The sequence below is a fragment of the Carcharhinus amblyrhynchos genome, chromosome 3 (assembly GCF_965287045.1).
Source record: "Carcharhinus amblyrhynchos chromosome 3, sCarAmb.v2.hapA, whole genome shotgun sequence".
NCBI classification, from domain to species: Eukaryota; Metazoa; Chordata; class Chondrichthyes; order Carcharhiniformes; family Carcharhinidae; genus Carcharhinus; species Carcharhinus amblyrhynchos.
In genome coordinates, this window is record NC_137326.1 from 55,804,764 (window position 1) to 55,922,729 (window position 117,966).

The 117,966-nt window shown below is 42.5% G+C and overlaps 3 protein-coding genes across 3 annotated transcripts in view; 2 read left to right on the forward strand and 1 right to left on the reverse strand.

Annotated features, from left to right (window-relative positions):
* The window catches only part of tatdn2 (TatD DNase domain containing 2), an 8,690-nt gene extending 5,901 nt beyond the window's left edge, over positions 1-2,789 (forward strand). The window contains 2 exon segments of the mRNA XM_080186092.1: positions 2,392-2,694; positions 2,697-2,789. Coding sequence (XP_080042218.1) covers positions 2,392-2,694; positions 2,697-2,789 — 396 coding nt within the window.
* Positions 2,790-19,102: 16,313 nt separating this feature from the next.
* Positions 19,103-51,806, forward strand: ccdc174 (coiled-coil domain containing 174). Its single transcript, XM_080184198.1, has 11 exons — positions 19,103-19,253; positions 34,260-34,364; positions 35,184-35,284; positions 37,180-37,238; positions 39,037-39,214; positions 39,838-39,933; positions 42,004-42,140; positions 43,410-43,504; positions 47,591-47,744; positions 50,305-50,460; positions 50,782-51,806. Exons 1-11 carry the CDS (start codon positions 19,212-19,214, stop codon positions 51,057-51,059), a joined length of 1,401 nt encoding a protein of 466 aa, XP_080040324.1. The 5' UTR covers positions 19,103-19,211; the 3' UTR covers positions 51,060-51,806.
* A 2,091-nt stretch (positions 51,807-53,897) lies between these two features.
* On the reverse strand, positions 53,898-107,733 carry LOC145339630 (cullin-associated NEDD8-dissociated protein 1-like). Its single transcript, XM_080184143.1, has 15 exons — positions 107,570-107,733; positions 102,269-102,412; positions 98,230-98,384; positions 95,026-95,149; positions 87,297-87,553; positions 81,129-81,234; positions 74,995-75,143; positions 67,995-68,287; positions 66,987-67,128; positions 64,995-66,500; positions 64,678-64,773; positions 62,861-63,030; positions 59,790-59,954; positions 59,325-59,432; positions 53,898-56,331 (listed from the first exon to the last, which is right to left on the reverse strand). The coding sequence occupies exons 1-15, from the start codon at positions 107,635-107,637 to the stop codon at positions 56,104-56,106; spliced, it is 3,711 nt and encodes a 1,236-aa protein (XP_080040269.1). The 5' UTR covers positions 107,638-107,733; the 3' UTR covers positions 53,898-56,103.
* Positions 107,734-117,966: the final 10,233 nt, after the last annotated feature.

Sequence of the window (117,966 nt, forward strand, 5' to 3'; positions counted from 1 at the left end):
ACGTAAATTACACAGGCTGGGTGATAATACCAAAGGATAAAGGTGTCATTTGGTGTTGGAGCTGGTTTAAACTCGTTGGAGAAATGCTGAATCATAAGAAGTCATTTTTTGGGAGAGACCTTCCGTAAAACGGACAGATGAATAACAAATCAATATTTGATGGTGACTGAAGGACATGCCATTGTAAGATTGACAGAACAGTGAATAAATGAAATTGATTTTAATTAAGTGCTGGACTAATTAATCCAGTAACGAAAACTATAACCAATTCTGCTCTTTGGCATGAAATCTGAGATCTTTTGTGAAAGCCTGCTAGCGCATTACTTGTGTAGGTGGATCTATTGATCCCCCATTTTGGCCAAAATGAGATTTGTCTTGTCTTAATTAGATGTTTGTCTGAATATTGTTAATTTGTAATGTTTTTGATTCTATCAGCTCAATATTTTAATTTCATTGAACTGAATAAACTTCTTTCAGCACTTGGAATCAAAATGTTAAAATCGCCCCCATAATGTTTCTGTCAGACAGACAGCAAACTTATTTTGTAACACTATCCATTTTCTTATTTATTTATATGATTATAAGATTTTGTTTTTCTCTGCCTTACTTCACTCAATGGATTTGCAGTTCCTGTTGAAATAGATGCTGCTATGGCATCTTTCAAAGAGATATATTTTACTGTTCATTCTGACATTACCAATAAATTGTGATAATTTTACGTCATGCAGTCATGTATGAACCTGTAAAAATGATAGTCAGCTGGTCCATCAAACCTGCCGCATTCATGATATCTGGAGCAATATAACTAGAATCTCTTGCCTTCTCCCCTGTAATCTCCTGGGAGAACATAAGGGGATTTTCTCAGGGTGTCCCACTGGAGGTCTTGTATTCAGCCAATCTCAGCAAACACAAAGACTTTTGTGGTTAAGGACATTCTTTATTTGACCAATGCATTGGGAGGGAGATAACCTGAATGTTTAACTCTGGGTGTAATTCTCCCCATCTGGACTATGTACCGTGATGGGAATGGGAGTGTTTGCCACTGCCAGCAGGAAACCACGCCATATCTTCTGGCCCCAATCTCATTAATTATGCATCTGGGAATTTAGTACCATATTCCGTGGGGGGGCAGGCATGATGACATGCACCTCTCCATCATATCTGAGTGCCCTCTTTAAAAGGCAAAGAGTATCACTGATCCACCCTTGAACAAAGAATATGGACATCCTGAACAGAAGATGGATCTCTAGGAACTCTGAGACTGGAAAATGGACCTCCTCAGTGACACAGACTGGGTGGTTAGACAGTGGTTAGCACTGCTGCTTTACAGTACTAGGGACCTGAGTTTGATTCCCGGCTTGGGTCACTGTGCGAAATCTGCACGCTTTCTTCGCACCTGCGAGGGTTTCCTCCGAGTGCTCCGGTTTCCTCCCACAGTCCGAACAACATGGTGGTTAAGTGCATTGGCCATGCTAAATTTTTCCTCAGTGTATCTGAACAGGCACCCGAGTGTGGCGACTGGGGGATTTTCACAGTGACTTCATTGCAATGTAAGCCTCGTGACAATAAATAAACTTTAAAATTTATCCACCTGTATTTTTCCCCTCCCCAACTATTGTGATGTGCTGGAGTCCGGGGTTGCTGGTGACCTCCAACCCAAACTTAGGAGGCAGCCCCAGGCATTATTCAGGTGAGTGCCGACTTCTGTTCATCATGACACTCAGCCTTTTTCTGGACCTGTGTGTTTTCTCACTGGCATTGTATGGATGAAAGATTTTAGTCAGGTCTTCATCTGCATTTCATTAGCAGGATGTCGGCTTTCAGTAGGTTTCATGCCAGCCTACAGTAGGTTACCAATCCACCATAGCAGTCAGTGGAAGATCCTGTGGGAAATTATTGCCAGGATAAGATCAATTTTTGGATTGCTGTTGAATTCTCCGACTATCCACCCACCAACCCCAACCTCTGCTTAAAGACTTGCATACCAATCATTATTCTGTAAATTGAGTTTGTGTCTTTATATGCCCTGTTTGTGATTAGAATTCCCACTCACCTGATGAAGGGGCAGCCAGAGCCCTGAAAGCTACAGGCTTTTGTTACCAAATAAACCTGTTGGACTTTAACCTGCTGTTGTGAGACTTCTTATTGCCATTGAACCCACCAGTGGGGCCATGGGAGAATTCCAAGCTTGTTTCTCTCTCCACAGATGCTGCCACATCTGAGTATTTCCAGCATTTTTTTGTTATTTCAAGAATCGTACTCCAGATCCTGGATCAACTGGCTATAAGCAGCACTATAAAAGATGAACTGATATTACAGTAAAATAGATTTTGTCCTGTAAAGTCAAAGTAAGTTTGACCGAAAATTATTTAATTTTTTTTCTTCTGCTAGCTGGGTGAACAAGTTGGTTATGTTCCAAGGTGGCTGTGTTGCTGGTTTCTAGAAGATATCAAGAAGATACCAAGAATGAACAGGCTGTGTTCCTGTCATTATATTTTTTTAAACAGAGGATATAGCACGGTTTTAATTTTAAGTTTGAATGTTTCATTCAGCAGGCATTGTTTTACATGCCATTATGAAAATATTGAACCATTTCTGCAGGAACTTTCAAATTTGTCAGTTGGACTTGCAGCCCTGTTAACCTACACAACTGCTGCTCTGACCAAGGAAGCAGTAAGAATCCCACTAGACAGTTTCTATTTGTCATAGAAACTGATGCACTGCTAGTTACACATCGGAATGTTTATATATATAATATGTATATATATATGTATATAGCAATCATTTAGCCATTAGCTTTATGAAATGTAGTAAAGATTGTAAAACACAAAATGCAGCAAAATTTTGGATACTTTGCTTACAGTATAGAATTCATTGTATGTTACAGTGAACAGCTACAACTGTGAAAATAGTGAAGCTAGATTCAAAAAATGGTTGTTGAAAATAATAAATCAATCAGAGGAAATGCTATAATCCATGAGTCCTTTTGGCTAAAATAGTACTTACAAGAGAGTAGAAAGAAAAATTGCTTCATAATTTTATTCTTTATCCAGTATTCTTGGTGCCAGGCAATGCTTCATCTCAGCATAAATCTTTGTCAGGCTACGCATAGTTTTGGTAAGGTAGAGGATAAAATTACCTTTCCTTGGCCTGAACAACATGTTTTTTGACTCAGCTTCAAAGTTTTTTGTGTGAAACCAGGGTAGCATTTCCATATCAGTCATTCTTTGATCTGCTCTGAGTGAGATTCGGTCAAGCGGCCCACTAGGAACTAAACCTAAATTGGCAAACACTTTCATATTGGGATAGCTTGAGTACCATAGATAAAAGAGCAGTTATGATCACACATAATACCATAAGATATAAGAGCATAAGTAGGTGATGTGCTCCATTGAGTCTGCTCAACCATTTAATAAGATATGCCTGATCTGATGTGATAATCCTCAACTCCACTTTCCCATCTTATCCTCATAACCCTTACTGATTAAAAAATGTTTATCTCAGCCTTGAATATGCTTAATGATTCAGTTTCTACAGCCCTCTTCAGTAAAGAATTCCATAGATTCACTACCCTCTGAGAGAAGAAATTCCTCCTCATTGTTCTATATTTAAGTAGTTGTCTGATTGCTTTAAGAGCAAGCCACATGATTTGATGGCGCTGTCACTGTGGTGTTTCAGAGGCGCATGCCTTTGGTTTCAGTTTGTATTCTATTCAGGCAAGAGGCCCTAGAATAAATCTGTCATGCATTACTTTGAATCTGTGTGTGCACACAACATCTTTTTATTTTTGTTTAAGACCTAAAACCACAAACATAGTTAGGACACTACAAAAAGAAAATTGACAACAAGACGGAATTTTGTTTCATTCAGAAAACACCCGAGGTAGAAGAAAAAAAATTGTGGGTTCTTGCACTTTGACTATTAGAAGGATGGGAAAAAGCAGCAACAGGATTAAAGATTGAAGTGCCAGTGATGGAAGTCCAAGTAAAAAGAAACGGTTGGAAGCTCTCTATGTGGTTTTAAAAAAGGGAGGTTTTCCAATCAGAGAAAGGTGAGATTCCAAGCAGTGTCTGGCATATTTAAACTGAAGGGATGCTTTGCTGTATGGCTGGGGCCATTTGAAAAAAAGATACATCAAGTCAATGGTCACCAGGGTAAAAAGGTGAGCACTGGGAAGATAGTCAATAAAAAATATATACTGAGATGCCTGCAAGAGAAATGACAGGTCAGTTCGATTCCATGGGACTTTTCAATAAAGAAAATGAATCATGGAGTTCTTATGCCAAGCGTTTTCGGTATTTTGTACAAGCAAATAAAATTGCAAACATGATGCTGACACTAGCTATCCTCAGTACAATAAAAAATAAAATCTTCAATTTGTTCCAGAGCTTGATTCATCTAGCAAAGCTAGGAACCAAAACTTGTGATGACTTGACAAAGATCCCTGAAAAGCATTGTTCATAGTGGAATGGTTCGGGTTCCGCTAAAGGAATCAAGAGTAATTTGTTGTCAAGACCATGGAGGTAAAAGGGAGGAATGTTTTATATTTAAGTAGTTGCATGATTGCTTTAAGGGCAGGACACATGATTTGATGGTACTGTCATTGAGGGTCCTGCTTTTAGCTTCAGTTTGTACAGGCAAGTGGTCCTAGTATAAACCTGTTGTGTATTACTTTGAATCTACGTGTGCGAAACATATCTTTTTCCTTTTTGTTTAAAACCCCCAACTCTTATTATAGTTAGGACATTACTGTCATCTCTGTCTTACATGTGCAACTCTTTACTCTGAAATCTGGTCCCAGACTCTCCCACATGGGCTGTGTGTGCATCTGATGACAAGGTATGTTTAATTGGTTACAGTCTTTTTTTGTCAGATGAACCAAAACACTTGCCTCTATAACCTTAAACAGCTGAAAGTTTGAGACTTAAATTTTAAACACGTACATGAGAAAAATCTCACATCAGGCTCTACAGACTGGATTTAATAGCGGTGACGAGAATTTTGTCCACCAACTAGAGGGCCAGCTGGAATCCCTCATTGCCTCATTTGGGAAAAGCCTGATAAATTTAATTGCCACTTAGGCAATGAACTGAACTGTGGTGGACTTTGCCCAGGATCAAGGCCCTGGGGGGGGGGTGAGGTGAGTGGAGGTCCTGCCCCCAGAGAGCTGCTGACCAATCAGACTGGCAACTTCCTTGAAAGGCAGATAATGGAATTGTTACTATCCAAAAGATTGTCAACAGTAAAAATTCCTTATTAAGCCTCACTTTTCAGTAGCTGTTTCTGGCACCAAACTTGCTGAAAATATTTGCCCCTGCCAACACTGGCATGATCTCTTCCAGTGCTGGAATAAGTAACGATTCTTCTTTATTACTTGATTAAGATCTTTGGGATCTGGGCAAATTCTTAGCCATCCTTTTGATTTCTCTCTCACCACAATGGAACTTCCCCATCTGTGGGCTCTGGTGATTCCAGCAATCACTTTATTTGCTTCCATTTCTTGAAGCCCTCTTTTGAGTTTTTCTTTTGTACAATTGATACTTTACATCAAGAATGGATCTTTGAAGGTTTGGAGTATCACATTAGTATTGACCCTGCAGTGAAACCAGAGCATCTAAGGATACATTTCTACCAGAAATTTCTTGCATCTGATTGGAGAACATTTTTCAGTGGGTGTCCTAGCTTCAACCCACAGTTCCACTTCCTTCACTTTATGCTGTATTGAGATAAGCTTGAGATTTAAATGTACCTTGGGTACATTTTAAAGCTAAAAGTTGGCAGCTATTCTGTTTAGATGCATCGTTGTCAGTTTGCTGCTGGAGTAGAAGAAACGGGAGAAAGAAATTGATAGATGGGTGAGCAATATGTTAATGGTACTTAAAGTGCAACTGTAGAGAGCAGTTATTTATTATTCTGACATAATTGAGCTGGTGTAGCTATTGAACAGAGGCCCATTATTACTTGAAGGAAAGGAGATGATGATCAGTGAGTGTGTCAACTTTGGTAGATAGATCTTCTGTATCTCTTGGCAGGAAGAGCAGCATTCATTGCAAGTGTGAATACAAATTGGCTGCTTATCCCTTGGTACAGGCAGGGAAGATGTAAAAGAAGGAAGAGAGCCAGTTCATATTTCAAGCAATAATACTGAAGATTTGTACTCCAGAACTAGCTGCATCTTTAGCCGAGCTGTTCCAGTTCAACTAGAACAGTGGCATCTACCCAATGAGGTGGTCCAAAAAAAGGGCAAATCCAACTTGGCCAATTCTCACCCTCATCAGTCTACTCTGCACCATCAGCAAAGTCATGGAAGAGATGTTAGACATTGCCATCAAGCAGCACTTACTCATCAATAAGTAATTGTTCACAGGGCTCAATTTGGGTTCCATCAGCCTCTAACCTCACTATAAGCTTAGTCCAAACATAGACAAAAGAACTGAACTCAAGAGGTGAGGTGACAATGACTGCTCTTGACATCAAGGCAGCATGTGACCAAGTGTGGCATCAAGGAGCCATAGCAAAACGAGTCAGCGGAAATCAGGGAAAAAGGAGGTAGGTTATGTTGCAGCTGTATAAGGCGCTAGTGATGTCACACCTGGAGTACTGTGTACAGTTTTGGTCTCTCTACTTGAGAAAGGATATACTGGCACTGGTGGGGGTGCAGAGGAGATTCATTAGGTTGATTCTGAAGTAAAAGGGGTTGGTTTATGAGGAGAGACTGAGTAAACTGGGACTGTACTCATTGGAATTTAGAAGAATGAGGGAGTTTCTTATAGAAACATATAACATTATGAAGGAAATAGATAGGATAGAAACTGGGAGGTTGTTTCCACTGATGGGTGAAACTAGAACTAGAGGGCATGGCCTCAAAATAAGGGGGAGCAGATTTAGGACTGAGTTACAGCACCAAATGCACGGGACTACTACCATCTGTCTGCAAATCAGCACCCCGACTTGGATCTATATTGCTGTTCCTGCACTGTCATGGTTAAAATCTTGGAACTCCCTTCCTAACAGTGCTGTGGCTGCACCACATGGACGACAGTAGTTCAAGAAGGGTGCTCACCCCTGCCTCCCTAAGGGCGATTAGAGTTGACTTAACCACTGATGCCCACATTCAATGGAAGAATTTTTGAAGAAACAATGCTCTACACCTAGAATCTAAATGTAACAACAGTGGTTCAAGAATGTAACAACAAAAATGGCAGGCCTGGGAGAGTTGTGAAGCAATAATCTTTATCGTTGACATCCTTTCATCTACAAAAGATGATGTTCATGCAGCAAACTGTTCAACTTAGGTGGGCTGTATTCATGCGACGTATGATGGCTGAAGAAGCCAATTCTTGAGTGGCAGGTTCTGCTCCAAGTACCACACTTGGAGCTTCAGTGTCATTGTGTGTTGTACTAATAGCATTAAGGGATCTAATAATCACAAGAGCACGATGTTACAAATGGAGTCTGGTATCAGGAATCTTAAACAAACAATCAGTTTTCTCATAATTCAATTAAGCTATTAAACCTATCGTACTTGTGTCAGTTTTTGAATGATCAACTCAGTTCCATTTCCCTGTCTCTTACCCCACAGCCCTGTAATATTTTTCTCTCAATTACTTATCCAACTCCCTTTTGAAAAGTACTATTGTATCCACTTGCATCATCCTTTCAGTTAATGCAGTTCAGATCATAATGCACTAATGAAGAAATTTGTTGGCGCAGCACTTTCTAGCAGTGTTGTGCAGACTTACAACACAACCTGTTTAAACTTTGTCATTTACTTGTTTAATTGTCAGTGTTTTATCTATTCTTTGTACTCACACTTTTGGTGGCATTCCACCGAGCCTAGGTCTGCCCCCTCAAATAGATATAAAAGATCCCACGGCACAATTTTGAAGAAAAGCAGGGGAGTTTTCCCTGCTGTTCTGGCCGATGTTACAAATGGAATCGTCAATCAACATTCCATTCTTTAAAAATCTGGTCATTATCACATTGGAGTTTGTGGGAGTTTGCTGTGCACAAATTAAATCCTGGTTTTCCTACAGTGTCTACAGTTCAAAAATACTTCATTTGGAGTAAAAGTCCAGCAGTCGTTGAAAATGCTGTATGAATGTAAGCCTTTCTTTCATCTTTAATAGCTGATATCAAATCATCAAAATGTCCTCATATTTGGTGGCTTTTTGATTTGTATCTAAAAAAAGGAATACGTTTTGATTTAATTTATTATTATCACATGTATTAGTATACAGTGAAAAGTATTGTTTCTTGCATGCTAAACAGACAAAGCATACCATACATAGAGAAGGAAAGGAGAGAGTGCAGAATGTTGTGTTACAGTCATAGATAGGGTGTAGAGGTAGGCCCATTCAAAAGTCTAATGGCAGCAGGAAAGAGTTGGTATGAAACCTCAGACTTTTGCGTCTTTAACTGACGGAAGAAGGTGGAAGAGAATATATCTATAAACATCATTATATAACATTATACAAATGTTAGTAATGGACTACTTATAATGACCATCCTTGCAGTCCTCTGTTGCTATTGATCATAGAATCTACAGTGCAGAAGGAGTTCATCTGGCCCATCGAATCTGTACTGACCACAATCCTACCCAGGCCCCATTCCCATAATCCCTCATATTTGCCCTGCTAATCCCCTGGCATTAGGGTTAATTTAGTATGGCCAATCAACCTAACCTGCACATTTTTGGACTGTGAGAGGAAACCGGAGCACCCAGAGGAAATCCATGCAGGCATGAAGAGAATGTGCAAATCCCATACAGTCAGTGACCCAAGGCTGGAATTGAACCTGGGTTCCTGGCGCTGTGAGGCAGCAGAGATAGCCACTGTGCCACCGTGCCACCCTTATGCAACTGAGAACCTAATTATAAGGTTATAGCAATGGTTTGAATAGACAAAGTGCCTTTCAGATGCAGTCTGAAGGGATGGCGTCGGTACCCCTTATGGACAGCTATTAGAAAATGCACATGAAATGTATGGAAATTCTCCAGATTTTGATCCTTCAGTAAAAAATCACAATGGGTTTATTCGATACCTATTGTGACAGGGCAACAAGGTCTGGGATCCACCCTGTGTGAAATGTTAAAGAGATTCTGAATCCTGAGCAGTAATATCCTGTGTTGAAATGCGATCCAGTGCTTCTTTCTTTTTAATATATGTTCTTTACTGGAATGGAGTGTGACTGGCAAAGTCAACATTTATTGATCAATCCTATTACCCTTGAGAAAGTGGTGGTGAACCACCTTGAATTGCTGCAGTCCTTGTGTTGTAGGGAAGGGAGTTCCAGGATTTTGACCCAGTGCCAATGAAGGAACAATGATATTGTTCAAAGGATGGGTGTGGCTTGGATGGGAACTTGCAGATGGTGGTGTTCCCGTTATTCTGCCACCCTTGCCCTTCTAGCTGGTGAAGGGTTGCAGGTTTGAGTGCTGTTAAAGAAGAGTGGGTGAGTTGCTTCATTTCAGGCAATAACTATCTGCAGTGCAGTTTGTACTGAGTATTTACTGTTGCCTCTGTGCATCGGTGATGGAGGGAATAAACGTGTAAGTTGCTGGGTGAGATGCTGATCAAGTGAGCTACTTTGTCCTGGATGGCATCAAGCTTCTTGAATGCTGTTGGAGCTGCATTCATCCAGTCAAATGGCGAGTATTCCATCTCACTCCTAACTTATGCCTTGTAGATGGTTCGCACAGGTTCAAACAAGACCTCATCACTGCATAGGACCTTCAACCAATACTATACATTAGATACATCAATGACATTTTCTTCCTTTGGACTCATGGCAAACAATCATTGTAACAACTATATAATGATATCAACCAGTTCCATCCCACTATCAGACTCACCATGGGCTATTCTCTAGAATCAGTTGCATTCTTGGACACGTGCATCTCCATCAAGGACAGTCACCTCAGCACTTCACAGTACCGCATGCCCACGGAAAACCTCACGATGCTCCACTTCTCCAGTTTCCTCCCTAAACACGTTAAAGAAGCCATCCCCTATGGACAAGCCCACTGTATACACACAATCTGCTCAGATGAGGAGATTCGCAACAGACACCTACAGATGCTCATAGGAACAGGATATGGCATTCGACTCATCGATTGACAGTTTCGATGTGCCACAGCGAAAAACCGGACTGACCTCCTCAGAAGACAAACACGGGACTCGGCAGACAGAGAACCCTGCGTCGCCTAGTACTTCCCCGGAACGGAGAAGCTACAACATCTTCTCTGGATCTTTCAACATGTTATCGATGAAGAACATTTTGCCAAGGCCACCCCCACACCGCCACTTCTTGCCTTCAAACAATGGCACAACCTCAAACAGACCATTGTTCACAGCAAACTACCCAGCCTTCAGGAGAACAGTGACCACAACACCACACAACCCTGTCACAGCAACCTCTGCAAGATGTGCCAGATCAGCAACATGGATGCCATCATCTCATGTGAGAACACCATCCACTAGGTACACGGTACATACTCTTGAAACTCAGCCAATGTTGTCTACCTGATACGCTGCAGGAAAGGACGTCCTGAAGCATAATACATTGGGGAGACCGTGCAGATGCTACGACAATGAATGAATGAATGCTGCTCAACAATCACCAGGCAGGAGTGTTCCCTTCCAGTCAGGGAACACTTCAGCGGTCACGGGCATTCAGCCTCTGATCTTCGGGTAAGCATTCTCTAAGGTGGCCTTCATGACACACGACAACGCAAAATTGTTGAGCAGAAACTGATAGCCAATTTCTGCGCATATGAGGACAGCCTCAACCAGGATCTTGGGTTCATGTCACACTATCTATAACCCTCATGACTTGCCCGGGCTTGCAAAATCTCACTAACTGTCCAGGCTGGAGACAATACATACCTTTTTAACCTGTGCTTGGCCCTCTCTCCATTCACATTGTCTGTACCTTTAAGACTTGATTACCTGTAAAGACTCGCATTCCAACCATTATCTTGTAAATTAAGTTTGTGTCTGTATATGCCCTGTTTGTGAACACAACTCCTCACTCACCTGATGAAGGAGCTTGAGGCTCTGAAAGCTTGTGCTGCCAAATAAACCTGTCGGACTTTAACCTGGTGTTGTGAGACTTTTTACTGCGCTTATCCCAGTCCAACACTGGCATCTCCACATTGTAGATGTGGGACATTCTTTGGGCAGTTGGGATGGAGTTATTTGCCTCCTCAGTCTCTGACCTATTCTTGTGATATTATTTATATGGCTGGTCCAGTTCAGTTTCTGGTCAATGGTAACAGTGTTGACCGTGGGGGGGATTCATCGAGGGTCAAGCCACTGAATGGCAAGGGAAGATGATTAGATTTTCATTGCTGAACTTAATTATTGCCTGATTTTACATTTCACCCAGCCTCTTTCTGCTTCACAACTTCCTTTGAGCAATGTATCATAGTGATTATCTCACTAAATTTGCATTATCACATGCTGAGATACATATTAGCTAAACACTCAAAGTGCCAGGATTTTTTCTCTTGAGGTTTTAAGTATTTCTGCAGCCAAATTTGGGATTTGTTGCTGGTTGTTTTATGTTGTTAATGCAAACTGAATTTTTCATTAAATAGATACAGCTGCTTTGCAATAACATAGGCCAATGTTGAACATGAAAGTGCTCTAACAAGATCATCCATATTTTTGTGCTAGTATTTAAAATAATACCTGGGTTACTTTGTGTCTGAATCCATTTTTAGGATTGACTTCTTAGTACAGCAAATAGAGAACCAAGATCAGTTGTAACAGTCAGTTTTTTGAAGATTAGATCTTATTGTTATAGACTCGTGGCTTTTACATTTTGTTTGTAACCATAGATCCTAGCTTTGCGCATTTAAAATCAACCTCTTAGCTAATTACGTGGAGGGCGGGGGGGGGCGTTGTCATGGTGCTTTGGGGTGCAGCAAGGCACATTATATGGAGAGAGAACCAGAGTTTCTCTCTCTCTTTCTCCACTGATGCTGCCAGACCTGCTGAGTTTTTTCAACATTTCCTATTTTTATTTTGGATTTCCAGTCCGTGCAGTATTTTGCTTTGATGACACAGTTTGGCGATTTACTGTCAAGGCGAGGGTGCCTGTGATTGGGAATATTTAATCAATGTGCTCAGATCAAATTTATTTGGCCAGTACGTTTGAGATAATAACCAGATAATGTAGTTTTAGGTATTGTTGGAAAACCAGTATTTTGTGTTTCATTAAGAATAATTATAAATTATTATATACTGAATTTACACAGTTCAACCTCAGCATGTCACAAAGATGCACTTTTTTAATGCATTAATTGTTGTATAATGGAGAAATAAAGCAGCTAATCTGCCCACATTGAGATCCCACAAACAGCAAAATAGGGGAAGCAATGGCTTTTTGGTATGGTATTGCTGCTCGACTTGTAATCTAGAGACCCAGGGTAATGCTTTGGGGACCTGGGTTTGAATCCCACCATGGCAGATGTGAAATTTGAATAAAAATCTGGAATTAAAAGTCTAATGGTGATTACAAAACCATTGTCAATTATCATAAAAACCCATCTGGTTTAATAATGTCTTTTAGGAAAGGAAATCTGTTGTCCTTACCTGGTCTGGCCTACATGAGACTCCAGATCCACAGCAATGTATTTAACTCTTAAATGCTCTCAGGGATGGGCAATAATTGCTGGCCCAGCCAGTGACACCACATTACACAAACCAAATTTTAAAAAGTGTTGATGGCCAGTTCAACTGTTTTGGTGGTGTTGATCAAGAAATAAGTACACAAAGACTCGCTGTTCTTTTTTGAACAATGCTATTGAATCTTTTAACTCCATCTCGGAGGGCCTTCTTTTAATAACAGCACTCCCTCTGGAATGTGCTCAAGCATTAGTCTAGCTTGCGGTCAGGTCTCAGAATAAGACTTGAAGCCAAAATCTCTGACTTCAGGTGAGAGCTCTTTCCCTAAGCCTCTGGATACGCATTTACCAATCTGAGCCACAGCCTTTGAACCAACATTTTATAAATTCATTTTTGGAAATAGTCATCAGCAATAATGCTAATATTTATTACCCATTCTTATTATTGGCCTTGAGAAGGGAGAAAATCATCACTTTGAAATTCAGGTCCATGCAGGCGGCATGGTGACAAGCACTGCTGCCTCACAGTGCCGGAACCTATGTTTAATTCTGGCCTTGGGTGACTGTGTGGGATTTGCACATTCTCCCTGTGTCTGTGTAGAGTTTCCTCCAGGTACCCTGGTTTCATCCCACACACCAAAGATGTGCGGGTTAGGTTGATGGGCCTTGCTCAATTGCTCTTAGTGTCAGTGAAATTAGCAGAATAAATATGCGGGGCTATGAGGATAGCCTTAGGTGGGATTGTTGTTAGTCCAGACTCAATGGGCCAAATGGCCTCCTCTTGCACTGTGGGATTCTATGTGTACTTTCATAGTGCTGTAATTCAGGAGTTCCAGGACTTTAACTCAGCAAAAATGAAGGAACAGTGATGCATATCCAAACCTTGGGTGTATGACCTGAGGGGAACTCTCAGATGGTGGAGTTTTCATGCACCTGTTGCTCTTGTCCTGCTAACTGGTAAAGGTCAGAGATTGAGAAATGCTGTCAAAGAAGTTTTAGTGAGTTACTTCATTGCATTCTAACATAAGAACATAAGAAATAGGAGCAGGAGAAGGCTATCTAGCCCTTCGAGCCTGCCCCATCATTCAATAAGATCATGGCTGATCTGAAGTGGATCAGTTCCACTTTCCCGCTTTCTCCCCATAACCCTTAATCCCCTTGTCTATCCTGTCAATGGTACACCACTGTTTCAGGAAGTGAATATTTAAGGTGGCATGGTGGATGGGCTACTGATCAAGCAGGCTTCTTCATTCTGGATGGTCAAGCTTCTTGAGTGCTGCTGCAGCTATACCCAACCAAGCAATTGGGGCATATTCCAATACATTCCTGACTTGTGCCTTGTTGGGAGGTTTTGGGGAGTAAATAGATGAGCCACTCACTGCAGAATACCCAGCCTCTAACTTGTGCTTCCACCACAACATATGTGGCTGGTCCAGTTCAGTTTCTGCACATGGTGACATCAATGTAGAGAGTTATAATTTTTTTAAAAATTTACTTTACTGGATGTGAGTGTCGCTGGCTGGGCTGGCATTTATTGCTTATCCTAAGTTGCCCTTGAGAAGGTGGTGTTGGGCTGCATGGAAGAGGATTTCTAATCAGTTAGGCAGAATGCAGTCTTTTAGAGGACAAGAAACCAGTAAGGAGTTAAATAATTCTTAAGATAAGCTAACGCAAATAGTTTTATATGTATGTGAATGCAGTAAGACAATCAAAACAAATAGTTATGATTTTAAGACATATATGCTGATATTTTAAATGTATTTTTAATGTATTGTACACTTTAGTCAAACAAAGTTACTGAAAGGCATGGTGGTAAAAGTCAATAGTTTAAAGTCAAAGGTCTGGGAACAGGTTAGTTAGCAAGTCTTATTGGGTGAAATCCAGATGTATTATGCAACATTAATGAATAATTGTATGCATTGCCCAGACACAAGGACAGATATGACCCTGAACACAGGAACACGTGTCTTGGCAGTGAGCTGGTGGAACATCCATTTTGACCTTGCGGTAGCTTCTGTCATTACCAGGTAACAGGTATGTAATTAGTGCGTAAAGGGGAGAATACGTCCAGATTTAGTTGGACGAATAAGATATCATCATGCTATTAAGTATCATATGGTTGGCTGAGGTATTTGACAGAGATTTGTATTGATGTATAGCTGTTAAAGGGAATTGATTTTAACCTAATGAAAGGTGGAATTATTGACTTGAAAAGAGTATAATTGATCTGTGTTTGACTCTATACTTAAGATCTTTCCGAGAGGTTCTGTCACTCAGTCCTTAGAGTTATTTAACCCTTCGTGAGACTCCAGTCAGCTACACTTTTGTATTGTCTTGTTCTATGTTTTATGTTAAATAAATTTCTTACGTCTTTGCACAGGGATATTTGTCTTGTGAGTTTTGAATTGTCTTAGGTTAAAACACAATTGGCCACCTTTTGAAATTTCCCCACAAGCTTCTTTCTTGAATCACTGCAGTGCCTGAGGTGTAGGTACATCCACATGCTGTTCGGGAGGGAGCTCCATGACTTTGATCTAGCAACAGTGAAGGAATAGTGATAAATTTCCATGTCAGGATGGTGAGTGACTTGGAGGGGAGCCTCAGGTGGTGGTGTTCCTATGTATCTATTACTCTTGTCCTTCTAGAAGGTAGTGGTTGTTGGTTTGGAAGGTGCTGCCTCAGGAGCCTTGGTCAGTTCCTGCAGTGTATCTTGTGGATGGTACACACAACTGTGGCTGTTCAACTTAAAAATCAACAAAGAATGACTAAGAAGTTGATAAAGAAAGGAAGGATAGACTATGAAGCTAAACTAGCACTAAATATAAAAAAGGATAGTAAAAGTTTTTACAAATATATAAAGAAGAGGAGGCTGGCTAGAGTGAATGTTGGACCCTTGGAGGATGAGTGGGGGGATTTAGCAGTGGGCGATGAGGAAATGGCTAAGGCTTTAAATAAGTTTTTTGCCTCAGTCTTCACGGAGGAGGACACAAATAGTTTGCTGGATATTAAAGATAGAAGGATGGTAGGAGATGAGGGCCTAAATGCAATTACTATCAATAGGGAGGTAGTGCTTGATAGACTAATGGGACTGAAGGTGGACAAGTCCCCAGGACTGGATGGAATGCATCCCAGGGTTCTCAAAGAAATGGCAGAGGTGATAGTGGATGCCTTAGTAATTATTTATCAGAATTTGCTGGACTCTGGGGAAGTGCCAGAAGATTGGAAAATGGCTAATGTTACGCTGCTGTTTAAAAAAGGTAGCAGACAAAAGGCAGGGAATTATAGGCTGGTTAGTTTAACGTCTGTAGTTGGAAAAATGCTAGAATCCATCATCAAAGAAGAAATAGCGAGGCACCTAGAAAAGAATGGTTTGATCAAGCAGACGCAGCACAGATTTCTTAAGGGGAAGTCGTGTTTGACGAATTTATTGGATTTCTATGAGGATGTGACTAGTGCGGTAGACAGAGGGGAACCGGTGGATGTGGTGTTTTTAGATTTCCAAAAGGTGTTTGATAAGGTGCCTCACAAAAGGTTGCTACAGAAGGTTAGGGTGCACGGAGTTGGGGGTAAGGTGTTAGCATTAGAGGATTGGCTGTCTAATAGGAAGCAAAGAGTTGGTATCAATGGGTGCTATTCTGGTTGGCGGTTGATGACGAGTGGAGTACCGCAGGGATCGGTACTGGGGCCTCAACTGTTTACCATTTATATAGATGATCTGGAGGAGGGGGCTGACTGTAGGGTGATGAAATTTGCTGATGACACGAAGATGAGTGGAAAAGCAAATTGCGTGGAGGGTGTGGAAAGTCTGCAGAGAGATCTGGATAGGCTGAGCGAGTGGGTGAGGACCTGGCCGATGGAGTATAATGTTAGCAAGTGTGAGGTTATCCACTTTGGCAGAAATAATAGTAGGAGGGATTATTATTTAAAAGGCGAAAAGCTGCAGCATGCTACGGTGTAGAGGGATCTGGGGGTCCTTGTGCACGAGTCGCAAAAACCCAATCTGCAGATGCAGCAGGTGATCAAGAAGGCGAATGGAATGTTGGCCTTTATCGCGAGGGGGATAGAATATAAAAGTAGGGAGGCCTTGCTGCAACTGTACAGGGTACTGGTGAGGCCGCAGCTGGAGTACTGTGTGCAGTTTTGGTCGCCGCACTTGCGCAAGGATATATTGGCTTTGGGGGGGGTGCAGAGGAGGTTCACTAGGCTGATACCAGAGTTGAGGGGGTTGGCCTATGAAGAGAGACTAAATAGACTGAGTCTGTACTCGTTGGAGTTTAGATGGATGAGGGGGGATCTTATAGAGACGTATAAGATAATGAAGGGGATGGATAGGGTAGAGGTAGAGAGATTCTTCCCGCTTAGAAAGGATAGCAGGACTAGAGGACGCAGCCTCAAGATAAGGGGGGTGTGGGCAGTTTAGATCAGAGTTGAGGAGGAACTTCTTCACTCAAAGGGTGGTGAATCTCTGGAATTCTCTGCCCGTTGAAGTGGTGGAGGCTACCTCGCTAAATATATTTAAGTCACGGGTAGATAGGTTTCTGATAGACAAGGGAATTAAGGGTTATGGGGAGAAAGCGGGAAAGTGGAACTGATCCACTTCAGATCAGCCATGATCTTATTGAATGGCGGGGCAGGCTCGAAGGGCTAGATGGCCTACTCCTGCTCCTATTTCTTATGTTCTTATGATGACAGTGCCATTGAATGTGATGGTTCAACTTTTGTTGGAGATAGTAATTATGTGGTGTGAATATATTTTCCCTGTTGTTTACTTACATGAAGTTAATGAATAAACAGCATTGCAGTGACATACATATTTAACTCAATGTGCTACTTGTATTTTCTCTAACCACTAAGATTAAACATAAATCCACTTACAGCAAACAGAATCTAGTTTACCTCCTTAACTACGATATCACTGACTTTTTAAAAACACAATTTTGTTGTTCTACTATCATCTACTAATATAATTCTGCAAGAAACAAAAGAACCAGAGTGAAGGTTGGAAGAATTTTATCTCAGTTATGATTTGGAATGCACCACCTGAAAAGGTGTAAAATAGATTTAATAATAAATTTCAAAAGAAATGGCTAGACTTGAAAAGGAAAAATTAGTAAGGATATGAGGAAAGAATGGAAATAATTGAGTATCTTCCATGTTGAGAGCTTCTTTCATAGAATCCTGCACAAAAAGTGGAACTGCTCCCTTCTCAAATGCTCTCAACCACCAAAATCCCAATCTCAAGCTGATCTAAAGCAAAGTTTATTTATTAGTCACAAATAAGGCTTACATTAACACTCCAATGAAGTTACTGTGAAATTCCCCTAGTGGCCACAGTTTGGCGCCTGTTCAGGTCAATGCACCTTTCAGAATGTGGGAGGAAACCGGAACACCAAAGGAAACCCATGCAGACCGAGGAGAACTTGCAAACTCCATACAGACGGTGACACAAGCCAGGAATCGAATCCGGATCCCTGGCGCTGTGAAGCAGCAGTGCTAACCACTGTGCTACTGTGCCGTCCCAAACAGATGCCTTGCTCTCTTGTGACCATGGCAATAATTATCCTGAAACAAGGCATAAGGAGGGTGATTTCCTATATCACATCCAATATGAGTCATTCTCAAGTTATCTATCTTTATAGATTCTTGGTCTGTGTGCCATCTTGCAAATATTAACTGCTTAAGCAGCAGGGTGTCTCAAAATATACTTAGGAATGATATGCACAATTTGTGATATATATATTACGAATAAGGTTATCAAATGAAATTAAATGTATTCCTGGAGGTCTCCTCACATAATTTGCCTCTACATTCACGTGTTGGCTAATACATCCAGGATGTGGGGCACCACGCCAATCGGAAAGCAAACAGGCAGATTATCTGAATGGATGATGCTTGACTGTCAGCCAAACAGTTTCCCCCAAATGTTCAAAGAAAATTAAAGAAAGCAACATCTTTTCATGTCTTGATGATTTTTCTCCAGCCATCCTGCAGATTGATCTGCCAATGGGGGTGGATTGTGGCCACTCTTTACAAAGCAAGCAAATACTGGCATATTATCCTAAAACAAATGACATAAAATCCAGATCTGTTAAAAGACTTCTGAATGAGTATATGGGATCTAATGGCATTGGAAGTTACAGATAGTTCTATGGCTTGGTAGGTATAGATGTGATCGGCGCAACTGAATGAGTATATGGGATCTAATGGCATTGGAAGTTACAGATAGTTCTATGGCTTGGTAGGTATAGATGTGATCGGCGCAACTTGTGGGCCGAAGGGCCTGTTTGTGCTGTAGTGTTCTATGTTCTATGTTCTATAAATCCCATGTAATAAAATTTTACTGAATTATAACCACTGGTTGCAAGTTGCCCTCCCCGGCCTGTGGGAGCAATGTTTGACCTCAGTAAGATGGTGGATTGGCTGGTACGTTAGTTGGTTTAATCCTGGCCCTCAATAGACCTTATTAAAATGGCCGCTGGACCTGCAGGTCTACATCATCTTACCCTCACCATGATGGCCGCCGCGCTTGGCAGCTCAGCGTCCTGATAATTTTGTCGGAATTAAATTAATTCTTATCGTTATGGACAAGAAAAAGAAAACGTTTGATGTGACGGCAGCATCGGTGAGTCTGCTTTAGAGCTGGTGAGACGTATTGCTTCGGGATTGAGTAAATACGAGAGTAGGCCCCATGTCTGTCCCCGGGCTTTCCTATCTTGTCTGCCTCGTATCCGCGCCCATCCCTGGCTACTCAGACAGCAGAGGGGTCGATGACAGTTGGAGTATTTCTGTTGGTTTACTAATCGCTCAAACTGTAATCCGTCTATTATGGTACTGCATAATTAGAAATTTCCTCCAATTGAGTAATCTTTGAATAGTCTTCGATACCTCGCCACTGACTGCATTCCACCTTTTCCAACTGTCTTAAGTCTGAACCACTCTTTGCAAACTTGGTGTCAGACTGATTCTGTGATGATCTTCCAGCCACATCCGTGCTATCACTAGGCCACCTATTTCTACTTCCATAACATTGTCCACCTCTACTGCCTCAGTTCATCAGCTGCTGAAGCTCTTGCCAAGCCTTTGTCACATTAAAACTTGACTATTCTAACTTCTCCAAGTTTCTGCCCTCCATTCTTCCGTTAACTTTGATGTCTAAAACTGTGTTGCCTGTGTTATCATTGTGTTTTTTTTTTGCTATCGATATTGTATTGATAGCAGAAGTTTCTCCAAATATGAAAAAGAGTGGGTACGGTAAACATTGGTCCTTTAGAGGATAGTAAAAAGTCTCACAACACCAAGCTAAAGTTCAACAGGCTTATCTGGAATCATGAGCTTTTGGAGTCACCTGATGAAGGAACAGTGCTCTAAAAATTTGTGATTCCAAATAGACCTGTTGGACTAAACCTGGTGTTGTGAGACTTCTCACTGTGCCCACCCCAGTCCAACGCCAACAATTCCACATCACTGCCTTTAGTAAATGAGAAGGGAGATTTAATACTAGGAAATGAGGAAATGACTGAGGCATCGAACAGATATTTTGTGTTGGTCTTCACAGTGGAAAACACACATAATATGCCAAAAATTGATGACAAAGAGGCTATGGGAAACGAGGACCTAGAAATGATCATTATCACTGGAGAGGTAGTTTTGGGTAAGCTAATGAAGTTAAAGATAGAAAAGTCTCCTGGCCCTGATGGAATGCATTCCGACATACTAAAAGAGATGGCAGGGGAAATAACAAATGTGCTCGTGGTAACTTACCAAAATTCATCAGACTCTGGGATGGTTCCGGCAGATTGGAAACTGGCAAATGAGATGCCGCTGTTTAAAAAAGGAGGTACGCAAAAGACAGATAACTAAAGGCCAGTTAGCTGAACTTCTGTAGTGGGGAAAATGCTTGAATCTATCATCAAGGAAGAAATAGTGAGACATCTGGACAGAAATTGTCCCATTGGGCAGATGCAGCATGAGTTCATAAGAACATAAGAAATAGGAGCAGGAGTAGGCCATCTAGCCCCTTGAGCCTGACCACCACCACCACACACACACACACACACCCCCCCCCCCCCCCCATTCAATAAGATCATGGCTGATCTGTCGTGGCTCAGTTCCACATTCCCACCCTCTCCCCATAACCCTTAATCCCCTTGCCTATCAAAAACCTATCAACCCGCGTCTTAAAAGTATTGAGCGAGGCAGCCTCCACCACTTCAACAGGCAGAGAATTCCAGAGATTCACCACCCTTTGAGTGAAGAAGTTCCTCCTCAACTCTGTTCTAAACCGCCCCCCCTTTATCCTGAGGCGGTGCCCTCTCGTCCTACTGTCCTTTCTGAGCAGGAAGAGCCTCTCCACCTCTATCCTATCCATCCCATTCAACATCTTATACGTCTCGATGAGATCTCCCCTCGTTCTTCTAAACTCTAACGAGTACAAGCCTAATTTATTCAGCCTCTCCTCATAGTTCAACCCCCTCAACTCCGGAATCAGCCTAGTAAACCTCCTCTGCACTCCCTCCAAGGCCAAAATATCCTTGCGTAAGTGCGGCAACCAAAACTGCACACAGTACTCCAGCTGCGGCCTCACCAGTGCCCTATACAGCTGCAGCAAGACCTCATTACTTTTATACTCAATCACGTTTGACTAATTTACTGGAATTCTTTGAGGATATTACGAGCATGGTGCACAACAGGGAACCTGTGGATGTGTTGTGTCTGGATTTCCAGAAGGCATTCAACAAGGTGGCGTACAAAAGGCTGCTGCGTAAGGTAAAAGTGCACAGTGTTATGGGTAATATATTAGCATGGATAGAGGATTGATTATCTAATACAAAGCAAAGAGTGAGGACAAATGGGTGTTCTCCTGTTGGCAACCAATGACTAGTGGTGTCCCTCAGGGATCAGTTGGGACTACAATTGTTTATAATTTACATGGATGAGCTGGAGACCAAGTATAGTGTGTCAAAATTTGAAGATGATACTAAGATGAGTACTATTCTTGATTCTCTGAAACTGGCAGTGAGGATTCAGTTGTATGGAGAATTAGAAAATCAAAGTTAAAGGAGAGGGTGGAAGTGTATGTTAATGATGAGGACATTCAACTAGTTAAAGGAGCCAAGGGCTCAGGAGAAATCAATAAAGTTTCAAGACCATGTAATAGAACAGAGAGTATAGAAGGTGGTAGGAATCTAACCTCAAGCAGAGCAAAAAAAGTGACAAGTATGAGAAGGGAGATGGTTAATGCAGGACTAAGGGTATTGTACCTAAATGCATCACTGTGTGGTACAAGGTGAATGAGCTTGTTGCACACATTGAAATTAGCTGGTACGGTGTTGTGGGCATCACAGAGACATGGCTGCAATGGGATCAGGGCTGGGATCTAAATATCCAAAGATATATGTCCTGTCAAAAGAACAGGAAATGGGCAAAGGGGATGGGGTTGCATTGTTAGTAAGGAATGAATTAAAGTGACGGCAAGAAGCGACATAGGATCAGAAGGCTTAGAACCTTTGTGGGTAGAGTTGAGGAATCACAAAAGTAAAAAGACCCTGATGGGAGTTATGTACAGGGCCCCTAGCAGTAGTCAGATTATGGGGCAGAAAATAAATAGGGAGATATTACAGTAATCATGGGACTTCAGTGTGCAGGTGGACTGGGGAAATCAGGTAGTGGATCCCAAGAAAAGGAATTTGTGGAATGTCTAAGGTTTTTTTTGGAGCAGCTTGTGACAGAGCCTACTAGGGAACAAGCAATTCTGGATTTGGTGATGTGTAATGAGGCAGATTTGATTAAGGAACTGAAGGTGAAGGAACCCCTAAGGAGCAGTGATCACAATATAATAGAGTTTACCCTGTAGTTTGAGAGGGAGAAGCTGGAATCAAATGTAATGGTATTACAATTAAATAAAGGTAACTACAAAGATATGTCACGAGCATCTGCATGGTCTCCCCAGTGTACCATACCTCAGGACATCCTTTGCCAGTTGATTCCAGGATTGCAGGATTGACCTGAGAATCTCCAAAAATCTCCAGGTGAATTAAACTGCTGTAAGAATAATCGTGGGGGCATTTTTAAAAAAAAAGTTTTTGTTACAGTAAATATTACTTTTTAAGTTGTATTGCCTTTCATTGAGGGCAGTGAAGGGGCTGTGGGGATAGGGCCTGGGGTGGGATTGTTGTTAGTGCAGACTTGATGGGCCGAACAGCCTCCTTCTGTACTGCAGGGATTCTATGATTTCTGTGAATTCAGGCATCATACTTCAAATCTTTTTTGCATTTTTTGTGAACTTCTTCACTCAAAGGGTGGTGAATCTCTGGAATTCTCTGCCCGTTGAAGTGGTGGAGGCTGCCTCGCTAAATATTTTTAAGACGCGGGTTGATGGGTTTTTGATAAGCGAGGGGATTAAGGGTTATGGGGAGAGGGCGGGAATGTGGAACTGAGCCACGACAGATCAGCCATGATCTTATTGAATGGCGGGGCAGGCTCGAAGGGCTAGATGGCCTACTCCTGCTCCTATTTCTTATGTTCTTATGAGAGAGGAGCTGGCCAGAGTTGATTGGAAAGGGAGCCTAGAGGGAAAACAGTGGAACAACAATGTAGGAGTTTTTGGAGGGTATTTGAGAGGTACAACAGAAATTCATCTCAAGGAGAAGGAAACACACTAATGGGAGGATGAGGCATCCATAGTTGACGAGGGAAGTCGAGCACAGCATAAAAGCAAAAAAAAGTATACAAAGTGGTGAGGATTAGCAGGAAGCCAGAGGATAGGAGAGACTTTAAATGGAGCAGAGGACAACTAAAAAAGCAATATGTGGGGAGAAGATGAAATATGTGTAAGCTAGCTATTAATAGAAGATGGGAAGAGCTTTTTTCAATAAATAAAAGATATAAGAGAGACAAAAAATAGATGTTGGACTGCTGGAGACGTAATAATAGGAAGCAAAGAAATGGCAGAGGAACTGAGTAGTTACCTTGCATCAGTCTTCACAGTGGAATTCACCAGTGGAATGCCAGAGCTCCAGGACAATCAGGGGGCATGGGTGAGTATAGTGGCCATCACTAAGAAGGATTTGGGGAAACTGAAAGGTCTGAAGGTGGATAAATCGCCCTGGACCGGATGGACTACATCCCAGTGTTCTAAAAGAGATACCTGAGGAAATTGTGGAGGCATTGGTGGTGATCTTTCAGGAATCACTGGAGGCAGGGAGGGTTCCAGAGGACTGGAAAGTAGCTAATGTAAGACTGCTATTTAAGAAGAGAGGGAGGCAGCCGACAGGAAATTATAGGCCGGTTAGCCTGACTTTGGTCACTGGTGAGATGTTAGAGTCCATTATTAAAGATGAGATTGCGCAGTATTTGGAAGTGCATGATAAAGTAGGACTGAGTCTTTACAGCTTCGTCAAGGGGAGGTCATGTCTGACAAATCTATTAGAGTTCTTTGAGGAGATAACAAGGAAGTTAGATTTATTTAGATTTCCAAAAGGCTTTTGATAAGATGCCACACAAGCGACTGTTAAATAAGAGCCCATGGTGTTTAAGGGTAAGATCCTGGCATGGGTAGAGGATTGGCTGACTGGCAGAAGGCAGAGAGTGGGATAAAGGAGTCTTTTTCAGGATGGCAGCCAATGAATAGTGATGTGCCTCAGGGATCAGTTCCGGGACCACAACTTTTCACAATATACATTAACAATTTGGAGGAAGGAACTGAAGACATTGTTGCTAAGTTTGCAGATGATACAAAGATATGTAGAGGGACAGGTAGTATTGAGGAAGCAGGGGAGCTGCAGAAGGACTTGGACAAGTTAGGAGAATGGGCAAAGAAGTGGCAGATGGAATACAGTGTGAGGTTATGCACTTTGAAAGGAGGAATGGAGGCATAGACTATTTTCTAAATGGAGAAATGCTTAGGAAATCAGAAGCACAAAGGAACTTGGGAGCCCTTGTTCAAGATTCCCTTAAGGTTAACGTGCAGTTTCAGTCGGCAGTTAGAAGGCAAATGCAATGTTAGCATTCATGTTGACAGGGCTAGAATACAGGTGCAGGGATGTACTTCTGAGGCTGTGTGAGGGTCTGGTCAGACTCCATTTGGAATATTGTGAGCAGTTTTGGGCCCCATATCTAAGGAAGGATGTGCTGGCCTTAGAAGGGGTCGAGAGGAGGTTCACAAGAATGATCCCTGGGATGAAGAGCTTGTCATACAAGAAATAGTTGGGGAATCTAGGTCTGCACCTGTTGGAGTTTAAAAGGATGAAGGGGGATCTTATTGAAACTTACAGGATATTGCGAGGCCTCTAAGTGGATGTTTCCACTAGTAGGAAAAACTAGAGCCAGGGGGCACAACTTCAGGCTAAATGGACAATCCTTTAAAATAGAGATGAGGAGGATTTTTTTCAGCCAGAGAGTGGTGAATCTGTGGAACTCTTTGCTGCAGAAGGCTGTGGTGGCCAGGTCATTGAGTGTCTTTAAGACAGAGATAGGTTCTTGACTAATAAGGGGATCAGAGGTTATGGGGAAAAGGCAGGAAAATGGAGATGAGAAAAAAATCAGCCATGATTGAATGGTGGAGCAGACCCGATGGGGTGAGTGGCCTAATTCTGCTCCTGTGTCTTATGGAGTGGCAGAGCAAAGTGTGCAGATGACGCTGAAAGTCTGCAAAGGGATATAGATAGTTTAAGTGAGTGGGCAAGGGTTTGGTAGATGGAATGCAATGTTGGTAAATGTGAGATCATCCATTTTGGTAGGAATAATCCCAAAATGGACTCTTATTTACCGGTAAAAAATTGCAGCATTGTGCTATGCTGGGTGTCCTTGTGCATGAATTGCAGAAGTTGGTTTGCAGGTGCAGCAGGTAATTAAGAAGGCAAATGGAGTTTTGCTCTTCATTGCTAGAGGGATGGAGTTTTAAAAAAAGGGAGGTTATGTTGCAGGTGTATAAGGTGGTGGTGAAGCCACAGTTGGAGTACTGTGTACAGTTTTGGTCTCCTTACTTGAGAAAGGAAGTACTGGCAGTGGAGGGTGTGCAGAGGACATTCATTCAGTTGATTCCAGAGTTGAGAGGGTTTGCTTCTCAGGAGAGACTGACTATATTGGGAATTTGGAAGAACATATAAAGTTATGAAGGGAATAGATAAGGTAGAAGCGGCGAAATTGTTTCCACTGGCAGGTGAAACTAGAACTAGGGGCATGGCCTTAAAATAAGTGGGAGCAGATTTAGGACTGAGTTGTGGAGGAAATTCTTCACCCAAAGGGTTGTGAATCTGTGGAATTCCTTGCCCAGTGAAGCAGTTGAGGCTACCTCATTGAATGTTTTTAAGGCAAAGATAGATTTGTGAACAGTAAAGGAATTAAGGATTATGGTGCGTGGGTGAGTAAGTGGAGCTGAGTTCACAAAAAGATCAACCATTATCTTGTTGAATGGTGGAGCAGGCTCGAGGGGTCAGATGACCTCCTCCTACTCTTAGTTCTTGCGTTCATTCACACCATGTTCTGTTCCTTAACCTCTATGTTCACTGACCTACATGACTCTCAGTTAAGCAATGCCTTGAGTATAAAGTTCTGATCCTTGTTTTCAAACCCCTCGATGGCCTCACTCTTTCCCTATCTCTTGTAATTTCCTCTAGCCTGGAACCATTGAACGTCGGAGCTATTCTAATCCTGGTCTCTTGTGCATTATCAATTTTAATTTCTCTGCTATTGATGGCTATGCCTTGGGTTGTTTTGGCCCCAGCATCTGGAATTGCCTCCTTGCAACACTCTCTCTCTCACTTGCTTTCCTCCTTTAAGACAGTCCTTAAAGCCTACTACTTTGACCAAGCTTTTGATCGTGTATCTTAATATCTCCTCTGGTAGTTCTGTGTCAGTTTTTGTTTTATAATGTTTCTGTGAAGTGCCTTGGGGCTCTTTATTATATGAAAGGCACTATAAGTTGTAATTATTAGGATTTATCACAGCAGTCCATTCAAGTGAATTTTGACAAGCTGTAATGTTTGCTAAGGGTTTTCTTTGAGTATCTGGTGAGTATGTATCACAATTTCCTACAGAACATGTTACGTGGGATTTATTTTAAATAATAAGGAATTAAAAAAACATACTACAGAATGGCATGATAAATTGGCACAACATAAAACATACCCCAAGAATCCATCATCAATGTGGGATACTGCTCAATGTAAGGTATAGCATTTCTCTGTTCTGTTCTAAGTTGGGCAAGTTGCGGAGGAACCAAAGGATATATAGTTTTTACATATTTTGGCAGTGAATCATTAGCAAAATGGCAGTGTGATGAAGCTTGTTGAGGAGCTGGGCAAATTAGACATTTGCTTTCTGATTCCTAGCCTTGAAGTGAAGAACAAAAGACAGCCTGAATTCGCACCAATAGGAAAGATGCTATGATTGAGCCAGGGGTGACACAAAGTCAGTGTAATGCATTTCTGATTGTTATCCAGTGAACACTGCTGGAAAATGTATGTGTGAGACTGTACAAGTTTGGGCTTGGCTATAATGCCTGTTGATTGAGTAGGTTACAGTTGGGCAACATGCATGCAGGGACCAGCTGCTAGCTACAGCTAGTACTAAATAATTAGCATTACGCAATATCGATCAATATTTTTTGAAGGGAAAATTGAATAGGGGGTTGGGAGTGGGGAAATGTAAATTTTTTTGTTTTGTAGAGAGAATAACTTTACTTTTGCCTTTGCCACATTGTCAACCTTATGGTTTCTCTAAGCAAGATTGTCAATTTAATAATAGCTGACATTTTTCTGCTGATAGGCTAAGAAGGCATTTCAATCCCTCTCACCTACTGACAGTTGTCTAGTCTAAGTAACCATGAAAGCTGTTTCTCTGAGATGAAAAATTAAGTTACTTCCATGATTTATAAGTAACTATATAATGAAATGTCTTCCACTAGTGGGCAGCTGTCACATTCAATTGCATCACATGCTCTCATCAGACTCGAATTGTCACATTTGGAACGTGTCTGCCATGCCTCAAGTGTCTCACTTGTCAATGGGGCCAACATGGTGACTGAAATAAATAAAATAAGAACCCAGAATAGATGATTGTTAACTCACCAACAATTGATCAGTTTAAGTTTCAGTGCACAAGTCTCATGGCGGCCAGCAAATAAGTCTGAAGCGGCAAAGCAAATTGATGGTCAAAAGGGAGATGGAATGAAAGATCAGGCAGCTTACTGTCATTGATGGGAAAGATAATGGAATTTATACTAAAGAATTGTCAGAGCATATACAGTAAAAGTACGGTAAAAATAATATAAATTTTGAAAGGTTGTGTCATAGAAACGTAGAAGATAGGAGCAGGAGGAGGCCATTTGGCCCTTTAAGCCTGCTCCACCATTCATCATAATCATTCAACTTAATAGCCTGATCCTGCTTTCTCCCATTGACTTTGACCACATTTGCCCCAACTGCTATATCTAACCACCTCTTGAATACATTCAATGTTTTGGCATCAACCATTTCCTGTGGTAATGAATTCCACAGGTCACCACTCTTTGGATGAAGAAATGTCTTCTCATCTCCGTCCTAAATGATCTACCCTGTATCCTCAGACTGTGACCCCTGGTTCTGGACTCCCCCACCATGGGAACGCCTTTCCTGCATCTACCTGTCTAGTCCTGTTAGAATTTAATAAATCTCTGAGATCCCCCTTCATTCATCTGAACTCTAGCAAAAACAATCCTGACCAAGTCAACCTCTCCTCATACATTTAGTACCATCATCTCTGGAATCAGCCTGGTAAACCTTCACTGTACTCCCTCAGAAAAGGAGACCAAAACTGTGCACAATAATCTAGGTGTGGCCTCACCAAGGCCCTGTATAATTGCCACAACGCACCCCTGCTCCTGTACTGGAAACCTCTCACAATAAAGACCAAAATACTATTTGCCTTCTTTACTGCCTACTGCATTTGCATGCTTATCTTCAGTGAGTGGTGCACAAGGGCACCCAGGTCCAGCTGCACATTCCCAGCTCCCAATTTACAGCCGTTCAGGTAATAATCTGCCACCTTGTTATTCACTTTGGAAGCAAAAACCTTACATTTATCCAAATTATACTACACCTACCATTGATTTGCCCACTCACCCAACCTGTCCAGATCATTCTGTAGGATCTCTGAATCCTCGTCACAGTTTGCTCTCCCACCCAACTTGGTATCATCTGTAAACTTTGAGATGTTATATTTTGTTCACTCATCCAAATCATTAACATATATTGTGAATATCTGGGTCTCAGCACTAATCCCTGTGGCACCCCAGTAGTTACTGCGTGCCAATTTGAAAAGAACCCATTAATTCCTATTCTGTTTCCTCTCCGCTAATCAGTTTTCTATCCATCTCAATACACTTCCCTCAATCCCATGCACTTTAATCTTGAATGATAATCTCTTAGTCGGGACTTTGTCAAATGCTTTCTGAAAATCCAAATATACCACATCTACTGTTTTCCATTGTCAACTCTACTTGCGTCTTCAAAGAATTCCAACAGATTTGTCAAGCATGATTTCCCCTTCATAAATCTGTGCTGAATCTGTCTGATCCTGCCTTTGCTTTCTAAGTGCTCCACTGTAAAGTTCTTGATAGTGGATTCAAGAATTTTCTCCACTACTGATTTTAGGCTTATTGGTCTATAATTCCCTGTGTTCTCTCTACCTTCCTTTTTGAATATTGGGGTGATATTACCTCCCCGCCAATCTGCAGGGACTGTTCCAGAGTCTTAGAATACAGAATACTGGGCTCATGGTAAGATATTTTATAGTGTGGATGAGCAAAGAGATCTTGGTGTCCATGTGCAAAGATCCCTGAAAGTTGGCGCCCAGGTTGGTAGGGTTGTTAAGAAGGCATACGGTGTGTTAGCATTTATTGGTAGAGGGATTGAATTTCGGAGCCATGAGGTCAGGTTGCAGCTGTACAAAACTCTGGTGTGGCTGCACTTGGAGAATTTTGTACAGTTCTCGTTGCCGCATTATCAGAAGGATTTGGAAACATTGGAAAGGGTGCAGAGGAGATTTAACAGGATGTTACCTGGTATGGTGGGAAGGTCTTATGAGGAAAGGCTGGGGGACTTGAGGCTGTTTTTGTTAGAGAGAAGAAGGTTAAGAGGTGACTTAATAGAGGCATATAAGATCCACCACCCACCAGCTACATGGCACATACTCTTGCAACTCGGCCGATGTTTTCTACCTAATATGCTGCAGGAAGGGATGTCCCGAAGCATGGTACATTGGGGAGACCATGCAGACGCTACGACAACGGATGAATGAACACCGCCCGACAATCACCAAGCAAGACAGTTCCCTTCCTATTGGCAAACACTTCAGCGGTCACAGGCATTCAGCCTCTGATCTTCAGATAAGTGTTCTCTAAGGCGGCCTTCACGACACACAACAGCACAGAGTTGCTGAGCAGAGACCGATAGCTAAGTTCTGCACACATGAGGACGGCCTCAACCAGGATCTCGGTTTCATGTCACACTATCTGTAACCCCCATGACTTGCCTGGGCTTGCAACATCTCACTTACTGTCCTGTCTGGAGGCAATACACGTCTCGTTAACCTATGCTTAATGCTATCTCCACTCACATTGTCTCCACCTTTTAGGATTTGAATAGCAGGTTAGCGTTTTCAAAAGCTTGTGGGATTACTATCAAATAAACTGGTTGGACTTTAACCTGGTGTTGTCAGACTTCTTACTATGTTTACCCCAGTCCAACACTGGCATCTGTACATCATATAAGATGATCAGAGGATTAGATAGGGTAGACAGTGAGAGCCTTTTTCCTCGGATGGAGATGGCTAGCACGAGGGGACGTAGCTTTAAATTGAGGGGTGATAGATATAGGACAGATGTCAGAGGTAGATTCTTTACTCAGAGTAGTAAAGGCACAGAATGCCCTGCCTGCAACAGTAGTGGGCTCGCCAACATTAAGTGCATTTAAGTGGTCATTGGATAAACATATGGATGATATTGGAATAGTGTAGGTTAAATGAGCTTTAGATTGGTTTCACAGGTCGGTGCAACATCAAGGACTGCTGTAATGTTTTATGTTTATAGAATCTTGGAAGATGACCACCAATGCATCCACTAACATGGTAACTAATCTGATAAAATTCTTTACATGATATAGTCTGGCAAAGTCTAGGGCACATGAAGTCAGGAGACAAATAGCTGGGTAGACAGAAAATTGGCTAATAAATAGAAATCAACTGGGGCAAAAGGTACTTAAATTGAATGAAATTAGGGAGTAGTATTCAACAAAAATCAATGCTGGAAACCTGTTTATAAAGGGAAAACAAAATAGTCTGCATTTAGGAAATAATAATTGTAATTGTAAATGAAAATTGAGCAAACCTTCTTAATCCAAGAAAAACATGTGATAGAAGGGGGAAATTGGAAGCAAAATTGAAAAATTCATCCAGGTTGAAGCAAGAGCATGTAGTGGTACCAACCAATATCAACCTAACAGATTCCGGGGACGTGCCGGAAGATTGGAAAGTGGCTAATGTTATGCCGTTGTTTAAGAAGGGTGCCAGGCAAAAGGCGGGGAATTATAGGCCGGTTAGTTTAACGTCTGTTGTAGGTAAAATGTTAGAATCCGTCATCAAGGAGGAAATAGCGAGGCATCTTGAGGGGAATTGCTTAATAGAGCAGACGCAGCACGGTTTCGTTAAGGGGAAGTCGTGTCTGACAAATTTATTGGAGTTCTATGAGGATGTGTCTAGGGCGGTGGATAGAGGAGAGCCGGTGGATGTGGTCTTTCTTGATTTTCAGAAGGCGTTTGACAAGGTGCCTCACAAGAGGTTATTGCAGAAGGTAAGGGAGCATGGAGTTGGGGGTAGGGTATTAGCGTGGATAGAGGATTGGTTGTCAAATAGGAGGCAGAGTGTGGAGGTTAATGGGTGCTATTCGGATTGGCGGTTGGTGACTAGTGGAGTGCCCCAGGGGTTGGTGCTGGGGCCTCAGCTATTTACCATTTATATAGATGATCTGGAAGAGGGAACCGAGTGTATGGTGTCGAAATTTGCTGATGACACCAAGATTGGTGAAACGGCAAATTGTGCGGAGGGTGTGGAGAGTCTGCAGAAGGATCTAGATAGGCTGGGCGAATGGGCCAGGAACTGGCAAATGGAATTTAATGTTGGCAAGTGCGAGGTGGTCCACTTTGGTAGGAATAATGGTAGGAAGGACTATTACTTATGTGGCGAAAAACTGCAGCAGGTGACGGTGCAGAGGGACCTCGGGGTCCTTGTGCATGAGTTGCAAAAACCCAGCCTGCAGCTGCAGCAGGTGGTCAGGAAGGCGAATGGGATGCTGGCCTTCATAGCGAGGGGGATTGAATATAAAAGTAGGGAGGTCTTGCTGCAGCTGTATAGGGCACTGATGAGGCCGCAGCTGGAGTACTGTGTGCAGTTTTGGTCGCCGCACTTACGCAGGGATATTTTGGCCTTGGAGGGAGTGCAGAGGAGGTTTACTAGGCTGATACCGGAGTTGAGGGGGTTGAGCTATGAGGAGAGGCTGAATAAACTAGGCTTGTACTCGTTAGAGTTTAGAAGAATGAGGGGAGATCTCATTGAGACATATAAGATGATGAATGGGATGGATAGGAGAGAGGTGGAGAGACTCTTCCCGCTCAAAGGACAGTAGGACGAGGGGGCACAGCCTCAAGATAAAGGGGGGGCAGTTTAGAACGGAGTTGAGGAGGAACTTCTTCACTCAAAGGGTGGTGAATCTCTGGAATTCCCTGCCTGTTGAGGTGGTGGAGGCTGCCTCGCTAAATATTTTTAAGATGCGGGTTGATGGGTTTTTGATAAGCGAGGGGATTAAGGGTTATGGGGAGAGGGCAGGAATGTGGAACTGAGCCACGACAGATCAGCCATGATCTTATTGAATGGCGGGGCAGGCTCGAAGGGCTAGATGGCCTGCTCCTGCTCCTATTTCTTATGTTCTTAACAGAGAAACAGTTGTGGGAGGGAACCTGCAAAGAACCAGATCAAAGTGTGTCCCACGTAATCCACAAAGGAGAGGCATAATAGGGGCCCACGTTGGTGCTCATGGTCGCGTCTTTTGCTTTCAGGACGTAGGGCATCAGATGAATCGTGCGTGTTTGGGAAGAGGCTGGGTGAAGTGAGAAAGGATGGAGTCAAGATGGAAAGAAATGAGTTCTGTGGGGCAGGAGCAGGCTGATACAATGGCCCTGCTAGAACAGCCATGTTTGTGGATCTTGGGAAGTAGGTACAAGCGGGCTATGCGGGGTTGGTGTCTGAGATTTAGATGTTGTGGAGGAAAGATCTGCAGAGTTGGTGAGGTCACTGGCAATCCTGGAAACAATGGCGATGTTTGGCTTTGGGCTCATGGTAGGAGGAATGTTGAGAGCTAGCATTCAACCACTGTGAAGTAGAAGTCAGTATGCCGAACAAAAATGGCACCTCCCTTGTCAGTGGGTTTTGGTAACAAGATCAGGGTTCATAGAATCCCCAGTTGGCCCATCGGGTCTGCAATGACTCTCTGACAGAGCATCCCACCCAGGCCCAATCCCTGCAACCCCATGTATTTACCCCACTAATCCCCTAATCTGTGCATCTTGAAACACCTAAGGGGGAAATTTAGCATGACCAAGCCACCTAACCTGCACATCTTTGGACTGTGGGAGGAAACCAGAACACCTGGAGGCATCTCAGAACAGGCAAACGCCACTCAGTCAGTCAGCCAAGGCCAGAATCAAATCCAGGTGCCTGGAGCAGTGTGAACCACTGTGCAGGTGCCCATGGACCTAGGAGAATGGAGAGCAGCAGGTTCAGAGGGAGACAGGAGTGAGGGGGGCAGAGAAATGGGATGACCAATGTCGCTCTGACAGTTCACCTGAAAAGATGAAAAACCAGTAGAAGGCCAGAGGGTGGGGTCAGGGAGTGGGGGAATACTGGAAGCAGGTGAAAGGACCCATTGAATGAGAAGAAATGAGCATGGGGATGGAGGTGACAGCCTCAATTTAACCTGACACCCAAAACATGGTATATTTGATATTGTAGTGGTCCCCGAGTAATGCACTGAAATGCTAGACTGGATTATGTACAGTCCTGGTATGGGGTGTAAACTCACAACCTTCGCAAACTCGGAAGCAGGAGCCATATGGACAGGAGTATTCAGTCCCTAAAGTCTGTTCCACTATTCGGTGTGACCATGGTTGATTCATGTGTCAACCTGAGGTTCAGACACCACCAGTTGACACTCGCACCAAACATTCGGTGTGTCTCCTTAAACATTGGGCAATATTCTTCAGTTTTACATTTTTAACCTAATAATGTTTTGCAGTTCACCTAACAATAAAGATAAATGTTAGTGTATTTATTACTATTATCTAAGAGTTCTGGGAAGAAAGCAAAATTGTTTCCTCATAATATCCCTCCTTCAATATAATGTGTGCTTTTAATCAGCCTAAAACAATATCTGTTTATGATTTTAAAAAATTGTCCGTCACATCGTATGGCATCCAAACATGAGAGGTGCTGTACGAAATCCTCCTGAATCCTTGCGTATTCTGCAATTGTCGGCTTTTCTAATTTCTGAATTGTTCCAACAATCCCACGTCGTCATTTTTTTTCAACAATTGTGTTGTAGTTGGTGGATCTGAAGGCAGAACTTTATCGGAAACAGGAAGAGTTCAAGCAGGATAAACTACTCAAAGAAGCAGGGGCTCCATTTAAAGCCAAGCCAGTCAACAAGGTATGTGAACTCTGACCATCACCACTGCTATTTCTCATCAGTCATTGGAACCTTGTTATTAACAGTAATTAACCTGACTCTGCTGTGACAGCGATGGTATTAATGATGGCAATGACAATACCTCAGTTCGAATAAACTAGGAAAAGCACCCAACAGAACAATCATTTTCTCCTTTCAGCTGTATTTCGAGAAGGCATGAAAGCTGATTTGAAATTTATTACACAAAATACAGATTGAGGTGCAATGATTTATGTGTGATTTTCATTTTGGAATATTTCTGCCAGTGATTGAAAGGAGCCTGTGATCACAATACAAAATATAGTTATGATTGTGCTTCAGTGTGACCTTGAGTTCTTTTGGAAAGGCACAGTGGTGCACTTTGCAGGGGTTTAGTTTTTTCTTGTTACATAACAAGCACCTTAACTCTCACTAAATGGAAGAGGAGGGACTTGTTCCCAGGTCTGTGTCCATCTCACTCTATAGCTGTAGTACGGAAGATTTCATCCTTCAATTTCTGCTAGTAAGTCATTCCTGGATAACCATTGTTCCCTACCTAAGGTTGAGGTACACTGTTGGTGCAGACCAAACATTTTATATTCTGCTTCTGACTTAGGAATGGCAAACTGTGATTACAATGGAAAGCATTCTAATCTCCTGCACCTCTCACCAAGATGAGCAAAAATATTCAGCACTCGTCTGTTCTCTGACAGTAAAATTGTCTTATGATGCTCCATAATTTATTAGTCATTACCTTACAATATGTCCTATACTTTTTGAGATGCAGAGAAATGTTAAATTTATGATTTGTAAATTTAACAGAAGCCGAGTATCTGGATCAAGCAAAATGCAGGAGTTTTGGATCGGGCTGGGAAGGATGTAGAAGAAAATATTGAGGAACAGAAAACACTCTCAAAATCAAAGTAAGAGTTTCAACTGGAATTGATCTTTATCTTGGGTCAAAGTCCCAGGAAGGCATCTTGTCAGAGATGCTTCAGCAATTGAATGTTGTTTCCTATCCAAGACACCTTACTGAAATACACTGGCATTGAAAGGGAAAGGTTGTCAACAGTTTCTGACTGAAGGAACAGTACACACGTTGAGCCAATGTAATTTACCATGACTTGGACAAGCATGTGTTCTTTTGAGGAAGACGCATGGAGGTAGAGAACTGGGAGAATGGATCTAGCAGCAGAAATCGTTATGATAAGATGTTATGACTGCAGCTGGTAAAGGTGCAAGAGTATCAATCAATATTGTTATTGACCCCCTCTACAATGTGAGCAGGCAATGATCTGATGTTTGAACAGGTGAGGAACACTGTTACATGCTTATTGTTGGAAATTTCAACATTTGGCTGAGGAATGAACAAATAAACCTGGCTACTGCTCATAAGGGAGGATATCAGTAACTTAAGTGGGATCTGAATCAAGGTTTCTTCATTGGCACTGGGCTGTTCCACTCTATAGCGCAGCCTAAAAGTCCAGTGCTTGAATACTATTCCCTTATTTAGGGGATGCTTCTCGCATTGTTTTTTGGTAGTCAATCCATCTTGTAACTTTAACTTCCAGCCTCTATCTCTGGCACAATCTTTCTTTTCCTGGTTATCATAAAACATTCTGAAATGCAATCTGCACGTGAGGAATGCTTTGTAAATGTGAATGGTAAACTCTTTTTTTTCTTTTTTTGTCTCTTTTTTTCTCTCTCTTTTGTTCTCTTTTTTTCTCTCTTGTTCTCTTTTTTTCGTTCTCTTTTGTTCTCTCTCTCTCTCTCTCTCTCTCTCTTGTTTTCTCTCTCTCTCTCTTGTTTTCTCTCTCTCTCTCTTGTTTTCTCTCTCTCTCTCTTGTTTTCTCTCTCTCTCTCTTGTTTTCTCTCTCTCTCTCTTGTTTTCTCTCTCTCTCTCTCTTGTTTTCTCTCTCTCTCTCTTGTTTTCTCTCTCTCTCTCTTGTTTTCTCTCTCTCTCTCTTGTTTTCTCTCTCTCTCTCTTGTTTTCTCTCTCTCTCTCTTGTTTTCTCTCTCTCTCTCTTTTGTTCTCTCTCTGTCTGTCTTCTCCCCGCCCCCCCCAACCCCCGATGCTGTATTCTGTGCTAGTCTGATAGTACTTGTCATTCTTTTCAAATACTCTTTCTTCTCACACCATCTCCATCTTTTACTCCTCCTTTTACAAGACTTTAAAACTGCTTCTCTTAGACCTTTCCTCTATTTAAGATTTTAAAAATTGAGCTTACTGTTGTCTATTTGCTTTTGCCAAGTCTACTTGTCGTCTTTCTTACTTTTTCAGCATTGTGGTGTTCTAGGCTGTGGCTTTTCACTTTGGATCCTCTCAATTTAAAAAGCAGTTGAAAGGCTTGCATTTATTTTGTGACTCAAGGTGTTCCAAAGTGCTTTATAGGCCATTAAAGCTTTTATTTATGTGTAGCCACAGTTATAATGTAGGGAATGCAGTGGTCAATTTATACACAGCAAGATCTCACAAGCAGCAATGTGATGTTGATCAGACAATCTATATCTTTAATAATTTGGTTGTGAGATAAATGATAGCCAAGGTGCCAAGAGAGAGAATGCCCCTGGTTTTCTTTCAATTGGTGCACTGGACGTTTAATGCCCACCTGAAAAAGCTGATGGAGTCTTGGATTAAGATCTCATCCAAAAGATAGCACTCCCTCAGTACTGCAGTGGCACTGTCACAGTTCTGAACTGGGACGCTTTCAAATAAGGGATTTCCTTTCACAAAATCTCTCAGTAATAGTGTTTATGCTGTGTTGTAAAATGCCTTTTGTTAACTACTGTAGACTAAATTAATTTGTTCTTTCTTTAGACAAAGACTAGAGGAAAAAGCAAAGCTTTATGAGCAAATGACTAAAGGTGACTTACCAGGTAATTTGGAGTGTGGTTTCTAAATTTTGTTCAAATATTTTCATTTAATTCTGGATTTAAAAAATAACAATCATTGCTTTAGTTGAAGGATTTATGTGACATGATTTTGTGATGTCTCGGTACAAGGTTTGAATTTCATCTGGGACTGATAGTAGAAGCCTGAAATTGAAAGTGTTCCATTTCCCAGAGACGCCTCTCATTTCGATGAATGCAAAGTCATTTAAAGACTAAAAAACCAAGAACTTTCATTGCTTAGTCTCTTGTAATATGTGACAGGATAGTCTTTGATGTCAGTTAAACAATGAGGGTTCTGGTTGTCTGCTCCTATTAATTGATGCCCACTGGGTTAGCCGTCTGCAATATTGCATGCCTGTGGTGTGAATCTGTACTTTTTTTCCTCTCCCACTTCCCTTACTTTTATGTTCTGCAGTTCTTCCTCTGCCAGCTCCATGCACTACAGTTTGTTGACTTGTTCCTGCTGTCTCCGAGTTGTATTCCAGACTGTCCACTAGCAGAAGTGAAGAAGGCTGTCTCATCCTGCCTCCCTTAGGAGAACCTTGTTCCCACAAAGCATAACGCGTGCAACAATGAATTACAACAACAACTTGCATTTAACATACTAAATGGTCCTTTGCCAGGCACTTCATAGGAGTTATCCAGCAAAGTTTGACACCGAGCCCTGTAAGGAAGTAATAGGGAAGGTGGAAAGGTTTAAGAAGAGAAATTCAGATCTTGGGGTCTAAAACTAAATGGTGGAGCAACGAAAATTTGAGATGTACAAGGGACCAGAATTTGTGTGACATGGAGGTCAGTAGCAATGAATGCACTCTTTAGGGAATTGATTGGTTAAATAGCGAGAAACCAATTCCTCTGGTAAAGAAGGACATTTAGGAGTGAAAGCTAATGGAAATCTGAAACTTTTTTTTTTCTTCTTTTTGAAGAGTCCAGATAGCAGTTGGTGATGGATAGAGCCAGAGCCAGTCTTTACATAATTTTTATTTCCAGAATTACATTTGCAAGGGTGCATCTCCTGATCCAACAATCACAGTTTGTCTGTTTATAGGGGCACAACTGAATTCCTAGTTAATACCCACTGCCTGCATGTAATTAATATACAATTAACCCCCTCTCACTAAAGAGATGTTGAGGCTAGTTCAATTAAACATTTTCCAAATTGTAACCAAAACAGAAAATGCTGGAAAATCTCAGCAGGTCTGACAGCATCTGTGAATAGAGAATAGAGCCAACATTTTGAGTCAGGATAACCCTTCATCTGAGCTCCAAATTGAAATTAATTTTTGACAATAGATCGTCCACTTGGCAATATTAACTTTTGTTTCTCTTTCCACAGATTTCTCCTGATCTGCTAAGTATTTCCAGCATTTTCTGCTTTTATTTCAGATTTCTAACATCAGCAGCATTTTGCTTTGGATTTGTTTTATTTTTGGCAAGGGTATTTGGGTTAGGAAACCAAGACAGGTAAATGAATACAGATCAGTGATAATCTGACTGACAGAACAAGCTCAAGGGATTGCATGACCTATGCATTCTGTATCTGAGGCTGCCATTCTGGACAGAATTAGAGAAAGATGGAACCCAGTCTGAATTAGAATTATTTTTAATAAACTGCTACTTAAGAAGGAAGTGTAAAACCAAACAGCTTTATTTTGACCAGTGCCAATTGCTCCTATATATAGTTATGTATGAATGTCTTAACATCGCGAAGTACCAATAAATGTTTCATTCATTTCTGCCCTACTCCTCAATACAAAACGGACACCCAACTATCCTGTGCCAGATGAAGAAACAGAAAGCATGTATTTGGTAGATTTCACGCAGAAGATTTTTGACAAACAGAAACAGTTACAGACTCTACGTGAGAGCGAGGCAGTAAAGAAGGAAGCGGAGAATACAAAAGATAAGGATGCAGTGCCCGAATCTGAAATTCCACCACCACAGAACCCTGATGAGGAATGGTGAGAATCTAGAACAAGGGAGCTATAATATCCTAGAGTTTCAGTTGGCAAATGTTTATACTTGAAGCTGCAAGAAACAGTCTGAATCACTGACGCTGATAATTTTGTAGGAATGCTACATTTCATGGCCATTTGTATAGTTCTCATTTTGTTGTGCTTGTGATGCTCCAAGGTAGTAATGCACTGTGTGTATGTATAGAAAACTCAGGGATATGGTAAGCCTGGCTGGAAAACCCCCCACTGGCCTGACACATGGTTTAGGATTAAATCCTTTGGCAAGGCGCTGAAATGCTAACAGTACCAAACAGTAATGCTAATAGTATAGCCACCTTCAGGAGATGCTCTTTATTTCTTGGTGTTCAAACTTTACCCATTTAAAACATTACTTTTGCATTTTGTTATAAAAGGCCTTGCTTAAATTACATTCTTGGTTTTTACCTGCCTGACTAGGAGTTTATTATTATTATTATTGTTGTTATTATTATTATTACTATTATATTTTCCAACTTAGTATTTGGCTTAAAAGTGTACATGAAATGACTTATATTTGGCTAGGAGATGATTAAATAGCAGTTTGAACTAAGGGTTCTGTCTCCCCCCCCACCCCGCCCTCCTCCTTTCAGGGTTGACTATGTGGATTCTTTAGGACGATCTAGAAGATGCATGAAGAAAGATTTGTCAAGACTACTTGCTATGGACAAAGATCTAAAAGGATCAAGGTAACTATGAGTAAACAAAATCCGAAAATGTTTTGGTATTGCGTTTTTTTTTGTTCAGACTTCAAGCATCCACAGTATTTTGCTTTTGTAGCTGTGAGGAATGAGCTTTAACAATGGAGTCAGCGGCAGGCACTTTGAGATTTTTTTCTTTCAATCCTGTCATGGGCTGCGGTTGTTGCCCACTAAGCCAGTATTTGTCCCTAATTTCCCTTGAGAATAAAGTAAGGGGTCTACACCTCATAGGAATATCCACATGTTTAGCTTGATTGTCCAAAACCTATGTATGTATTTCTAAGCAAAATGTTTGTGCCTCAATGATCAATATTGGTATCGGAAATTGGAATATTTCTCTACTTTTAGTACACATTATTGCATGTATTATGTTCCTAATTGGACAGCAAGCTTTCTCTACAGTAGTTCAGACAGTATCCCATTTGTAGCAGTATTAATGGAGAGATGCATTATTGAAAGCTTGGTCTTTTGAGTAAAATGTTAAACCAGCAACCTCATCTGTTTCCTACAGTGGGCTCTAAGGTTCAATGTTGTTATATCAGGAGCATGGAGTTCTTCTAGTATCCTGATCTAACATTCTTCCTGAATCACATCACCAAAAACAGATTAACTAATCATTCTGATCGTGGCTGTTTGTAGGATGCAGGATAGCTGGCATGTTTGCCTGTGAATTATGAATTGTGTAAGCATTATGGATGGCTTTGGTGAGACTGCATCTCAAAAAGGGTGCATAATAGATTTGTGTTTTTTTTTTACCTTTCGCCTTAAGTGCACTTTTTATTTGTACTCAAAGTGATGTTAAAATTTCAGTCATTCAGTGGCCTCTTTGGAGAAGACTGTTAATTTATTGCTAGCTTCTGGGCAGTTTTGTTTGTGGATTTTTGTTCAAAAGCTACTTGATTGAAACTGCTGCAGAATCATTTCAGTGGGACCCTTTCGGCTGATGAAAATGGGAGATTGTTAGCTCATCAGAGTGAACTGGAACTTGAATCCTTTATCTGTAAGGTACAATCCACCATAACCCAGCCTCTTGTGCATTCTTGTTTAGACTTGCACCACTTGAATATGTAAACTACGTGAGCTCTTTAATATCCTAAATGAGTTGTTGCCTTGAAGTAAACTTGTCTTTCACACTATTTATTTCTGTTTAATCAACTAACTTAAAAAAAAACTATCTTGCAGAAGTTCAGCCTGCTGTCGATATGATCCTTCCTGCTGTATAGAATCTGTTTAAGGAATTGTGCAAACTTTTTGCTATGGTTTGTTTGTGAGCTCCTTTGCATTTTTTTCTTTATTCTTCCATAGGATGTGAGAGTGTTTGCATTTATTGCCCGTCCATACTTCCCTTTGAATTGAGTGGCTTCGTGGGTTATTTCAGAGGGCAGTTGAGAGTCAACCATATTGCTGCAGATCTGAATCACATGTTGGCCAGACTAGATTTATTAATTGAAATTAAATTCCACCAGCTGCCATGGTAGGATTTGAATCCATGCACCAGATGTTTAGCTGGGTTATTGGATTACTAGTCAGTCAATATTACCACCATGCCACCATTCTCTTTCACATTCATTTTAATTGAGTGGGGAATAGAGAGCTGAATTGGTTTTTTGATTATCTGGCTCTGCTTAGAGCTAGCCTAATGAAATTTTATCACACTGATGCCCACACTGCACAAAATGCAATTTTCACTTTGGTGTGTGAAGTTACCAAACAATACATGCACTCAGTCAGTAAGACAAAGTAAATTGCAAAGTACAGCCTTAGTCTTGTGCAAAAATGCAAGGTAAAGTAAATCTTAAAACTTGAAGCAGATCACAATCTATCCTGCTCCTTGCCTCTCTTCATCCTGACTGGTAATCTTCAAATCCAAGTTTAGTATTATCATGTCTGGATTTGCCTCACCATCATTTCTAACTTGGTAATTAATAATGGAACAAAAATGAAGCTCTGCTGCTGCTTGTTGGGAAGTGAGTGGTAGACAACACTGTTCCGTGATGCTGTGACTATAGGTGTTGACGTGGGTCTCTGCAATATGTCTCTGTCTTGAACTGTTCACAGGCAAGAAGTAGGAGAAAAAACTTTGCTTTCTGAAGACATGAGAAAGGAGCTTCAGCGACAACAGTGGGAGAAAGAGGAAGAGGAGGCCATGAGCAGACCAATAGGACCAGTGCACTATGAAGATATCCGACAAAATGGTATTAATTTTAATGCATGCTGCACATTTTATTCAGAAATATCCTTTAAAGTGCCCTTAGTTGATTAGTCAGCATGAACAAAGAAAATTACAGCACAGGAACAAGTCCTTCAGCCCTCCAAGCCTGCACCGATCATGCTGCCCGACTGAACCAAAGCCCTTAGCCTTCCCGGGATCATATCACATCCTATTCATGTATTTGTCAAGATGCCCCTTAAAAGTCACTATTATATCTGCTTCCACTACCTTGCCTAGGAGCAAGTTCCAGACACTCACCACCCTATGTGTAAAAAAAAACTTGCTCATTGCCCATCCAGTTGGTCACTTGCAGTTGATACTATTAGACATTACACTCTTTTCGTCTTAATTTTCTTCTATATTTTCCTTTTTTCTGTTTTTGAACTTACTTGTGATTCCAAGTTCACCAATTACCTCCTGTACCTTATCCAAAATGACTGCTCTTTGTATGTGTATCTGCGTAATAATATTGACACGCTATATAGCAAAGCTCCCAATGTATCCTGGTTGAAACAGCAAACTTCAGCTCCTCTTGGTTTTTAGTCCAACTCTATTAGCAACACCTGCAAAGTTAGAGCCCTTTTATTTTAGCTTGTTCCAAAGTTCATGCTTGTGGCAGTTGTGGAGAGGTGAAGTGAAAGGAGCTATTTAGTCTGTCAGATATCCTGGCTCCTGGAATTGCACATGACTTTGATCTTCCCAAATGTCTATTATTTTCTGCCATTGAGCCAGAAACTAAATTCCAAGTTTGTTTGACTGTTTTGCTTCATTCTTTTTCTAAGCTGTTTCACATTTTTTCTCTGGCCAAAACAACTGTCAAGCCCTGCCCTCGACTTTGAGTAAACTGGGAGCTGGTTAAAAGATAGTTAGCAGAATCTGTGGAAGGGAGGGGAGGTGCAGGGCTTTAACCTGCTCTGAAGATTATTGGGATATAATGCCAGATAGGTTGACCCATGGCTCCTTCATTTGATCCACTAGAGGAGCCTCCAATTTAAATGTTATTTGGAAACTTCGCATGGTTAAAACAGACATGGTTCAGAATTACGCAGTGTACTGTGTGTAGCTAGAGTTTGTATCTAGGCTGCATTTGCCACCTTCTTGGCTGCTGGCTAACAAAGCAAAGTTTTCAGAAACTTGGCAGTGAGTTGCTGGCCCAATTTGTTAGCTGCAAAGTGAGTTGCCAGAACCCAAAGTGTATGGGGAAAATAATCTTGAAAACAGATAACTGAAAGCTGACCTTTTTGTATTATAGAGGCTCGAGAGCTGGGTGTAGGTTATTTTGCCTTTGCTCGTGATGAAAGTGCCAGGAAGAAGCAGATCGAGACTCTTGATATGCTGAGAGACCAGGTACATTTCCAATGTGCGAACATATTGAATTTGAACAACGTGGTTACAGCAGAGACACTGGTTCTCACAGTTGCTCAGCTGGATAAGGCTATGAGTTGCTGAGCCAAATGGACTAGGAGCATTGGGCTTGTCAGGAACTGTCTGTGTTACTTTGTAAAGTCAGTAAGAAGTCTCACAACACCAGGTTAAAGTCCAACAGGTTTATTTGATAGTAAATGCCACAAGCTTTCGGGACTTTGTTCCTTCGTCAAGTCTGTGAAGAGTTCTGTTCAGAGACAGGGCATATAAAGGCACACACAGTACTGATTAGAATATGAGTCTTTACAGCAAATCTGCTATTCAAATCTTAAAAGTGCAGACAATGTGAGTGGAGATAGCATTAAGCATAAGTTAAAGAGATGTGTATTGTCTCCAGACAGGACAGTAAGTGAGATGTTGCAAGTTCAGGCAAGTCATGCGGGTTACAGATAGTGTGATGTGGACCCAAGATCCCGGTTGAGGCCTTCCTCATGGCTCAGTTTCTGCTCAGTGAGTCTGTGCTGTTGTGTGTCGTGAAGGCCACCTTGGAGAACATTTACCTGAAGATCAGAGGCCAAATGCCCGTGACCGCTGAAGTGTTCGCCAACAGAAAGGGAACAGTCTTGCCTGGTGATTCTTGAGCATTGTTCATTCATCGGTTGTCGTAGCGTCTGCATGGTCTCCCCAGTGTACTGTGCTTCGGGACATCCTTTCCTGCAGTGTATTAGGTAGGCAACGTTGGCCGAGTTGCAAGAGTATGTACCTGGTGGATGGTGTTCTTATGTGAGATGATGGCATCTGTGTCAATGATCCGGTATGTCTTGCAGAGGTTGGTGTGGCAGGGTTGTGTGGTGTTGTGCTCACTGTTCTCCTGAAGGCTGGGTAGTTTGCTGAGGACAGTAGTCAGTTAGAGGTTGTGCATTTGTTTGAAGGCAAGAAGAGAGGGTTTGGGGATGGCCTTGGCGAGATATTTGTCTTCATCAACGATGTGTTGAAAACTCCGGAGAAGATGCGTGACACACATCTCCATTAAGGACAGTCACCTCAGCACCTCACTGTACTGCAAGCCCACTATTAACCTCACAATACTCCACTTCTCCAGCTTCCACCCTAAACACGTTAAAGAAGCCACCCCCTACGGACAAGCCCTCCGCATACACAGGATCTGCTCAGATGAGGAGGCTCGCAACAGACACCTCCAGACGCTGAAAGATGCCCTCATAAGAACAGGATATGGCGTTCGACTCATCGATCGACAGTTCCGACGCGCCACAGTGAAAAAACCGCATCGACCTTCTCAGAAGACAAACACGGGACACAGTGGACAGAGTACCCTTCGTCCAGAACTTCCCCGGAGCAGAGAAGTTTCCAGAGAAGATATCGTAGCAATACGCGTCTATCTAACCTGTACTTAATGCTATCTCCACTCACATTGTCTGCAATTTTAAGACTTGAATAGCAGATTAGCTGTAAAGACTCTCATTCTAATCAGTATTCTGTAAACTGTGCGTGACTTTACATGCCCTGTCTCTGAACAGAACTCTCTACTCATCTGACGAAGGAGCACGTTCCGGAAGCCTGAGGTGTTTACTATCAAATAAACCTGTTCGACTTCAACCTGATGTTGTGAGACTTCTTACTATGTTTACCTCAGTCAAACACGGGCATCTCCACATCATGACTTTGTAAAGTGACAGATTGTACAATAAGAGGGTTTCGCAAAATATAAAGCGTACCATGTGAATGAGCGTGTCACCACGTGGAGGGAGGAATAGTTTTGGGTGGGGGAAGAAAGTAGCATAGAATATGTTAAGTAAGCAGGATGTGGACAGTGGAATACTCTATGAATCCTTGTTTTCTGTTTAGATAAATCATCTGCTGCTCATAAACGTAAGAGGGGGAGATACTGAAATTTGGAGTATTACCAATTTGGACAGACAGTACTCTGGATTATTGAGGAAAGATGTTGACTGATTAGATAAGTGAGTAATTCTGTGCAGTAGAATGTGAACAATACTGAAAGGAAGTCAATTCTAAATGAATGGAAGAAGAGAGGTGTGCAGATACCTTAATCTTAAATGATAGAAATATGGGTAGATATTGCTATGAAATGGCCAAAATTAGGCAAAAATAGGTATCTGTTTATTAGCATTTTTATATAATTTCACTGAACACAAACAAAGAGGTGACAAATTTATTCAAGGCTTTGGTGAAGTTGAAGTTGGAGCACTATTATAAAAAAATGTTATAACCATGGAAAGGATAGTATACCAGGAATGATGGTCCCAGATTCAATTGCCAGTCTGCACTTAGTTAACATACTGTGTGGTGTGGTGTAGTATTCCAGTTGTTACTACTAGATTTTATGACCATGAGTCAAGGAGGGGGCAAACTAGTCTAGGTTGCCCACTCATGATTTTTATTAAGTGACATGCAGTGGAAAGTGTTTCTGGATGTCGGGTGAGGGTGGAACCAAACTCAGCAGCCCACGGGCGAGAATCTGTGTATATAAAAATCTGACTTGGTAAATGTATTGTTACACTGTGTTGGGTTTAAGAGCTCACTACTGGTACTCCGAGGCCTGATCTAAAGAAAATTCAAGTGAGTTCAAAGCCCACCATGGGAGTTTGAGAGTTTGAATTCCATGTTCTTTAAATCTGGATGTGGCCACCAATAAACATGAGCATGAAGCTGTCAGATTGGCTTTACTGATGTCTCTATGTTAGGAAGTCTTGACATCCTTACCTGGTCTGGTTTATAAATGACTTGAGTCTCACATCAACGTGGTTGATTTTTAACTCCTGGATGGTGTTTGGGCTATAGAAAAGTGTAATTGCATTTAGCTTTAATTTAAAAATTAATTATTCCGTAAAACATCCTAGAAATTGGAAGGAGATTTCTTGAAGTCTGATTAAATTCATCGACAAGAAACGGTCAATAAATACCAGCGATGTCACAATGAAAATAATTTTTAAAATGCTGATTGCTGTCTGAGAGGGAGCGTTTGTGAAAAAGAAATAGATTTTTTAAAGATGAGAGATTCTGACCTAACCCTCTTCAAATGCTCACACTTAAGACTGCCTCAACTGGGCATGGTGTTGTACCAGAAATAGTGTTTCTATGCTGCAGTTGGAACTCAACCATGAATTTTTGGAAAAGCAAACCAAACAATTCAGTGATAATGATGGAGTCTGGCCAAACAAAAGAATTGGGGCAGTGGCACAGTGGTTAGCAGTGCTGCATCACAGTGCCAAGGATCTGGGTTCAGTTCCAGCCTTGGGTGATTGTGTGGAGTGTGCGCATTCTCTTGGGTTTCCTCCCACAATTGAGATGTGCAGGTTAGTGGATTGACCGTGCTAAATTGCCCCTTTAGTGTCCCAGGATGTGTAAATTAGGGGGATTAAACATGTTGGGTTACGGGGATAGAGTCTGGGTAAATCCTCTGTCGGAGAATTGGTGCAGACACAATAAGCTTCTTCATTGTAGGGATTCTATGACCAGCACCAAACCAAATTGTAACTCATATGCACTTAGGTAAAATGGACATCTCCCAGTTCAGGAACCTGCTTCTTCACACTGCTATGAAAGCTGCTATCAAACACCATCATAAGGATTCTCTAAGGCAGCAGCTGCTAATCTTGACACAATACAGTTGTTCACAGGGAATGGAAAAGGTCAAAGCAAAGTCAAAATGTTACTCTCAAAGCTTTTATTTAAGTAACAGCAGCGTTTATGCTGCAGTTACCATACTTATCCTCAATTCTTAGTGTAGCATAGTCAAACGCTGCTGTTACTTAAATAAAAGCTTTGAGAGTAACATTTTGACTTTGCTTTGACCTTTTCCATTCCCTGTGAACAACTGTATTGTGTCAAGATTAGCAGCTGCTACCTTAGAGAATCCTTATGATGGTGCTTGATAGCAGCTTTCATAGCAGTGTGAAGAAGCAGGTTCCTGAACTGGGAGATGTCCATTTTACCTAAGTGCATATGAGTTACAATTTGGTTTTTAACTGCCTTTCCTAAATTCCAGTAAGAGTTCTGGTGGCTGAATTTTGCTTTCCGTTACAGACGATGGATCAAAGAACCAAACGAGAGAAACTAAAGGAGAAGCGTAAAGCCATGTTGAATGCTAGATTGGCAAAGGTTCGTCAGAGGAAGATGAAAAAACTGAAAGGTGATGGAATTGAAGACACTGAAGAGTTGCCAGAGCAGAATGAAGAAGGTGCGAGCAAATCGTGCTGGGTGAAGCCCAGAAAATGGGACATGTGGAAGAGCACTCAATTTAAAACAAAGATCTTTTCCATCTTTGTCATGCTATGTATACAAAACATTGTATCCCTATGTTGGAATGTTCTTTTTACCTGGATGAGTGCAGCTTCAATAAGACACACAAAGCTTTTTCCTATTCAGGACAAAGCAGCCCACTTGATTAGCACCCCATCCATAAACATTCAGTTCCTCCACCACCAATACACCACGTGCCATTCACAAGATGCACTGCAGCAACTCACCAAGGCTCCTTTCAAAAACCACCATCTGCAAATTCTCTTCCAAGTTGCAGGTCATCCTGACTTGCCACTATTTAACTATCTCTTCAGTGCAGCTGGGTCAGCATCCTGGACCTCCCTCCCTAACAGCACTGTGTGTGTGCGTACCTACACCACAGGGACTGCAGCAGTTCAAGAAGGCAGCTCACCACCACCTTGAGGGCAATAAATTCAGGCCTAGCCAGTGATGCCCCATCCTGTGAATAAAAAAGTACTACGCAGGGTTTGCAATAATAACCCCTGAAAGAGTGGGAGAATGCATATTCCTTTTCATAGCGTCACTAAGAGCATCTATATGGGTGTGGATGTTTTATGTTCCTTCCTGGGAATTTGAGAGTGAGCTACTTTTCATAGGGTTGCTTTATCAGTTAAGTGTATGACCAATCAACTGATGAACGGTACTTTGACTGGGAAGATATATAATTACATTTTTATTTAAATTTAACAACTATGTAGTTTAAAAACTAGAAAATAATGTGTCTTGAAACTTGACTACATTTACTTAATGATACAAAGTCTTTATAAAAGAAACCAGACATGTGACGGACACTTTGACAAAGTACCGCATGGTAGCTTGTTGCATAAAGTTAAATCTCATGTGATCCAGGGTGCGGTATCTAAATAGATACAAAATTGGCTTCTTAACAGAAGCCAGAGGGTGATTGTAGAGAACTGTTTTTCAAACTGGAGGCCTGTGACCAGCAGTGTGCTTCAGGGATCAGTGCTAAGCCCATGTTATTTGTCATTTATATTAATGATTTGGATGAGAATATAGGGGGCATGGTTAGTAGGTTTGCAGGTGACATCAAGATTGGTTGCATAGCGGACAGTGAAGAAAGTGATCCCCAATTGGAACGGGATCTTGATCAATTGGACCAGTGGGCTGATGAATGGCAGATGGAGTTTAATTTATACAAATGTGAGGTGATGCATTTTGGTAGATTGAACCAGGGCAGGACTTACTCAGTTAATGGTAGGGCATTGCAGAGAGTTACAGAACAAAGAGGTCAAGGGGTACATGTTCATAGTTCCTTGGAAGTGGAGTCACAGGTGGACAGAATAGTGAAGAAGGCATTCAGCATACTTCGTTTCATCGGTGAGAACATTGAATACAGGAGTTATACAAGACATTGGTAAGGCCACACTTGGAATACTGTGTGCAATTCTGATCACCCTATTGTAGAAAGGATATTATTAAACTATAAAGAGTGCAGAAAATTTGCTATCAGGACTTGATAGATTGAGTTATAATGAGAGGCTGAATACACTGGAACTTTGTTCTCTGGAGCGAAGGAGGCTGAGGAGTGACCTTATAGAGGTCCATAAAATAATGAGGGTATAGTCCAGGTAGATAGTCAATATCTTTTCCCAAAGGTAGGGGAGACTAAAACTAGAGGGCATAGGTTTAAGGTGAGAGGGGAGAGATACAAAAGTGTCCAGAGGGGCAATTTTTTCACACAGAAGGAGATGAATGTCTGGAAGAAGCTGCCAAAGGTGGTAGTAGTAGAGGTGGGTACAATTTTATCTTTTAAAAAGCATTTAGATAGTTACATGGGTACAATGGGTATTGAGGGATATGGGCCAAATGCAGACAATTGGGATTAGCTTAGGGGTTTTAAAAAAAAGGCAGCATGGACAAGTTGGGCTGAAAGGCCTGTTTCCATGCTGTAAACCTCTATGACTAGTTAATTGCAACTTTTTATACAAATGAGATGATCTGATTATACACTGTCAGTATAAGGTGTTTCTGATCATGTTCCAACTACCCTACCTTGTTTAGTTATTTGAGCCTTTCAATTTTTCACTGGTTTACTTGCCACACTTTATTCCATGTACTAGCCCAGCCATGGGTAATGGATTGGAATCCTTCAGGCCCTGTCAGTGACTCCATGAGAAGCTGTGCAAGTGTGAAGTTGGGATGGCTGGCTTTTTGATCCTTTTTCTTAAGATTTTAAGAAGGAGGGGACAGGTCCATGTTCTGTAGCTCTGAGGCAGGATATCAAAACTACATAATGTGGTTCAGGCCCACAGGATGTATATTTTAAAGTATATAGTACTGTTTCAAAAATTCCTTCCTATGTTGGAGCTTAAGATGTTGCAGGAATATGATGCTCAACACTAAGAATAAAGTCCAATGTAAGCAAGGGTCTGCCCTTTACAATTCCTTTTACAATAAAGGTCTCAATTAATTTACAGCTAATCATGTCATCCGTGTAAATTTTTTTTCATGTGCAGATGAAGTGACTGAGGAATTAACATCCACAGCAGCAGAATTGGATGTAACACAGAATGAAGCTACTTGCCCAAGGAATAAGGTGGAGGTGGTAACACAGGAGCGGAAGGACACGAAACCTGGAGTGCCTCACATCCGGGAATGGGACAGAGGAAAAGGTAACTAGATTGGTATCGAATGGAGGGATTACACTAATGGAAGACAAATAGCATGGTATTCTTCAGAAAATGTAGGAGATTTAATTGGTGTTCTCTAAGTGGGGAGGTTGGGCATTATTCTGCATGGATCCCTGGCTTTGCATTCTATGAAATTGACAGATCAAAATGTGATGGACCATGACCAGCATTGAGATCCAGCATTCCTTAACCCTTCCATTCATTGCTGCAGATATGATTTAAAGTGCATGGTTCCTACTTACTTTGAGGATGCGGGTAATACGTCAAATCTTTTAACTTGTGTTTTATTTTTAATCATTCCAGAACTATTGTTTGGATACTGGACTAAGAATCATCCAGATCCCAGAGATGAGAGACCATCCGAGTTTGCACCCCCTTCAGAGTATTATAGAGATTTCAAGAGGTCAAATAACCATGGAGGCTGGAAGGGCCATCCCAGATATTCCTACCAGCAGCCTGAGCAAAATGGGCAACAACAGTACATAAATGTGGGAACATCACAAGCTAATTTGGAACCGGATCAATCTGCAAAAATAAACTCCCTGGACGATATGTTGTCTTATTACAAACATTCAACCTGAGCAGTGATGCGCCAGCAGGGCAAGGCCGTATTAGAGACTGTTCTATCCTTACCCTGGCTCTGGCTGTTACAGGATGCAGATCAGGTTAAAATCTTTTTTTGTGCTACATTCTGATTACTTTTGTTGAAGTTGTCAGCCCTCATTTCACACTGTTGTACTTAGCCTCTTGTCTTATCCAGTGGAGCACATTTAATCTTCTGTTTATAATAACAGGACTGTGCATTACTGTAGTACCATCGCTAGGCTTCTCACCGTTGAAATATGGAAGTGACCTAAATTTCAAAAATGCGGGTTTTAAGGCAAACCTTAAAGTGGGAAGAGGGAGGCTCTGGTACTATGGAGAAGTTGTTGGAAGGAATTTCAGATTTCTGTGATCTCTAGGCTAAGTAACTATATCAGTAATGGCATTGGCTTATTCATGAAAGGTGAATGGAATTCTTTTAACAGAACATGATCTTGACTTCACACTACCCCATCCCTTTTCCACTTTTAATAAAATCAAGTTGCTCATTTGCTCAGTGTATGGTCCTTGTGTTGCTATGGTCTGGAAAAAGAATCAAACTGATGCATTAATAGTTTGGTGAAGATGGCATAATGGTAATCCAGTGCCCTATGCTAATGCTTGGATGTAGGGTTTTATTACACACCATGGCAGTAGTTACATCTCTGAAATGGTAAGTTTTTTTTCACAAGCCACCCCAACTAGCCCCTTCCTCTAAGATAACCCCTCACATGGGGCTACTGCCTACTAAAGCACCAGCCCTTTTCTCTGTTCATTTGTGGGACATGGGCACCATTGGTTGGCCAACATTTATTGCCCAGCCAACATTTATTGCCCATCTCTATTTGCCCCTGAGAAGGTGGTGACCTTTTTGAATCACCTGAAGATCATGGGTTGTAGGTTTACGCACAATGCTGTTAGGGAGAGAATTCCAGGATTTTGACCCACTTACTGAAGGAACAGTGATGTATTTCCAAGTCAGGATGGCAAGGGAAACTTGCAGGCGGTGGTGTTCCAATGTATTTCTGCCCTTGTCCTGTATGGAAGTGGTTGTCTGTTTAGGAAGTGCTAAGAATCTTTGGTGAATTTCTACAGTGTATTTTGTGAATAGTGTACACTATGGCCATTGAGTGTCAGTGGTGGATGGTTGTAGATGTGGTGCCATTCAAGTGGGCTGCTTTGTCCTGGATGGTATCAAGCTTCTTCAGTAGTAAGTGAGAAATCTTCCGTCATACTCCTGACTTGTACCTTGCAGATGGAGGGCGGGATGGTGGAAACAAGCTTTGGGGAAGTCAGGTGAGTTACTCTGTAGTATTCCTAGTCCTTCACCTGCTTTTGTAGCTACTGGTTGAGCTGAGTCCAGTTGAGTTTCTTGTCAATGGTAACCTCAAGGATGTTGAGTGAGGGGGAATTCAGTGATGGTACCATTGAATGTCCAGGGGTGGTGGTCAGTGCCTCACATTTGTGGGGCATAAATGTTACTTGTCACTTATCAGCTCAAGCCTGGATACTGTCCAGAACTTGTTGCATTGCACAATGACTCAAATGCTGAAGCAGTCATGTTCAAAAGAACATGAACATTGTGCAATCATCAGCAAACTTATGACCTCATCATAAAATCCCTGTCATACAGAAGGCCATTCAGCCTGCACCAACAACAGGCCTTTTATGTGTAACCCCATGTATTTACCCTGTCAATCCCCAACACAAAAGGAGTAATTCTCAACTCACCTCTGGAATTCAGTTCATTTGTCCAAGTTGGAACCAAGGCTGTGACCCTGGTGAAACCCACATTGGGCATGACTCAACAGGTTATGCTTTCTTTGGTTCTCAAATTAATAGCTGTCTCAAGGGATGCATGCAAGCAAACAAGTGATGGCTAAATGCAGACTTTATGTAAATGGAGCAGATGTAGCACAGGAGGTGGTTATTTCAAAGAGGTAATGCACATAAAGAAGTGCAGAAAGTGGCATAGATTGCAAGGCAGACCTAATTACCAGTACTGATAACTGTTCTTGTTCAATACAGGAGTATTAAATATTTTAAGCTGTAACATCCCTGCCTTCCCCCCACCCAGGTATCCATGTAAATTGAAAGCACAGCATTTACAAGGAGGAAGGGGACAGGGCAGAGGGGAAATCCCTTCAGCCAAAAGTTTGAGAATTAGCTCTAAACTCTTCCTCATCCTGTATTTTGCTGTAGGTAGCAATCAGTCTGGTATTTCCTAGACCCCATGAACAGTTTTGCTCAGTGCTACACTATTGGGCAATGAGATTTTTTTTAAAAAGTACTCACTGTATTGAACACTTATGCATTGTTAACAAGGTTAGCTACCAGGAGACTTATTCCAGTAATTTGGTCTCCTTGCCCCACCCTAAATGACAGTACACTCCCATCTCCTACATAAGTGAACAGGACCAGGTGAAACAAAGCATAGCCATACTTGACTGCAGCTGCTGAATGAGAAAACAAGATGGCAATGGTCTTAGATGGGCAAGTTATATTATGTGAAAGTTTGTAAATAGTGGGATGAAGTAAGTGTCAAGAGGGAAAATGTAGACCTAGTTCATGTTTAACATCCATGGGCCCCAGCTGAAAATGAAGTGGTAGGACACAGGAAATCTTTTTCACCCTGCTGAGTTTTTGACACTAGTCATCTGATTGTGGAGGAAGCAGTAGTTAAAGGGAAGTCAGTGTGTGACAGAAGTCACTTACCTTGTGATGCTTTGATTTCTCTTCACTAATACAGGTTCAATCACTCAAGGCAGAGTGCAACACAGACTAACAGTAGATTCCCTCACACCTCTAACAAGGCATGCACAACATATGGCAAGAGCTCTCACAAACAACCCCGTGCTTCAATCTTTATTTTTATAATACCACTTGCTCCAAAATATTCATGAACTTTTAATATAACACTCCCATATTGACAATTGCCTTTGACTTTTTAAAAAAACTGGAAAAGTTGCAAACGAGTCACTATATTGCTTTGTGGCAGTTTTCCAGTACATTTTGTAGCTGATCAGGTTCAAAAAACATCACATTTATAGCTTGCAAACTGTTCAAGTCATCTTGCATGTTAAGCTTATAGATCCAAGATATCACAAGACTTATTTAGCAGCACTCCATCTGGTCCAGTGCTTGATGGGCAGCCAATATTTCAATTGGGCACAACTGAAAGATCAAACAGACCTAATGTCAAGCAGTCTGCCACACAGTTCTATGTATATGTGACAGTTGCCACAGCAAGGTGACATTAGGTGCCAGTAACGCATTTGGTAACTAATGGGTGATTTATTTACAAGCTGTGCTGGAGACATCTGCATGTTAATCACCACCACCACCCAGTCTCTACCCCATTATTTTTAAACTTCCCAAATCCAATACTGATGAATACCTGAAAGTTGACACCGGGAGCCCAAGTAGACTGCTTCACATCAGGATCCCAGGTTTAACAGTGCATTGGCGCAAATGGACTCTTCCATCCAATTCAGATTTTATTTCTTAAAAGAGCCTGGTGTTGTATCGCATGACATTTAGCATTAGCGAAATTAGCTGTGCCAGAAAGCAGAGGAGTAGAACATGCACGTGCTTTAGTTGCAATCCTCAGGGAGATAATTCACTTCAGTTCATTTTATAGAGGGAGAAAGTGATTTGCTTGCATCATTTTCATCCCCTAATGAACTGCTCCCATGTGGTAAAAATGGAAATGCTTTGAAACAAATGTTTCTTCCCTCCAACCCCATCCCAGTGTTATGAGGGGGAACGGGAACTAAAGCACAGCTCGTCACAGTCCAAAGTTCCTCATCAGGAGAGCATGGCTGTTGAAAGTTGAAACTAAAAAAAAAGATGCTCGGGCAGGCAGTTGGGGTAGTGGTGGTGGTCAGGGGCAGGGAATGCAGCAACCACCACTGAAAGGGATATACTCTGCCTGCAGCCTATGGCCAAGTGAAATGCAATCTGCCACCCAAGCCACCGTCTAGGGGATCAAGTCCCAAACTATTGTTACCTTCAGTTTACTTCTCATCCCTTGCAGCAAATAAATCATTCTGTCTGCAGTAAGAAATACAAAGAGGTTTGGAAAAATCACCCAAAATTGCCAGGCCAATGTGACTAAAAATGGTCCATTCAGATAGAACCGCAATGGTCAGGTTGCATTTATGTGAGCTACTGTTGCTGTGCCAACACGTGATGTTACACCAGGGTCTACATCAGTCTTGTAACTATCTTCCAGCAGTCTTGTTCAGTTGACCATCCTTTCCACTCCTAGTCTATTTCTTCACCCCCATATAGGTGTCTCTTCCCAATCAGTTCTTTTTCTGCCTTCCCAAAAGAGAATGGTACAAATGCAACCATTGCTGACAGCCCTGCATTCTCACTTGGTAAGTGGTTGAGCCTCCTAGATCATGCTGTGAGCACTACATCCAGAAAAGAGGCTGAAACATGCACTGAATCAGCTAGCCTATCATTGAAATGGTAGAATTCAGGTCAGTACTCAGGGTGAGCATATAACCTTTCAGCAACCAATAAATTTAGTTTCTGGACATAAGTAAAATAGGACAGCTGAGAAGTAATGCCAAATTTGAAAATCTTCTTTGGTTAGGGCGACAAGATCCCAGGCACATCTCCAACTTCAGAGGCTTCATTTTGTGCCTCATGAGGCCACTTCAATAATGCTCAAGTTAGGACCCTTCAATCTCTTTCCCTCCCACAGCTGTTTGCCCCTTTCTTCCCAATAGGGAGAGCGAGTCCAAGGACGAGCAACAGTCACCCTCGAGATTCCCAACATTCCAACAAGTAGCTGGATGTCAGGTGTGGCAGAGGGCACACTATATGGACCATGTTGTGAGCACCAACATCCAGAAACAAAAGTCATGCAAAGGCAACAGAGACTACCAACCCATTATACCAGCCATTGTGCTGATAGGAGGGGCTGCAACAACAGAAAAAAAAAACAAATGGCAAGATATAAATAATATCACACAGGAGTTAGTTATGAAGCCAAAGCATCTTGTTTAGATCCTTTTGGTTTGCTTTTTTTTTTTAGCTGAGGTCCATTGTTTCTGTACTACTTGCTGATGTGTTGTCTTTCTGAATGCTTTCAAAAATGGCCGCCATCTCTGGGTTGGACCGGATCTGCGATTGGAACTCCGCCATCAGTGCACTCTTCTCGGCCTCTGGGATGGTGAGTAAAGCTGCTACTGCCCTCATCGCTGAGCGTTTCAGCTCATCCTGCTTCTCAAATTCCTGCTTCACCGAGTTAGCCTTTACCTGCAAGAGAAGGCATTATACCTGTAAATGTGGATATGGCAATGTGCAGAAATACAAATGGGAGTCAAATCAAGGCCGTATTAAACCTGCAGAAACCACTGGTTAGGTCACAATTAGAATAGTGTCCAGTTTTTGCACATCACTTTGGGAAAGATATCAAGCAAATGAGCGCAGAGGAAAGGAAATTAAGGAACTAATTAACAATGTTTGGTGAGGCAGGAGGAATCATTTCCTCATTTGAGCAAATAAGGAAATTGGCATTGTGAGAAGACATGTGCCAGAGATGGAGAAACTGGGAGAATGGAATCCTTATAAGCAGCACAGCACGAGGAAATGCAGTCAAGGTGGCTTCAGAAGTTATTTTGGTTTATGAGTAGAGACTAGTATATAGATTATCCTCAGAAATGGAGACAGAGAAGCTGATGAAGGAAAGGAAGAGTAGAAAGAGGGAGAGAGCGGCAAAAATTGGAAGCATTACTGAAATTTTCTTGTTCAGGTCAAGAGCTGGAAACAGCACTATTACCCTCAACAGAAAACAAAGGGGAGTGAGAAGACCTGATCATGAGTGAAACAATTTCACCCATCTCAAGGCAATAGCTGTTATCCATACAGGTTCCAATATTAATATTGTTGATACAGGGAGATTGTACAAGGTTGTGAGAGGCCTGGATACAGTTGAAGAGAAGGTCCTACATCCCTTTGCAGAGAGATCAGTGATTTAGATTAACAAAAGCAGAAAATGCTGGAAAATCTCAGCAGATCTGACAGCATCTGTGGAGACAGAACCAAACTAGCATTTCAAGTCCAGATGACGCTTTGTCAGAGCTGTTTACAGATTTAAAGTGATTGATCGATGGATAAGAGTGGAGAAAACTGCTTTCACCCAGAAGGCAATGGGGATGTGGAACTCATTGTCTGAAAAGGGTAACAGAGGCAGAAACTCTCATTTCATTTAAAAAGATGTCTGGATATGCACCTGTAATTCTGCAACCTCCAGGGCCCAGTGCTGGAAAATGGGGTTAGGCTGGGTGGCACATTTTGCAGCAGAGACATGATGGGCAGAGTGGCCCCCTTCTGTGCCATAATCTTTTTGACATTTTGTTAATGTTCTAACAATTGAAAAAGGAGGAATGCACAAGGATGTGTAGAGAGGATGGGAGTGCAGTACGTGGATAATTCCTTACGAGAGCCAGCACAGATATAATAGGTAGACTGGCCTTCTTATGGGCTGTAATAATTATGGTGTTATTCTGTTTGGAGGAAGTTTGTGGGATTAAAAGTTCCAAGTAACAAGTTCAGCCAGGTGGAAGATGGTGATTCATGGGGACTGGTTGCATTTCCATTCAAGGCAGAAGCAGTGGATGGGCCCCCAGACTATACTGGAAGGGGGTGGAGGTATAGCAGGATGCCCATGGTGAAGAGACATTTAGGGACGGGAGGGCCTTCAAAGTGTTGTGGACGTAGGTGGGTAAGAACTAAACAAATGGGGAAAATAAGTGATGAATAGGGAAGATATCAGTTTTAAGGGGCAAAAACAAGCTGAAGTGACAAGTCTACCAGGGCAGTATTCTCTGTAGATCTTGGGTGAAGTAGAAGTGGGCTATAGAGAATTGAGGGATGATTTCCAGAGAAGATGAGGTCAGTGATTATTTGAGAAACAAGTTGAAGCTTTTTGGTGGGGGATATGGTCTAATGAGAGGTAGGAGGAGTTTTCAATAGAATGGGATAACAGCAGCAAGGTGTTCCCATTGAGCCATAGTTAACAGGTGAAGAACTGCAAGTGTACAGAACACCCAGAATAGGAGAGGGATAGTAAGACCCATGAAAAGGCTTCACTTTGGACAAGCACCTGTCCTGCTCATTACAAGGTAGGGAATATAGTGCCTTTAGAATTCTCCCCAGTGACATGACCAACTCTCCACCTCAGCTTTCGTTCCGTTATTTTCTCTTAGTCCTTTAAGCTGAAAAGGAGGGAGGGAAAGATTATAAAGATTTAAATCCAACAAGCAGATTGCTGGCTAATTATCTATGTGGATATTATGATAATCTTCACTAAAAAGTGTTCAGCAATCCCTGGCAAGGACTTGGAGATTTATTATCTCAACCCAAGGACACTGGTGCATGAGTTTTCCCTAGCAGTGCCCTATGTACCACCATCTTCAGCTGCTTTATCAATGACCCTTCTTCCATCATAAGGTCAGAAGTAGGGATGTTCGTTGATGACTGCACAATGTTTAGCACCATTCACGAGTCCATATGCAGCAAGACCAGGACAATATTCAAGCTTGTGCTGGTAAGTGGCAAGTAACATTCATATCACACAAGTGGCAGTCAATGACCATCTCCAAGAGAGAATTTAACCATTATCCCTTGACATTCAATGGCATTACAATCACTGAATTCCCCACTATCAACATCCTGGGTGTTACCATTGACTAGAAACTGAATTGAACTAGCCATATAAATAATGTGGCTGTAAGAGTAAGTCAGAAGCCAATAAACTCTGAAGTAACTCACTTGCTGGCTCTCCAAAATATTTCCACCATCTGCAAGACACCAGTCAGGAGTGTGATGGAATATTCTCCAACTGTTTGAATGCCGCTCAGACAACACTTGAAAAGTTCAATACCTCCAGGACAAAGCAGCCATTTGATTTGCACTCCATCCATCACCTTTACCATCCACTCCCTCCACCACTGGCATGCAGGGCAGGAGTGTGTGACATATGGAAATTTATGCACCAATTCACCAAGCCTTTCATGACAAGCAAATGCATGGGGAGACAACTACCTACAAACTTCCCTCCTATCTGCATAATACCTGACTCAGAACCTGTTCCTAGAGTGTCACTTAGTCAATAACCTTGTCTTAAGCTTTCTAACAGCACTTTCTAATAGAAAGTAGCTCAACACTATCTTCTCAAGAGCAATTAAAGATGGGCAACAAATGCTGCTCTTGCCAGCAATGCTTCCATCCCATGAACAAAGGCTCACCTTAGTAGTGCAGGTTGCACGCAGGGGCTCCACCAGTCTGTCTAACCTCTGAAGCACGGCACTGGGACTAACAGCTGACAATCGCGCCAACATGATGAAAGTCAGCATCTGCAAGCCAGGAAGAAAAATGAAGTTATTTCAGAAGGAACCAGAAAGTAAAATTCACAATACTGGATTGGGTGGGGCTGAGAGCTCGATTACCAGAGTCTGATTACCACCTGTAAGTCAGGTAACCAACTGTCCTTATATGTTACTGCCAGAGCATGAACACAGCAGAGTGAAGGGACTTGCATTTCCTGGATTCTAAGATTAACTTCCCATAGTATCAAATCAGTTCATTTTGAACAACTTACCTGCGGAGGCACACCTGCTCGTCACCACACCCCTGCCCATTCGCCACCACACCCTTATGTGTCCCCTGTGCAAGAGCACCCTTTTGGGGCACTTATGGATAAGCACATTTACCTTGATATCATAATGATCTTTTAACCCATCTTCCACATGGTTCAGAAACTCAAAGATGTCCAGCCTGTCGAGGCAGCTGTCCAACAAGGTGTACATACATTCAAAAGCAGCTTTCCTAATGTCAAGCCCATCATCTACCGTGTGTTTGAAAGGTCCCATTTCTACCTGGAAGGAAATGGAGGGATTAGTCAGGAAACTCAAGGAAATTACATAAAACACTGGGAAGTATTAACATGGCAAGTGTGTAAATCAGAGTGGGAAGTTGCAGCAAACAAACCCAGATTTCATCATTCATTGCAGCTGCATGTACATGTATCAGATCTATTGCTTTCCCCCCGCCCAACTGTAATTTCAATGCACTCTTCATTTGTCTTAGACTGTCTATGGAATTTGTGTCATTCACAGGGCTCTATTATCTTCCACACATTTTTATTTATTGTCCAGGTTTGAGGCAGACAGAAAAGTAGATTAGAATGTGGCATCTTATGTTACAAGTTTAAGCTTTCCTATTTACATAAACTTCACCTTCACAAAATTATCTGTCTATTTCTATTCTCCTCATTTCAGCATCACCTCCATCATCTTGTTATCATTTGTCCCAAATAGACAAACTTATTTGTTCCAGGCTAGCACCATCCACTTTAATTTTCACTAGTTTCTTCTAATGTATTTCTTCTAACTCCCAATGTCTTATTGGTCTTCATAATCAATTTTCCAAATTTCTAAAATATCTTAGATCAAGTAGGATCTTCTGATTCTGACAGTAATGCTGTGCTGTCAACACATCGCAAGTTTACTTTCTTGCCTTCTCTTTTTACCCCTGGAAGTACATCAAATTGTCTGAATATTGCTCTGTGTACCCAAATTTTTATAATAGGGCACAGCATTGCTGTACTCCTGTCACCACTTGAACCATATCAGATTGTCCATCTACCATGATGTTTTCCAACTGGTCCCAATAATTTTCACATCTTTACAGTCAATAACACATTTCAGCAATGTCCGTTAGCTTTTGGTGATAGCTTTTGGCTTTTTCATAGTCGGTGAAGCATATGTGTTTTCTTTTTACTTCTATATATTTATTGGAGATTGTTCAAGAGTTAAATTCTGTTCCTACTCCAATCTAAATCCAGACTGTGCTTCACCAATTTCTGCTTCATGTGTCATTATTTCTTTCCATTAAGCTTATAGTTATAAACTGATTGCACTCCATTTCTTTAGGTTTCTTAGGTAACAAGTCATTTGTAATGTATCCTTTGGTATATATTTGATCACAAATTATCACAGTTATCGCTTTAATTCTGTTTCTCCATGAGGTTTTAGACGGTCTCTTGTTACTTCATCTATGCCTGGAGCTTTGCTTGTTCATCAATTTTACAGCATACTTTATCTCTGGTATAATGTTTGGACAATCAATTGCCTCCATGTCTTGAGGAATCCCTTGATTAGGATCATCATATAATTTGTGTACATATTCTGTCCATCTTCTTGCTACTGCATCCCATTCAAACAATATTTTAACTACCTTTGTCTTTTCTGCACCCACAACCTGTTATTCCTTCCTTTCTACCTGTCCACACTTTCACCTTCTGATACATTAACTCATTTTGAGAGTTGTTACTGCGTCACACATCACATTGCACCATTTCTCTTTAGCCTGTCTACATGCATTCTTTATTTCCTTTTCAATTTCATCATACTCTGTGTTTCTTTTTGTTCCTCTTTCTATCATTCCTAGCATCTCATCTGCCATTCTTTTCCATTTTGGTAATATTTCCTTTGCAGCATGTTGTATACCTTCTCTATTTTCCAATTTGCTTCCTTCTATTTCTTGTTCCACACTTCTGTTGTTTCTTTAATTCTGAGCCATTGCTCCCCTTCTGATATTCTCACCTTTTAACAGGTCAGTGTCTAAACAGTTTCACATATTTTCCTTTCTTGGTATTTTCAGTTCCATCTTAATTTTTGCCACAAGTACACAATGATCTGAACTTGTATCCACACTAGGATATGTATGCCCTTTATACTTGCTCATTCATTCATAATTCCAACTAAAATCACACAATAAGAATATTTACAGAATTAGGTCACCACAGTACCAAAATTGAAAATTGACAAATACTGTCGCACAGTGGCACAATGATTGGCACTGCTGTCTCACAGCACCAGGGATCCAGGTTCAAATCACCCTGGGTGACTGTGTGAAGTTTGCACATTCTCCTGTGTCTGTGTGGATTTTCTCTGGGTGCACTGATTTTCTCCCACAGTCCAAAGATGTGCAGGTTAGGTTGATTAGGCATACTAAATTGCCCCTTATCGTTCCAAGATGGGTAGGTTGGGGGGATTAGCAGGGTAAATACATGAGGTTACAGGGATTGAGTCTAGATAAGATGCTCTTTTGGAGAGTCGATGCAGACTCGATGGGCCGACTGGCCTGCTTCTGCACTGTAGGGATTCTATGCATTTAATCTCTTTTGCAACCGAGGCCTGAGTGTATATTTCCCAGGCACAAAGCTGAGGATGTAGCAGAGATCTGTCATACTCAGGGATTTCCTTGCCTTGCACCCACCAGGGATTGGAGGAGTGGTCACACTCCAAGAAGGCATGGCCATTTTAATGAGGACAGGAAGGTATAACAGATTCTGTCATGCCACTTTTCCACTCCACCACCCCAAGTGGGATCCACTGGGAAAGACCCTGCTGCCCCTCCTCTGAACTTGTGGTTCCGTAATAGCACTCGTGCCTCAGCGTCAGAATTAAGGGTTTCAAATGGCACTCCAGACACAAGCTGAAAATCTAGACTGACATTCCAATGAGGCACTGTCAGAGCTACAGCTTTTCAAATAAATGTCAAAACAGCTCCATCTGCCCTCTCATTCGGATACAGGATTGAGGAATAAAGGATTATGTCCAATGTTCTGGTCAACATCGGGTAAAGTAGTCATTCCTGTTTCCAGACCTGCTCCTGCAAAATTTGACTACCATATTTGGGATTTGGTAAGGCTATTTGGGATTTGAAGAGGCCATGGGGAGCACTTTATCTTTTAAAGTCTCCTGTGTGATATGCTTACCTCTCTGATGAGCTCCTTTCTGACCTTGGTTTCATTGTACAGCTGTGGAAGCACTGTCTCCAGCAGGTCCCTGATCAGGGACGGCTTGTTGTGAGCTGCGCAGTTGAACATCACCAAGGCTACACGTCTGACATTAAGATCTGGGTCCTCCAGGGTCCGCAAAAAATCTCCTGTATAAAAGAATGGGAAACATTAACGACTGCAGATCAGCAAGTCATTGTCTTTTGAAGAATAAACTTCCCAATGGCTGGTGTTGTTGTCCTTCGTTACCTGGATCTGCCAACCTACCAAACCAATCAATTCAAAGCCTCTCAGGTGGAGACCATGTGCGAAGCTGGAAAGAACCACCAAGAGGCTGAACAGAAATGCTTGTATTATGGGTGTTGGGCTAGGACAGAATGAGGTTACCGTAATCCCTTGGTTGAACAAGTAGGCAGCATTCCAAGGGATGAAATGCACCTCAAGCATCTGCGTAAAACAGACAACAGTGAAGAGGCAGCTGTCAATGGAAACCAAGACTGGGCAGAGATAAAGTGGGTAGCCAAATTCCCAGATGGATTTCATCAGCCTTGAGTGTCCAAACTCACGTGAAGAACAGCCACCTGGGCAGTGCTGCAGAGCGCTGAACATTCACAGAATTGAATCCCAGTAAAGGGAAGAAACTTTGGCAAGAGAAGTCACTGGAGAGCAAAATGGCAGCACACAGGGCCACCAATCCCATTTGCAAATTGGCTGAAGCTGACCAAAGTCTGGCCCCTTACATTCCGTTCATTCAGAGCTCCACAGAATGATGCATGTACCCTTATATAAATATAGCTGTGATTGTTGGCTCAATCCATCAAAGCTAAACCTAATATAGCATACTCCTGCATAATTTCAGACTCCAAGTCAGTAAGTCATGAGTTCAAGATCCACTCCAGAGACTCAAGCACATATATCAGGCTGTCAAAAGAGCTGTCGATCACCAAGATCCAGGCCCCACCTGCCCGTTAAATATTCCACAACTATTCAAGGGAGCACAGCGATGTCATGCCTCTCTAACCAACATTTATCCTCAAGCCACAGCTGAAGCAGCTTATCTGGTGATTATTGCATTGCTGCTGTGGAAGAATGAGATGCTATATTTCCTACATTACTATAGTCACCACAACTGAAAAGTGTTATATAAATGAAATCTCTTTCTTTACTCATCTAGAATATTCTACTGTAGTGGCACTATCTACACAAGGAAGAATTCAACTGTCAGTTACACCATGCACATTATAAAAACAGCCTTCCTTTTAACAATCTCCAAAACCAGGATGGGTAGGGGAAAAATGCTTTGAAACCCCCCATCCCTCTGGAAGATGCTACCCCTTTGTTATTAATTTCCTTCTCCCTCAACTGCCACCCTTTCACTTTGCAGCATTTGTTATTAGTTTGCCCTCTGGTGTATTGTACAACTTCCTATTCATTACACAAGTTTCTGGTGTAGAGCAATGAGAAAAGCACTTAGCCACTGTGGATGTGCAAGTAGGTATTCACCCAACAGCCACATTTCAGCAAAGGGAATATTCCAGTCAGGCCCACTGGCTAGTGATAAAAATGACCTTCATTGATTTTTTAACCCTTTTTTAACACTTGGGTAGTGAGCCAAATATAGATTGGATAACTCATCCATAGACTGAGGGTTGAATCTGGGAACTCATGGCCTGTATGTTTCAGCACTATGATGGTTGGTGTCTTTATCACAAGGCTGTCAGGAGAGGGGAACTGGTCACTGCCCTCTCTTACTTTGTACCTACTGGCAGGAGCCACTTCCCAGTTGTCAGACTCACCTATACAGCCTTTCAGCAGCGGATCAATCCCCTGTGGATGGTCTGAAATTGTAAACTTGACAGCAGTCACCACTGTACTTCGAGCATAGGCTGAACCTGTGGGGGCATTCAAAGCTTGAAACACTTAAATGAACAACTTTCTTCAAATCATTCTTGCATTTGATGACTGAATTTTATAACATTTTACACTTCAAAACTACCTCATTGACTGTGAAGTTCTTTGAGATGTTGTGAGAGCATGAAAAATTATATATAAAAAGACTTTTTGAAAACATTGGATTTGTCCTGTTCCACAAAAAACAGGTTTCCATATTTACCTGATGTGAGTTGTTTCTTTAGCCTGGGCAGCAGGTGGGTTGGATCAATGAGGGTTAATTTTCCTAAACATTCGGCCACCACGTTCCGAGTCCCCTCTTCAGCACACTCGCAATTTTTGAACAGCAAGGCCCAAATGTCCTGGACGTGAGGTTTCAAACTATCTGCTGGGGAAGAGCTGATCACCTCTTTCAATGAGTGCAGCAACAAGTACTGTCGCTTGGGCTGACTGCTGATCTCTTTCAGCATGAAAGGAAGATATTCGCTAAGGTTTCCCACACTGATGTTTCCTAATGCATAGGAGGCAGCTGACTTCACTTCCTCACTAGGTGACGAAAACGCTTCAAGAATGACCACCTTAAGCTCCTTTTGGGCACCCAAGTTCATGGTGCGGCCTATCTCGCCTAGAGAAAGTAGAGCCAGCAAACGGACTGAGTCAGAAGATTTGGGATTCTTCACATCTTGGACAAACTGGTTCACCACTGTACTGGCATCCTTTGGACAAGCTGAGGTAAGTGCAGCTACACATTTAGCCACAGAGTAATAAGCTTGTTTGTGCAAAACCATGCCACCACCCGGCTGAGCTGATGAATAGATGGTTCCTGTCAGCTGCTTGAGGAGTTCCATGTAGCCCATGTTGGGAGTCTTGGATACCACCAAAGCCTGGAAGAAATCTAAAATGGCATTCAGCGCCCCTCCTTGGAGCAGCGGTGAGCGAACAAGGTTGAACAGTTCTGTCAATATTGACCCACCAATCTTAGACACCGATGATGGATAGACTTTGGCTAGTGACGTCAGGAAGGTGATGGCCATCTGAGAGACATGCATGTCACTCTCCCCAATCAAGGTTGGCATCTCCTTTAAGACTGATTCGATCATCACTGGCTTGAGACTGTCACCATAATTCTTAACCAGAATATCCAGTGCAGCTAGGGTGCTGAGTTTTAATGCACGCTGGTTCTTCCTAAGAAAAGAGGCCAGGATCGGGACACCCTCACCAAGAATTGGGCGCAGGTCAATTTTTAAAGGAGAGCTTGCAATCAGGGTCAAGGTTTTGACGGTGGTCAGTCTTGTGATCTCATTTTTCAGTCGTTCAAGGAAAATCTGTAATGTGGGGTTCAGGTCTGCACCTAGGTTGTCTCCAAGATTACAAATGATCTGTCCCATGCAGGCTATCGCTCTCTCCTTCACTTCTTGGTCGATGTCAGATGCTTTCAATCTCTTTAAAGTGCTACTAAACAAATCCTTCACATAAGGCTTAGCGTCAAATGAACAAGGCTTGCCTAGTGGTCGAATCACCTCTATAAGTTGCTGAGTCACCAGCAAAGCCTCGGAAGTGATTTTATAGAATGGATCGCTAATGCAGGCTACTGTCGGTGGCAACAATGTCTTGATGTGGGGGTGAAACACTTCTGGGGGATGATTGCAAAGGATGACATGAAAGAAGGTCAGTGCATCAATCTTCATATTTGAAGTACTCGATTTGTCAGTGAGAGAGTAAATAATGCCTGTAAAAAGGAGAAAGTTGGATTAGTTTATTGTAACTGAGCATTCAAATAAGTACTTCTCCACAAGTTTTCTTTGTAAAACCTAAGTCTATCCAGAACTTCAATTCTTCTAATAGGAAACATCCCACACGCATCAAAAGGGTACATGGACAAAGCAATTCATTTGGTACACAACCCTTTCTAGCCTCATGCAACCTTTCAGATTTCTACTTTATTGGTACCACCAAGGTTGGTATTCCTTTGAACTTTTATCTCTTGTTCCTAATTCCTCTGGTGGGTAAGCTTGGAAAACTGGCCCTCTGCTTGGCAACTCCAGATAGCAACATGCATGAGAGGAGGAATTCAGAATCTGTGGGATACTGAAGCTTTGGGGAGGGAGCAGTATCCCACTTTTCTGAAAATATGGCCTATTAGTGCACTCCTTACCAACCCTAGCAGATGTACTGTTTTGAGTGTCTCTGCACCCACTGCTGCCATTGTTCATACCTGGTACCAAAGCTGGTATGTGCTCTGATAAGCCTCCGGGTAGGACACTGGCCAATTCGGTAAGGAGGTTGAAACAGCCTTGTCGAGTCTTCATACTTTTCTCCTTGAGCTGCTTATGCAAAGCTTTCACTATACTAGGTACCTGCAGGGCAAGGGATATGTGGAGGAAAAAGAGAGGGAGAGGGTATACACGAGTGGGAATATGAAGAAGGAGAAAAAACATTTAAAAGTAACATCAATTAGTTACTCAGTAACCTGCTGATTTAATTTCAGAAGACACTACCTGCAATTAATAGGTCTGAATCTTTGCTCTTGCATCAGGGGAACAGAGTTGGGAAAATCCCAGTTCCACAAACCAAACTTGGGGGCCTCCAATGGTCAAATTTTCATTTGCGGTGGGGGCAGGTTCGTCACTCACAGAAAGAGTTCAGAGGCAACACAGGGACTGCCGAGGTGGGCTGGGTGAAAGACTGGCCTCAGTAACCCAGCATTTTGTCCCATTTGCGAAAACAACCCCAATAAATTATACATCAGTCTTGTAGCCTCCACCTCCCCAACCCCCAGATTCCCCAGGCACCATACATGCCACCTCATTCTCTCCCCCAACTCCTCCATGGCCCTCACTGTCTCCATGCCAACCAATGTCCCTTCACCTGCACCCCTACTCCTCCACCATTTGTGCCATTATTGCCTTGTGAATAATTTAGTATCAACCTATTACTATGCCTATAACATATAACCTGTTACCACATATGCCACTCCCTGGCGGCCTTACATTAGATCAATCCTAGGTAGTTACAAAATTGCCAATCTCTGCTGTGTTGGTAATCTCAGTGAGGGACAGACCACTGTGCCTGCTCTCAGTGTTCCTGAGATTGGAAGGAAAGAATGACGTATAGTGTTCTCCACTCTCATGCAGCTGCTGTATGAATGTTTTACAAGGGCAGACTACTGTTAAGGGAAGGAGAGGAAACTGGGGATTAATACCCACCTATAGAAAATACTCACTTGGAGTTGGAGCATCATTAGGGGCATGTCTCCCTGTCCCAGGGCATCCGCAGTCTGCAACCAGCTCTGGACTGGTTTGGTCTGCTTCAGGAGAGACACATAGGCGTGAAATATGTCAGCCTTCACATTCTCCTCTCGCTCCTTGAATCGCCCAATTAGGGCCGGCGAGACTGTCTTGTAAAACTCCTGCAGCATCTCATGCCTCGTGCTCACGATAGCATCTAAGCACTTGGTGGAAGCTCGACGCACCTTCCAGCTCATGTCGTCATCGTCTGTGTACTCCTCTTCACTATCTGAGGCGAGCATAGGAAACACAATGAGGTCCATGGCCTACAAAGGCATCAAGCCCCCTCCTACAGCACCTGGCCAAGGCTGACTTCCTCAAAATATTTGTGGGTTAAGAACAATGCAGTCCAACAGTGTGATATGCCAAGATGGTTATTTTCCTTTAGGGTCAAAGCAGCATGGAGATCTCCTTACTGTCAAAGACCAATATTTATCTCTCAACTAATGTCATTATAACAGATGATCTCCTTATTAATCTCATTGCTGCTTGTGGGTTTTGCTGTTCTCAAATTGCCTACCTTATTTCCTACCTTACAACAAGGGACACATTTCACAAGTACTCCACTGGCTGTGAAATACTTTAGGGTATCCTGAGGTTGAACAAAGCACTACAAAAGTCTTTCTTCCTTCCTTTGTTTGTTTGGGGAGATGAGGGGTAGACAGGGTCATGGCCCTATCACGTGGAAAATCTAGTCATCCCAAAAATGAGGTTGGCATTTAGGTTAGTGTCAGCTAGATTTGTGAAGAACATCAGTTTTGTAAAAAGACTCCCAAACCAAGTTAGTGAGAATCCACACTGGTGCAGTGTGTTTGATGGGTCTGGAGAGCAAAATCACTCATTGCAATCCAACCCACACATCCGAACCTAGAGTGTTGATGTTGACAGGAAACACTGCTCAAGAATCTTTCAATTGCACGTGTGGATATTGCTGGAGTTTAATCAGCTAATGAAAGGTTTGCTTCCCTTTATTCCCCACTTTTGTTTCAATTACTGTTGTGATCAAGGTCTGGAATGGTCTGTCAGTGCCAAGGGAAGGGAGCATTTTCCCCACTGTAGGCATCATTAAGTCCCAGGTTAAGTACAACACAGAAGTAAGCAAAGTCAAGCTTTCCCTATGCTGCACTATCAAGCATTCTCATCAAAGCAGATGGTAGGTACACAGTGAGCAGTCTCTATATTATTTACAGAGGTAGTGGATTCACGGATTGTCCCGATATTCTGCATATGTGCCAGCAGATTAGGCCAGTTAGCCTAACATCTACCATTAGGAAAATGCTGGAATTTATTATTAAGGAATCTGTAGCAGGAGACAGTGGTCTAGTATGATGTCACTGGACCAGTATTTCAGCAGCCTTGGGGACATGGGTTCAAATCCTAGTAGCTGGTGGAATTTAAATTCAATTAATTAATAATTTTAAAAAACTTCTGGAACAGAAAAAAATAGTCTCAGTCTCCTGTCACCATTGCTATCATCAACTGTCATAAGATCCCACCTTGTTCACTAATATCCTTTAGGGAAGGAAATCTGCCATCCTTACCTAATCTGGCCTACACATGACTCCAGAACCACAACAATGTGGCTAACTTTTGAATGCCTTTCAAGGTCACTCAGCTGTGCTAAGCTTCTACAGAAAAGTCAAAAAGGAATAAAAATGGATAGATAACCTGGCATTAGCCTAGGCACCAGAAACAACAATGGCACACACAGCTATTGAACCTGCAAAGTATGTCTTATTAACTGGGGGTTGGTGCCAAAATTTGGAGAGCTATCCCTTAGAATTCAAGCAACAGCCAGACATAGTAATACTTACTGAATCATACCACCACCTCTAGCTATGTCCTGTCCTATCAAAAGACCCAGCAGAGCAACATAATGGTATACAGTCAGAAGAGTGTGGCTCTGGAAATCCTCAACATTGATTCTGGACCCCATTCAGTCTTACGGCATCAGATCAAACGTAAGCATGGAAAAGTTCTGATGGTTACCACCTACTGCCCTCCGTGTGCTGGTGAATCAACACTCTTTCACATTGAGCATCATTTGGAAAAAGCACAGAGAATAGCAGGGGCACAGAATGTACTCTGGGTGGGGGACTTCACTGTCCATCACTAAGAACGACATATACCACAAACATTCAGCGAGTTGGCCGTGTTCTGAAAGACATAGCTGCTTGAAGGAACCAATAAAAAGAATGAACCTACTAGACCATCTCCTCACCATTCTATCTCTCGAAGGTCCATGAGATATAGCTGGGAGTAACCACCATACAATCCTTTTGAAGACAAAGACCACTCATCACACAGAGGCTACTCTCCATTGTGCTGTGGGTCAGAACAGATTTAGTTGCCAAAAATGGGCATTGAGGTGCTGTGGACCATCAGCAGTGCTGCTTCATAGCGCCAGGGAATCAGGTTCAATTCCAGCCTCTGGTAAGTATGTGGAATTTGCACGCTCTCAGGTCGTGTGGGGTTCCTCTTGATGCACACCAAAGATATGCAGGTTAGGCTTTTTGGTCGTGCTAAATTGCCCCTTAGTGTTAGGGGAATTAGTAGAGTAAATATGTAGGGTTGCAGAGATAGGGTATGACTGGGATTGTTGTCAGTGCAGACTCGATGATCTGAATGGCCTCCATCTGCATTCTAAGGATTTTATGAGCAGCAATAGAACCATATTCAACCACAATCTGCACCTTTTAGTTCCCTCATTTTACCATTACCATCAGGAAATCAATTCTGGTTCAATGTAGAGTACTGGAGGGCAGTCCAGGAGCAGTACCAGATACACCTTTAAAGTTCATTTATTAATGTCACAAGTAGGCTTACATTAACACTGCAATGAAATCACTGTGAAAATCCCCTAGTCACTACACTCCAGCACCTGTTCAGGTACAGTGAGGGAGAATTTAGCATGACCAATGTATCTAACCAGCACGTCTTTTGGACTGTGGAAGGAAACCAGAAGTACCCAGAGGAAACCCACGTAGACAAGAGGAGAAGTGACCAGAGGTCAGAATTCAAACCCGGGCCCTGGTGCTGACAGGCAGCAGTGCTAACCACTGTGCCATCTACACCTAAAATAAGGTATCAATCTGGTGAAGATACAACACAACTTGCATGCTAAATAGAGAAAGAGCATGAGATGTACACAGCTAAGCAATCCCACGACCAACGGATCAGGTAAAAGCTCTGGAGTCCTGCCACATCCAGTCATGAATGATGGTGGATAATTAAACAACTAGTTGTAGGAGACAACGCCACAAATAGTTCCATCCTCAATAATGAGGGAGGCCAGCACACCAATCAAAAGACAAACATGGTTTCAAGGAGCCTGGCAAAATTGAAGTCAACAGTGAACATCCTTAGCACCTATTTGAGATGGAGATAGTCAGTTTAAAGCAAATGATTTGGAAGTCTAATCCTGTTAGAAATGGAGTTGCGATCTCCCAAAATTCAGCATCATTACAGCAAGCAGTGAGGAGAGACATTTATATCTACATTAGTTGGAAGGCATTTAAACTCAAATCCCTGACAAGCTGAGCTACATTTAACCTTGGTTCTCAATACCCCAGGTTACATTTGAAAAGACAATTAGGCTAGATCTGAAGACTAACCTCAGAGTTGAAAGGGTATATAGCACCCAATGATTATTTGATAATCATTACTAAACCACAAGTCTGTGTCTTTTTTTGAGAAAAATATGATGCTCAAAACAGAGCTGAGAGCTTTGCTCTCAAAAATTTTGGTTACATTTTAGTTTCATTCTTGGAAAATAAATGGAATCCGTATGCTCTTTCCTTTCCACATGTTCAATAAAGTTGTTTCAGGAATTTTATCAACACTATTTCAAAACTAACAGTAATTATGTTACTTCTCACACCTCAACAAATATTGGGAATGACAAAATGGGGTTGAATGGCAGCACTGTATTTGCCCATTTTAATTTTCTATATTTTTTGGAAAAGTTATATGCCACGAACCAAAATCAGTTAAATTCAACCAAATTTTATGCTGCTTTCAAATTTTCAATCTTTAGTTTTCACCCTTGAGGAAGTGCAATTCTAATTTTGTAAGTTTTAATGAGATCACATCTCATTCTTCTAAACTCTAATGAATACTGTCCCAGAATCCTCAACCCCTCCCTCATAGGATATCATCATCCCAGGAATTTATCTGGTGAACCTTTGTTGCACCCTCTCCATGGAAAATATATCCTTCCCAAGGTACACAGAATAGAACATAGAACAGTACAGCACAGTACAGGCCCTTCAGCCCTCAATGTTGTGCCGAACTATGTCCAATCCCAAGATCAAGCTATCCCACTCCCTATAATTCTGGTGTGCTCCATGTGCCTATCCAATAACCGCTTGAAAGTTCCTAAAGTGTCCAACTCCACTATCACAGCAGGCAGTCTATTCCACACCCCAACCACTCTGAGTAAAGGATCTACCTCAGACATCCCTCCTATCTCCCGCCATAAACCTTATAGTTATGCCCCCTCTGAGGAAATAGTCTCTGCACGTCCACTCTATCAATCCCCCTCATCATCTTATAAACCTCTATGAAGTTGCCTCTCATCCTCCTCCGCTTCAAAAAAAGCCCCAGTTTCCTCAATCTTTCCTCATAAGACCTACCCGCTAAACCAGGCAGCATCCTGGTAGATCTCTTCTGCACTGTCTCCAATGCTTCTATATCCTTCTTATAGTGAGGTGACCAGAACTGAACACAATATTCCAAATGTGGTCTCACCAATGTCCAGTATTGTTGCAGCATAACCCCATGGCTCTTAAACTCAAACCCCCGTTAATAAACGCTAACCATACTATAAGCCTTCTTCACGGTTCTATCCACTTGACTGACAACCTTCAGAGATCTGTGGATATGAACCCCAAGATCTCTCTGTTCCTCCACATTCCTCAGAACTCTGCCACTGACCCTGTAATCCACATTCAAGTTTGTCCTACCAAGATGAATCACCTCACACTTCTCAGGGTTAAACTCCATCTGCCACTTTTTGGCCCAGCTCTGCATCCTATCAATGTCTCTTTGCAGCCTGCAAGAGCCCTCCACCTCATCCACTACTCCACCAATCTTGGTGTCATCAGCAAATTTACTCACCCATCCTTCAGCCCCCTCTTCCAAGTCACTGATGTAAATCACAAATAGCAGAGGACCCAGCACTGACCCCTGTGGTACACCGCTGGTAACTGGCCTCCAGTCTGAAAATTTTCCTTCCACCACCACCCTCTGTCTTCTAATGAGACAGTCAGTTACTTATCCAATTGGCCAAATTTCCTTCCATGCCACACATCCTTATCTTCTTCATGAGCCTACAGTGGGGAACCTTATCAAATGCCTAACTAAAATCCATGTATACAACATCAACTGCTCTACCTTCGTCCACACACTTAGTTACCTCCTTAAAGGATCCAATAAAATTTGAGAGACGAAGGTAAGATGACTAAAACTGTACAAAATGTTCCATTCAGATTTGGTCTCACCAAGATCATACTATTTCTTAATTGCTTGTTATACCTGCATGCTGGCTTACAGTGACTCATAACCCTTTGGATATCAACACCTCCTAATCTGGAACCATTTAAGAAACAATTTTTTGCTCTATCTTTTCTACTTAAGTGGATAACTTCACATTTTTTCACATTACATTCCATCTGTCATATTCTTGCCCACTTACTTATTCTGTCTAATCACCCTGAAGCCTTGTGCATCGTCCTCACAACTCATATTTACAACCAGTTTGTGTTGTCAGCAAACTTGAAAGATTACATTTATTTGGTCCCACACTCAAGTCATTGAAATAGATTATGAATAGCTGGAGCCCAAGCACTGATCCTTGCGGTTGCCACTTGTCACAGAGAATGACCCATTTATTCTGTCTGTTAACCAGTTCTCAATCCATGGCAGTATATTATCCTGAAGTCTATATACTCTAATTTTACTTATTAACCTCATGTGAATTTTTTCAATCTTCTTAAAATCCAAGTCAGTCACATGCACTGGTTTACTCTCATCTACTCTGCTAGTTACATCGAAAAGTTGCAATAGGTTTGTCAAACATGATCTCCCTTTCATTATTCCATATTCACTCTGCCCAATGTTACCATTATTTTCTAGATGCCCTTTTCATCTTTTTCCTACCTCAATTAGGTAGGAAATTGCTCAACTCAATTCCAATCTAAAGACATTACTGAGAATCTCTATTTCCCCCTTTCCTTTGGGAGGAATGTAGAACGAGGGGGAATTAGAGCTGGACCATTGAGGAACATAAATATAAACAGGAAACACTTTTTCAACCAAGGATGATGTGCAACTCACTCCCCTGAGCCAACTGAACTTCAAGGCTCAACTGGCCAGAATTTTGTTTGGTCAGCTGATCTGGTTAAAGGCAGGTAAATGGGGTTGAAGTACAAATATGCCAAGAATGGTGGAATAGGTTTGAGGAGCTGAAAGGTTAACTCTGTTCTTAAGCTCCCCCAAAAAGTGCTGATTCCTTCCTGGCGTTTAGTATCATAGGCACTATTAATTTTAGATATCTCAAAGCGTAATTTATTCATGTATGCACTGGGGAATGGGGGCACATCACAGCAAATCTCGATCCTGTCTTCATCTGGTTTCCACACAGACTACTTCCAACCAGCTACCAAGATTGTTAACCCTGGCCAGGTCAACCACAGCAAAATTAACCAACATCAGTTTGGACTAATAATCAAATGCACGGCCTTCCTAGTTAGCCATTTGCTAGATAAACCTCTGGTGAAGCTAATATCATCGATACCTTGCAGGTAGTAAGGACACATAATAGGGTTTTCCACCTTTCTGTTTCCCCATTAGTGAGAGTGATCCAGCCAGTGTCATCCAAACCACATTTCCCTCTGCAAGTCATCAAGATCACATTTAACATTTTGAAGCACTGACCTTGATCCTCTTCTTCATCACCCTTGTCTGTTTCCATGGCATCCTCATCATCCTCATCCTGGTCATAGTTGTAATTGGGATCATATGTGATATATTTGAGGCACAGTCCAATCATAGCAGGGATGTGAAGGGACATCTCCTTCGGGCACCTTAAGAATAAGCACAAAAACAATAAATTATGTTTGGCCATGGACAAACAATAAGACTTACGTAGCAGTTGGCGGTTTTGGATTTAACTGTTTGACCAGGCTCCTTAGTAACAAACTAATGCTTTCTGTCCACACCAGGATGGCTTATTGTTCAAAGCCCAATACACCTCAAATCAGAATCTACCAGGAGTTAAAAGGTCATCAGATAGTCAGGATTGCAGAATACAGGACAGTGGATTTTAATGGCTCAATACTGAGACAAGATAAGTGAAACAAAATGGCATTGATGGCCAAGCTAAAAATAGAAGACCACAAGCTCCCATTCCTAATACCTCATTAAGTGAACACTCCTCAAGGGGTGATTGATAGAGCACAAAGGTTCCATATTTAATTCCTGGTCTTTGATTCAGTTGAGACAGCAGCTGGCTACTAAAATACCTGACAAAGGAACAGTGTTTCCGAAAGCTTGTGGATTTACTATCAAATAAACTGGTTGGACTTTAACCTGTTGTGAGACCTCTTACTACTAAAATTTGCCCGAGTATATCGCCAAGTAGAAGTTAGAATGTGGAATGGTGCCAATCAGCCCAACTAATATTTGTCAGTATTTAATCTTCCACTTGAACAAACAGATCTAATCATGTTTACACATCTTGTTCCCATAACCCTGCAACCACCTAGCCAAACAAATCTTGAACCCCAACATAATTATTGCCCTTTTCATTAACCCTTCCACAGTCACACAACCGACTGGGGTGACACTGAGTGGCAATGAAAATCAAGAGAATGAAAAACATGGAACTGCTATTTTCCATTTTACGTGCAATTCAAAATTACTCTGCGAAGTAGTTTCACTTGCCCTATTATAGATTTCTTGCATTTAATGTTGTATCTATGATCTACGGTCCTTGACCTCTCAAATTTTCAGGAACCGTCTGCTTATTTCTACCCTGCTCCATCCTTTAAACAATTCCATTACCTTACTGACAGTCTGCATTGCTTGATCACAGAAATGCTTATTTTTTCCAAGATTGTCTTCAAATTTGTAATTCTTCAGACCAGACAGCATCTGTTTGCTACCTGTTCTAAAGCTTCATCATCCTCAAAACAAGAAACATCCATTATGCCAATCTCAGAGGTAAATAGGCACAATTCCTACCAATACAGAGTTATTGAATGGACAAGGATGTTGCGTGGAACACAGAGATTACGCACTTAGTTGCAGACAGGATAACTGACTCACCAAGTTAAAAAAGAAAGCACAGGATTCCTGGAAATGGGTTAATATATGCTGGACACCCCCAAGCTTTGAATGTATAATTTGTGTTGATTCACGATGACTGGCAGCATGCAGCCCACCACTACCTGCAGGAAATTCTTCAACAAGGAATCACTAAACAAAGCAGCAAGGGCCACACAGGTAGCAGATCATAGCACAGCTACCCCGGGGGAACTTGCATATACACAAACAAATTCCTTTCCCATTATCTTTTACATAAAAGAGATTTTCTCTTCGATTTCCTTATTATCAATTAACTGTGACTGCTTCTGCCTTCTGTGGCAATTACTATGTGCAATGTCATGACCCTGGTAACTTGGCAAGAGAGAGACAGCACAGAGTGGGATACAGTGAAACAAGCTCAAGTGCTTGCTACAAGTGATGGAGAGAGAAAACAAAGAAAGCAGAATGGCACAAAAGCCCACATGACAATGAAGAATTTTGTCAATAAGCAGCATCCTGTGAAAAAGATCAAGAAAAATTGGAGTTGGGTTTCAGATGTTTCAGGAGGGACAGGGAGGGAGGCAAAAGAGGTGGGGGAGTGGCACTGTTGATCAGGGATAGTGTCATGGCTGTAGAGAAGGTGGACGCCATGGAGGGATTGTCTACGGAGTCTCTGTGGGTGGAAGATCGGAACAGGAAGGGGTCAATAACTTTATTGGGTGTTTTCTATAGGCCGCCCAATAGTAACAGGGGCGTTGAGGAGCAGATAGGGAAACAGATCCTACAGAGATGTAATAAGAGTTGTCGTGATGGGAGACTTTAATTTCCCAAATATAAGAACGTAAGTTATCCACTTTGGTAGGAATAATGGTAGAAAGGACTACTACTTACAGGGCGAAAAGCTGCAGCATGCTATGGTGCAGAGGGACCTGGAGGTCCTTGTGCATGAGTTGCAAAAACCCAGCTTACAAGTGCAGCAGGTGGTCAGGAAGGCAAGTGGGATGCTGGCCTTCATAGCGAGGGGGATTGAATATAAAAGTAGGGAGGTCTTGCTGCAACTGTACAGGGCACTGGTGAGGCCGCAGCTGGAGTACTGTGTGCAGTTTTGGTCGCCGCACCTGCGCAAGGATATTTTGGCCTTGGAGGGAGTGCAGAGGAGGTTCACTAGGCTGATACCGGAGTTGAGGGGGTTGAGCTATGAGGAGAGGCTGAATAGACTGGGCTTGTACTCGTTAGAGTTTAGAAGGATGAGGGGAGATCTCATTGAGATGTATAAGATGATGAAAGGGATGGATAGAGTAGAGGTGGAGAGGTTCTTCCCACTCAGAAAGGACAGCAGGACCAGAGGGCACAGCCTCAAGATAAAGAGGGGGGGGGGGGGGGGGGGTGCAGTTTAGAACAGAGTTGAGGAGGAACTTCTTCACTCAAAGGGTGGTGAATCTCTGGAATTCTCTGCCCGTTGAAGTGGTGGAGGCTACCTTCCTAAATATATTTAAGACGCGGGTAGATAGGTTTTTGGTAGGCAAGGGGATTAAGGGTTATGGGGAGAAAGCAGGAAAGTGGAACTGAGCCACTTCAGATCAGCCATGATCTTGTTGAATGGCGGGGCAGGCTCGAAGGGCTAGATGGCCTACTCCTGCTCCTATTTCTTATGTTCTTAAGTGGATATCGATTGGAATATCCCTAGGGTAAGGGGTTTGGATGGGGAGGAGTTTGTTCGGTGTGCTCAGGAGGGTTTCCTGACACGGTATGTGGTTAAGCCTATAAGAGGACAGGCTGTACTTGATCTGATATTGGATAATGAACCTGGACAGGTGTCAGATCTCTCAGTGGGAGAGCATTTTGGGGATAGTGATCATAGCTCTATCTCCTTTACGCAAGCATTGGAAAGAGATTGGATCAGGCAAGCTAGGAAAGTGTTTATCTGGAGTAAGGGGAAATATGAAGCCATCAGGCAGGAAATCAGAGGCATAAATTGGAAGGGGGTTTTCTTGGGGAAATGTACCAAAGTAAAGTGGCAGATTTTCAAGGAATGTTTTTCTGGAGTTCTGCATAACAACTTTCCGATGAGACAGAGAAGTTTTGGTAGGTTACAGGAACCATGGTGCACAAAAGTTGTAACGAATCTAATCAAAAAGAAAAGCATACAAAATGTTCAGGGAGCTAGGTAATGTTAGGGGTCTAGAGGCGTATACTGCTTGTAGGAAGGAATTTAAGAAGGAAATTAGGAGAGCCAGAAGGGGTCATGAGAAGGCCTTGGCAGGTAAGATTAAGGAAAAACCCAAGGCATTCTACAAGTATGTGAAAAGCAAAAAGATGAGATGTGAAGGAATAGGACCTATAAAATGTGACGATGGGAAAGTTTGTATACAACCGATAGAAATAGCAGAAGTGCTCAATGAATACTTTACTTCGGTATTCACGGTGGAAAAGGATCTTGGTAGTTGTAGTGCAGCCTTGCAGCGGACTGAAAAGCTTGACTATGTGGACGTTAAGAAAGGATGTGTTAGAGCTTTTGAATAGCATCAAGATAGATAAGTCGCTGGGACCGGATGGGATGTACCCAGGTTACTGTGGGAGGCGAGGGAAGAGATTGCAGAGCCTCTGGTGATGATCTTTACATCATCGATGGAAACGGGAGAGGTTCCTATATTCAAGAAAGGGAATAGAGAGCGCCCAGGAAATTACCGACTGGTGAGTCTAACCTCAGTGGTTGCTAAATTGATGGAGAAGATCCCGAAAGACAGGATTTATGAACATTTAGAGAAGTATAGTACGATCAAAAGTAGTCAACACGGCTTTGTCAAAGGCAGATCATGTCTTACGAGCCTGGTTGAGTTTTTTTGAAGATGTGACTAAACACATTGACGAAGGAAGAGCAGTAGACGTGGTTTATATGGACTTCAGCAAGGTGTTCGATAAGGTCCCCCATGCAAAACGTATTGAGAAAGTGAGGGGGCGTGGGATCCAAGGGGACATTGCTTTGTGGATTCAGAACTGGCTTGCCCACAGAAGGCAAAGAGTGGATGTAGATGGGTCTTTTTCTGCATGGAGATCAGTCACCAATAGAATGCCCCAGGGATCTGTTCTGGGACCCTTGCTGTTTGTGATTTTTATAAATGACCTGGATGAGGAAGTGGAGGGATAGGTTGGTAAGTTTGCCGATGACACGAAGGTTGGAGGTGCTGTGGGTAGTTTGGAGGGATGTCAGAAGTTTCAGCGTGACATAGATAGGATGCAAGTCTGGGCGGAGAAGTAGCAGATGGACTTCAACCTGGATATATGTGTGGTGGTTCATTTTGACAGGTCAAATGGGATGAAGGAATGTAATTTAGGGTAAGACTCTTAGTGTGGAAGATCAGAAAGATCTTGGGGTCCGGGTTCATAGGACTCAAGTCGGCTTCGCAGGTAGAGGATGTGGTTAAGGCGGCGTCTGGTGTACTGGCCTTCATCAATCAAGGAACTGAGTTTAGGAGTCAGGAGATACTGCTGCAGCTGTATAAGACCCTGGTCAGACCCCACTTGGAGTACTGTGCTCAGTTCTGATCACCTCGTTATAGGAAGGATGTGGAAGCCATTGAAAAGGTGCAGAGAAGATTTACAAGGGTGTTGCCTGGATTGGGTGGCGTGCCTTATGAGGATAGTTTGAGAGAGCTCGGTCTTTTCTCCTTAGAGAGATGAAGGATAAGAGGTGAGCGATAAAGGTGTATAAGATGTTGAGAGGTATTGATCGGGTGGACTCTGAGGCTTTTTCCCAGGGCTGAAATGGCTGCCACAAGAGGACACAGGTTTAGGGTGCTGGGGAATAGGTACAGAGGAGATGTCAGGGGTAAGTTTTTCACTCAGAGGGTGGTGGGTGCATAGAATCGGCTGCGGTGGTGGAGCTGATTCGATAGAGTTTTTTTAAGAGACTTTTGGATGAGTACATGGGACTTAGTAGGATTGAGGGTTATAGGAAAGCCTAGTAGGTAGAGATATGATCGGTGCAACTTGTGGGTTGAAGGGCCTGTTTGTGCTGTAGTTTTTCTATGTTCTAAATGGAAATGGTGCAACACACAAGTGTCAATTCCAATATTACACAAACTTGCTAGATCATGAAGTTTCCAACCTTAATTCAGTAAAAACCTTGTACCAGTCAGCAAGCTATCCCCCCACCTCTTCCCACTCATTTTGTGATACTGTGCCAGTAGAGGCAGGCAGTCTTATGATGCAGTGGTAGTGTCCCTACCTCTAGGCCAGAAGCTTGTGTGAAAGTCTCACTCAGAACTTGATGGCCTCAGAAGGAGTGCTCATAATGTGGTGAAACAGATTGATTATCATCCTGTAAATCCTTCCAATATGCCTGATGACAGATGGCAGGAGAGTTTCCTGGTCTGCCATACTACACAAGGAAACATGAGAGAATTTTCCAAGCAGAATCATGGACCAATCCAATGGAACTCCTTGATTGCAAATGCTCTGTTAGGGCATGGTGCTTGAAGGAGATGTTTGCAGTCTAGCCTCTGACTAAATCCATTATTCAGTTTGGCAGCACAACATGTTTGTTTCAGGACACATCTGCCCATTCAAATAGATTTGGAACAAGAGGAGGGAAGAGGCGGAATGAGAAAAGTAAGAAGTTGGAGAGCAAGATACAGGATCTCTTTGAGGTGCATAATTACAGATTAAGATTGGTTCAGGAACAGATCACTTGACTGAGCCAGGAGTTTCAATCAAGGTAGAGTAGAGAAAGGAGAGGGAGGGAATGTTACACAATAACACACCTTCTCACAAAGGACTCAAATGCCTGGAAGCAGTATTCTCGCAGCTCATCATCATCTACATTGCAGTATTTCACAACCAGAGGAATAATCTTCTCCAAATGTTCTCCTGAAATAAAAACACACAAGATACTGTGTTGGTAGGATTGAGGGGGTTCAACAGAATTTATTTATAAATGCATCGATTCAAGCCCAAATCCAAGAACATAAGGAACTTGGAATGAGAAAAGACCTTTCAGTCCATCATGCTTGCTATTTCCACACATTATCCATGATTATCCCAAACATCAAAACTATTCCCTATGCACAATCAAAAGAACTTGAATTCTTAACTCCCACGTGCATCAAAGATCTATTGGTTCAGATCTAATGTTCCCTTTGATAGGTATTGAGGATGGCAAATTGACACAGTGGTTAGCACTACTCCCTCAGCGCCAGAGACCTGGGTTCATTTCAGGCCTTGGGTGACATTCTGTGCGGAGTCTGCCCATTCTTTTCACATCTGCAATTTTCCTCCCACAGTCCAAAGATGTGCAAGTTAGGTGGATTAGTCAAGATAAAAGTATGGGGTTATGGGAAAAGGGCAGGGTGGTGGGCCTGGGTAAAATACTCTGTTAGAGTCAGCACAGACTCAATGGGCCAAACAGCTTCTTTCTGCACTGTAGGGATTCCATGAAACCATAATCTTCCCAGAACCCACTCAAACTCAAATCGGGCGATTCACATGAACGGGCTCCAGGGAAGCCATTAGTGAGGAAGCTTGGGTCGATTAATCCAGTACTTAGTGCTTGCTCAGGAGCATAGCTCTTTAAATCGGCAGCAGTGTCAAAACTCTCCTGCTTCATTCTTTCCTAAATTTTTTTACATTGGATTTTCAGAAACTATATCCAACTGCAATTATAGTTAGGAGTCTTGTCCAATGTATTTTAGCACCATGATATCCTCTAACAAATCTCTTACCGTTAAATACATGCAAAGCAGGATATTAACAAGAATAGAAAATAAGCATTACATTGACAGAATAGAAAACGTATCAACTTTATTCAATATATTTAACAAACCCAACCATACAACACGCTGTTCATTCATTAATTGTACGTCATAATGTCTCTCTACTTTTGATGTTCCAATTGTGAATGCTGGGAAAGCACCTAATTACAAGTTGCAAAAGTTAGCAATATCATTTGAACTCCTGTAATTCTTCCATTTGGATAGGGATAAAATCACATTTTGCTGATTACCCTGGGCAACGCAAACACATTTATTCACCTAGGATTTTCCTTCTTCTTTAATAGGATATATGGTGTGCATGTTAGAGCCATAGAAAATTACAGCTCAGAAACAGGTCTTTGGCCCTTGTCTGTGCCAAACCATTTTTTGCCTCGTCCCACTGACCTGCACTTGTACCATATCCCTCCACACCCCTCTCATCCATGAACCCGTCCAAGTTTTTCTTAAAATGTTAAAAAGTGACCCCACATTTACCACTTTATCCGGCAGCTCATTCCACACTCCCACCACTCTCTGCGTGAAGAAGCCCCCCCAATATTCCCTTTGAACTTTTCTCCTTTCACCCTTAACCCATGCCCTCTGGTTTTTTTCTCCTCTAGCCTCAGTGGAAAAAGCCTGCTTGCATTCACTCATGATGTGGATATGCCGGCGTTGGACTGGGGTAAACACAGTAAAAAGCCTGACAACACCAGGTTTAAGTCCAACCGATTTATTTGATAGTGAGTTTACTATCAAATAAATCAGTTGGACTTAAACCTGGTGTTGTCAGACTTTTTACTGCATTCACTCTATCCATACCCATCAAAATCTTATATACCTCTATCAAATCTCCCCTCGTTCTTCTACGCTCCAGGGAATAAAGTCTTAACCTATTCAATCACTCTGTAACTCAGCTTCTCAAGTCCCAGCAACATCCTTGTGAACCTTCTCTGAACTCTTTCAATCTTATTTACATCCTTCCTGTAACTAGGTGACCAAAACTGTACACAATACTCCAAATTCAGCCTCACCAATGCCTTACACAACCTTACCATAACATTCCAACTTTTATACTCGATACTCCGATTTATAAAGGCCAATGTACCAAAAGCACTCTTTACGACCCTATCCACCTGTGACATCACTTTTAGGGAATTCTGTACCTGTATTCCCAGATCCCTCTGTTCAACTGCATTCTTCAGAGTCCTACCATTTACTCTGTACGTCCTACTTTGGTTTGTCCTTCCAAAGTGCAAGTGTGAGGTATTGTCTGCGTTAAATTCCATTTGCCATTTTTCAGCCCATTTTTCTAGTTGGTCCAAATCCCTCTGCAACCTTTGAAAGCCTTCCTCACTGTCCACTACACCTCCAATCTTTGTATCAACAGCAAATTTGCTGATCCAATTTACCACATTATCACCCAGTTCATTGATGTAGATGACAAACAACAACGAACACAACACCGATCCCTGCGGCACACCACTCATCACAGGCCTCCACTCAGAAGCAATCCTCCACAACCACTCTCTGGCTTCTTCCATTGAGCCAGTGTCTAATCTAATTTACTACCTCCTAGCGACTGAATCTTCCTAACTAACCTCCCATGAGGGACCTTGTCAAAAGCCTTGCTGAAATCCAGGTAGACAACATCCACTGCCTTCCCTTCATCCACTTTCTGGTAAGCTCCTCGAAAAACTCTTAATAGATTGGTCAAATATGACCTACCACGCACAGAGCCATGTTGACTCTCCCTAATAAGTCCCCATCTATCCAAATATTTGTAGATCCTATCCCTTATCACACCTTCCAATAACTTGCCACTGACATCAAACTTACTGGCCTATAATTTCCCAGATTTCTTTTGAAACCTTTTTTAAGCAACGGAACATGAGCCACCCTCCAATCATCCAGAACCTCCCCTGTGAATATTGACATTTTAAATATGTCTGCCAGGGCCCCTGCATGTTCAACACTAGCCTCCCTCAAGGTCTGTAGGAATACCATGTCTGGTCCTGGGGATTTATCCACCCTGATTTGCCTCAAGACAGCCAGCACCTCCTCCCCTGTGATCTGTAAAGTTCCATGACTTCCCTACCTGTTTGCCCTATTTCCGTAGACTTCATGTCCGTTTCCTCAGTAAATATGGATGCAAAAAACCCATTTAGTATCTCCCCCATCTCTGTTGGTTCCATACACAGTCTACCACTCTGGTCTTCAAGAGGACCAATTTTATCCCTCGCTATCCTTTTGCTCCTTACATACCTATAGAAGCTCTTTGGATTTTCCTTCACTCTGTCTGCCAAAGCAACCTCATGTCTTCTTTTAGCCCTCGATTTCCCTCTTAAGTAGCTTCTTGCACTTTTTATACTCTGAGCAACTGATCTGTTCCTTGCTGCCTGTACATTACATACAACTCTCTCTTCCTCTTAATCAGTGTTACAAACTCCCTCGAGAACCAAGGTTCCTTATTCTTATTTAGTTTGCCTATCCCTAACTGCCCATGAACTGAGTGGCTTGCTCAGCCATTTCAGAGGGTAGTTAAGAGTCAATCATTTAATGGTCACCATTACCGAGACTAGTGTCATATTCTGGATTTATTAATTGAATTTAAATTCCACCAACTGCTGAGGTGGGATTTGAACCTGTTACCACAGACAGCTAGCCTGGGCCTCTAGATAACAAGTCCAGTGACATTACCACAATGTCTCCTCTACAGAAATTTCTTGTCTGTCTCATTTTTATTGATGATTGTATAGCTTGAGAGAATTTGAATGGGCCTATGCTGAAATTGGGTCAGTATTTTATCTGTACTGCATTCACAATCAGTTTCCGCCCCTGACCCACCCACAAACATCAGCAGATCTAAGGAGCTGAGGGTGCAGGTGTGGGAAAAGCTGGGGGCGAGTATTAGAATTAAAAATGCATTGAAGAAAACATTTCAAACCATTCCAAACACTTGTCTATCACGGAGCTGAAAGCAGACCTCAAAGGGGGCATCCTCATCAGAATTGTGCCATGTCACATGGCCACCCTACTAACCTCACCGTTGGGTCCACAATGCAGCCAGGAGAGCAAGTTATTGCTGCAACCTATGCAAAAAGTAAAAGCTTAGTTTTTAAATGCAGTCAGCAGTGAATACTTCTGCTTTACTGTTGACTGCAACATCTGGGCCATCAATTTTGCCAAATCCTTTGATGGGTGATCGCCCAGATTCTTTTTAAAGATGTCAATTAACCTCAAATTAGCTCATTTTCTTTGGATCGTATTCCAGATCCATAATCTAGTTTGCAAATCACTGATATTTGGAGACATTGGTTCTAACTGGAAGCATATGGTGAGTTAAGTATTTTGGCTGCGAGCTGCTTTATGATTTTCTAAAACTGTGAAAGACACTAAAGAAATGCAAGTATCTCTGTCTTTATTTAGTTTAGCCAATGGAGAGCTGAGGCTTTTAGACACCTGTCAAAATGAGACATGCAATTATTTGAGAGTCAAAACTGTTCATCATCAAGCACAACCAGGTGTGTGAAGGGCAGGAAAAATGTGGAGGTTCAATGTGGGGAAGTGCAAAGTCATTCACTGGACCCAAGATAGATAGATTAGCATGCTCTCTAAATGGCACAAAGTTGGGAACTATAAATAAAGAGATTGATTTCTGTACTCCAACCCCTCAATCTATCACTAAAGGCTAATGTTCAGGTACAAAAAGAACAGCTAATGGAATATTGACCTTTATCTCAAGAGACTGGATATAAAGTGGCAAAATTATACGACAGCTCCATTTTGGAGTACTGTGTTCCGTTCTAGGCATTGTACTTGGGAAGGGTATATTGTCCATGGAAGCAGCACAGCAGATTTACCAGAATGATAACAGGGCCATAAGGATTAAATTAAGAATACATTATGCATAGACCAAGCTAGAATATAAAAGGTAAGGTTGGTTTAATGCAGGTGTTGATTAGACATGATAAGCAAGAAACTATGACCTCCAGTGACAGGAACCAGAGCAAGGAGAAACAACATTGAAATTAAGAGAGTTGCCATTTAAAGGTGATGTCAGGAAGCACTTCTTCACACAAGATGTAACTCTCTCTCCCAATATGCTGAGGTGGCTGGGGTCAAATAAATTTCAAAGCCAAGATTAATAGATTTTTGTTGGGCAACCATATAAAAGATGAGGGAACCAAAACAGGGCAGATGGAGTTCAGATATATATCAGCTCTTAGTCTAACTGAATGGTGGGACAGGTTCAAAGAACTGAATGATGTCCTCTTGTTCCTACATTCTTAGGCGCAGGTTAGAAAAAGAGTCGAGCTCTCTTAAAATTGTTCCAAACTCTCCCAGGTCAGTGCAACATAGATTACATACAATGAAATAGCACAGTGATACTTTTTTTTAAACAGTCACAAGTCAGGTACACTACAGGTTAGATGTGGAGAAAAACCTCCTTCTACATTGCATCAAACAGCTTCAATGCAGTTACATATGAAATATCACTGCTGAAAATATCCAGTGGGTCAGGCAGCATCTGTGCAGTGAGACCAGAGTTAATGTTCCATTCAGGTGATGACAGGTCATCAACCCAAAATGTGAACCCTGCTTCTCTTTCCATTGATACCACCAGACCTTGTGTTTTTCTAGCATTTTCTATTTTCATTTCAAATTTCCAACATCCACAGGATTTTGCTGTAGGTGCAGCACTAGTTAGAAACAGTGCATAGCTTGTTCTACAATATTATAGCAAGCTCTCAGCAAGTGCACAGTGCCTCAGTACCAAGGACCTGGGTTTGCTTTCCAGCTTGAATCACTGTCAGTGTGGAGTTAGCATGTTCTCCCTATGTTGCGTGGGTTTCGTCTGGGTGCTCCAGTTTCTTCCCACAATCCAAACATGTGCTGGTTAGTTGCATTGGCCATGCTAAATTGACTCAGGTCTAGCAGAGTAAATAGGTGGGGCTACAGGGATTGGGCCTGGGTGGGATTGTGGTCGGTGCAGACTCAATGAACCAAGTGGCCTCCTTCTGCACTGTGGGGATTATATGAAAGAGGTCCATGGTTTACTAATCCTTGAAATGTATCATTTTGTCCATGTGGAGAGTACATAAGCAAGCGTGTCCAATAACGTTAAACCAGCCTTTCAAGTTACTGAAATAAAAAAGGGAAGATTTAAAGCCAGTTACTCACCAACTCTATGTCCAGCTTGTCGACTGATGGCACCAGTGCACTGGATGTAAGTTCTAGTCATGGAGGTAGATTCATTTTTTGACAGTTCGACCAGTAAATGATCCATTAGCTCAGAGAACAGACAGCTGCTGCAGCTCATGACCAGGTGCCCCAGAGCAATGATGGTTCTCTTGCGAACAGCCAGCCTTGGGCTTGACAGCTGAGGCAGCAGACAGCTCAAGATGGAGGAGTGAAATGTGATCAGGGTCCCACCCAACCTGCAACGAGAAACATGAAGACACATTCAGAATGCAGAATCCCCAGTTATAGGTATACCGGCATCGGACAGCACATTTGTTTGACTGAGCTCTCTCGGCTCTAAGCATGGGAATATTGACCTAAAGCTGTGTGACATTTCCATCTCTCACACCAGCCAGCTGTGGACCATCCTCAGTTTAGTGCACCCAAACTGGGTGCCATACTGCCATAAATTGGCAGAAAGAGATCTTCATCAATATCAGCCCAGCAGGAGATCGTAACCAGATCCTGGAAAGAAAAAATTAGTATTGCCTTGAATAGTATAGAATGACTCTATGCCAGTCATTTATAAACTTGTATATCTGTCACAGCACAGGAGGCCATTTGCCAGTTTGTCGAAGCAGCTATCCAATTTCCCTGCCTTTTCACCAGAGCCTTTCAACCTTTTGAGTATACATCGAATTCCCTTTTGAAAAATGTTACTTAGCCTGCTTTCAGGCAACACATTCTGGATAATGATTTGCTGCTGGATTTGCACTTCCGCATTAATTCTCCAGCAAGAAAAGACTATCATGGTGAGACTAGCCCAATAGCCAAACCTCAACTGAAGACGTTCTAATAACATTCAAGGTTCTTCTATTTTGGTATAATTCATCCAATAACATTGTGGATGCCAAGCTAGCCCATTTCCATAGTACCTCAGTTTAAAATGCCATGATTTCAGCAGGTTACTGCTCTCACTTCTGTTGCACGTTGTAGGCTACGTCCAACTTCAGAAACTTGAGCACATGGAATAATCTGACATTCTAGTGCAGTGCTAGAGGTGTCAGAGGTGTTATCATTTGAATGAGACATTTACCAGTCTGCCTTTTCAGGTAGAAGTGAAAGATCCCATTAATCAGGAGATAGAAAAGGCACATAAAAAAGGCAATATTACAATAATCATGGGGGAAATCAAGTAGGTAGTGAATCCCAAGGGAAAAAAAAATTGTGGAATGTCTAAGAGATGGGTTTTTGGAGCAGCTTGTGACAGAGCCTACTAGGGAACAGGCAATTCTGGATTTGGTAATGTGTAACAAGGCAGACTTGATTAGGGAACTTAAGGTGAAGGAACCCTGAGGGAATAGTGACCACAATATGATAGATTTTATAGTTTGAGGGGGAGAAGCTAGAATCAGATGTAATGGTATTACAATTAAATAAAGGTAACTACAAAGACATGAGGGAGGAGCTGGCCACAGTTGATTGGAAAGGGAGCCTAGCAGGGAAGACATTGGAACAGCAATGGCAGGAGTTTGAGAGTTATTCAGGAAGCAGAACTGAAATTCATCCCAAGGAGGAGGAAACATGCTAAGGGGAAGACAAGGCATCCATGGCTGACGAGGGAAGTCAAAGACAGCATAAAAGCAAAAGGAAAAGCATACAAAGTGGCAAGGGTTAACGGGAAGCCAGAGGATTGGGAAGCCTTTAAAAGACAGCAGCAATATGGGGGGGAGAAGATGAAATACGAGTGTAAGCGAGTCAGTAATATAAAAGAAAATAGGAAGAGTTTTTTTTCAATATATAAAAGGCAAGAGACAGGCAAAAATAGCCATGGGATCATTGGAAAATGAGGCTGTAATAATAGGAAACAAAGCAATGGTAGAGGAACTGAATAGTTACTCTGCATCAATCTTCACAGTGGAAGACACCAGTGGGATGCCAGAGCTCCAGGAAGGTAAGGGGGTACAGGTAAGTGTAGTGGCCATCGCTAAGGGGAAGGTTCTGGGAAAACTGAAAATTCTGAAGGTGGATAAATCACCTGGACCGATGGACTACACTCCAGAGTTCTAAAAGAGATCGCTGAGGAAATTGTGGAGGCATTCGTGGTGATCTTTCAGGAATCACTGGAGGCAGGGAGGGTACCAGAAGACTGCAAAGTAGCTAATGTAACAATGCTGTTTAAAAAGGGAGGGAGGCAGCAGACAAGAAATTATAGGCCAGTTAGCCTGACTTTAGTCATTGGCAAGATTTTAGAGATGATGTGTTGGACTAGGGTAAGCACTGTGAGAAGTCTCAACACCAGGTTAAAGTCCAACAGGTTTATTTGGCAGCACAAGCTTTCAGAGTTTTAGGCTCCTTCTTCAGATGAGTGAGGAATCAGACTCCAAAAGCTTGTGCCACCAAACAAACCTTTTGGACTTTACCATGGTGTTGCGAGACTTTTTAACCAAGATTTTAGAGTCCATAATTAAAGATGAGATCGCAGAGTACTTGGAAATGCATGATAAAGTAGGACTAAGTCAGCATGGCTTTGCCAAGGGGAGATCATGTCTGACAAACCTGTTAGCATTCTTTGACGAGGTAACAAGAAAGTTAGATAAAGGAGAACCAGTGGACGTAATTTAGATTTCCAGGAGGCCTTTGACAAGCTGCCGCATGGGAGACTGTTAAATAAGTTAAATGGTGTTAAGGGTGAGATCCTGGCACAGACAGAGGATTGGCTTACTGGCAGAAGGAAGAGAGTGGGGATAAAGAGGTCTTTTTCAGGGTGGCAGCTGGTGACTAGTGGTGTGCCTCAAGGGTCAATGCTCAAACCACCACTTTTCACAACATGCATTAACAATTTGGAGGAAGGAACGGAAGGCACTGTTGCTAAGTTTGCAGATGACAAAGATATGTACAGAGACAAGTAGTATTGAGGAAGCAGGGAGCTGCAGAGGGACTTTGACAGATGAGGAGAGTGGATAAAGTGGCAGCAGATGGAATACAATGTGGAAAAGTGTAAAGTTATGCACTTTGGAAGGAGGAATGGAGGCACAGACTATTTTCTAAATGGGAAAATGCTTAGGAAATCAAAAACAGAGTTGGGAGTCATCATTCAAGATTCTCTTAAGGCTAATGTGCAGGTTCAGTCGGCAGTTAAGGAGGCAAATACAATGTGAGCATCCATGTCAAGTGGGCTAGAATACAAGAGCAGGGATGTAACTTCTGAGGTTGTATAAGGCTCTGATCAGACTCCATTTGGGGTATTATGAGCAGTTTTCGGCCCATACGTAAGGATGGATATGCTGGCCTTAGAAGGGTCGAGAGAAAGTTCATCAGAGTGATCCCTGGAATTAAGAGCTTGTCGCATGAGGAACAGTTGAGCACTCTGGGTCTGTACTCGGTGGAGTTTAAAAGGGGGGGATCTTATTGAAACTTACAGGATACTGCAAGGCCTTGATAGAGAGGACGTGGAGAGAATGTTTCCACTAGTTGGAAAAACTAGAACCAGAAGGCTCAACTTCAGGCTGAAGGGACGATCCTTCAAAACAGATGAGGAAAGAGTTCTTCAGCCAGAGTGGTATATCTGTGGAACTCTTTGCTGCAGAAGGCTGTGGAGGTCAGGTCGTTGAGTGTCTTTAAGACAGAGATAGATAAGTTCTTGATTAATAAAAGGTCAGGGGTTATGAGGAAAAGACAGAAGAACGGGGATGAGAAAAATATCAGCCATGATTGAATGGCGGAGCAGACTGGATGGGCCGAGTGGTCTAATTCTACTCCTATGTCTTGTGGTCACTGCGCTATTTTAAAGAGCAAGAGCTTTCTCCCCGGTGCAAGCAAACCATATAGCACAGAGTATTCACTGCTTCTCTCCTGATCAATATGTATTCCTCAAACACCTTGTTAAAATGGTCACTTATCTCTCCTACAATCATGTGCCTGTGCGTGCAAATTGGCTGCCAGTTTTCCGGTAGCACAAGTGACTGCTATTTAAAGCATACGTTATTGATCATTAGAAACAATGGGACAACCCGAGATCCTGAAAGGAACTGTATAGTGTAGTGGGGGACAAAGGAGCACTGGATAGTGTTGGTAGCAGGCTCCAAACTGCTAAGCATGTGTGTCTGGAGATAGATGTACAAGATACAAGCAAAAATAAGTACAGTAAAATGGAGAGTTGTAACGGAAACAAGAGCCACTCAGAGTTCTGGATCTACCTTTCGCTAATGTGACTTTTACACAGTCAGAACTGAGATGATCTGCAACAGAACACAACAGCTGCCTGATTGTTGTTAAAAACTGAACTCGTTCAGGGAAGAGAACTTGACACCCTAATCTGGTCTGCCCTAGACAGGACTGAACTGTTAATGCCCCCTGCAGAGGCCTGCTGGCCAGTTGTAAAATCAACTGTCGTTAGGAGATGTTGCCATTAACTGCTCTAGGTTAACTAGATATGGGTAACCATGCCAGGGCCCATTTCCTGAAAATAATTAAAAGCTGCCCTGCAGATATCACCAGCACCCTCTCCGACCAATGCTCTCTTCCTCAGCACCAGATAACGTGGAAAACTTACGTGTCTCCTGGGAGTGTGACCTGGGTCACCGACTCTCAGGGCAAGATTGGATGGAGGCTCTAAGACTGACCTTCACAACCTCCACCTGCAGTAGAACAAGAGAGGGTCATCTCAGAACCTTTATGATATTGCGTGTTGTAGCACAAACCTACAACAGTTCCATCCTTCCCTAACCAGGATAAGGTCAACTCCTATACCTAGTCCTGCCTCAAGCTCCAAACCTTTCTTAGGATTTCTTAGATACCATCAGCCCAGCTTGAGTTGTCATGGATCCCTTGAATCAGTCCCAACCTCATGTTATTCCTCCTGCAGGACAGGAAATCTGCAGAGATCTCAGCAATATCTCTGCCTCCACCCTTCACAAACAATCCAAGTGTGGCCACACGAATAAAGATATTTATCATTTGTTGGGATGCGAGTCGTGCTCTCCTCTGAGTGGTCCAGTGCATCCCAGAATAGAACCTTTCTGAAATCTGCTCAGCGGCTGCTCTTCCATTACAACCAATATTTGTGCTTAAGGCCAGCCATTGTAGGCACTTAGGATCATTAAGGTTTATGAAATAAGGGCAGCAGTGGGCCATTTGACCCCTCAAGCCTACTCTGCCATTCAATAAGATCATGGCTAATAGGACTGTGGCTTTAACAGTACTTCCTTGCCTGTCCCCCATAACCTTTGACTACCTGATCAATCAAAAATCTGTCAAACCTGGAATATTCAACGACTCAACCGCCACTACTCAATGAGAACTCCAAACACAAATAACACTGAACGAACAAATTCCTCCTTATTTCAGTCTTAAATGGCAACCCTTATTTGTAAAAAGTCACACCAGCACCCCCTAGTTCTAGATTTCCAGCATCTTGCTCATCACTCAATCTTACACATTTCAATCACTTTTTATTCTTTTAAAAAATGAGTAAAGGTCCTCTACCCAAGATGGTTTTGCACTGATATCAGAAATGCCATAGAAAAGCAGCATAATTAGAATATTAAGTTTTGTGCAACATTCAGCACTGGATGAGCAGACATTTCTTCCAATTAAACATTCAGAATGCCAAAGCTATTGTCTTGGAATCCTCCACAAATTCCATTTTCATCCCATTCCCTGACCACAGTAAGAATGAACCAGACTGTTTGCAATCTGCATATTTTATATGTGATCAAGTAGAGTTTCCATCTCCATAAGGTCACCATCACATCTTGATAGCATTGCTCATTTCTGCACCTGCCTCAGCCCAGATCCAGCTGAAACCCTCATTGATGCCACTTGTTACTTCACTGTCGTACAGTACCTCAAATTTCAAATTCTACTCCTCACACTCTAATCCTTCCTTGCTCTTGGCCCTATCTCTGTAACCTATCAGCATTATAATTCTCATATCTTTGTTCCTCCAATTCTGGCCTCTCGTGCATAAACAACTTCTTTTATTCCCAGACCTGGTGGTGGTACTTCCAATTATAGGCCCAACTCCAAAACTGCCTCTCTAAACCTCTTCACTCCTCTGTTTCAAATGTTTCTTAAAACCTATCGCCTTGACCAAGCTTTTGCTCACCTGTAATAATGTCACCTCCTTTGGCTGCCATTTCTATTTGGCTGATTACACTTGTGAAGTATTTTGGGCTGCTTTGTTAAAAGTGCTATGCAAATAAGAGCTTGCTTTTTTTTAAAAAAAATCAGTTTTCTGGTAGGACCAATCCAGTAAATAGGTGGGTGATTATGCCATAGACATGCAAATTGTAGCTCTGCAAGGTGCTTTGTGAAAATGACAATGTCTGATTTTTGCAGGTTATGGTTATGATTTTTTGATTGAGTTTTTACTTTCTATATCACCCGACCTCTGTCTTTTCGTTGAACTTGCATTGCTTCTCAGGCAAAGGACTGGGACTGCATATCAATGTGAAAAATATAGAACATGCTCAAACATTCCCCACCCCACTTCTCCTCAGACATTAAGAACCTCTGAGCAACATCCTGGACTGACGAACTGGATCTGGTGTCAAATTCATAAGATAACACCTCGTGCAAGTTCCCATGCCAACTGATCCCAGCATTTCTCACCATTTCCTCCTTTGTATCATTCAGTGGATGTTCACCAACACCGTCCCTGTCTCCCACCATCACAATGATTACGGCTGTTGATTTTTAATGTAGACCATTATAAGAACATAAGAACATAAGAAATAGGAGCAGGAGTAGGCCATCTAGCCCTTCGAGCCTGCCCCGCCATTCAATAAGATCATGGCTGATCTGTTGTGGCTCAGTTCCACTTTCCCGCCCTCTCCCCATAACCCTTAATCCCCTCTCTTATCAAGAACCCATCAACCTGCTTCTTAAAAATATTTAGCGAGGCAGCCTCCACCACTTCAACGGGCAGAGAATTCCAGAGATTCACCACCCTTTGAGTGAAGAAGTTCCTCCTCAACTCCGTTCTAAACCATTATCTAATATGCACAACAATTGAATTTAACTCTAGGATATCTCATACAAGCTAACACCCCGTTTATACCACAGAATAAATTACTTTTAATAGTATCATCCTTGTGAGCCACTAAAAAAAATACTTGGCACAATGTCAGTTTAACAGCATGAAGAATATTACTCCGTATAACACCACACCTGTGTGTTATTAAGAACATAAGAACATAAGAAATAGGAGCAGGAGTAGGCCATCTAGCCCTTCGAGCCTGCCCCGCCATTCAATAAGATCATGGCTGATCTGTTGTGGCTCAGTTCCACTTTCCCGCCCTCTCCCCATAACCCTTAATCCCCTCTCTTATCAAAAACCCATCAACCCGCTTCTTAAAAATATTTAGCGAGGCAGCCTCCACCACTTCAATGGGCAGAGAATTCCAGAGATTCACCACCCTTTGAGTGAAGAAGTTCCTCCTCAACTCCGTTCTAAACCGCCTCCCCTTTATCTTGAGGCTGTGCCCCCTAGTCCTACTGTCTTTTTTGAGCGGGAAGAGTCTCTCCACCTCTATCCTATCCATCCCATTCATCATCTTATACGTCTCAATGAGATCTCCCCTCATTCTTCTAAACTCTAGCGAGTACAAGCCTAGTTTATTCAGCCTCTCCTCATAGCTCAACCCCCTCAACTCCGGTATCAGCCTGTTCCTTCTTCACACAATAATAATTGGAACTCCTTTGTCTATGATACTTTGTAGTTTACCTGCTCAGCATATCAGACAGTATATCCAAGGCCTCCAGCTGGACAGACACATCCTCTTGCTTGGCAATGGCACTTGTCAGGCGTCCAGTGATCTTCTTGCACACGTTGGCAGACAGAGCTAAACCTAGAACAGCAGCAAATGTTTACTGACTGCAGATACTACCGAGGGGGTTCATTTAGTTTGACAATTCTACATTTCTTTTCCCTGGCCAGTAAGCTCCAGGGCAGGGAAGAGATGTTTGTTCATTACCTTTAAGGCTTTTATTCTCAAAATTCCCACTTCTCATTGGTTTTATGCTGAGACAATTAAGTAATAATTGGGGACTTATTACCATTTTATGATAACAATCTGGTGACCTCAGAAGCTTCAAGCCCTCTGCTGGTGACCATTGGTAGACTTGAATCTTTAGTCAGTCTCATTCAGAAGTTATGAAGACTTGGCTACCATCCTAGCCTGCTGCATGGCTTCTTCTAGCACTGTGCAATGATTCTTGGACCTTGGTCGGTGCTGTCGTAGCCCTAGAGATTCAAGGCCTCAACCCATATCACTTGCAAAAACCTAAAGGGAAGGCCAGAGTAATTTTACCATCCTTTACTAGAAAGAAAATCAGTTGCTGGTCCTATCAAGTAGGAAGTCTCACAACATCAGGTTAAAGTCCAACAGGTTTATTTGGTAGTACAAGCCACCAGCTTTCAGAGCGCTGCTCCTTCATCAGGTAAGTGGGAGTTCTGTTCACAACCAGGGCATATAAAGAGACAAACTCAATTTACAAAATAATGGTTGGAATGGCCAATCAAAGCCAGATGTACAATTTAACAGGACATATTATAGGAGAGCATGTTAAACAAAATAGTTGTACTAAAATGATATAAGGAGTTTTTGAATGAACCCACAGATTAGTGAATTTCACCTTATACATTCAATCCCTCCACCAACAGTGCTGTAATGTGCATCATCTACAAAATATATGGTAGCAATTCACCAAGGCTTCTTGCAAATGCACACCCTCTACCGCCTAGAAGAACAAGGACAGACGTGAGACTATCACAACACTGCATGTTCCCCTCCAAGTCACACAGCCCCTATGACAAGGAAATATATCATCATTCCCACATCAGCACAGGGTCAAGATCGTGAATTGCCAACTAGCGGCACCACACCAGAGACTGCAGCGGTTCAAAACAACTGCTCACCACCACCCTTTCATGAACAATTTGGAGATGCTTATAAATGCTAGCTTTGTCAATGAAACCCACATCCCATGATCGAAATTAAAAAAAAGGATCCAAACAGAAAGACCCCAGGTTTATTTTCCAGTCTGTTCTAAGTTGTTGGTGGGGAAGAAAGATATCTAATGCTCCTGTTCTCAGTGACTATCCAATGACAGATGGACAATACTTGACAGGGCGAGATTTGACATCAATGCCCTCCTTGTTCCAGTATCTTGCTCGAATTCAATGTCAAGGCTCAGCTATGGCCTCTTGGTAGAAGTACCAGAAGACGGCCGGTACCTGTGAAACTGCACAGTGTCAACTGCAGAAAGAAAATTTGAGAAAGTTCTAACATTAAGCATTTCACAGCAATATATTTTGGATTGACCAGGGGTGGAGAAATTTTTCACACGCCACCTGCTCTGACAACTGGGCCGCTCCTGTCATCCACTGAGCCTTATTCATTCCCATCATAAAACAGTTCTAAAGCACAGGCCCCTTTCACAAGACGTAAGAGCTGAAATAGGCCATTCAACAAGATCACAACTGATCTGATGATAATCCTCAACTCCAATTTCTTGCCTTATCCCCATAACCCCCGATTCCCTTACAGATTAATAATCTGTCTATCTCAGCCTTGAACAGATTTAGCAGTCCAGCTTCTACAGCCATCTGTTGTGAATTCCACACATTCACTATCATCAGAAGAAATTCCTTCCCATTTTTGACTTAAGTGGCGACTCCTCACTCAGATTATGCCCTCTGGTTCTAGACTCACCCACAAGAGAAACAACCTCTCAGCATCTACCCTCTCAAGACCCTTAAGAATCATATACAACTTATTTTTCTAAAAGTTCAGCTTAGGCTTCAAGCCATCCAGAAATGTTTACAACCACAATTTATGCTGAAATCCTATTACACCATGGAGCAGCAGGATACACAGAGCTAGATCAGAGTGAAATTAGGAAACACTTCATCCACAACAAGGGGCAGTACAAATCTGGAACTCAAAAGGCTGTGAATAATCAGCCAACTAGAGCTTTCAAAACTGAGATTGATAGGCTTTTATTGGGTTAAGTCAAGGAATTTGGAGCCAATGCAGATAAATGAATGAGGCATCGGTCAGTCAGGACCTAACTGAATGGTGGGCAAAGCAGGTGTATGTTGAATAACCTACGTTGAATAGACCTACTCCTGTTCATGTTCCCAGCCACATTTACTCTGAGGTTACTGCACAAGCTTCAAGGAAAAGCAGATCATTGTTGCTCATGGGGCAGCAGTGCTGAAAGTCCGGGACTCAGCTGACTAATTATTAAATCAATATGAAAATGACAATGAGAATCAGGCTGCCACAAATGGCTCATCCAACTGAGGCAGACTCTGACTGAACTGAAGGCCAAGGTTTAACCCAGGGTTGAACCCAGGGTTGGGTCAAATTCGTTGGCTTCAGCCAGGGTGGCAGATGGGACATGATAATTGCCTCACTGACCCTCAAGAAGATAAAGGACCAAGAAAAACAATTTAACTAGGGTTGCTGCTTTGCATCGCATACCACTAACCCACTGCTGGGAATACATGCCTGTGCTTCTCAGGTGAAAGAGGATTAGGCTCATGTCACTCATGACCAAATAGCCTTCTAACAGCTCACCCACTAAAAATAGCCAACTAAGTTTGGTACTGATGATTTTGATGGCCTTGAAGTCAGAATCCAGAGAGACAACACCACAATGACAGGAAGGAAATGATAAAACACTTAGAGAAACCCATCCTCAAAACACTGAAGGAACAATTAGTTGCAGCTTGTTTGTACCACACATTCATATCCCAAGTGTCACACTTCAGAAACCATTAACAGTAATCATGTGCTTTGGTACAGAAAGTTTTGCATGTTTGGTAACAAGTTGAAAATACCCTATTGTATCAGGATTGGCAGGGGACAAATGTAAATTGAGAGAGCTTCCAAAGATTACAAGGAATGAAGGACAATCTTACCACTAGAAGCAGGAGGCAGCTCTGCAATGACAGTCTTCAGGCCAATACTGGATATGTCCCGTAGCTGCTCTTTGTCGGACAGCATGTTCGTACATAATGTGTCCACGATCGTCTCCACCTGGTATTCCTTCACCTTGCTGACCAGTGGACCCAAACTGAGCAAGTGAACAAATAAAATACTGTCACCCTGGCATTCAACACCATCGCTCTTCCCCTTTCTCTGCCTCTCCTCCCATCCCCCAACAACTCTCCATTTCTTCAGCAAGCTGCAAAAATGGTCCCACCGCAACATAAGATTACTTGTCAGATAAAGATTCCCTTCCAGTTGCTGTGAAGTGTCCTCTTTTAAGGAGTCCCAGATGACCATAGGATGTGACTGATGATCACCTGAGGATCATCACACCTCAGACAAGGGGCAAGGTTGAAAAGACGGAGCATCATGAATAACCTGGGTCGGTACAGGAATTAAACCTCTGTATCACTAACCGTTACATAAATGCTGAGATTAGACAAGCATGTAGCAAAGGTAGTGGTTTTAATGGGGCATATTAAGTTTCACATAGATTAGGATAAGCAGGCATGTGCCAGAAAGATAGTGAATTTGAGACAGATTTCTGAAATATATCTAAGAAACAACTAGTGAACAGCTCATAATAGATTTAATTAACAAAAACCAGATATAGTTAACAGTCAAATGATGCATGAAGATTTATCTAGTAGTGATCATAACACGATCAAGTTCAATGTAGTGTTTGAAAGGTAGAAAAATGAAACATTCGATATTTAGGTAGTGCTGACTTCAACATGATGACAGAAACTGTCTATAATAATCTAGACAAATATGTTAATGAGTAAAACACAGGAACATAGAAGAGGAATAGGCCATTCAGCCCAGTGAGCCTGCTCTGCCATTCAATACTATCATAGCTATTCATCCACTTCAAAGCTCCCCAACCACAATGATCCCCATAGCCCGTTATGCCATTGGTATTTAAAAATGTCAATCTCTGCTTTAAACATACACTATGACGAGTGTCCACAGCCCTGTGGGATAGAGAATTCCAAAGATCCACAACCCGGAGTTTAAAAAAAAGTTCAGTAGGGTGTCCAAAAAATTGAGATAAAAACAGCTTATATCCCAAAAATAGCGAGAGTCAAATCTGTCAGATTTCTGTTTGTAATTTAATTCTGCTGTTTGTAATTTTTATTAATGATCTGGATGAGGGTATAGTTGGGTGGATTAGTAAGTTTGCTGATGACACCAAAGTCGGTGGTGTGGTAGATTGTGAGGAAGGGTGTCATAGTTTGCAGGGTGACTTAGACAGGTTGCAGAGCTGGGCCGCGAGGTGGCGGATGGAGTTTAATGTGGAGAAGTGTGAGGTAATTCATTTCGGTAGGAGTAACAGATGTGTTCAGTATAGGGCTAATGGGAGGACTTTGAATAGTGTGGAGGAGCAGAGGGATCTAGGTGTATGTGTACATAGATCCCTGAAAGTTGGGAATCAAGTAGATAAGGTAGTTAAGAAGGCATACGGTGTCTTGGCGTTTATTGGTAGGGGGATTGAATTTAGGAGTCGCAGCGTCATGTTGCAACTGTACACAACTCTGGTGCGGCCGCACTTGGAGTACTGTGTGCAGTTCTGGTCCCCACATTACAGGAAGGAGGCTTTGGAGAGGGTGCAGAGGAGGTTTACCAGGATGTTGCCTGGTATGGAGGGGAGGTCATATGAGGAGAGACTGAGGGATTTGGGGTTGTTTTCACTGGAAAGAAGGAGGCTAAGAGGGGATCTTATTGAAACATATAAGATGATTAGAGGTTTAGATAGGGTGGATAGTGATAGCCTTTTTCCTCGGATGGAGAATGCTAGCACGAGGGGGCATGGCTTTAAATTAAGGGGTGGTAGTTATAGGACGGATGTCAGGGGTAGGTTCTTTACCCAGAGGGTGGTGAGGGATTGGAATGCCCTGCCTGCTGCGGTTGTAAACGCGCCTAGTTTGGGGGCGTTTAAGAGATCTGTGGATAGGTTTATGGACGAAAAGGGATTGGTTTAGATTAGTGGGTCAGTGTTTTTTAAAAAAAAACTGGTCGGCGCAACATCGTGGGCCAAAGGGCCTGTTCTGCGCTGTTATGTTCTATGTCTAATTACTATGGATAACAAAGAATTAACAGATAAAATGAACTTAAAACAAAAAGCATAGAAAAAATGTAAAACACAGTGAAGGGGAAAGATAGAAAGAACTGCAAGGAGTGACAAAACATAGTAAAAGATACAAAAAGAAACTTACAAGAAATGGAGTCTCTTGAAACCTACAACAGTGAAGTTGTCAATGAAAGCAAGGACATGCTAAACAATAACTTTGCACCAGTATTTACAGGAGAGGTCAACAATCTAGATATTCAAAGGAAATTATTTTTCTTTATTATTCATTCATAGAATATTAGTATTGCTGACAAGGACACATTTATTGTTCTTTCCTATTTGCCCTCAAGTGGATGGGGATGAGCCATCTTCTTGAACCCCCAAAGTCTACGTTGCGTAGATCCAATTACAATGCAGTTAGGAAGAGTGCTCCAGGATTTTAGCTGAGCAACAGTCAATGAATGGCAATACATTTCCAAATTAGGATGGTGCCTGACTTTGGGGGGGTGGGTGTGTGTGTGTGTGTGTGTGTGTGTGTGTGTGTGTGTGTGTGTGAGAGGAGGAGGAGGGAGACCTGGCAGGTGATGGCATTTTCACACATCTTCTCCTCCTTATTGGTAGGGGTCACAGCTGTTAAAGGGGGCTTGACAAGTTGCTGCAGCAGTATACAATACATGCTGCTGCCACTATGCACAGGTGATGGTGAGAATGCATCTTTAAGGTGGATGGATGGGTGGGTGGCAGTCAAGCATAAATTTATACTGCATTTACCAGTGTGAAAGTTTAATCCTCAGAATCTCATTAATCAGAACAGATTACACAGATGATGATTGTATTCCCTGAAATTTAGAAGATTGCTTCTCAGCGCCAGGGACCTGGGTTCGATTCTGTCCTTGGGTGACCGTGTGGAGTTTGTACTTTCTCCCCACGTCCACATGGGTTTCCACCAGGTGCTTCAGTTTCCTCCCACATCTATAGATGTGTAGGTTTGGTAAACACGCCTTGGTAGATGTGCAGGATGACAGGAATAGGGCAGGAGAGTGGATCTAGGTTGAGTACCTTTAAAAAAAATAGAACGGCACAGTTGTTAGCACTGCTGCCTCACAGCGACAGAGGCCAGAGTTCAATTCCAACCTTGGGGTTATGGGGATAGGGTAGGGGGAGGCAGCCTGGGTAAGATACTCTGTCAGCTGGTGCAAACTCAGTCCGCCAAATGGCTTCCTCTATGTTGGGATTCTCTTCCACAAACAGAAACTGATGTTAGTTCAATTATCAACTTTAAAGCTAAAAGTAATAGATCTTTATTAGTCAAAGGTATCAAGGAAATTGAAGCAAAGATAGATGTGTGTGGAGTCAAGATGACAGAACAGCCATGTTCTAATTGAATGGTAGAACAGGTGTGAGGGGCTAAGTGGCCTACTCCTGTTCCAATCTTCCAACGATTATATTTGAGGCAGAGTGGTAAGAGAACAAACGAGACACAGCCTTTGGACTGCACCAGTGTTAACTCTCAAGCAGAAACAGACAATGGCCTTCAATGGCAGGAATAAATCAGCATGCAAATTGCTGCTCTAATGTATCACAAAAACAGATGGAGAGCCATATTGTCACTGGTGATAATGGCAATGACTGTAATTTAATGGATTCACCATGCTGCCGTACATGCGAACACATGGCAAATACTTGCAGAGTTGCAATAACCTTACATTAATTCCCTGCTGTATAGTCAAGGACCAAGTCGATAAGTCCCATCAACACTTGTAGGCCGGAGGCTCAGGGGGAGATGAGACAATGCAATTCAATGTCACCTGTAAAGGAGAGGCTGGCAGCAGGTGACAATCAGAATCACCAGCCTAAAGCAGCATATCAGACCATTAGGTTTAGCAACTGTCACTTACCACTTCACGGCCAGGTTCTGCACCTCTCCATTTTTATCCTCCAGCAACCTGAGCAACATCTTCACCACCTTCTTCTCACTGTCATCGTCCAATTTAATGGAGTCTTTCTGCAACTCTACCATCAAGTCATTGGTGGCCATGAACCTAGACAATAGCAGACATTCATATAGATTTTCAAAACAAAACCTCTACTCCTTTGGATTATTGAAAATATCACACATGTATTTTTTTTTTTACAGATCCCAAAGTTCTTTGAAAATGTATATAAACCTCAAAAGCCTATTCTAAGAGTTTGCTGCTCTTTTAGCCTCTTGGAATGAAAATCTCCTTCCAGTAGGGAAGGGAATGGTAGTAGGGAACGTGAAATGCATCGGCAGAATATTCATAAACAACCAGACACAATGGTTAGCTGCCCACTAACCAGACACCCAGGTTGGATTCTAAGCTTGGCTGATTGTGTGCAGTTTGCACGTTCTCCCAATGCCTGTGCGGGTTTCCTCCAGGTGCTCTGGTTTCCTCCCTCAGTCCAGATGCAGGTTAGATGAATTGCCATGCTAAATTGTCTCTCAATGCAAAGACACAGGTTCAATTCTGGCTTTGGGTAACTGTCTGTGTGGCATTTTCATGTTCTTCCTGTTCTGCATTGGTTTCCATCCACAGTCCATGTATAGATTAGGTGGATTAGCCATGGTAAATTGCCCATTGTAGGTTAGGTGGATTAACAATGGTAAAAATATGCAGGGTTGTGGGGATAGGACTGGGAGGGGAGGGGGGCAGATTCTTATCTTGTTTAATTTCTGAGGGAGAAATGAAGCACTGAGTAGACAAGGGGATATTGATACATTAGAATTGTTAATAACATACTGGCACAACACTAGGCCTCAGAGCTCAAGACTCATGGCTTTATTACTTTTTACTACGTGGCAGCAGTCTGAAATCATACCCTTGCTTGTTACAAATTTATCACCTATTCAACCTATCAGTTGGGACAGGGGGCTGTTCTCAAAAATCACACCACTGTAACAGGCAGGCATCAATCTTGATGTTGTGGTGGGCGTATTGATCAGCGTGCTTGTATCCTAATGCAATTGCATGTCAAAGTACAAGCACATCAACACATTTAACCTATTCAGTGTATTCAGCGTGCGATAAGAGGGTATGTAATTGGGAGACTTATGAAAAAGATGACCCTCACTATTACCTGTGATACGAAGGATGGGTTATTTATGCCCAAGTACCATTAAAGGCAGGGAACTTTATGTCAGCAGTCAAGAGCTAGCTCGTATTACAACTTGGCTCTTTGGATTTAGTGGCTAGGTCAAGAGACAGTGGCCTAAAGTGCATTGCTGTTCCTGCTTACCTTCATACAATGTCTATAAAACCAGCTGTAAGTTTAATTCCAGCATTTGTGTATTTACACAACTAGTTGCAACAATTGGTAAGTCACAATTTAAAAAAAAAATTCTTTGGCCTGAGTCATTGGCAATGCCAGAATTTTTCTACCTATTTCTACTTTCCCTGAACTTCGATTTGATATGCCTTCAGTGTATGCTGGGCCATTCAGAGGCCAGTCAGGAGCGAAGCATCTTAAAGTGGCGCTGGAGTGACATGTAGGTCAAGACCTTGGGTTTAATTCTCTAAAGAACACAAATGAACCAGTTCAGTTCATTTTTCTTTGAAAAGCAACAAATCTAAAAGCTTCATGGCCATTTACTTATACTGTACCAACTTTTTATTTCCAAATTTTATAAACTGGCTTATTAGTCTAGCCCTCTATATTACCAATTTATAAGTGGCCAAAATAAGGCTTTAGTAGGCAAAAGGGATCAAACATGTCCACTTGCAGCATTTCACTACTGCACTCATTAGATGAGATTTCTGATAAGTTTGTACAGCACTCAGGCGATATAAAAGCTTTGAATGTGCTCAGTGAGACAGTTGGCTGCCAGAACAGACTACAGTCACCTCTGTCTCCTCAGAAAATGAACTGCCCAGGAAGCATTTTGGGATTCTGTTAGAAAGCTATTGAGACTTTACCTGCGACTCAGCTAGTAGCACTTTTGTCTCTGAGCAAAATGGTTGCGGGTTCCCAAATGCCACTGTGCAGTCATGTGAAATCATAGGAACTGTACAATACAAAGAGGCCATTTGGCCCATCAAGTCTGCACCAACCACAATCTCACCCAGGCCCTACCCTCATATCCCTACATATTTACCCACTAATCCCTCTAACCTATGCATCTCAGGACACTAAGGCCAATTTTTTAGCATGGCCAATCAACCTAACCCACTCATCTTTGGACTGTGGGAGGAAACCGAAGCACCCAGAAGAAAACCCATGCAGACACGAGGAGAATGTGCAAACTCCACACAGACACAGTGGCCCAAGCCAGGAATCGAATCCAGGTCCCTGGAGCTGTGAAGCAGCAGTGCTAACCACTGTGCTACCGCGCCGCCCACGGCACACTAAACCAAAACCCCACCACACAGGTAGTAGCAAAAGATTTCCTGGTGCTATTTCAAAGAGCGGGAAAGTTCTTCCAGCACCCTGACCAGTATTATCAATCATCACAAACAAATTATGATTATTTCACTGCTATTTGTGGTGGCCTGTTGTGTGCAAATTGACTACTGCATTTCCTACATTACTAGCATTTCGTTGCTGGCAAAGTGTTTTGGGATGTACTGTGGCTGTGAAAGGCATTAAATAAATGCAAGTTCATTCTTTCTTCACAGAAATAAAAAAGTTATTTGTATTAAAGCTCAATTTCAAGTAAAGCGAGAAACAATTAGTAAAAAAAATGCAAATATTTTGAAGAAATTCCTGCCAAAACTCTTGAAAGGACAGGAAAAGGAGAAAATGTGGCATTTAGAAATCAAACCCTACAGTGTAGAAGGACACTATTCGGCCTATCAGGTTTGCACCAACAACAATCCCACATGGGCCTTATCACCATAGCCCCACAGATTTACCCCACTAATTCCTCTAACCTACACATCCCAGGTCATTAAGGGGCAATTTAGCATGGACAATGCAACTAACCCACACATCTTTGGACCATGGGAGGAAACTGGAGCACCCAGAGGAAACCCACACAGACACAGAACGTGTAAACTTCACACAGTGACCCCACGGCAGTAATCAAACCCAGGTTGCTGGCGCTCTGAGGCAGCAGTGCTAACCACTGTGCCACCCATTCTATTCAAGAATCACAAGAGTTCAAAACCTTTGTACAGCCTTGTGGACATTTTTGGTTCGTTTTGCCTACAAAAGCCTTAACTCAGCCACTTACAGATTGATGGTGGATAGCTCTTTTAGTTGATTGCAAATAAGAACATAAGAAATAGGAGCAGGAGTAGGCCAACTAGCCCTTCGAGCCTGCCCCGCCATTCAATAAGATCATGGCTGATCTGTCGTGGCTCAGTTCCACATTCCCGCCCTCTCCCCATAACCCTTAATCCCCTCGCTTATCAAAAACCCATCAACCCGCGTCTTAAAAATATTTAGCGAGGTAGCCTCCACCACTTCAACGGGCAGAGAATTCCAGAGATTCACCACCCTTTGAGTGAAGAAGTTCCTCCTCAACTCTGTTCTAAACCGCCCCCCCTTTATCTTGAGGCTGTGCCCCCTAGTCCTGCTATCCTTTCTGAGCGGGAAGAGTCTCTCCACCTCTATCCTATCCATCCCATTCATCATCTTATACGTCTCAATGAGATCTCCCCTCATTCTTCTAAACTCAAACGAGTACAAGCCTAATTTATTCAGCCTCTCCTCATAGCTCAACCCCCTCAACTCCGGCATCAGCCTAGTAAACCTCCTCTGCACTCCCTCCAAGGCCAAAATATCCTTGCGTAAGTACGGCGCCCAAAACTGCACACAGTACTTCAGCTGCGGCCTCACCAATGCCCTATACAGCCGCAGCAAGACCTTCCTACTTTTATATTCAATCCCCCTCGCGATGAAGGCCAGCATCCCATTCGCCTTCCTGACCACCTGCTGCACCTGCAAGCTGGGTTTTTGCGCCTTATGCACAAGGACCCCGAGGTCCCTCTGCACTGTCGCCTGCTGCAGTTTTTCTCCACGTAATTAATAATCCTTCCTACCATTATTCCTACCAAAGTGGACCACCTCGCACTTGCCAACATTAAATTCCATTTGCCATTTCCTGGCCCATTCGCCCAGCCTATCTAGATCCTTCTGCAGACTCTCCACACCCTCCGCACAATTTGCCTTTCCACCAATTTTGGTGTCATCAGCAAATTTCGACACCCTACACTCGGTTCCCTCCTCCAGATCATCTATATAAATGGTAAATAGCTGAGGCCCCAGCACCGACCCCTGGGGCACTCCACTAGTCACCATCTACCAATCCGAATAGCACCCATTGACCCCCACTCTCTGCCTCCTATTTGACAACCAGTCCTCTATATTATGAATTATATATTATATAATTATATATTTAAATTATATAATCTATAAATTATAGATCCTGGACCTGTAATACCGAGCCAACAGCAGGTTTTCTGTGGGTGCTCTGGTTTCCTTCCACAGTCGAAAGGACACACTGGTTGGGTGTACTGGCTGTGCTAAATTCCCCCTCAATGTACCTGAACAGGTGCCGGAATGTGGCAACTATGGGATTTTCAGTTACTTTATTGCAGTGTAAATATAAGCCTACTTGTTATACTATTAAACATTGTTTTAAAAGTTGAAAGTAATCAATTAATATCAATGACTGCTTCTCTTTCTCTACACCAATGCTTGGCAAAAACACTCAAACACAAAGATAACACTACGTAACATGTACAGCAGCTCACAAACTCACTTCTGCATAGGATGCATTTTAGGAGAAGGCCCTTGATATCTCATATACATTGTGAACCATAATGTGAACACAACCCCCGTGAACACCAACCCAGTGTCGCAAAATTGAACTGATTCAATGGCGTGAAATTATGATATAAGCAGTTCTGTACATAGCTGCAGGCTGCAACAACGAGGTGATCATAAGTCTCACACTCCACTTTGCGAAATGCAGCATGGTGCCGACAGAAGGAACACCCCAAATGATGTTTTGTGTAAAGTTGAGGAGGATGCAATGTTGGAGTTAGACATGAACAAAAGCAGCCACCCTCCCAAAGCACTGGCACAGCAAAGTACAATCCACACACACAAAGCCGCGAGTGTTCAGAAATACAGCCAGAGGGAGTTGAGTTTGAGGTGGGATTTGTGGTATTTGTAGTAGTCAGGGACAGGACAATCCGTGCTTAAAGTAGGAGGCAGTGTCTCTGGCTGTTTACCTGAAGTCCTTGTCACTGGATGTCATCTTCTCCAGCAGGTTGGAGATGTGATAGGACACATTGGCCATGTTGTGCAGAGTGTAAGGCCTGACTATGAGCTGCGGACACTGACCCTGCCACCCCTCGCTGCTCTTCCATGGGAGAAGATGGCGCTCAGCCCGGCGGCCTCGCTGACGTCAGACCGGGGTGACAGGTCACTGGCAGAGACCATTACCGTCAGCAGCGCGGGGGGGAGACGTTGCCGGCGGTCCGCACCCCTCCCACTGACACCGAATGGCACCTTCCAGAGTTCACCTCAGCAACATCCAGAGAGAGGAATCTACTGAGAATGATCACTGAGAGATCTGTTAACCCAGTGAAAACACACTGACTGAGAGATCTACTGGGAATGATCACTGAGAGATCCATTAACCCACTGAAAACACACTGACTGAGAGATCTACTGGGAATGATCACTGAGAGATCTATTAACCCACTGAAAACACACTGACTGAGAGATCTACTGGGAATGATCACTGAGAGATCTATTAACCCACTAAAAATACACTAACTGAGAGATCCCCTGAGAAAGATCACTAAGAGATCTATTAACTCACTGAAAAGACTGACTGAGAGATCTACTGGGAATGATCACTGAGGTACCTATTAACCCACTGAAAATACACTGAGAGATCTACTAGGAATGATCACTGAGAGACCTATTAACCCACTGAAAATACACTGACTGAGAGATCTACTAGGAATGATCACTGAGAGATCTATTAATCCACTGAAAAGGCACTGACTGAGATATCTATTAGGAATGATCACTGAGAAATCTATTAACCCACTGAAAAGACACTGACTGAGAGATCTACTAGGAATGATCACTGAGAGATCTATTAATCCACTGAAAAGGCACTGACTGAGATATCTATTAGGAATGATCACTGAGAAATCTATTAACCCACTGAAAAGACACTGACTGAGAGATCTGCTAGGGATGATCACTGAGAGATATATTAACCTACTGAAGAGACACTGACTGAAATATCTATTGGGAGTGATCGCTGGGAGATCATACTAACCCACTGAAGAGACACTAACTGAGAGATCTACTAGCAATGATTACTGGAAGATCACATTAAGAAGTCTCACAACACCAGGTTAAGGTCCAACAGGTTTATTTGGTAGCACAAGCCACAAGCTTTTGGAGTGCTGCCCCCTTCATCAGGTAAGTGGGAGTTCTGTTCACAAACAGAGCATATAAAGACACAAACTCAATTTACAAAACAGTGGTTGGAATGCGAGTCTTTACAGGTAACCAAGTCTTAAAGGTACAGACAATTTGAGTGGAGAGAGGGTTAAGCACAGGTTAAAGAGATGGTGTATTGTCTCCACATCAAGACCACATTAACCCAGAGATACTGACTGAGAGATATACTGGGAATGATCACTGGGAGTTCATATTAACCCAGCAGAGACATAGAAACATGGAAACTAGAAGAAGGAGAAGGCCATTCGGCCCTTCAAGTCTGCTGCACCATCCATTTTGATCATAGTAAGAAGTCTCATAACACCGGGTTAAAGTCCAACAGGTTTATTTGGTATCACAAGCTTTCAAGTGTTGCCCCTTCATCAGATGAGTGACTCCACCTGTTGGACTTCAACCTGGTGTTGTGAGACTTCTTACTGTGCCCACTCCAATCCAACGCCAGCATTTACACATCATTTTGATCATGGCTGATCATCAAATTCAATATCCTGATCCTCCCTGCCCCCCATATCCCTTGATCCCTTTAGCCCCAAGAACTATATCTAATTTCTTCGTGAAATCAGACAACATTTTGGCCTCAACTACATTCTGTCGTAGTCAATTCCACAAATTCACCACTCTGTAGGTGAAAAGGTTTCTCCTCACCTCAGTTCCAAAAGGTTTACTCTTATCTTCAAACTATGACCCCCAGTTCTGAACTCCCCCACCATCGGGAACATTCTTTCTAAATCTACCCTGTCTAACCGTGTTGGAATTTTATAAGTTTCTATGAGATTGTCTCTCACTCTTCTAAACTCCAGTGAATATAACCCTAGCCAATTTAGTCTGTCCTTATGTGACAGACTTGCCATCCTAGGAATCAGCCTGGTAAACGTTCACTGCACTCTCTCTATAGTAAGGTCATCCTTCCTCAGATAAGGACATGAAAACTGCAGACAATACTCCAGGTGTGGCCCATGGATGCCTTATACAATTGCAGCAAAGTATCCCTATCCCTATACTCAAATCCTCTCGCTATGAAGGTGAACGTACCATTTGCCTTCTTTACAGTCTGCTGTACCTGCATGCTTACTTTCAGCGACTGATGCACGAGGACTCCAAGGTATCATTGAGTATCCACCTCTCTCAATTTATACCATTCAAGTATTAATCTGTCTTCTTATCATTTCTACCAAAGTGGATACCTCACATTTATCCACATGCCATGCACAAGCCCAGACACTCCAAACCATGCTGAAGCATCTCTGCATCCTCCTCACAGCTCACCCTCCCACCCAACTTTATATCATCTGCAAATTTGGAGATAATAACGTGAACAGTTGGCATCCTAGCGCAGATCCCTGTGGAACCCCACTAGTGACTAACTGTCAATCAGAAAAAGATTCATTTATGCCAATTCTTTGCTTCCTATCTGCTAACCAGCTGTCGCAAGACATTACCCGCAATCCCCTGTGTTTTAACTTTACATTGTAGTCTGTTACGTGAGACCTTGTCAAAAGTCTTCTGAAAGTCTAAATAAACCACATCCAGTGCTTCTTCTTGGTCAACTCTATTAGTCACTTCCTCAAAGAATTCCGATAGATCTATCAAGCATGATTTCCCTTTTGTAAATCCACGCTGACTTTATACCACTGCCTTCCAAATGCCAAGTTATGAAATCCTTGATAATGGACTCTAGCAACTTCCCCAGTACCATGACAAATTTACTGGAGTTCTATGAGGATGTGTCTAGGGCAGTGGATAGAGGAGAGCCGGTGGATGTGGTCTTTCTGGATTTTCAGAAGGCGTTTGACAAGGTACCTCACAAGAGGTTATTGCAGAAGGTCAGGGGACATAGAGTTGGGGGTAGGGTGTTAGCGTGGATAGAGGATTGGTTGTCAAATAGGAGGCAGAGAGTGGGGGTCAATGGGTGCTATTCGGATTGGCGGTTGGTGACTAGTGGGGTGCCCCAGGGGTCGGTGCTGGGGCCTCAGCTATTTACCATTTATATAGATGATCTGGAGGAGGGAACCGAGTGCAGGGTGTCGAAATTTGCTGATGACACCAAGATTGGGGGAAAGGCAAATTGTGCGGAGGGTGTGGAGAGTCTGCAGAAGGATCTAGATAGGCTGGGCGAATGGGCCAGGAAATGGCAAATGGAATTTAATGTTGGCAAGTGTGAGGTGGTCCACTTTGGTAGGAAGAATGGTAGGAAGGACTATTACTTATGTGGCGAAAAACTGCAGCAGGCGACGGTGCAGAGGGACCTCGGGGTCCTTGTGCATGAGTCGCAAAAACCCAGCTTGCAGGTGCAGCAGGTGGTCAGGAAGGCGAATGGGATGCTGGCCTTCATAGCGAGGGGGATTGAATATAAAAGTAGGGAGGTCTTGCTGCAGCTGTATAGGGCATTGGTGAGGCCGCAGCTGGAGTACTGTGTGCAGTTTTGGGCGCCGCACCTGCGCAAGGATATTTTAGCCCTGGAGGGAGTGCAGAGGAGGTTTACTAGGCTGATACCGGAGTTGAGGGGATTGAGCTATGAGGAGAGGCTGAATACACTGGGCTTGTACTCGTTAGAGTTTAGAAGAATGAGGGGAGATCTCATTGAGACGTATAAGATGATGAATGGGATGGATAGGATAGAGGTGGAGAGACTCTTCCCGCTCAAAAAAGACAGTAGGACTAGGGGGCACAGCCTCAAGATAAAGGGGAGGCGGTTTAGAACGGAGTTGAGGAGGAACTTCTTCACTCAAAGGGTGGTGAATCTCTGGAATTCTCTGCCCGTTGAAGTGGTGGAGGCTGCCTCGCTAAATATTTTTAAGAAGCGGGTTGATGGGTTCTTGATAAGAGAGGGGATTAAGGGTTATGGGGAGAGGGCGGGAAAGTGGAACTGAGCCACGACAGATCAGCCATGATCTTATTGAATGGCGGGGCAGGCTCGAAGGGCCAGATGGCCTACTCCTGCTCCTATTTCTTATGTTCTTATGTTCTTATAAGAACATAAGAACATAAGAAATAGGAGCAGGAGTAGGCCATCTAGCCCTTCGAGCCTGCCCCGCCATTCAATAAGATCATGGCTGATCTGTCGTGGCTCAGTTCCACTTTCCGGCCCTCTCCCCATAACCATACTAACGTTAGGCTCACTGGTCGATAGTTCTCTGTTTTCTCTATGCCTATCTTTTTGAATAGCGAGCTTACATTAGCTACGTTCCAATCTATAGGAACTATTCCAGAGTCCAAAGAATTTTGGAAAATATCCATCAATGAACATAAGAACATAAGAAATAGGAGCAGGAGTAGGCCATCTAGCCCTTCGAGCCTACCCCGCCATTCAATAAGATCATGGCTGATCTGTCGTGGCTCAGTTCCACATTCCCGCCCTCTCCCCATAACCCTTAATCCCCTCGCTTATCAAAAACCCATCAACCCACGTCTTAAAAATATTTAGCGAGGCAGCCTCCACCACTTCAACGGGCAGAGAATTCCAGAGATTCACCACCCTTTGAGTGAAGAAGTTCCTCCTCAACTCCGTTCTAAACCGCCCCCCCTTTATCTTGAGGCTGTGCCCCCTAGTCCTACTGTCCTTTCTGAGCGGAAAGAGTCTCTCCACCTCTATCCTATCCATCCCATTCATCATCTTATATGTCTCAATGAGATCTCCCCTCATTCTTCTAAACTCTAACGAGTACAAGCCTAGTTTATTCAGCCTCTCCTCATAGCTCAACCCCCTCAACTCTGGTATCAGCCTAGTAAACCTCCTCTGCACTCCCTGCAAGGCCAAAATATCCTTGCGTAAGTGCGGCGACCAAAACTGCACACAGTACTCCAGCTGCGGCCTCACCAATGCCTTATACAGCTGCAGCAAGACCTTCCTATTTTTATATTCAATCCCCCTCGCTATGAAGGCCAGCATCCCATTCGCCTTCCTGACCATCTGCTGCACCTGCAGGCTGGGTTTTTGCGACTCATGCACAAGGACCCCGAGGTCCCTCTGCACCGTCGCCTGCTGCAGTTTTTCGCGATGTAAGTAATAGTCCTTCCTACTATTATTCCTACCGAAGTGGACCACCTCGCACTTGCCAACATTAAATTCCATTTGCCAGTTCCTGACCCATTCACCCAGCCTATCTAGATCCTTCTGCAGACTCTCCACATCCTCCGCGCAATACGCCATACCACTAATCTTGGTGTCATCAGCAAATTTCGACACCATACACTCGGTTCCCTCCTCCAGATCATCTATATAAATGGTAAATAGCTGAGGCCCCAGCACCGACCCCTGGGGCACTCCACTAGTCACCAACCGCCAATCCGAATAGCACCCATTAACCCCCACTCTCTGCCTCCTATTTGACAACCAATCCTCTATCCACGCTAACACCCTACCCCCAGCTCCATGCCCCTTACCTTCTGCAATAACCTCTTGTGAGGTACCTTGTCAAACGCCTTCTGAAAATCAAGAAAGACCACATCCACCGGCTCTCCTCTATCCACCGCCCTAGACACATCCTCATAGAACTCCAATAAACTTGTCAGACACGACTTCCCCTTAACAAAACCATGCTGCGTCTGCTCTATCAAGCAATTCCCCTCAAGATGCCTCGCTATTTCCTCTTTGATGACGGATTCTAACATTTTACCTACAACAGACGTTAAACTAACTGACCTATAATTCCCTGCCTTTTGCTTGCCACCCTTCTTAAACAACGGCGTAACATTAGCCGTTTTCCAATCTTCCGGCGGATCTACTATTTCCAGGGCCACTTCCTTAAGTACTCTGGGATGAAGATTATCAGGACCTGGAGATTTATCCATGTTTAATCCCATCAATTTCCCCAAAAACATTTCTCTACTAATGCTGATTTCTTTCAGCTCCTCACTAAAACATGTTTCTGTTCGCACTTGTGGTACATTATTCATGTCTTTCTTTGTGAACACCGAAGAAAAGTACAAATTTAATTCCTCAGCCATTTCTCTATTCCCCATTATGAATTCTCCTTTTTCTGACTGTAAGAAGCCTACATTCATTTTTGTCATTCTGTTTCTCATTACATTTGTATGGAAACTTTTACAGTCAGTTTTTATGTTCCCTGCCAGCTTACTTTCTTATTCAATCCCTTGGTCCTCCTTTGCTGAATTTTAAGCTGCTCCCAATCCTCAGGCCTATTGCTTTTTCTTGCCAATTTGTATATTTCTTGAATCTGGTACTATCTCTAATTTCCCTTATAAGCCATGGTTTGGCCACAATTCCCTTAACACTCTTGCGCCAAACAGGAGCAAACAACTTCCGGAGTTCACTTTTTTTTTAAATGCCTGCCATTTCCTGTCCATTGTCTTCCCTTTCAATAATGTTTCCCAGTACATCATGGCCAATTCATGTCTCATACCATCATAGTTCAGGACCCAGGTCTCAGAATCAACTACATCACTATACACCTTGCCAAAGAATTTTACCATATAATGGTCACTCATCCCCAAGGATTCTGTCACAACTAAATTGCCAACTAATCCTTTCTCATTGCACAACATCCCATCCAAGATGGTCTGCTCCCTTGTTAATTCCTCAACATATTGCTCCAGAAAACCATCCCGTTTGTGCTCCAGAAATTCCTCCTTGTGCTGTGACTAATTTGACTCTCCTAATCTATATGCAGATGAAAGTCACCCATAATCAGAGATGTTCCTTTAACACATGCATCTCTGATTTCCAGTCTAGTGCTATTCCCAACAATATCACTACAGTTTGGTGATCTGTACACCACCCCCACCAATGATTTTTGCCCCTTGTTGTTCCTTAACTCCACCTGTACAGATTCCACATCATTTATGCCAATATCTTTCCTCAATATTGTATCAATATCATCTTTAATCAACAATGCAACTCCACCACCTTTTCCTGTCTTCTGTCCTTCCTAAACACTGAATAGCACTCAATTTTCAGTTCCCATCCTTGGTCACCTTGGAGCCATATCTCCGCAATGCCAACTATATCATACTCCTTTACATCTATCTGTGCAAGTAATTAATCCATTTTGTTTTGAATGTTCCAAGCATTCAGGTACAAAGTGAGCACTTTTAACATTTCTTTTCCTTTTTCTACTTTTTTTAAAACTTGGCCTTTATCTGACTCTAGCCCCTGATTTCTCTGCCTATCACTTTGCTTATTTTCCTTACTGTCTTTTCCTCTTGTTCTTAATTCCCTCTGCTCTGAATACTTGCAAAGGTTCCCATCCCCCTGCCATATTAGTTTAAACCCTTCCCAACCACTCTAGCAAGTACCCCCTCCCCCCAAGATATGAGTCTTAATCCTGCCCAGGTGTAAACCAGCAGAGACAGAGAGATCTACTGGGAATGATCACTGAGAGATCTATTAACCCACCGAAAAACACTGAGAGATCTACTGCTAAAGATCGCTTAGAGATCATATTAACCCAGCAAACGCATTGACTGGGAATGATCACTGAGAAATCATATTGACCCGCCATAGACAGTGACTTTTGGGTCTATTGGGAATGATCACTGAGAGACCATATTAACCCAGAGAAGACACATTGACTAGGAGATCTACTGGGAATGACCCCTGAGATATATTAATCCACCTGAGACATGGACTGAGAGACCTACTGGGAATGATCACTGGGAGAGCATATTAACCAAGCAGAGACACTGACTGAGGAAGGGATCATTGGGAGATCATATTAACCCAAGTGATAACATCAACTGAGCAAGCGATCTACTGGGAATTATCACTGGAAGATCATATAAACCCAGCAGTGACATTGACTGAGGGAGAGATCTACTGGGAATGATTTAGGTCCACTAAACCTTGCTTTTAAAGGTTCACCTACCACTGGTAGTAATACTAACACTTTATCTCCACTAGCAAAACTGCAAATTTTTGATTTCTTATCCGCTTCCTGTTTCATCACATGCTATGCCACTTTTAAATGTTGTCTAGCCAATCCACCTGCTCTATTCAACCTTCCCCTAAAATCTGACACATAGTCCAATAAAGTAGTCTCAGAACAAACTCACCAATTTCTCCTTAATCAATTCCAGTGGTCCCCTTACTTCATGACCAAAAATCATTTCAAATAGACTGAATTTGGTTGGCTGATTTGATGCATCCCTAATTGCAAAGAGCACAAATAGAATTCCTTTATCCCAATCCTCTAAATAATCTATAAACCTTCAACATAGTCTCTAAAGTTTGATGCTGCCGTTCTAATGCTCCCTGTGATTCTGGATAGTATGCAGTTGATTTAAATTGTTTTATTCCTAAGCTATCCAGAACCTCCTTGAATAACTTTAAGATAAAATTTGGTCCCTGATCTGACTGTATTTCTGGGGGTAGTCCATATCTAGTAAAAAATTAAGTAACTCCTCTGCAATCATTTTAGCTTTAGTATTACATATTAATGATGCATAATGGAATGGCCTCTGGAAACGCGGTAGACACATCCATTATAGTCAAACGATACTGATTCCCACTTTTTGTTTTAAGGAGGGGTTCTATGCAATCAATTAAGACCTTTGTAAAAGGTTCCTGAAATGCTAGAATAGGCATTAAGGATGCTGGTTTTATCACTGCTTGAGACTTCCCTATCACTTGACATGTGTGACATGACGAACAAAATTTAACCACATCTTTATGCTGTCCAGGTGAATAAAAATGTTTTTTGTATTTTAGCTTGAGTTTTCCTTACTCCTAAAAGACATCCTACAGTGCTACTCATGTGCTACTCATAACTCCTCCTTTCAGGGGACGGCTTGGTGGCACAATGGTTAGCACTGCTGCCTCACGGCGCCAGGAACCCAGATTTGATTCCCACAGAAAAACAGGGAGAAAAAGAAAGACTTCTTTTCAGCTTGATATCCCTTCTAAAACCAAACTTCAGCCAGCCAAAACAGAAAGTGAAACCTTGAATTCATTATGAAAAAAACTGTCCAAAGCACATGACCTGCCATTGGTCTTCCTCTAAACAATGCAGGGTCATAAAAGATCCCAAAGAAAAAATAAACAAACCCCATTTAAGCCACTTAAGGAGCAATAAAAGGACTTCTCTAGCCAACTTGGCAACAATAACATCAACTGAGGATGGGAGAGCTGCAGAGAACATGATTTAAAAAAAACATTTCTTAAAGGTACAATACACCACAACAAGTTAAAAACCTTTATAAAATATTCTGCTTTTACATTCTTATGATCAAAGAGAATAATCTCACACATTATACGCCATCTGCCAACTTGTTGTGCACTCAACCTCCATATATCATTTTGCAGCATCTCTGTGTCCTCCTCACTGCTTGAGTTTTTTGCAAACACACATAAATTACTCTCTATTTCTGTGTCTGGGTCATTAATATAGATTGTAAATAACTGAGGACGCAGCACTAGTTACAGCCTGTCAACTTGATATTGCCCCATTTATCCTGCTCTGCATCCGTTCCATTAACCAATTCTCTATCTGTGCGCAAGATCATCTCTGCTCCAAGTGCCCTTTAACTGTATTAACCTTTTGTGTGGCACTTCACCAGTTTTAGAAATCCAGGTATATTTTATCTACTGGCTTCCATTTTCTCCCCTACTAGTGAGATTCTCAAAAAAATTATATGTTTGTCTAATAGGATTTCTTTTTCATAAAACCATGTTGACTTTAACTGCTCCAATAATAATATGCTTTTCTAAAAGGAATTCCTTAATAATAAATTCCAGCATTTTCCTGTAGTTGATGCTCAGGATGCAGCAAGTGATTCTCAGGTGGTGCGGGTGTTATTCAGGGTGCAGTAGGAGCTGGTTAGGGTGCACTGGGTGCTGTTCAGGGTGCAGTGGGTGATGTTCAGGGTGAAGTGGGTGCTGCTCATGGTGCAGTGGGTGCTGGTCAGGATGCAGTGGCTGCTGTTCAGGATATTGTTGGAGCTGCTTAGGATGTGGTGGGTGATGTTCAGGGTGCAGTGGGTGATGTTCAGGGTGCAACGGGTGCTGGCTAGGATGTTGTTGGAGCTGCTCACGGTGCAATGGGTGCTGTTCAAAGTGCAATGGATGCTGGTCAGGGTGCAGTGGGTGCTGTTCATGGTGCAGTGGGTGATGTTTAGGGTGCAGCTCAGGATGAAGTGGGTGCAGCTCAGGATGCAGTGGGTGATGTTCAAGGTGAAGTGGGAGCTG

Bases quoted from the DNA above. Each gene is read 5' to 3' on its own strand.
- ccdc174 (XM_080184198.1), top strand. From the start codon at position 19,212: ATGGACAAGAAAAAGAAAACGTTTGATGTGACGGCAGCATCG. The intron at 43,505-47,590 runs GTACATTTCCAA...TTTCCGTTACAG, and splicing joins TTGATATGCTGAGAGACCAG to ACGATGGATCAAAGAACCAA. The intron at 50,461-50,781 runs GTAACTAGATTG...TAATCATTCCAG, and splicing joins GGAATGGGACAGAGGAAAAG to AACTATTGTTTGGATACTGG.
- LOC145339630 (XM_080184143.1), bottom strand. From the start codon at position 107,637: ATGGCCAATGTGTCCTATCACATCTCCAACCTGCTGGAGAAGATGACA. The intron at 95,150-98,229 runs GTAAGATTGTCC...CTGCTGTTCTAG, and splicing joins GCTGCCTCCTGCTTCTAGTG to GTTTAGCTCTGTCTGCCAAC. The intron at 64,774-64,994 runs GTAAATATGGAA...ATGCCCCCACAG, and splicing joins AAAGAAACAACTCACATCAG to GTTCAGCCTATGCTCGAAGT.